Source organism: Aulonocara stuartgranti, assembly GCF_965226115.1.
Source record: "Aulonocara stuartgranti genome assembly, chromosome: 13".
Classification (NCBI taxonomy): Eukaryota; Metazoa; Chordata; class Actinopteri; order Cichliformes; family Cichlidae; genus Aulonocara; species Aulonocara stuartgranti.
The window spans coordinates 36,071,267-36,215,445 of NC_138949.1; the positions used below are offsets into that span (position 1 = coordinate 36,071,267).

Here is a 144,179-nt window from a genome sequence, read left to right on the forward strand (position 1 = left end):
CTCTTGTGTGTGTCTTTGCCTGGGTCTCACAGTGTGTGTCACTTCCTGCTTTATTTTGAAGCTACCTCGTCTCATGTGTGACATTCAGTTTTGCTTCTATCCCATTAGTCAGATTTGTTCCTGGTGTTTCCACCTGCTGCCCATCCTCTCGTTATCCCGTGTATTTAAGTCTTCAGTTTGTCTCTGTTGTCACGTCATCAGTCTTCCTGCCATGTTTCCCCCTGTGCTGTGTGCTTCATGTTCTGTGGCTTAGTTTCCACACCAGGGGTTTATTGGCCAGTACTTTCAGTTTGTAGCTTTCAGCAATAAAGCTGTTTGAGTTCATGTTCCATCTCTGCATTTTGGTCCGCCCAAAAAGCAGAACCACAATAAGTAAAACCAAGAAGGCCCAAACACTAAACACATGTGAAAACCAACAAATCATCACTATCTAGAATAATTGCTTAACACTGAGAAATTCACATAACTCAACATAAAGTGAAACAAGACAAAACACAGATACTGGAACAGACAAAGCCTTTGAATATGGATATAAAGAGAAACAGTATAACCTAATGATGGCCTCCTTTACTCTTTGGACCTTTTATTATTCTAGCACAAACACCTTTTTCTCCCCAAGTCTGTGTCATTTATCACGAAACACTGAGGGGAGAGTTCCCACATGGCACTGCTTGTCAGTCAATTGTCCAATTACTGTTGAGCCTCTGAAAATTGTGGACTTTCTATAAAAATGGTGGTTACTCCTAAAGGCTTAATGGTTTGTTTAACCTCTTGAATTAAAGCAGAAACTCTCCACTTAAAAAACCCCAAACAGAAATGATGTTGCTCTTTGAGGGAAAAGAAAGAAATAAAAGTTCATAGATGATATTGTCCTGGCTCATGTTTGGTGTAAACTTGGATTCTGTTGTTATTTAAAGTTGTGGGTTGTGCAGCTTGAACTACTCTTATGTGGACTGTGTCAGAAAACAGTTTGAGAACCACAGGTTTAAAACAGAGTTTCTGTTTTTCTCATAGTTCACAGGCGACTGAGCGGGCACCATGGAGCTTATTGTGAACTGTAAATCACTCCAAACTACTCTAGCGTGTTGCTATATAATCTATCCTGGCGTGGCGAACTTGAATCTGCACAGAACAAGTTCACAGAAGCTAGCAGATCCTCTAAACGAGATCATTGTGGTACGTTGTTTTGAGCAGCAGTCAGCGGGCACTCAGTATACCCGCTGTGTGACTTTGCGTCCTGGCTTTGCGCACCTAAAAATACCCCTGTCCAAGTACACGGATCAAAGGGGGTAGCAACACTGGCGAATCCCGCCCCGCCATTTAACCTAAAACCTCTCAGAGGAGGAGCATGCAGTGTGAGCAAAGAGCCGGCGACTTCCAGAGTTGTACAGAGGAGCGGGAGACTGGTTCGGTTTACAGGGACTGTCCTGTAGCACATAGTGGAATCGCTCTGAAGTAGCGAATGGGACAAACGGAGCCGAACACAAAGGAGTAAGACAGCGGAAGACTCGGACACGGAATGTTTCGGTTTTGAAGGTTTATGTAATTACTCATATGAGTGCAGCCAGATTGGTAAAGAACGGCAGAGTTTACTCAGTATAAACAGCCTCCTGCAAAGTTACAGATCGCCAGGATTCTTTCTGCGCAACTGTACACCTGATGAGCTTGGGGATTGTTGGGTGCACAGAGCCACACTCACATGTCTGAAATGGAACAGGAAAAGAAGTGGGGAGTCGCTGGTAAACCAGGTGAAAAGAGGCGCGTTGGCTTGAAGCAGCCGCTGTGGAGAGATTTGTCTTGCGTGACGTTTTGCATCGCGGTGTCCGTGCTGTCTGTTGGAGTTTGGATCGTAGTGTTTGTGCGGACGTCGGAGCTGCAGTCCAGGATAGTAAGTCTGGAACAGCAGCGGCTTTCTGCGTGGATGCTGTCCGTGGAACAGGTGGAGCCCGTCATCCTGGGTCGTCTCGACCAGATCCTGGAAGAAGTAAGAGTCGCTTAAAATGATGAAAAGATTTTTTTTTTTTTAATGATAAACAGAAATGTTTTTGCGCTGCCCCCCACCACACACAATTAATTTCTTTTGGAAAATAATTTTAGACGATTCTCTCTACAGCTGGTGATATAAGTGTATTGGTGTTTTCTGGATGCAGAGATCACAGAGGTAATAGTAGAGACTGTCATGATAAAGCATCAGTGAATCTCTCATTTAAGTATAGATATATGTATTTCCAGCGCTCTTATTCAAAGAGATGCTCCCTTGCTCTTAAACAAAGCACTGTGGCATCTCCAAAGTACAACATTAAGAAGTTGCACAGGTGTTACATGCGTTTATCTTCTCTGAGATAACAGTGTGAAGGGCTCTCGGTGGCTGTTCACATCTGTTGCTTCTAAAGTTGCCCTCAGCGCTGCCCTCCAATTGATCACAGCTACACCAACAAGCACCTAACAGCCTGCACGGTGTTTAAAGATCCACAGGGAGCCGACTTTCCCTTCCTCTGTTTGCTGTAGCCCGGCTTTTAACCCCCCCCCCACACACACACACACATACACACACTCACTCCTCGACCCCTTTCACTAGGGCCAGCATAATGCATTTAACAGGAGGAAAAATGAGCACGTGGTGGTTAGTGCAGAGCTTGCTTGCAGTCTCAGACCTGAAGTCAGTCACTCACCTAAACCCTTATACCTCAGTCAAAGGAGGCAGACTACATGTACAAGTGTCCCGTAGACCACCAGCTACTCAGACAGTATTTTATATTAATCATGTCTGTCAGTGATGGTCATCAGTTAGCACAACAATAGCTGGAATTTAGGCTGTGTGCTTTTCTTGCTAAAGATGGATGTCAGTCTTAGTCCAAATATAGCCCAGGGAGGGTGTCAAATTCTGGAGCCACGGTACTTTTGAAAAGAAATCTTGGGATTACAAAATGACATAGAAAGCCAGTGATTTTACTTGGGTTTATGGCTACTTTGATAGAAACTTTGTATAAATGCAAACGTTTATTTCCTCTGAGCAAATGATAACGTTATTAAATGGTATAAATCTAAAAGTAGTTTATTTCTTTGCAGTGACAGTTTGAGGTGTAGGGCCTACTAACATATGAGTGAAAACAAAACAAACAATAATAAAAAGACAAAGTGAAGTTTTACGGCCAGTTGGGGCCATTCAAAGGTCCAGTTTCAGTGCCTGTGCCTCCAGGGGGGCCCAGTGGGGAGGATCTGTTTCCAGACAGGCCCAGGGTGATGTAGCTTGTCTCTTTGTTTAGCACTGTGAGTATAAACTGTCATTATTAATGGGACATGAGCACAGATGTGCCTTTCTATACAGAAAGAGGATGGCAGAGAAATCTGTGGGATTTTCTCCCAGCGCTGTCCAGAATCAGCCACCCTGTTTCCTTCAGTGATGACCGATTTCCTCTGTCGTGGAAAATATGGCCAGGAGTCCTTATTGTTATTCCAGTAAAATCTGGAGTGCAGCACAATCAACTAGTTTACTGCATAATGTTCCAGGTATAGTTTGTTTGCAGTCCTGGGGAGGAAGTTGCATCTTTTTACCTTGACGTTAACACTACATATACTATTGCAATACTCTATATTGCCATAATTATTTACTCGCCCATCTAAATAATTGAATTCAGGTGTTCCGATCAGTCTCCTGGCCACAGATGTGTAAAATCAGGCTTGTCAGCGTACAGACTCGAAGAATCCCAGCGTGCTACTGTGATTGGATGTTACCTTGCAACAGGTCCAGTCATAAAATGTCCTCGCTACTGAATACGTCGAACTCAGGAGGCAGAACAGGTCAAGTACTAATCAGAAGGTTCGTGGTTTGGCTGCTCCAGCCGCCATGTATCCTTGGGCAAGACGCGAAGCCCATGTTGCTCATGAGATGCATCCATAAGAGTATGAATGTGTGAATGTCAGACAGAGAGGACTGATGTAGACAGAAGTGCTTGTAGGAATTGTAAAAAGCTCTTTGAGTGTAAAACCCGAACCGGCCTGTTTACAGAGACGGCCTCTTTTACTCCTCTTCCAAACCAAAATTAGATTAGATTAGATAGAACTTTATTAATCCCTCGGGTGGGTTCCTCTGGGAAATTCGATTTCCAAAAAGCACAGCACCGACAGAAGTTTCAGAGTTACAGAATATTATATATATATATACACACACACACACACACACACACACACACACACACACACATATATATATAAATACAGAGACAATATAAATAAAATATACGAAGGGGATAAATAGAATAAATAGGAATAAAAAATAAAAATACAAGTGAATGAATTGCACATTTCGAGTATTGAGGTCTATTGCACTGTTGACTATTTACAAAAGTATTGCACAAAAGGTATTGTACAGTGAGGTGCAGAGGCACTACAGCTTAGTTGTTCCCCCCTCCTTTGTCCTCCTGTTTCCCCTCCCTCTCCCCTCCAGAGAGGAGTTAAACAGTTTGATGGCGTGTGGGACAAAGGAGTTTTTAAGTCTGTTAGTTCTTGTCTTGGGGAGAAGCAACAAAAAATGTGGCATCTTCCAAAGAGTAACCTTTAACCTTTAGGTGCAAATATACTCTTGTGTGTTGTGCCATGCATTTATAGAGTGGCTGTTTGGTGCGAGCACTCCCAGCTGCACTGTACAGGATGCACTATGTTGTTGCTCCCAAACACTATGCCTGCTACTCTCCACCTTTTAGTTTTAAAACTGCAGAGCTCCTACAGTTTATATAATCTACCAGTCAAGATGACAGAAGTTTGCACCGCACCTATTGATCTTTGAAATCAGGTGCTTTTACTTCCTTTGTCAGAAGTGCATAAAACGAAGCCCCCAGCCATCCAGTGTACCTTTACAAACATCTGGAAGAATGGGTCAGTCCTGTAATATGATGCCGTAAATCAGTCTGCTCTCCCACAAACAAAGATAAGAGGTATCATCACAAAATGGAAGCGTTTAGGAATCACAGAGTGGCACACCTCAGAGAGTTGCAGAGTAATGAGGTGCCTAATACACTCAACAAAAATATAAACGCAACACCTTTGTTACTGCTCCCATTCCCCATGGGATGGACGTAGAGACCTAAAATTCATTCCAGATACACAATATAACCATCCCTCCCAAACAGTGGTCACAAATCAGTCCAAATGTGTGGTAGTGGGCACATCTGCTATATTGAGATAATCCATCCCACCTCACAGGTGTGCCACATCAGGATGCTGATCTGACATCATGAGTAGTGCACAGGTGTACCTCAGACTGCCCACAACAAAAGGCCACCCTGGAATGTGCAGTTTTTTGCACTATTGGGGGTCTGGGGACCCAGAACCGGTCAGTATCTGGTGTGACCACCATTTGCCTCATGCAGTGCAACACATCGTCGCATGGAGTCTATCAGATTGTCAATTGTGGCCTGTGGAACGTTGGTCCACTCCACTTCAATGGCTGTGCGAGGTTGTTGGGTATTCGTGGGAACTGGTACACGCTGTCGTATACGCCGGTCAAGCACATCCCGAACATGCTCAATGGGTGACATGTCCGGTGAGTATGCTGGCCATGCAAGAACTGGGACATTCTCAGCTGCCATCTGCCCTGAACAATGTGAACCATGATTCATCCGTGAAGCGCACACCTCTCCAACGTGCCAGACGCCATCGAATGTGAGCATTTGCCCACACAAGTCTGTTACGGCGACGAGCTGGAGTCAGGTCAAGACCTCGATGAGGACGACGGGCATGCAGTTGAGCGTCCCTGAGACGGTTTCTGACAGTTTGTGCAGAAATTGTTTGGTTGTGCAAACCAATTGTTCCAGCAGCTGTCTGGGTGGCTGGTCTCAGACGATCTTGGAGGTGAACCTGCTGGATGTGGAGGTCCTGGGCTGGTGTGGTTACACGAGGTCTGCGGTTGTGAGGCCGGTTGGATGTGCTGCCATATTCTCTGAAACGCCTGTGGAGACGGCTTATGGTTGAGAAATGAACATTCAATGCACGGGCGACAGATCTGGTTGACATTCCTGCTGTCAGCATGCCAATTGCACGCTCCCTCATTGCTTGTGGCATCTGTGGCATTTTGCTGTGAGACAAAACTGCACATTCCAGGGTGGCCTTTTGTTGTGGGCAGTCTGAGGTACACCTGTGCACTACTCATGATGTCAGATCAGCATCCTGATGTGGCACACCTGTGAGGTGGGATGGATTATCTCAATATAGCAGATGTGCCCACTACCACACATTTGGACTGATTTGTGACCACTGTTTGGGAGGGATGGTTATATTGTGTATCTGGAATGAATTTTAGGTCTCTACGTCCATCCCATGGGGAATGGGAGCAGTAACAAAGGTGTTGCGTTTATATTTTTGTTGAGTGTACATAAATTCTGCCTACCCTCTGCTGACTCAGTAGATGCAGACTTTCATAAATGCATCTGTGATGGATGTCCACGGCCAAACGACCGCTGTGGGGTTAATGTGTAGGTCGGCCAGTCTATCTCAAGTCTATCTTATACTCCATCATTCAGCACAATATTCATACAAAATCATTCATACAAAATGTATTAATATTTTTTAGTACTAATCATTATTTTTGACAACCGTCGCTATTAATATGTTTATGTGCCCATGTAAACACCGTTGGCTGACAGTTTCAGTGCAAATGAAACGCTGCAGCTGAGCAACAAGCTTTGAAACGAGACAAGCAAAAATCCCTCATTTGAACTTTGTCATAAAGTTTAGTTTATGACAAAGAAAATGATTGTTTTCATAACAGTCCGTCAATGAGTCCTGTACATGTGTTAAAATCAGGGTTGGACACATATTTGAGCAACATATATCTGTTAGACTGTCGCTTTCACAGCACAAAACCTTTGAACCAGAGTATTAAAATGAACCACAAAAGTGATATAATACGCAGTATTATTATTAAGCAGTAGCAATAATGCTATAATGAGTGGTGGCCCCATGATCGGAAGGTCGGGGGTTCGATTTCCCTGAATAGCTACCCTGAGGTACCCCTGAGCAAGGTACCGTCCCTACACACCGCTCCCCGGGCGCCCAATGGCTGCCCACTGCTTCACTGAGTGAGAGGAATTTCCCCACGGGGATCAATAAAGTATACATTATTATTATTATTATTATTATTATTGAGTAATCCTAAAACTATAGACGATGTCAGAAACACAGCTGTGGCAGTGAGTAGAGCAGCACCACCTCCTGTTGTTGGAGTGAAAGGCCGCTCCAAAGATACCCTGGCAGAGTCAAAATAAGCTTCGTGTTAAGTCCTGCAGGGGTTAAAAGCCTGCAAAGGAAATGAGAACACTCTGGCTGTAATTACTAAACTCTAAATGCAACAGTTTTGTTAAACTAGTTGAATTAAAGTTGAGAGCGTGCACTTCACTCTCACTGCGATTGTTGGTAGTGTGCAGAGGCAAGACTACAAAAGCAGACTGTGCAGATACGTGTTAGGATGAATGGAGATGCATTCGAGTGTAGGAGAATATTAATGTCAGGAATTTTAAAGGCAGTGCGTCTGACAGACTCCTGTTTCTGTGACCTTTGACATGGGCAGAGCTGATTGCTGCAGACGAACTGATTCTTCACTCTCTATTATTCCCATTATGTAGCCTAGAAGCTGTGTCTTTAAGTATTGTTGCAGGCTGCCTGGCTCCCTTAAAGCCGCTAAAGATTTCTCCAGTTGTGAGTGGGGTCTGCCAATATCAACCGAATAAATTCCTGAAAGGATTCATGAATAATATGAAGTGGGCTAAGAGAATTTTGAGTGCAGTCCTACAATTGCTTCCACATGATAGTTTTGAAGGACATGAGCGCTAAAGTTTGGTTATTTCATGGCAGTGTGATCTCTCAGTTTCACATGTAACCCTCTACTTAAGGAATAAAGCACTCACAGAATGCCTGCAGGACGCAGTTTACTGACATTGGGCTGCTCTCCAGCCATTATGCTTCTTAAAGTTTGAAACAAAGCACTTATTAGATCATTGAACAGTGAAACTGCCGTAAATTGGACTCAGGCTCCGTCTAACAATGAGGAGTCGTTATAAGCAGTTTTGAACTTCAGCACGCTGAAAGTTTTCACCCTTATATAACAACCTTAGTTATGCTCATGTGACACATTTGCCCGTTTACACGATAACTAAAGTGGACACCAAACTAACAGGCACTACTGAAGCAGTGGTCAGAATCACAGTATCTTCATAACATCCCCTTCAACACCTGTTGCAGGCATCTAAATGCCTTCCTGGCATTCGTCTGCCAGTAACCAACACCAGCGAGACCCAAAGCTGTGATGTCGAGAATGTACTCGGATGGTTGTGTATTTTGTTCAGTGTCAAATGATATAAGCATTTAAAAAAATCAAAGCTATTCAATAAAGTCTGATTTTCACAACAGTCACAAAACTTTCATTTTTATGATAAAGGTTTTGTGATGCTACCTACCTACCTATTGATGTGAATTCTTTTTGTACACACGATAGCAAAACGAGCAAGACATGACATGAAAAAGGGACCAGTAGCTCATGTCACGTCAGTATTCATGCAAAGCCGGTTGCTGTGTCCACACGGCGTGATTGATAGTCAGAGCCAACCCCCTATCCTTAACTTATCCCAACCCTAAAGCTGGAGTTGCCACAGCTGACTTTGGTGAGGTTTGGTGATGACCAGTGGAAGAAATGCTTCAAATAAAGTCTCTTATGTATGAAAATGCTGCATTGTTACATTTTTCAGAGAAATCAGAGGTAGTTGATCAGAAAAATGTTCTGAAATTTGATGATTTGAGATGAATGACCCTACAGATTCTTTGAAATAACTCACACAAAGTCTCTTGTGAGCAGATGTTGAACTGAGCTGAGCTATCGGGAGCTATTGTGGTGAATTTCCAAACCGAGTGGGTGAATCCACTCAGCACGATTAGCTTAAATTCAGATGAACGTCTGGTGCACTTGATAAGAACACCACAGCTGTTCTGCAACAGTTCAGCATAATGCATTCATGTAAACTCAAAGGACCACTATTAACTGTGCACCTGGTATTTTCATGCAACCTTTCAATAAGATGAAGTTAGTATATCTCAGCTTGCAAGATGTTTCACAACAATAACCCCAAAATTGTATATAATGTACACTGTGTCTGTTTAAAAAACTAAATAAGGACATTACCACTCCTACCTTCTTCTTTCTGGTCCTGTCTTTCTTACATTTTGCTTCATCTCTGAAGCGACGTTATGTCAAAGTCTTTTGACTTCCTGGGAAACACAACTGCTGTCTTTAAATTGGTGCGCATATTGTGTGACAAACTGCACAATGTTTGTTAAGTTGTTAGAAACTTGCCACTTTAAAAGCATTAAGCTCTTTATCCTCACTCGTTCCTATAGTGTTAGCTAGATGCTGAAATACTGTGACCACAACGTACCTGTTCTATAAATGCGCTTCATCTCTGTTCTGTGAATATCAAGCTGTAAATATGATGTTTCCCCCTCTGTCATCTTTTCATAAACCATTTAGGTTTAATTGGATTTAATGTGGGTGTGGTGATTGGCACTGTTGCTAGCCGGTCATGTAGTTACCGGGGTTAGGTTAGCTGGTGACTCTAAATTGTCCGTAGGTATGAATGTGCCAGTGTCTGTCTGTCAGTGTGAGACTGGCCACCTTCCAGGGTGCCTCTCGCCTTCTGTTAGCTGGTACAGTGACCTTGAAATACGGGGGAATAATGACATTTCTCTTTTATGCATCATGTCGTCATAATCAAGTGATCAAGCCTCTGATCAAAGTTTCTTATAATTCTTCCCTCGTAAGGACAGTCTATGGCATGAAGTCAAGCTCAGCACACGCATGCACAAAGAAGCCATCGCGCACACCAGCGCCTGCTTTGCGACTGCTGCAGCTACTCCATGTTCTCGTAGCTCAGCTGAATCTGGCTTGAGTCAGTTTTGACAGACGTTCTTGGAGCTGTTTGCTTGGTTGCTAAATTTTAATGACTTGGGGTTATCTCTGTGCAGCTAACCAGCTGGTTAACCTTCGTTATGTCTGTTGTAGAGTGACGGGGAAATGCCACACAACTTGTCGGTTGTCACTGCTAAGGAGCTTGGAAAATATACTGCTAAACTATTTCCTGTACGATTTTTAATTTTAACTTACTAACTAGTCTCACACCGTTTGTCGTAGAGATGCTGTTCGAGCGGCTCTTTTGTGCGATGAATGCTTCTATTCAGATTTTAAAAATTTTGGACAGTTCCTAAAATATTCCAGGTAAGGTTGTGAATTCAAGTAGAGCATGGATGCTTTTAAGGATCAAGCATGGTAGAACTGTATGCTCTGTGGAATGACACCACAGTAATGTAAAAGCACACTGCGCCACTTTCTTAGGTACACTTGCAGGGTGCTTCAGATTGTGTCTGGGATTTTGTCTGAGGGTGTAGCTGGGTGCACTGGGATGTCTCCTGATAAACCTGCTACATAAGGAACATGTTGTCTGACTTTCTTCCCTGTGCATCTTTGCTGATTTGTTGAAGTTGTGAGTTTTACGAGTTGTCTTTACATGTTTGTCTTTTCTTTTCCGTATGGTTTAACAGAAATGTTTTCTGCCTGACGTTGCAGGGTCCTGATTACCCCAAGTTTGTGTTCCACAGGGTGGTGGGACTCAAATATTAGGTAGTGTTCCGTGTGTGTGGGCTTCTGGTAAACTTCAGTCGTCCTCAGTGCACACAAACTGTACATCTTTGTGTCTTCCCTGGTGAACTTTATATGTCAAGAGTTGATGGGAGCAGTGAAGGATTTTACTTATTGGGTTTTTATTTTTGAAAACAGAACATCTTTCCCAGTGGTTAGGTGCTGTCTGCTTGAAGGAGCCAAGGGTGTCACTTTCCACTTCCTCCATGTAAAAGTTGGCTACAATGGGTTACAAAAGTGTGGTGGTGAGGCAGTGCTGTAACAAATCTGACTGGGGGTACAGCTGGGTCTGTTTTCTAGGGAACTGTCAGTTATCTGATGGTCTCCACTGCTTCAGGTATATAAGTGATGAGACCACATCACTATGGAAGGACACCATCTGGATTCAGCTCAAGTTTGCAGAGCGTCAGTCGAGTGTTTGATGTGATGGGGTGTGCTCTCCATGAGGGGATTTAGGATGTTGGTGATGTGCTTGGAAATGTTGCAGGTGGCTGAGTTAATCCTGCTAACAATAGGTCGACTTATGTTTAGATCTTCGCTATAGCATAAGGTGGTGGTCTGTGGGGCAGTCAATAGCTCCCCCCACCCTCAAGTTGTTGTAGACAGCTGATGACTTTTGTTTTTGTAGAGGCTTTTTTTATCTCATCTTCAGACTTCATAAGAATGGCTGTCACTGAGAACTGCAGTAGTTTCAGTGAGATGTTCAGTTGAGTGAACAACAGTAACCTTCAGTTTAACATTCCTCTGTTCTTTGTCTCACACAGAAGCTTGCAGCGCGACTACCAAAGACGCGGGATGTGAGAGAAGTTTCCCACAGCTGCCTGTGTCCCCCAGGTACGTTCCTCAGTTATTCACTTATCCACCGGTTGCTTACTTTCTGATGGACTTGATTTCATTTGTCACCGTTATTCAACATAAGAAACTGCAGCTTACTGTAGCTTCATAGTTGTTGTTTTGATATTGCTGTTATTGATACTTTTATTCTGCGTTGACAGTGGACATCCAGAATATGACGCTATAACATGTGCTTTCATTAGTTATTAAGAGAAGCTTTTGTTATTCAGCTTCATGGACGTAATGCTGATAACTAGCTGTAAGTAAAACGAGGAGCTGCAGAGTTTCCCAGCTGGGATACAACCTGGACAGGTCACCAGTGTATCGAAGGGCACCTGCAAGCATCACCTTAAATTACTAGTATAGCTCTATAAGTTATTTGTACAAAGGCTTAAATAACTGCCCACTGTCGAGGGTACAAGGGTAGTACTTTAGAGAGTGATTATCTTGCCTGAAAGTACATTAGCTACTTTATTTCCTGAGAGTGTGGATCTGAACTATTGCCTTGTTTTGAGTAAACAGTAAGGTCTGGTGTGTTTTACTGTGGTACAACTTGTTGTCCATCTGGAACTTTGGTCTTGTGTTCTTCAGCCTAAAGCATCTAAAAACAGGGTTGAAGGTGAACGGTGAAGTGTATTTGGAGCTCAGCGGGCAGCCAGGAACTTTCTATATTACATCATGCAAACCTATGTGGCATCATTGAAGCACTTTCACATGGAAATGGTTGTGGTAAAAATCCCATACCTGAAACAGTCTAGTTATAAGTTGGACAGGGTGTCATTCTGGTTCTGAGAGCCTTCATGTTGTCAGTTTATTTGTTAGTCAGAGCAGACACACCAGCTGCTGTGACTGTTTATCAGGAAAACCGACTAATTCAGCCACAACTGTGGCAGAAAAGTGTTTAGAAAAAAAGCACCTTCAGGTTCAGGTTATTCTGAAATTGCCCCATTTATGCATTTATTCCAGCATCTTTGTTTAATCATGTGGGTTTTTAGCACGATTATCTGTAAAAATGGCTGCACTTTCCTTACAGTTCTTGCATTAGTATTGTTCAATCCCTTGAAGGAAAGCTAAACACATCTTGATTGTTTGACTTAAAGTCCAGTGTGGTGGTCTGGAGAAGCATCACTACAAAAACATATGGACTAAACTATAGTTAGTGAGCTTTGAATCCATGTATAGCTGCCACCAGCTCGCTGGAAGTCACCCTGTCTATTTTGCTGCATGGATTTTGTGATATATTCACATATATATGTGAATATATCAGCTGATCCAGCACGCTGGTGCTCGTGTTCTCACTAGAACCAAGAAAATAGAGCACATAACTCCAGTTCTAAAGTCATTACACTGGCTCCCTGTAGCTCAGAGAATAGACTTTAAAGTGCTTTTATTAGTGTATAAATCCTTGAATGGGTTAGCACCAGAGTACATTAGAGATCTGCTGTCATGGTACAAACCATCCAGATCAGTTAGCCCCTCCAGCTCTCGTTTACTGACCGTCCCCAGAACCAGAACTAAACATGGAGAAGCAGCTTTTAGTTTCTATGCTCCTCACATCTGGAACGCACTATCAGGAGAATGCAAAGCTGCAGAGACACTGAACTCTTTTAAGTCTAAAATTAAAACCTACTTATTTAGACTTGCTTATGAGTAACTGATCCTATTATGGCTCTCTACCTGTTTGTTTTTGATTTTTCATATAAGTTATTGTCTTGATTATTGTTTTATCGTAAATGCTTTCTTCTAAATGTTTTTCTTGTATTTTTACCTTTTAAAGTGATTTATGTCCATTTTATGTGTTTTATTTTAATCATGTAAAGCACCTTGAATTGCCTTGTGCTGAATTGCCTTGTGCTGAATTGCCTTGCTCTACAAAGCCCCCCCCCCCCCAGTGTCCACCCGGTGCCTGCCACTCAGCACCAACCACATATCCACTACATCCAAATGGCTGCCATGATTTGATTATTTTCAGGGCCAACTGAGAGGCAGAACTCGGAGACCTAGATGAAAACAAACAAAAACATATTCTTTAATCCCAAAGGGCTCAATTTTAGGCCCACTGCTCTTTTTACTGCATATATTGCCTCTGGGTTCCATCCTTAGATGGCATCAGATCTCTTTTCATTGTTACACTGATGGCTGCCAAATGTATTTAGGATGGATCTCCATAAAACCTCTCTTGACATGTCTAGATGACATTAAAGCTTGGTTTTATTTTCATTAACATTTAAAAAGCTCAAAGCCAACAGAGGTGCTGGTGTTTGGACCCAGTGGTCCCTCTGAGTCCTCCTCTGCAGAACCTTGGGACTCCTGGAAGTTTATTTTAAACGGTGATTTTAAATTGGACAGCCAAATTAGAGCAGCAGTGAAGTCCAGTTTTTATCATTTAAGCTGACTGTCAGCAGTGAAATCTTTTCTTTTGAGGCAGCACTTTGAAACAGTGATCCATGCTTTTATTTCTTCTTGTCTGGACGACTGTAACTCACTTTATGTGGGGCTCAGTCAGTTGCTCTCACGTCTGCAGCTGCACGACTGCAAACAGGAACCTGTAAAAGAGAGCATACAACCTGTGCTGGCCTCACTGGCTGCCTGTGTCTTTTAGAGTTCATTTTAAAAATCTTATGATTGTTCTTAAACACTTTCACAATCTTGCCCCACCGTACCTATCTGAGCTTCCTCATCCCTACATCTCTTCGTCATGCTCCTGGAAGTACGAAGATCCAGGAGGAAGTTCAGAGGGGGCGGGCCTTTTCTATCGTGGCTCCTAAATAATGGAATAACTCGCCCTTGCATGTTAGAGAGGCCCCTTCCCTGTCCACTTTTAAAACATGTCTTGAAACACATTTTTATTCTTTGGCTTTTGGCCTCAGTGAGACTTAGTTAATAAGTAATTTAATTACAAGAAAAAGAACTAATTAATTATTTTACTTTTTTCTTTAATTTGGCTTTTATTTATATCTTATGTATAAGTTAACTTATGTATAAGTGCCTTATAAATAAATATGATGATAATGATAATCCGAGTACAGTGTTTAAAATTAGTATTGCACACGTAAATATATTTCTAAAGTTAACCTGAAGTTCTCATCAGGTGTTGGTAACAACCCATCCAGTCCACACATGCAAAACATTAAACCATAGATGTCCATAAATTAGGTGATGTGTAATAATGAAATATGACGCACAGGAGAAGTATTAAACACAGTTACTGAAATGTATGTAATACCTACAGAAACCAAACACATGGTGAGTGAAGAGCGGTGAGAGGAGAATTACTCCATCATGGGAAGGCCTCAGCAAAACAAGCTGATTTTAACATAACCAAGGGTGGGTCAGAAGTAAGCCAGCAGACTGAGAGCAAAGTGCTTCATTGGGGTGCACTATAAAGGTGTTTAGGATAGCTAGGCATGATTATTCAAGACCTCATATGTGAAAAGAAGGACTTAAAATTAGATTCTGCATTTCACAAGGAGCCAATGAAGGCCAGCAGATATCGTCAGACACATTGCTAATGGCTAAATAAGCCTTTTATCCAGAGTCTGAATGTTCAGTGAGAGTCTGGTTTACTCTCCAGGGGAAAATGATCAAGGAAAATTTGCATATTTGAACATCAGAGTGTCTATTAATAACGATCAAGGATAAAAACAACAAAACGGGGAAGGAATTCTGTTTACCGTACTGTTTACAGCTGAGACAAATAATGACCTCATCAGCGTGTCAGAGCACAGTTTAGATAATGACAAGCCCACAAACAGACTATCCTCACTTATCTTTCTATTTCAGGTTCATTTTTCTGTCTTTAACACCTAATGTGTCATATTTGATACCTGCGCTTTTGTCCGTTTTTGAGACTTCTGCATCATTAGTGTGATCGGCAGTCTGAGTTGCTTGATAAATAAAACTATATACGATACGTGCCGCCTCCTTGAGAGGCTCCTTTTAGACAATGAAGAGTAGAAGTTACAGAATCCAACGCGATAATGATAAAGCATTGGCATGTCACAAGTGTTGGATTCTGTCTTTTTTGTTGTACTCTGTAATTAGTTTTGCAGTAAATTTAGTGTTTCCTATACATAGATCATACCTGGGAGAGCTGTGGCTCAGGTGGTAGAGCGGGTTGTTTACTAAGCGGAAGGTTGATTCCTTAGTCTTCTGTCCAGATACCAGAGTATCGTTGGGCGAGATGGTGAAACCTAAGTTACCCCCAGTGTTCCATCGGCGTGTGAGGTTGTGGGACTTAGAAAACCTTTAGGCATACATACATGTAATAGCTGTATGGATGTCTGTGTGATTGAGAGCTGTTAGAACAGTCGTAGAACAGTCCCTTCTTTCTTATTTTGAAACTGTGAGACAGTCAGAGCACCAACCAGAAACTGAAGCTGGTCCAGAGCTGGTGTCCCAGTGCTGTGGCTCGCTGCAGTCCAGAACAGTTTAGTTGGAGTTCATCTGTGGGATTAGGAACTTATTATTTATCCATTAGTGTTTTTCCTCAAGTGTATATTATATTATCATTTATTTATGTAAAAGTTGATTGGGGATTTTTGTTGTCCTTATTAGTAGTATTGGCAACTTTTAATTATTAATAAAAGGCTTTTATTCTGAACATAAAGCTTTCTCCTGACTTTTGGGAACATTGTGATCACTTACAGGTGAAATAATAACACTCATTAACTCTTCATTGTGGCACCTGTTGAAGGTAATATAATAGAGAAGCAGAGAAATGGGCAGGCCTAAGGATCTGAGTGAGTTTGAAAGGCCAGATTGTGATGAATGGGTGAATGAGGAAAGTGCTTTGAGTCAAAAGTGCAAAAGGATGCACAGTGGGACCGAGGCAATGTGATGTTTTGGGCTACGTTCTGCTGGGAACCCTTGGGTCCTGCCATTACTATTGATGTTAGTTTGATACGTATCATCTACCTGATATTTGTTGCAGACCATGTACACCCTTGAATAACAATGGTTTTACCTGATGGCCGTTGATAATGTGCTCCACCACAAAGCAAAACTGGCCAAGGATTGTTTCGACAAGCACAGCGATGAGTTTGAGGTGTTGCCCTTGAAACTTTCCAGATCTCGATCACATTGAGCATCAGTAGGATGTGTGAGACACAAGCCTGATCCACTGAGGCCCCACCTTGCACCTTACAGGACTGTACAGCTGTTCTGGTAGTAGGTGGTCATAATGTTATGCCTGACAAAGTAATTCAAATTCAACAGTCATTCAACTGAACAAACTGAATAGAGTTCAAAAGTCCAAAAAGCAGGGACCACCGAGTCATTACACCTTGCTTCTTTTATTTGTTGTTCTTTCAGGAAAATATGCTACATTGTTATGTAATGATATTGAGCTACAGGCAAAGTAAATATACATTGTGCCGCTTGAAATAAGCTTGTAAAGGTCTGTTTAGCAACGATCAGAGGAAGTTTACATCATTATTACATAAACACAACTTGATGACTGCTTGTGTTTCTATATTTGTGAATGAAATCAAGTCATTGTTATGTTTCAGGACAAATAATACACTTTGTATATGTTACACAAGGTTTTCAGCAAGAACAGCCAATTGGGTAAAAAGTTAATCAAGAACTGAATGAACTTTGGCATCAGTTAGACAAGCTGACACAAAAGTGACGATAGCAGTGTACCCCAAAGACGATCACGATCACTATTATTATTATTATTATTATTATTAGTATTATTATTATTATTATTATTATTATTATTATTATCATTAACTCCTTTATTTAAACAAGCTCGTGGAGATGAAAATCTCGTTTTCAAGAGAGACAAAAAACAAAAATCAACAGATGACTACATTAAAAAAACAAGCACCCCTTACACATGACGGCAAAGTAAGAAAAACCATGAAGGGATACTAAAATGTATATTTATTACACGGAAACTATAACACAAGGCTTTGGAATATTTGGCGTGTCACAAACTGTAAACTCTCGTCTTCTGAATGAAGGTCTGCCTACGATGGACACCTTAATTGTTTCCCTTCCTGGTTATATATCAATCAATCAATCAATCAAAATTTATTTATATAGCACATTTTTAAGACCGAAGTACACGAAAGTGCTTTCCAGTAAAATCGCAGTACAAATAAAATCACAATAAAATATAAATTACAAATATATAAAATATAAGATAATTACATGATCTAAATACAGAGCCAGATGTAAATTACCCTAATTCGCCTTAAATGCCAGATCAAACAAATACGTTTTTAAACATGATTTAAAAGACTGAATGGAATCTGACGCGCGAATATGAAGAGGGAGAGTATTCCATAGCCTGGGTGCAGCAACGGCAAAGGCACGGCCTCCTCTGGTCTTCAGCCGAGACCTAGGTTGCACCAAGAGCAGTTGGCCCGATGATCTTAGTGCTCTCTGAGGGCTGTACAGACAGAGGAGATCAGCTAAGTAGTCAGGTGCCATATTGTTTAAAATTTTATAAGTAAACAATAGAATATTAAAATCAATTCGATATTTGATAGGAAGCCAGTGTAAATTTTTCAGAACAGGGGTGATAGAGTCAAACTTTCTAGTGCCGGTCAAGAGACGTGCTGCGGCATTCTGGACCAGCTGCAGACGCTGCAGAAGAGAAGATTGTAGAGTAAGTTACAATAGTCCAGTCTTGACGTAATGAAAGCATGAATGAGTTTCTCCATATCTTTGTGTGGTATGTAGGGTTTAGCCTTAGAGATTAGACGTAGTTGATGAAAGCTAGTTTTTACCACAGTAGAGACCTGTTTGTCAAGTTTGAAGGAACTATCCATGAAAACTCCAAGATTCCTGGCAGTATCAGTAAGGTAGTTAGCAACAGGCCCAAATGTGCCAGTCAATTGTCCCAGAGGCATATTTCGGTCAAAAACAATAATTTCTGTCTTCTTTCCATTTAAAGTAAGAAAGTTACGTGATAACCAGTCCTTGACATCACTCAGACAGTCAAACAGAGGATGTGGTGAGGATAAAGCATCCCCAGTCAGGTGAAGGTAGATTTGAATATCATCAGCGTAACAGTGAAAAGAGACATTGTGTTTTTCAAAAATGGAGCTCAAGGGCAACATATACAGAGAAAACAACACAGGACCCAGTACCGAGCCCTGGGGCACACCACAGCGGAAACGGGCAGAAGAAGAGGAATATTTTCCCATCGTGACGGAGAACGACCTCTCAGAAAAATATGATTTAAACCAAGATAAAACATTTCCTTTGAGGCCTACTACATGTTCCAATCTTGCCAAAAGGATATCATGATCAACCGTATCAAAGGCTGAGGTCAAATCCAATAGTACTAAGACCGCAGAGCGCCCAGAGTCAGCAATTAAGAGAAGGTCATTAAAGACTCTTAGTAGGGCAGTTTCGGTGCTGTGACGCGGTCTAAATCCAGACTGAAATTTATCACTTATACCGTTTCTCTCTAAATAGGTCTGTAGTTGCCGAAGCACTATTTTCTCTAAGAGTTTTGACATAAAAGGAAGTTTAGAAATCGGCCTGTAACTAGCTAGAATGTTACGATCAAGGGTACTTTTCTTGATAACAGGTTGCACGACTGCATGTTTAAAGACAGTCGGAACATAGCCAGATGACAGTGAGAAGTTCATTAGAAATAAAATACAAGACCCGATTGTATTCAATGCATCCTTAATGATACGAGAGGAAATAATGTCGTGCAAAGAATTTGAGCTTCTCAGATTATTAATTATTTCCTTTAAAGTCAAAAATGACACAGGTTCGAACTGTTGGAAAACCGTTGAACATTCAGAAGCTGGGGCTTGATTTACTACCAAAGAATGTGTGGCCCTTAACAATGAGATTTTTATCTATAAAATAATTTAGAAATTTTTCGCAGAGGGCCGGGGAGGCACCCATTGAAACATCCGAACAGGGATTAGCCACTGAATTAAAGATTTTAAACAGGACTCGAGGATTATGGCTGTTATTCGCAATAATGTTTGATAAAAAAGAAGTTTTTGCCATATAAACAGTTAATGTCCACGGCTGATCACCTGATACATGTTACAGTTTTGGAGACAACTGTCAATAACAGCTAGACCCTTGCTTTGCACATGCCCACTGTGTGTTCTCCAGCTCTCAGCACTTGGTATTTCTCATGCTTCTTCCTGATGTTACTGTCACATGATCAGTACTTCCTAACGTACTCATGGATCTTTCACTTAGCGTGCAGTCTCAGGGTGCTGGATTTGGGGTGAAACTCTCCATACGTGGTAAGGACCTTCCTTTTCTTGATGTCAGTGGCTTTTATCTTCTCCTTTCGCCATCTTATTATCTCAGCACTGGATCTGATGGCCAGAAGGTCGTAGGTGTTGACTACAAGTGACATTCTGTCATTGCTGTAGATCCTGGTGGTATGGACCAGTGAGTCGATGTCTCATTCACTCCTGACATACTGCTTGATGTAATGCATTTAGGGAGGTGGTTAACTATTGTGCCATTCTGTAGTTGGTAACCATTGTCGGTCTGGCTCAGGCTTCTCTGGCATGTGCAGAACAGCAGTGGGGACAGAGCATCTCCTTGGTAAATCCCGCACTTGGAGGTAACTTGTGCTCATGTATTGAATCATGTGCCTGTTCACATTAGATGCCTGATTGGAGCTTCTACGTTGGCTATTAGCCGGTAGTTGGATCGGACCGGCCCTTATGCTGGGACCAGGACAGTCTGGCCTTCAGTTGGCATTTCCCGGTGCATCTTGTCCATTAGCAGCTGGTTTGTGCTGCCACTTGCTCATGGAGTGCAGTTAGCTTCTTTAGCCAGTAGCTGTGAATTACTGGTGCTGTCCGATCCTTTGTCTGCCATTGTCATGGTTACTGGATCCAGTTCAATTCAATGTAGTTGTTTTTTTATATGTTTTCTTCATGGTGCCTTCCAGAAAATGGAACATTTGAAGACTAACAATAAATTGGCTTATAGACTACAATGTAAATTTAAGTTTAAGGTTTTCTTATTTCATGTTCAGTTTTAGTTTTGTTTTTGTATTTGTAGGATTTCTTGATGTCAGCTACTTCCTCTGTCTGTCAGCGGTATCCGTGATTATTACGTTTTCTATTCCTCATCACATGCTGTTTTCAGTTGCCTCAGGCAGGCGTTGGGAACATAATGGTGTGAGTCTGGTTTTAGCGTACAGCACTGGGACGCTTCATATATTGCCTTGAGGTCACTCTTGTTGTGATTTGGCGCTGTATCACCAAAACTGAAATGAATTAAATATTTAAAGGAAGGGTGAATTTAAAAAGGACAGATCTGCTGCCATCTTACCAGGATGATAAAGATGAAACGAAGTTTCACCAAGACAATGATGCCAAACACAGCCAAGGAAACTCTCAGCTGGTTTCAGAGAAAGAAATTAAAGCCGCTGGTATCGCACCTAAAATCTGTCCACAGCAGAAAAGATATGAAACAGGAAGTGCACCTGAAAACCGTGATGGATATTTTCCACCAACACTTTGGACAATCAGTTTTACTAACTTGGAGATTTGTTTATAACCTGACTACCAGGCTGCCAACTTGGTCCAGACAATGTTTCAAGTACTTCAGTCCAGAACACTGAAGTATGTTTGTGCTGAATAAAGACCGCCAAATACACAAGCAGTTCCGCCTAATTTTCAGAGTCACATGTTATTCCCATGGACTGCAAAGGTGTTTTCCAGATGGTTCTAAAATCAAACCAGCTTGCCGGCCACAGATTTGAGTACTAACGTTATTGTAGGTTGATCTGGTGTTTAGCCAGCATGCTCATTCACATTATCCCATTAGATCTGTTTCTGCTGGCTGTTTGCAACCTTAGAAATTCACAGCTTTACAGTTAATTCATGTTCACACATTTTAGGTTTTTGATAGTGTTAAATATTCCCTGTGTGAATATGACAAGCTCTTTTGCAGCAGTAAATATTAAGTATTAACAGTAGATCATTAATGTTTTACGTCATCCTGTACTTGGTGAGCAGGACTTTCACATCCAGTCTGAGAAACTCTCTGCATTGTGATCTGTTTCATTTGAATTGTTGAGGAAATCTTTTGGAAAACATTTCCGAAAATGCCATTTATGCTACAACGTTACCATGCCATCATTGGCCGAGGCATGGACCCTAAAGCACCTGTGAATATACACTCGGTATCTGGGACCAAGATATATAAGCCTCTAAATCTTGTTATACTCATTTTCCACCCAGAATGTTCAAGCTTCAGTTTTGACATATTTTGACTTATTTCTACATGTTTCAGTAGCCCACGGTGTTTTCACACCTATACTTTGTTTAGTCTGGTTGATGAGTAAACTTGTAGCTTTTCCCACGATTTGGTTCATTTTCACACAGAGAAAAATCCAAGTGAACCAAATGCATCATATAAAACACTTGAGAATGTTCAGTGGGTTCAGTTGTGTCTAAACTCAGGATGAAGGCGATGGGTTTTGGACTACTGGATAACACAGATGATTCATTTCACAGCTACTTGCTATCCTGTGCAGACCTCTATAATGCCTTCCCGCATTGAGAATACAAAGCATACATAGCTGTGGGACGTTTGTAACGTACACCATAAATGAAGTTTTGGAACCACCTCCTCCAAACGGTCTGATTGTGATTACTGTGTTCACACCTGCACAAACAAACTGCACCAAATGGGAAAACAAAGCAGGGTTCAGTATAAATGGACTAAATACAGCAGATGTGAAAACACCCCAGGACTTGAAGGCTCTAATTGATTTTTCATAGTTTGTCTTAAAATTAAAAAATGCATACTGTTTAAATAAGCAAATATATAATTGTACTTATTTTAGTTAAATGTAATAGTTCTATACATATATTTGTCATAGGTTTGTGATTCTACACTGATGTTCACAGCTGCTAAAGACACCTGATTGTCTCAAAGCTAATGGATATTTTTAAGCAGATACTCATTATCACAACATAAGGCCTAATCAGCTGTTTCATATCATAATATAAAATAACATGTATTCCATTTTTTTTAGTAAGCCCAGTCAATAAACATTAAATGATCATTATTACTAATTAAATAAGCATTTTTCCAGATGTTTGTGGTGAGACGCTGAGGGGTCGAGGGCTGTTTCCTTGGTAAAAACAGATGAAACCTCAGACTGTGCAGTGACCAACACCAACTTCTTTATCATCAAACCGCCCCATCAGCTCTGCAAAATCATGCTAGTGATCAAGATATGTTTGTTTAGTGGCTATTTACAGGAAACACAAAGCCAGCATTTACATACTGTAAGTTATCAAGACAGTAAGCTATGACACAAACACACGTGCTCCCATTTGGTTTAATACAGGCTGTGAGGCCCCTGTAGCTTTAGTCCAGACATCCTGTGGGTATCAGAGTGATTCAGCAAACCCACAGGGAGTATGCTCTTATAATAACAGATGCAGGCTTTCTGCCATCACATTTCCAAAGCACTTTTAGGGATGGAGTTGAGAATTAGCGTTTTTCCCCTTTTAACTGGCTGCAGGAGGACAAAGAGAAGCTAAAACTGCAATAGCTTATTGCTAAGAGTCATGGCAATGTCAGGATTTAGCTTGAAAGCATGAGCTGTGTGTGTGTGTGTGTGTGTGTGTGTGTGTGTGTGTGAGCCAAGTTGACTTCTGGTTCAGCATAACGACTGAACCAGAAGTTCTGCAGCTGGATCCTTAGCTTCCTGTCTGACAGACGCCAGGTGGTCAGACTGGGCAGCATCACCTCATCCCCCATCACACTGAACACTGGTGCTCCACAGGGGTGTGTACTGAGCCCTCTCCTGTACTCACTCTACACCTACGACTGCACAGCCACTAACAGCTCCAACATCATTGTGAAGTTTGCGGACGACACTACAGTGGTGGGTCTTATCACCAACGGTGATGAGACGGCTTACAGGGAGGAGGTCAGCGCCCTGACCCACTGGTGTCAAGACAACCATCTCACCCTCAACGTCGCAAAGACACTCCACACTGTATATAAATGCCACTTGTTTTGCACATATTCAACTCTGTATATTTTATATATTTTATTATTATTATTATTATTATTATTATTTTATTTTATTTTTTTACTATTTAATTTGTAAAAATGTGTATACACACACACACACACACACACACACACACACACACACACACACACACACACACGTAGGAAAATATTTAGTATACACATCCAGAAATGCATACACTATTATATATTGTACATATATTTATTAGTTTCAGGGTGGCCATTCTTGTATTTTGCTCGTTTGTGTTGTTGTGTTTGCACATCTCTGTTGCTTGTGGGGCTCACACACAAGAATTTCACTCGCATGTGCTGTGCCAGTGTGCCTGCACATGTGATGTGACAATAAAAAGTGATTTGATTTGATTTGATTTGAATATAATCCTCTGAGAGTCTTTGGGGATGTTGGAGGAAGGTTTAAGACACAATTAGAGGAACAGTTGTATTTGTCAGTCTGATAACAGAATAATTGTCCATGCACGTCCAGCAGCCTACAGGTGTAATTATGTGCATGCAGGCTGTTGCATCAAGCCACATGTGACTGACAGCATTGTTTAAAAATCAGTTAAAACAATAAGCGTGCAGGGTACCGAAAAGTAAAAAGAAATAACAGAATTCCAACAGCTCATAAAAATAGAGACATTTTCCCCTTTTATGATGCAGTTTTGAAGCTTTTAGATGAGATTTCATTTATATTTGCAGATGTAAAAACTGTTTCAATACCTAATAATACAGTCAAACCCTGTTCTAATACAAATATTCAGTACTGTTATTAATTGTTTATATGTAACATTATGTGAAACATCTTATACTAGTAACTGGTAATTGGGTTTAATAATTACAATAATCTGTTACGCAGTTTATTACACACACGCAACTTGTAGATCTCAACCGAGCAAAGTTTACTACAAACTGTTTGTTCAGATAGAAAATCACATAAATGATGCATTTATATTAAGTGCTGTATTATTTTACTAGAAATAATGTGAAATGATATTAATAATGAGACAAACATGTATTTCTATAGGCATTTAGTAATTATCGTCCCAAGTAACTGAATTGGTGAATATGTTATAAACAACTCGACATCACCACACTGTTTGCTTGATGCTGTTTGTTTGGTGCCTACTGGCTTTGCTTTTGTTTTGACAACATTTGATATCCTTTTTGGGGTCTTCTGCTGCTGGAATCGACCTTTGACTGCTAGTGGCCAGTAAACACAGACCAGAAAATAGCCCAGGTCACATTTCTACCAGATCCAAGAGAATTAACTTCTGCTAGACTCCCTGGCTGCCGAGGCCTTGTGCAATCTGGACAAAACCATTTTTTCCTGGCTTGGACTCTTAAGCAACACTCATCCAGAACCAGCTATGGTCACCTCTATCCATGATAAGGACCCTGTGCAGGAGCCAGCTCTAAAGTTGGTCCACTCTAGAGCCAGCCATGGTTGGGGGATGATGCCATATTCAGCAGAGATGGGTCCCAATGAAAGTCCCTGCTACTGCACCTCAAAGTCAACCAGCTCAGTGCCCGGGTGTGCAAGAGAGCCGGCGCCAGCAGCGGGAGCCACAGCAGCTGAGATTTTTGTGTTTGGCATTTTGTTTTGAGTGGTTAGGGGATAGGCAGCATTCAGCTACTGAGACATGCTCCCACAGGCAAACACAACTTCCACACACACCCTCACACAGTACCACACATAGGTACACGCACATACACTAGTGGAGATCAAACGATCACCTTTTTCACATCGGCGCAGCTGTTTTATACGCAAGCTGTGGGCGTCGCCGTGCTAGCCAGAGTGTCTTAGAGAAGTATCCACACGCCACAACCAAGGGGGGGGGGTCGTACCCCGTCAATATGGAGTAACGGAGTCTCAATATGATAGAGAACTCTCAATTGTGTTCCCAGAATGCTGAGGGTGCCGTCACTTACTGTTGTCCTGTTGTTCTGAACATTGGATATCAAAGATAAAACTACAGACTCACAACCTGTTAAAGTATGCCTGTTAGATGACAGCACTGTTAAAACCCTTATATTTAAAATTATATTGGTTTGTAACGAATTAAACCTGTTGTTAGATTTAAATGACTCCATGGAGAAGAGACACAGAGTAAATTTGACAGATTTGCAGCTTCCTGTTAAACTCATACCAGCACTTCAACAGCAGCAATATGAATCCTTTGAGGCCATGACCATCACAGCTTTACTTGTCATTGATCAGCTTGGAATTAAAGTTATTTAATTCAGACAGAGAAACCTGTAAGAAGCATTTTAAACATAATGAAATAGACTAACTGTCCATGTCCCCTGTTATATTGGTAAATCTTGTTTCAGCATTTGAAATACCCTTCTTGCAGCTCATATTCTGCCAGTTTGTGATACCTGTAAAAACAGAGGGTAGTGTGCTATAAAGCTAACTTCTGTTTCTTAATGAACTGTAAAACAGATTTTATCCAGTCTATAAAAACAAACTCGTTTTCTTCCTTGAAAGGAATCTTTGTTATTTGAACATGAACATGGATCCAGACTGCCTAAGATTTCTCTCAGTATTGCAAAAATGTGGCGCATTCCCACATATAAGCTACTTCTTTGCTTCTTGTTGTCTTGTAAAGACGTTAACATGTCAGGTCTCTGCTGTGAGTTGAAGAATGTGGCAGGATTTCTATGGCTTTTCCAGAGACTCAGCCCTGAAGCTGACTACTGCAGGTCGGAGCGCTGGAATGAGGGGAGACTGAAGCGTTTTTTGTGAACTGAATGAGGCTCTATTGACGTGCTCATGTTGCATTGTTGTGTAACACTGTGGTACTGGCACAGATTTAACATGTTCAAAATATGACTGGAAACAAAGTTCAGCCAAGTCTTTACAAAGCAAATATTCATGTCAATCTATCTTTCAAGACTTCAGAAAAGCCACCTCTGGTGTGGTCCTCCATGCACCAGTTCATCCATCGAGCTTCCTGTTTTTCTGATCACTAAGTACTAAAGCAAGCTCTAGGAAAAGCTGCAAAAGTTGATTATTCTACCAGAAAAGCCTTGGAACGCATTTCATAGGAGGCAACAGGGAAACATGAACTCTTGCAGAGTTCAGCACACACTCGGCATCTACTGCAGTTACCATAAAAGAATAATTTTGTGTTCCTCTGTCATTGCTGAACTGATATGACAGTGAATGCTTTGTATTACATCTATTTTTGTCTAATTTTATTGTTATTGTTATGAGCATCTCTCCCTCTTTTGGGAGGGTTTTGTATTTGTTCATTTGAATGACATTGAATGATGAGAGGTTTTTATATGGGAGCTAAATCATCTGGGTCAGCTTCCTCCTATAAGACTTTATTGAAGTGGCTAATAAAGGAATAAAATCAGACTTCATGCCATGGTGAGCTGTGTAGCAGGCAGGGCTTAGACCCAAACACAGGACTCAAAGTCACAAACTTAAAGCTGCCCCTGCCTGAGCGAAGATTTCTGCCTACTGTAACTTTCCTTTACCGCTGTTGCAAAGTGCTCGGCCATAGTGGGTCGTTTGATTGTTGAGGTTTTTCTCTGTTGTAGGGTCTTTACAATATAAAGTTCCTTTGGGAGGACTGTTGTTCTTAGTTGGCGCTACATGAAGAATATTGAACTGTTACCTCCTGGTATTTTTCCATAGTTCTAAGATGTACATGTTTTATTGTACCGAGTAGGGCGATCGTGGCTCAAGAGTTGGCAGTTCGTCTTGTAATTGGAAGGTTGCCGGTTCGAGCCCCAGCTCGGACAGTCTCGGTCATTGTGTCCTTGGGCAAGACACTTCACCTACCGCCTACTGGTGATGGCCAGAGGGGCCGATGGTGCGATATGGCAGCCTCGCCTCTGTCAGTCTGCCCCAGGGCAGCTGTGGCTACACCTGTAGCTGCCTCCACCAGTGTGTGAATGTGAGAGTGAATGAATAGTGGAATTGTAAAGCGCTTTGAGGGTCTCGAAAAGTGCTTTATATATGCAATCCATTATTATTATTATTATTAGTGTAATATTATTATTTGGCCTTTTTCAACCCTAAAATTAGTCATATCCATCAGCAGCTGGCTCCGCCAGGTAATTCCACACATAATTACACAGTATGATCCCCTCTTCCTTCCTTTCTAATCTCATATGTCTGACGGTTGAGGAAATATTTGGGTTTATTAAGAAATATAAGCCATCTACGTGCCACCTTGACCCATTTCCCACTAGGTTGGCTAAATCCTATTTATCCTCGCTCTCTTGATAACTGACATTATTCACTCTTCCCTAATCTCCGGCTTTTTTCCTCTACCTCTTAAAACAGCTGTGATAATTCCACCTCTTAACAAACTTGACGGAAACCCTTTCAGTCTAAATAATTATAGTCCAAATGCTAATTTACCATCCCAGTCTAGAAAAGCTGCTGCTGTGCAGCTCTATTCTCACCTTACTTCGAGTCATCTATTTGAACACTTGGCAGGAGTGAGACAGCTCTAGTCAACATCACACTGTGGGCTGTTAACCATAGCTGTGCTACACCTCTGACAGTCTCTCACCGTATCATTGGTATCATTGGTATCATTGGCACGTCACATTATTTAATTCAGTTAATTTCACTTAAGTGTTATTTTTGTACCACTGAAACCCAACACCAGTCACCTCAAGTCGCTGAATACTGGTATAGGTCACGACCCCACAATAATAGAGACCAAGAATCAGACGACCTCCTATCAGCAAGTACTTTGGACAGTGGGAAGAAAAAACGTCATTTTAACAGGAATAAAACTAAAACCAGGCTCAGTGAGGGGAGGGAGACGAAACAGAAGACATGGTGTGGAAGAGAGCCAGACATTAATCAAACACAATGTGACTGAAAGGGGCTAACAGAAGAAGAAACAGTCAGCCAGCAGAGTCCCCCAGCAGCCTACACCTACTGCAGCAGACCTGAGGCAGGATTCAGGGTCACCTGATCCAGCCCTAACTATATGCTTTATTAAAAAGGAAAGCTTGAATCCTAATAGATAGTTTCTGCCTCCTGAATCCAAGCTGGGAGCTGGTCCCACAGAAGAGGGGCCTGAAAACTCAAAGTAAGCCAGCATTCTGAGCGTGCTCTGTTGGAGTCGGGCTATCTGGTCTGTAAGATAAGATGAAGCCTGATAATACAAAGGAGGAAGGATTTTGCTTCTGGATTCAACAGGAAGCCAACATATGATCTCAGATCGTAATCAGTCAGTAAAGTTAAATAACTTCAGATCACAGTTGGTCCAGTTCTCAGTGGTGTTCCTGACGGCTCCCTTGGATTTATTTATCTTTCACCTTTCGGTCACATTTTGGGAACTCTGGCATTCATTTTCATTCTCATGCCACTCTGCCTAACCTGACCTTTCCACCTTCTTTTGTCTCCGACTGCTTACGTGAGACTAAATTGTGGTTGTCTGCTAATTTTCTCAAGTTAAACAGAGGTTCTTCTGATAGGAACCCAAACTGTTCTGGATAAATGGGATCAATTCTCACTCTGCATTCCCAGTTCTCAAATCTGTCCTTCCACCCAGCTAAGAGATGATGTATCAATAATATGACTCAGTCTGCACATTTCCATCTACGTGATATTAGTCGGCTGCACCCTTCACAGCTTACAGTGTTCTTGAACATGCTCTGGTTACATCTCGCATTGATTATTGTAATTCTATCCCCTCTGTCCTACCACATGAATGTCTCCAAAGACTGGTCCAAAATGCAGCCCCTCATGTGATTACCAGAACCTTTCCACAGAACGTATTATTCCTGTCCTCTAACAGCTTTGCTTATTCAGCCTCTTACTTTCACATCTGTCTATAATCTCACACCTCCAAATCACTGATCTTCTCACATACACCTCTCCTTCCTGTACTCCGAGACCCTCCTCCTCTGTTACCTTTATTATACTATGTGAACTTTAGCAAGTTCAGCCGAGTGGCCCCTCATCGTTGGATCTCTCAGCATTGATCCCTGTCTTTAACATACATCTTTTTAAGCTTGCCTATTCTTTTGATTTTAAATTTATGATGTATTGTCTTTTAATTCTGTGATGGGTTCAACTGGTATTTCATCCATACTGTGCTTTTGTTATTGTAAAGTGTTCTTGAGTGTTTTTCTAGTTAAAATTAGGAAATGGGCAGATTCTAAGCCTTTCAATAAGAGCCTGATTTTTTTTATTATTATTATCATTCCAGACTTGCAGACAAGCTTTGGGTAACAAGATGGTGATGAAATATCTCCATCATGTTTGATATGTTAGCTGTTCCTGCTGTGGAAAACTGCACAAAGTAATACATAGATATTTATTGAATGTTGAATTAGTTCTTAAGCCACATTAGATACAGTAGTTAGGTGGAAGATTGGAAACAGATTGCTGTATTTATAGTTTTTACATAATAAATTCGGGGTTTTCTCTGTTACAGGGTCTCCACCTTACAGTGTGCACGGCCCTGAGATGGCCATTGTTGTGATTTGGCACTATATAAACTGAATTCAACTGAATTTTCAGGCGAACATCAGTTTAACTGTTTGTGCCCGGTATTTTACATGTGCATGTGAGTTCAGAGGATGTAACATCATCATTATTATTCAGTATTTATGCCATCGTTTCAGGCAGCACAGTGGTTAGCACTCACAGCATGAAGGTGCTCGACTCCACCATCTTTTTGGGGCCTCCCTGTGTGGAGTTTGCATGTTCGTCCATGTTTGGGTGGGTTCTTTCTGGGGACTCTGGCTTAGTTGATGGATATGAAATAATTCAAATAACAAAAAAAGCTAACTGACGAATCAGAACACGTTTTCCTGCTGTTAGGGTTTGATTACAGCAAACACAGAAATGCTAAATTGCACTGTTACACTGGACTGTGTGACTAAAGGACCCGACGTGTACACAATGTTGCAGCGTTGGTGCCGTTTTATTTATAGTGCTCACTTGATCAGACTACTGGTGCAGTTTTCAGCTGTCTTGCTCCCAGCACAACTCTCTCCTCCAGTACCAGTGAACTCCCAAAATATAGGAAGAGCTCGATTAGCCAATCAGCCCCAGCTGTCCTGGCAGCCTCCCTGGCACTGCCCTCTGAACTCACTGCACCAACCTCCTCTGCAGTGGAGCCACAGACCGGCTCTCAGCTACTCTTTCTACAGTTTAATAAAGTTTCTGTTTACTGTCAAAGCCACCGTTGTTGTAGGTCAGACATGTTGTTGTGGGCAGCTGGGCACCACTGTAACACCTATCAGTTACCACCACACGCACAACAGCACACACACAGTTGTGAATTCTTTTTATTTACAGTGCTCGTTACTCTGCACACTGCCACTCTGCACATCCTTTGTCCTCTCGAGGTCCCAGCGTGCTACTAAATCAGGAAGGCAAGATTAAACAATTATTACCAGCTGTGCCGGCTTGCCTCCCCGAGCGCTGCCCCTGAAGCCAGACACCACCTCCCCCATGCCGCGGAGCCACAAACCACACCCGCTACAGTTATCTAATAAAATAAGCCCAATAACCAGGCTCTTGTTTTTCTTGTAGCATTAGTGTTATATCATTTTGATTTCCAAGCCCTACGCAAGATTGCAACCCTTCTGAAACCTGACAGGAGTCCAGGTTTACAGTGGCCCCCACTTTGTTTTTCTTTTCTTTTTTTAAGAAGTTTGATGTTTTAAGAAAAGGTTTTCTTGTGTATCTACAGAAGATGAAATGCAACCTTTGCTTTGATCTCACTGAAACACGACGACATGGGAGGGCAGAGGTAGCCAAACTACACTGAACAAAAATATACATGCAACACTTTTGTTTTTGCTCCCATTTTCCATGAGCTGAACTTAAAGATCTGAAACATTTTCTACAAACACAAAGAAGCCATGACTGTCAAATATTGTTCACAAATCTGTCTAAATCTGTGTTAGTGAGAACTTCTCGTTCGCCGAGATCATCCATCCCACCTCACAGGTGTGCTGATTGGACAGCATGAATATCGCACAGGTGTGCCTGAGACTGCCCACAATAAAAGCCCACTCTGAAATATGCAGTTTGATCACACAGCACAATGCTACAGATGTCGCAGCTTTTGAGGGAGCGTGCCATTGGCATGCTGACTGCACGAATGTCAACCAGAACTGTTGCCTGTGAAATGAACGTTCATTTCTCTGCCATAAGCCATCTTCAAAGGTGTTTCAGAGAATTTGGCAGTACATCAATCGGACTCACAATCGCAGACCACATGTAACCACACCAGTTCAGGACCTCCACATCCAGCATGTTCACCTCCAGGATGGTCGACCAGGTGGAGACCAGCCACCCAGACAGCAAACCGATTGTTGTTGCAGCTCAAGGTTCAAATAAAGAACCTTGAACCTTGAACCTTGAGCTGCAACAACAATCGGTTTGCATAACCAAAGAATTTCTGCAAAAACTGTCAGAAACCGTCTCAGGGAAGCTCATCTGCATGCTCGTGGTCCTCATCGGGGTCTGGACCTGACTGCAGTTTGTCACTTTAACCACGTTGAGTGAGCGAATGCTCTCATTTGATGGCGTTTGCCACGTTGGAGAGGTGTTCTGTTGACAGATGTTTTTACTGTGCAGGGCAGATGGCAGACAGCTTGTGGCGTTGTGTGGATGAGCAGTTTGCTGATGTCAGCATTGTGGATTGAGTGGCCCATGGTGGCGGTGGGGTTATCATTTCAAATCAAATCAAATCACTTTTATTGTCACATCACATGTGCAGGCACACTGGCACAGCACATGCGAGTGAAATTCTTGTGTGCGAGCCCCACAAGCAACAGAGATGTGCAAACACAACAACACAAACGAGCAAAATACAAGAATGGCCAACCTGAAACTAATAAATATATGTACAATATATAATAGTGTATGCATTTCTGGATGTGTATACTAAATATTTTCCTACGTGTGTGTGTGTGTGTGTGTGTGTGTGTGTGTGTATACACATTTTTACAAATTAAATAGTAAAAAAAAAAATAATAATAATAATAATAAAATATATAAAATATACAGAGTTGAATATGTGCAAAACAAGTGGCATTTATATACAGTGTGGAGTGCATAATGTTGAAGTTCCAGTAGTGAAGCTGAGGTGTCTATGACGTGTTCAGCAGTCTGATGGCCTGATGGAAGAAGCTGTCTCTCAGTCTGCTGGTACGGGACCGGATGCTGCAGAACCTCCTTCCTGATGGAAGTAGTCTGAACAGTTTATGGCTGGGGTGACTGGAGTCCTTGATGATCCTCCCCGCTTTCCTCAGGCAGCGCTTCCTGTAGATGTCTTGGAGGGAGGGAAGCTCACCTCCAATTATCCGTTCAGAGCACCGCACTACTCGCTGGAGAGCTTTGCAGTTGTAGGCGGTGCTGTTGCCATACCAGGTGGTGATGCATCCAGTGAGGATGCTCTCAATGGCACAGTGATAGAAGGTCCTGAGGATGCGGGGGCTCATGCCGAATCTTTTCAGTCTCCTGAGAAAGAAGAGGCGCTGCTGCGCCTTCTTCACTGTTTTGTTTGTGTGTACTGACCACGTAAGATCCTCAGCCAGATGTACACCAAGGAACCGGAAGCTGCTCACTCTCTCCACAGCAGCGCCGTTGATGGTGATGGGGGTGTGTACTTCTCTGCACCTCCGGAAGTCCACTATCAACTCCTTTGTCATTTATCCATGACCATAAGCTCATGTTACAGCATGATAATGCATGACCCCATATTGCAAGGATCTGTACACAATTCCTTGGAAGTAGAAAACATCCCAGTTCTTGCATGGCCAGCATACTCACCAGACATGTTTGGGACGCTCGGCTCGGCGTATACGACAGCGTGTTCCAGTTCCTGCCAATATTCAGCAACTTTGCACAAGTATTGAAGAGGAGTGGACCAACAATCAACAACCTGATCAACTCTATGCCCAATGCACACCATTTGCCTCACACAGGCAACACATCTTCATTGGATGTGTTGCACTGTGTGAGCCAAATGGTGGCCACACCAGATACTGACTGGTTTTGCGACATCTGTAGCATTGTGCTTTGTGATCATACTGCATATTTCAGAGTGGGCTTTTATTGTGGGCAGTTTCAGGCACACCTGTGCAATATTCATGCTGTCCAATCAGCACCTTGACATGCCACACCTGTGAGGTGGGATGGATGATCTCGGCGAACGACAGATAACACAGATTTAGACAGATTTTTGAACTATATTTGACAGTCATGGCTCCTTTGTGTTTGTAGAAAATGTTTCAGATCTTTAAGTTCAGCTCATGGAAAATGGGAGCAAAAACCAAAGTGCTGCATTTATATTTTTGTTCAGTGTATTTATAAAGTGCACAGAGTTGTGCCAGGGGGGCGTTTTCTCCTCATCGTATGGACTCCAGTTTAATTATTATCCATTCCCTTTTCATGACACCATGTAGAATGATCTGTTCCAGTATGTGGAGTTTGCAGTGAAACTCTCTTATATGTTCTTTCTGTTGCACAGTTTGGTTTAGTTTGAATCTGACTGACTGGAGGCAGAATCTCACAGGCAAAGATTGTTTTTCAGTTTTCACGTTCAGAGCAGTGCAGAGTGTCAGGCTGGAGAAAAACCAACATCCCACATATGGTAAAACCGTTGTTAGGGTTTTTCTGCACTCTCTCCCTCCCTGTCTCTGTCTCTATCTTTCTGCCTAAGCTTCTGTTTTAATAGCTTGAATAGTGCAGTCTGTCAGCTACCATTTTTCCTGCCTGGTAACTCAATTTAAAAATGAATTGCTCCTTTAAATCCTCACACCACATCATTGTTAAACTTGGCACAACAATGTCTTATATTGCATGGGAGACTGAGGTTCCAGACACGTTGGTCCTCAGGCTGTGATATGTGCCACAGCACTGAAAGATATAAAGACAGATATGAGCAGATGGAGCCAGCGTTTTTGGTTGTTCTGTGTTAGCAGAGTTTTCCAGTCAGACTCTTCGGTGTTTTGATCTTGTTGTCCATCCCCAAAGCTACACTAAAAACTAAAGGAGGCTGAGCCTTTATTTTGGCGTCCCCGCTGTTTGGACATCTCTGCTTTCCAGTCTTCAGTCTGTGAGCTTAGTGGACTGTTTCAAAGAGCAGCTGAAGACACTTTTTAAACTGGCATTTGAGTAGCATTAGCTTGTATTGTATTGCTTATTTACTTTTCATTGTTTTCATATGATGTGGAGCACTTTGTGATCTGTAGCTTTAAAGGTGCAATAAAAATGAATTTTCTTACTTCTGAACCTTACTGTAATGTTAATGTTAGCTAATGATTCTCACTGAGTCACTCATTGTTAGTCTAAATATGTGTCCATTATACATTATACCTGCTCGCTTTTCCTGTTAGTGTTACGTGACTCCAACATTATTGACTGATGATAAGTGACTTACGTAAAATTCCAATTTATTATCTCTTATCTCTTATTCAGAACATTTCACAGCTACAGTAAGACTTTTTTGAGGTTATTGAGTTAAAAAATGTTGTTTAATGTGTAATTTTGATTTCTATCAAGATGACGCTCATAGACTGAAACTATTAAAAATATATAGGAGTGAGCACCGGGAGGTAAGAGAGGGCTGTCTCATGCTAGCCGACCACTGCCATCCAGCCTCTTGCTGGTACAGTCTCAGGATGAACTAAGAGCCAGGATTACAGCCCAGCGGGAAATAAGAGAGTGCTGTGCTCTAATTTTCATGGTAACCTGGCTTTCACACAACATGCAGCTGTGACATCAGAGCTACTGGGACACGCCCACCAGTCCTTTGTTCCTTTGCCCTCCAGCCATCCTTTGAGCGTCTTACAGTTTAACGTAGCCGAATCGACATATGGTTGCTGTGCTATCAGAGATGCTAGAATGGCGTAGATTATGTCACCAACGTGTGAACACACCTCCTAACCCTGCCTTACAGGTCAGATGTGGATCACAAGACCCCCAAATGTGTAAGTTCATATCTTTGGATATGCTCTCATCATAGATGACACAGTAGTCTTGGACTGAGACAGGTGAGAAAAAAAAACTTTTGATCTGTCTGCTATTGGTCGTCACGATGGAGTAATGTTTTGCCCGCCAGGCTAGAGAGTCGGTCACATGACCAAACTGTGGTGAAACCAATGACTGTAGAAATGATGGCCGACCTGGCTGCACTTCCTCCCGTTGAAAATTTAAATGAAACCAAAGTTCCTGCTTGAGGGAGCTGCGTTATACTGGCGCCCGCACACCTGCTGGGCGTGACCACGAACACACACCCCTGCCCTTTTTACGTAGTCCACTGCTCCAGTTTTGAGGATGTCGCTTTCATCGTCATTGCTATCACTAAATAAACAGACTGTTTCTGAGCATTGCCAGTTTAAACTGATTAACGTCCATCCCTATTATCTGTGGAGAGAGTTTGCCGTGTTTTTGGCCACTGTTTACGTTCACCTGCGAGTTAACACCACGGCACAACTCAGGAAATTCCAGAATGTCTTCAGCGCATTAGAGACGACTAATCCCGATCCTCTGGTGTCTGCTTATATAACACCTGCCATGTGCTCATCCTGTTATTACAGAGTGTATTCAAGCATTAAGAAAGACACTTGTTAACTAAGTCTGTTTACATATTTCTGCTTTACTTTGCAGTGACTCCATGCCTCTTCACCCCATCGCTTTGGGGAACGGCTCCAATCCACACAGGATAGATTTGAATCCACCTTAATGATACGAAAACATGAAAGTGGAAGAATTACGTCCCTATTTCTCCGTATCCAAACATCTGTCTTTGCTTGACTTTCCATTTTCCTCTGTACCACATCCTTTGGTTGGTAACATTGTACAAAGGAAGTGCAAGCTGTATAACACATTGGTTTTCATGACGCAGGGCTGTGGACTCCTGAAGGTTATTTTATAGCAAATGAGGCCCTCTTGGGTTACACTGTGGGAGTTGGGTGCTTCCTGGCCAAAGGTGCTGAGAAAAATCCATTTTCCTTGGACGTTTTGGGTAAAATCTCTTACATCTTTCTGTCTTTCACTGTGTGTGGAAGTTCTTTTGTACATATTTGTTCACATAAACGAGTCAATAACAGTTCATTGTGAGCCTTGTCAGTTTGGTTTTGTCTTTTTAAACTTCTCGTGTCCAGCAGATGTAGCAGCAGAATAATGGTCAGAGTATTGTGTCAAACCTGTCTACACAAAAACTTATTTGTGTCCAGAAGTTTAAATCTGGATCGATGAAAAGATCTTGCTCCCACTCTGTGGTTGGGAGGGAGATTGAATGATGAGTTGGGGGCACTGACATTTTAAAAAGTTGGCTGAGATTAAATCTCTCCTGAATTATGTATTTCATTTGTTTGTGTTTAAGAAACCTACTGAAATGAAATCAAGTTTCCATCTTGAATAACATTTTTATTCTTTTTTCGTACCATTTTTGCTTTTTCTTTCTCTGGCACATATCTGGATTGTCCAAATGGCTCTAAGTTTACAGTGAATCAGGGAAGATTTTCTGGTGGAAGAAATTCCCACCAGCCTGTCAGAGAGGTGTTTATATTAAGGCTTTAAAGCAGTTATGATCATTAATACTTGGGATTATGACAGGCAGATTAGAGATTTTTACTTTATCACAGAAAGCTTATTCTAGGTCCGGCCATGGGCTGTCGAGCAAACTTGATTAGATCCAATCTGAAACATCTATAAGAAGAGAAATAGTAGTAAAAATGTTCTAGACCTCCGTGTTTTGACTTTCGTGGAGTTTTTACACCTAATGGTGATGGTTTATTTTTCCATGATAATTTAGAGACGTTTGAGTCTTTTGAACTAGAAAGTGTTTTTTCTCCTGAATTATGTCATTTAACTCTAGTTTTAGTTTCTCGGGATGCTAATTATATGTTTGTGTGGTGAGGAAGGCCAGGCAGATTCAATTTTTTTTTCTAATTCTAATTTTTGCTTCATTTTTCTTATGAGAACAGTGAGATATTGTTTTGTCCCACGACACTACCTTTCCACCTTCCCAAAGAACACTTGGAGATATTACTGGCAGGTCATTGTTTTCTAAATACAATCCCCAGTTAACAGAGTTCTTGATTTTAAGTAAAGAGGTATTAAATCTCTGATGGGACTCACAGAGATAGACACTGGTGCACGATGGCTGAACTAACTAAAAGTTTAGTCCAAGCGAGAATGTGAGTGGTGTGCTGGTGAAAGAAGGTGTAATCCCTGAGAGTGGGGTGACGTAAACACTGTTGTTTAATAATGTCTGTAGAGTGTCTGTTGCTTTGACTCACTGCTGCACTGAGCCTGTAAATTCCTGGATTAAATACCAGGTTGAGTCTCGTCCTGTTAAAAGCGAGGGTGTCATTTGCTTCACATAATACAATCTGATGGTTACTTCTGTTTTAATGTTTTCCTTACAGACTAGTTACACAGTAACATTTGCTCTGCGTCTTTATCATATTTTCTAGATTTTTTTTCTTGTCATTTTCACCAAAGCAGGTCATAGGTTTGTTGATTTCTATGTATTATTGTAGGACATATCCCTCACATAATAAACACTTTGAGGGAAGTGTAGCTGTGATTTGATTCAAATGTTCAGGGGTGTATGGGCTGTAGGGATTTCAGAAAAAGGTGCAAAAGAAATGGAGTCGTTTTACTGAGTTAGGCTGACAGACGTTCACTGTTTAGACAACTGCTGCAGAAAATCCTTTAAGCATGAAAGTGAATTAACAAAGCAGAAATGTAAAGATCTGTAAATGTGTAGTTGAGTGATCATTGGTTGGCTGTGAGGGTGATTACACAAACAGGCTTTTCACTTTGTTTCACCTTTGATGTCAGTGGGATTTAGTAACATAGACCAACATCTCCAACAGTACAGTTCATTAGGACCCCAGTTTGTAATGGTTTTAAATCTTGTTATAGCAACGAGTGCATGACACACCAGGTTACCGACCAGTGAAGCTGGTGAAAATAAAGGCAACCAGATGGTGGGAAAGAGCAAAGGAAGTGCCCAACAAAAAATGGCTGCTACTGTGTGGTTTGACGGGAAAAACAGTGGATCTGCAGGGTATATCAGGAGTGGAAGTGGGTTTTTGGATCTGGATATTTAGACAACTGAAACTGCACAGGCTATTCTTGGGTCAATATTCTGGGACAGAGAGTCATCATATTACTTGTTATCAAACAACAATAAACTGAGAATAAAGGGATTTTATTAAGGTAAAGTGTTGAATTATGCACATTTTCTCAAACTAAACACCAGGGCGCACGGGGCAATATTTGTAATGGTTTTAAATCTTATTATAGCAGCAAGTCTCAGTATTTTTGCGTAGTTACTTTAAGAACTTGAAAGACTTCCTTTTCAGTAAATGACTGAGTCTAATAAGACAAGGGAAAGGGAAACACCTGTGAATCTGAACGCTGGTGGGCAATATTAGATCGTTATTTCTGACCATAGCTAACCGCCACTGCTTTTACATAAGCATAAACAACAGGTGTTAGCAATAGTTGGGATTAAACCCAGCAGAGGACAAGGCTTGGAATATGATATCAATGCAGTCAAATAAATTCCACTTTTTGTGTGTGTGTGTGTGTTTGTTTATGACTGTAAACTTTGTTTCATGTTGTGCCCAGAGCTCGTTTGACGGGCGCCACTTCATGTGCTATATTTGAGCCCACTTCCCCAGGCCTTTCAAAGTGCCTTTGGATCAAGGTGCTCTACACTATGTCCCCTGGGTGAGTGGGTCCAGCCAACAGGATGTGATGGCAGGCCAGAATGCAACAAGAATCTTGCCTTCGTGTTTGCTTTCCACACCCTTAAATAGAGAGAGGGAGGTAAAGGGTAACCTTAAAAATGTGGAACACAATCGTAGGAATGACTGGAGCAGCCGTAATTTGACTTTATTACCCAGATCTCATATCATAATAGAAAATCCTCTAAATTTAAAGGGTCTGGGTGTTTACAGTATGCAACAGTTGGCTCTTTGTGGCCCTAAATGATGCAGTTTTAACTGAAGTTAACTTAAAACTAAAGAAAATATTAATCAAATATCATCTTATCAAATCGTAGGAATTCAAGTTATGAAATTTCATAAATCAACATTACATGATGTGATGTTGATTTATGAAATATCTCTAATTTTTAAAAAAATGTAAAATTATGTCTCTTAAAATACGTTATTCACTTAGCAAATAACAAATTAGCAACATTTATTCTGTCAGACCCCTGTAATAGGAGAAAGTCATAAAGCATTTATGTTATTCACTATTTAGTACAATGTTTAGTTTTAAATGTAGACCTGCTGACGGTGTTTGCTGTGATTTTAGTGAGCTGTCACTGTCTGTTCTGCATCCCTGAAAAGATGCAATTATTTTTCTGACGTAGTCCCTGTAATTAGATGAAGACACACACACAGGACTTTGTGAAAGCTGTGAGAATATAAAGCTGCCTGTGTGGACCAAACATTCAGTGTAAAATGAGAGTGGTGTACTGTGATGCCATGCGAAGGGTAGAGTAAGACTTTTTAAATTGCTGTAACGCCTTAGCTTTGGGGTGGCTACCAGTCTGCATGCTGTGTTGACACAATGGTAACAGAAAATAGTGGGGAACCTTTTAAACAACATCTTCTTATGCGAGCTTCAAACTGTAAACTGGTGTGACTTAATGTCATCATTTCCTCAACATAAACAGTATATTTTAGACCCTAAACTGTCTGTTTCCATTGTATTTAATTCGTATGGATTTGAATTTCACTGACAGCAGGCACCCAAGTATGGATGGAGTAGTCTGAGGAGCACATCGATTGAATAATAGTGAGGATTTGCATTTCACAGAGAGTTTTCCTCATCTTGCTGTGGCTCTCATGACGACGTCTTCAGTGACCCGTGTCTGGTTTTGGTCGTAACTTTCTGTTGAATGATCCCAGGCTCTTTCTACATAATTCGGTTTTTGTGAAAGGCCTGTTTTATGGCTGTTTGAAAGCTGACAGGCTGTGATGCGAGTTTATTAACTTGGCACAATCTGAAAGGGTTGAATTTTCGTAATAATTTTACCATGTGTGGACAATGAGAAATTCACTTGATGTTTGAGTATTTTATATTACATGCACTAGGTTTCCGTAAACAGGGTTAGAGACCCTAAAGAAATGCTATTTTTGACCAATCAATCTTATTTGCATTGCCAAAAGATTTTTTTATTTATCTATTGATTACCGATTGGTATAACTCATCCGCTTTGTTTAGAAGAAAACGGTGACGTGTGATCGGACCAAAATCTTCTGAATGTTTACATGAAGCATTTGATTTCTTGTTAATCTGGTTACTTGTGTACAGATTAAAGTGTTCATGTGCCACTGCTGTAACTAGACAGAAAACAACTCAATAATTGGCATCTTGTGGTGTTGAAAAGTGACAAGAAGTTATGTTTGATTACCTCATAGAAAAATCAGTTACATTATTTTGGAGATTTTAACAAGCATTTGTTTCATTTTATGTCAGAAACATGCCAGACAATAAAAAGTGTAACTAAAAGCCTGGTTCCTACTGTTGTGGTGAACTACGTAGAGCCTGTGATGTAGCCTACACAAGGAGCTAATGCCATTGTCACCATGTATACCTTAGCGTGTGAACAGTGACATTTAGTCACATCTTGTATGCATGCTGAGGATTATGGCACAGATTTAACACTGAAGTGTGAATCCACTGCAGAAAGATATTTTTACTCGAGTTACCTTGAGTCTTCCATGAAAAATGCATTGTTGCTCCACTGCTCATACTCAACTCTAAGAAACGTATTTTGGTTGCACACCATTGTTGGGTTAACTGGAATCTTTGTCATGGTTGCATAAAAACTTAGCACTCTCTCTTTCTCCCTCTGTCTTGCAGGACCTCCAGTAAGTACACCAGATGCTGTGTGACCTCCACATGATGAAGTGACTCAAAGTGATTATTTTTACATTTTGGTGACAAGTAGATGAAACGGACAATCCCCTGGAACACATCTGCTGACAGTAAAGCTTGACTGGATACGGTGGTAATCTGTAGTTTCATTGTGTAACTTCTGCCTGTCCACATACTTTAACAGTACTGATGATAAAGGAGCTTAGACCTGTGGCCCTTAGCAGGTCTGTGCAGGAAAAGCTGAATGCAGGCAAATAGTTGAAACTGAAACTTTGATTAAAAGGAAAACTCGTATGTTTTAGATAAAGAAGTATTTTAGCACCCACAGAGAAATTAGAGCTTTACAAAGTCATGAAAAACATGACTCCAAACAAGGAAAGAAGACTGAAATATTGCAAAACCACAACAAAGGAAATGTATAACACAATTAGCCACCGGCATAGGTTCCAGTACCAACATGACTTTGAACCGGATAAGCAGATAAGATGGATGGATGTAATAATTACTGCTTCCAGCTTTAGCAACATCTTCAGCTACTTCTGTTGATGTTACTTTTCCCCACTGTTCATACATTCAGTAGCTTTCACTGCAGAGAACTGAAGCATAAACTGCACATGAGGTTAGTTTAGTGTCAAACGGTGAGACACCAAACAGAAGACAGTAATCGATTTCATGAGTTTTATTGTAAACACAAGAGTAACAATGAAAAGGTGGGGGCGGGGGGGTGTAGACTGGGACGTGGGCATGATGTGCAGGATCACTGACTTTAGACACTTCAACAGAGAGTAGTTAGATTTTGGGATGAAGAGTGAGAACCAGAGGAATATTGGAGTTAATGGCTTAATTGTAAGGCATTAACACCGCTGATTATTGATCGGTGAACACAGAAGAGCTACCTCGTCAGGACTCTGCAGTCTATTTACACCTACAGGCCAGTGGACACTCTTTCAATGATGAGGATGTAACATCCTGGACAGGGAGGAACGCTGGTTTGGAGTCAAGGAGGCCGTTTACGTGAAAAGGGAAAGACAATCTCTGAATGGAGGAGGGGCCTAAGGGTCCATCTGTCACCATCTTACAATGCTGTGATTGCAGCCATTGCCCAACTCTCTGTCAATGGTACTCATGACCATTGATCAGTGGTCATGGCAATTTGAATATTAATGATCAAGGAACTGACCTCACAGCCCATTGTTCAATTAGTGGGCTGGTTTCAGTCCTTATGCAAATGTCCTGTTTATAAGGTTGGCAACCTGCAGAAGTCACTTAGATGGGTGACAAAATGCTACGTCCAGATGAACAGAATCACTGTTATTGGGATTTCCTTACCTGGATGATTGAGCATGCATCAAAACATACTAATAGGAAGGTTGGCTGCTCCCGTCTGCAAGCATTCATGTGCAAGATACTGAACCTTGAGTTGTTGCCAATGGATTCAATTGTTAATACAGTCCTGGTCAAAAGTTCAAGATCAGTTGAAAAATGATTCATATTTTTAATGTTTGGATCTTAACAAGGTTCCAAGTAGAACTTCAACATGCAACAAGAAGAAATGGGAGTGAAACAGGCTGTTTTACAGCAGATCAAAAGTTTAGGACCACATGCTTTAAAAGGCCAAATCTGTGCAAGAATGTGGATTTGTTGTCATTTTCTGTCAGGTAGTCACACTATCATGACGTTCTGATGGCAAACAAATGTTCCCTTTTTGAATGTCGGGTTGTTGAACTGCAAAAGCAGGGTGTCTCTCAGCGCACCATCGCTGCTGAGATGGGAAGTAAGACAGTCATTTGGAATTTCTTAAATGATCCTGAGGGTTATGGAACAAAAAAGTCAAGAGGAAGACCCAAAAAAATCTCACCAGCACAGAGCCGAGGATCCAACTGGCTCTCCGTCAAGACACTGGACAATCCTCAACCCAAATTAAGGGCGTTTCTGGTGCCAACTGCGGCCCATAACTATCAGATGGCATCTGAGACTTGAAGGGCCTCAAAAACAAAAAACGTCTTCAAAGGCCTCGTCTCCTTGAACGCTGCAGAACTCACCATTTGGACTTTGTAAGAGAGCACCAAACATGGGACATTGAAAGGTAGAAGAAAGTTTTATTGTCTAATGAGAACAAATGTAACCTTGATGGTTCTGATGGCTTCCAACGTTACTGGCATGACAAGCAGATCCCATCTGAGATGTTCTCTATGCTCCACAGTGGAGGGGATGCCATAATTTCCTTCAGTTGAGCAATAGAGCTTCAGGAGGTGCAGGGGCATCAAGTAGCTGCTGGCTATGTCCAGATGTTGCAAAGAGCATCACTCATGACTGAGGGCCCTCATCTGTGTGGTAACGACTGGTTTTATCAACATGACAACGCTACAGCATGCAATGCAGCGACGAGGGCTCAGACCTCTACATTTGAAAAACCACACAGTCACAAGACTCAGCAGTCCATCTGCATCTAAAGGACAAAGGTCACTCTTTGAAAATGCCAGTGTTCACAATTTGGACAGAGAAGACAGATGGTTTGAAAGAGGAGTGAAAGAAGTCATCTATGTCCACTGTGAACGATCATCTTTGAACAGAGGGCGGGGCTTACGACACCAGCCGCCTGCCATCTATAATCTAATTTTTAGATCCTTTCGCAGATGCCTTAGCGTCCACTCAGATCTTGTGTCTGCTGATCTCAAAAATTCAAATGATAGGGTGAGGCAAGGTCTCACAATGGTTTCACCTGAAACCTCTGCTAATAATACTCCACACCCTTTTCACATCTTGGCTCATGTGATAAAGCACATGATCAATAGTGGGTCAACAATAATAATACTCTGAAGGCCCTAATGGGACTAATGGCTTTTTAAGAAAAAGCATGTTTCATGCCCCAATATTTAAGGAACCCAGGAGAGACTTGTAGTGGTATACAGTGTTCCCTCATTTATTGTGGGAGTTACGTTCTAAAAATAACCCGTGACAGGGGAAATCTGCGAAGTAGCCAACTTTATTTTTTACAATTATTATAGATGTTTTAAGGCTGTAAAACCCCTCACTACAGGCAAAAACATTTTCACACTTTTATCTCTTGTTTAAACACTCTAAAAGTTGAAACCTTTGTAGAAAAGTCCAGTATTATAGGATGAAAGCAAAGATCCAAATCTTTGCTGGTGGAGGCAGCTACAGGTGTAGCCACAGCTGCCCTGGGGCAGACTGACAGAGGCGAGGCTGCCATATCGCACCATCGGCCCCTCTGGCCAACACCAGTAGGCGGCAGGTGAAGTGTCTTGCCCAAGGACACAACAACCAAGACAGACAGAGCTGGGGATCAAACCGGCGATAGCTGATGATAGATGATACTTTTTGCTCTCAATATTTAAGCCAATTAAAATTCCTAATGCAAACTGGTCTTTCAAATCAATTATCAAATCCAACAAGTGTTCTTCCATCCAGAGTTACTAATGTTAGGGGAACAGCGTCTCCTGTCCTCTTGTTTGTCACACAGAAAAAATGTTCCACTTTTGACTTCCAGCTAATTTGTTTTGTATTCTTTCTTTATTGGAGTTCAAAAGCCTTGATTTGAGTTCCGTTCCCTTTGTGAAAGCAAAACACACTTGACTTTTTAAAAATTTGCTCCCTCTTGTTCTTAGTCCCAGCCCATAAATAAAAGCCATTGTATTCTAGTTCCTTGTGATTTGTTTATAATGGAAGTCACTATGCTGGAAACCTCCATTGTAGCTTGGATTAGCTGAATAACAAGATGAGCAAGGGCAGTTAAGGAGATCTCAGAGGGCTTTGTTTTGCAGAAGCATGGAAACTACAAGTTCTTCCAAAAACAACCCTTGCATGAGGCTATGTGGTGAAAACTGTTGTTTTACATTAAAACTTATGTTCAAACAGTTAAACTTTTTTTTTTAATTCATTGAATGTTGTGATGTTAGTGCATCAGCAGGATACTTTGTGCTGTCAGTGAACAGGCCAAAATAAACGATTCCCTTGCCGTAAGGTAGTAAACAGCCCCTCCAGTCATTACTACTGATTTTATTCTGGCCTGATTAAGTGCAGGTGTCTTTCATTATGTTAATTTTGTCTGTAAAATGTACTCTTCTTGTCATACTAATTTTGTCTCGTGCTTTTTTCAGGGTCCTCCTGGACGAGCAGGCTTTCCGGTAACTTGTTTTAACCTGTCTCTTTGTGTGTCCTCATGCATAGTATTGATGTGCGAGTGGTGGAGTATTAACATCTCAGCTGCTAGTTCAGAATGAAATGTGCAAATTACTACTTGTTGTTGCTTGTTGATTTTGTCACAGTTTAATGAAACTTTAATGAAAATCAAGATAATAACACACCGTTATCTTAATAGTCTTTAAATAGTCTTTAAAGGACTGTTTCCCAGAAATCAGGATTTGAAAAGGTTAGACTACCAACTTGTGCACATCCTTACAGAACCTGGAATACAAATACACCAGTATAGATGTACTATTGCAGTGAACTTTGCAGTTTTTATCACTTATATGATGAAAAGTTTCAGAGATGTCAGTACAGCAGTTGAATAGCACACACACCCTAACAGTATCCATTTGTAACACTGTGTGCTGTGATTGCGCACCTGTCCAGCTCTTGGTCTTTTTGATTAAAACGTCCATTCTCCAGCGCAAAGCTTACTTTTAATGTGTCATACACATATGGAAGTATGTACATGCAAGCATGTGTTTTCTGTTAGTATATATGCAAGTGTGAGTGTGTATGTAGCTGACTAGGAAAGGCAGAAACAGGGTGTACATGACCGTTGCAGCAATCACATTTCCCTCTTTGCAAAAAATGAATTCAGAATCAGAAATGGTAAATGGCCTGTATTTATATAGCGCTTTACTAGTCCCTAAGGACCCCAAAGCGCTTTACATATCCAGTCATCCACCCATTCACACACTGGTGATGGCAAGCTACATTGTAGCCACAGCCACCCTGGGGCGCACTGACAGAGGCGAGGCTGCCGGACACTGGCGCCCTCTGACCACCACCAGTAGGCAACGGGTGAAGTGTCTTGCCCAAGGACACAACGACCGAGACTGTCCGAGCCGGGGCTCGAACCGGCAACCTTCCGATTACAAGGCGAACTCCCAACTCTTGAGCCACGATCGGCGAAAGGGTTTTATTGCCAAATGTTGAGCAGGTTTACAACATTAGGAAAGTGCTGCGGTGCTTCAGTGCAAACATACTGTCATAAATTACACTTAAATAGACATGAAAATAAAAATAAGAATAAGATAAGAATAAAAATTAAGAATAAGAATTGGATGAGATTTTACCAAACACCCAATTCACCTCACTTTACTATAATGAATGTTGTACTCTGTGGTTCCAGCAAATAATCATGTTGGGCACTTTAAAGACTCCAGGTCCAGATTAAACTAAATGCAGTTTTGGCGGTGCCAGATTCTCCCCAAAGCCCTGGTTTAAATCGGGACCTTGAACAGGAATTATTAACAAGCATTATTGCATTGAATAGTTGCAGAATCATGCTGTCAGCTCACAACTAAGTCAGAGAAACATTTTTTTTTTTTGTTAAAGTTTGGTAAATTAAAAAACCCCAAACACCTAGGTTAGACTGCAAAAGGCAACAGTGTGTCTTTATGTCATTGGATGAACATTTAGTAAATATAAACTACACTATGGTAAATGGTAAATGGACTGGTTCTTATATAGCGCTTTTCCACTCTTCTGAGCACTCAAAGCGCTTTACACAACTTGTGCATTCACCCATTCACACAACTATCATCTTGGAACAATCAGACTTTATACTATACACATGTAAAAATAGATTTAGGAATCAAAGCCCTGATCTGAAGCTAAAACCTGGCTAATCACCCAATCATGACTTCCTATCTCAGGTGGTTTTCAACCCGCTGCCCTTACCGTAACACTGTCTGGAGATATAAGATGGAAAAGTGTAACAAAGTAACAGGGCTACTAATAACTTTCTTCTAATGACATAAGAAATTACTGCAACTTTCTTCCATCATCTTTCATCTTGAACTTTGCAGTGTTGAATGAGGCATGATTATTTGATAATTATGTGATTGTTTTTCACAGTGATCTTCTTTCTGCTCCCATAATTTGGGCATGGCATGTTGAATTGGTTATTCTGAATAACAAAAATGATCATCTTCCTTAAAGGAATACCATGACATTAAAAACTTTAAAAGCTTTTGTAGCAGTAATGCTAGCTGTGTTTCCATACGACTCCTGGCTACTAACTGATGTCAGAACAAAGCATTTAAGCTCTTTTAAATTTGTTATTCTCTTTTCTAGTTTTGGCTTCCATTAGGATATAAATGTGCTAACATTCGTCTCACTAACATGAACCAACCGTTGTTTCTATAACGCATCAGTGAAAAAATGAGATTAGCATAGTTCCTTGCAAATGAGAGAGTTGCAGAGACGATAAGTCTGAATGCCATGGTATCCCTATAGAACATCTGATTGACTCCTGTTCCTTCTTAATTTGCATTGGACATTAGGGTGGCAAAGGAAGTATGGGAATTCCTGGGAGAATGGTGAGTGAATTGGGTTCATGCATCACCAGCACTAGTGATAGTTACATTCAAAAGCTCTTACAACACAAATGCAAAAGGATTAATGTTACAGGATTAGATTACAGTTATTTTGAACAGTATGCATTAATACAGAAGTAAATGATCAGTACTGTGATAACAAAGTTTTCTTGAAGTTCCTTTGCTAGCATTTTGAATTACAAGCCACCCAGGGTGGAAGAAACATTAAAATCCTTTGTCTAAATAGGAGTACTGATAGCGTAATGAAAACACACTAACTTAACTCCGTGCTGCCTTGAGCTTGGCCTCTAGTCTCCTTCTCCATGGAGGGTACGGCTCCTTGCGGCTGTTTGTCTTATAGCTAAGCATCTCAGTCATCACTGCTGTCGTGGTGTTGATTAGCTGTTTGGTTACCATAATAGTCGAAGGAGGGATTTTCCGTAATGCTGCATTCACATCTTTGAGGAAACGTTCAGAGGGGACTTCATGTAGTCTTGGTAATCAACCATGGAAGGTCCAGGTTTCAAGCTCAGCCATGATCCCATCTCTCAGATTAGCTGCTCATGCATTCGCACTGAGTTTGGTACCCAATCTTAGAGTGTGGGGATGATGATATCTCCCCCTGACCTCAGGTTCTGCCTCCCTGTTGCTGTTTTACCTCATCAATTTCAAGTTGTGATAGCAGTTGTTTCTTCCAGATGTTGGAACACTGAGAAACTAGTTTTGCCATTAGTCGAGACGTTGGGTGTGGAGAATTCCATAGTAAAGTAAAACTTTATTTATATAGCACCTTTCAAGATAAAAATCACAAAGTGCTTCACAGAAGCTAAAACCTAAAAATAAAAATCAACCAAAAGCAAGTTTAAAAAGATGAGTTTTTAGCTGTTTTTTAAAAGTGACCACTGAGTCCACACATCTCAGGCTCAAAGGGAGAGAGTTCCACAATCTGGGGGCCACAGTTACAAAAGCTTTGTCGCCTTTTGTTTTCAGCCACGTGTGCTGGACAGCAAGCAAGCCCTGGTCACATGACCTCAGGGACCTGCTGGGAATGTATGGATGTAAAAGTTCACTTATATATGTTGGTGCTTGTCCATGCAGAGCCCTGAAAGTCAAGGTCAAAACCTTAAACTGGATTCTGAATTTAACTGGGAGCCAGTGCAGCTGAATCAGCAGGGGTGTGACATGGGAAAACTTGGAGGACTTGGTCAGAAGCTTTGCAGCAGCGTTCTGAACAACTTGCAGACGCTCCAAAGAGGCTTTACATAAACAAGTAAACAAAGAATTACAATAGTCCAGACGAGATGAAACAAATGCATGAATGACAATTTCTAATTCGGAGCGCGATACAATGGGACTCAGCTTAGCAATGTTTCTCAAGTGAGAAAAACAGGAGCGAACCAGAGATTTTACATGGGCATCCAAAGTCAGAGCTGAGTCAATACTAACACCAAGGCTCCTGATAGACGGTTTTGCAAACGTAGCAAATGGACCCAAGTTTTCCATAACACTAGGTACATAGGTCCCATATCCTCTGCATGTAACCCCTTCTGCTTAGATTGCTTGCGTGATAGCTTTCCAACAGCCCTGTGTTCTTGCACCGCATTATTGGAAAACTGTGCAGAAAATATCAAAAGTAAAAATAATTATTATGCAGAAAACTGTTTCCCATCATTGTTAGCTGGATTCACTTTACAGCATATATTTAAGGTTGAACTCATTCTGTTTAATGGTCACCATCATATTCTATAAATGGTGCGGTGGGTGTTCTGTGACGACCACATATCTATGAAAAGTTGTTCGTAAGATCAGAAACACAGGTCTGCATCCTGATTTTTCAAAAAGTCAATTAAAAGTAAGATAAATCAATCAGCTGAATTAAAATGGTTGAATAGTGTGTGACAGAGTTAACAGGGGGATTAAAATATGAGTAAAAAAGTGAAAGTGGCGTGTTGGCAAACAGCTGGTTAAGCCCATCACATTCATTCATTCTCATAGATGCTAATCTGACCCTGCACCTGCTCAACTTGCATAAGTTATTAGACTTTTATTAGAATGGTCAGAGTTGCTGTCCCCTCTCCATCATGGTCAAAAGTTTACTTGCTTATATAATAAAGGAGTTAAATAACTTTTTCACGCTCCATCCTCTCTTTATCACACATGTTGGCCAAGGTAATTAACAAGAGGACACTCATCGGTTACAAAGCTAAATCACTGAAGCTGGTTTGCTTCCTAATGCTAGCTGTGTTTCCATACGACTCCTGGCTACTAACTGATGTCAGAACAGTGAAAGCAGACCACTGTGTTCTCCCCTCATGTCACCATTAAAGGCCAGAGGTTTATCCACATTTGCAAACCACCAGAAACCAACTGCTGGTCTCTCAGCTTGCCCAGCTCCAGTCGCTGTTAACGGGAGATGGACAAACCATCAGCGACAGAGACAACTACACTTTGCTATGAGATGAAATAAGCTTTCAGTGCAAATTATAACTTAATACACAATAATATAATAGTATAACTTAGTAGAAAAGTAGCATAGTAGCAGCAATACTATAATGTAGCAGAAATGATATGATTTAGCAGAAATACTACATGATAGTAGCCAACAGCAGCCTCAAGGCAGTAATGTAAAGGATGGATGCACATATTAATTGACAGGAGTTTTATGACAGCGCTGTCTGAGATTGTTTATTTGTAGATTTGACAGGGAAAGCAGACAGTGATGGAATGTATTACATTACTTTGAATGCAAGCTGTGCAATCACTTCACCCTGGAAAACAATACAAAATGGAAAAAACTAAGTGTATATACACACACACACACACACACACACAAAATACAACAGCCCGTTATTGTCGTAGTACATGAACAATGAAATTATTGTGGGTGCTTCATACCAACTGTGCCAGAATAAGATATAAATAGTTGATATAAACAGTTGGAATAATTAGCAAACAGGAGTAATATATACAGTCAATGGGGATAAATGCAAAACAAGACAAATTCATGCAGAAATAAGAGAAAGGCCTGTCAAGAGGCTGTTTGTGAGTTTGGAGGTGTGGGACCTCCAAACTCACAAACCCGAGGGCAGCGGGTCAAACAGGTGGTGGGCGCGGTGTAGTGCTCACCTATGATGCTCCTGTTTTCCTGAGAGAGGAGCTGGCGATGGCTTCCAGGGGTGGAAGAGGGCAGACAGTGATTTTGGGGCAGTGTTAATTACCCTTCCTGTTCTCAGGAAAGCCATATATATCACCTTCCTCCATTTGATTTACATATACAGTAGTTCCCTTTAGCTCTTTCACCATCACCACCTCCGTCACTAGTCCTAAAGATGCTGCATGTCCCGAGCCCTCTCCATGTATCTAACACTGGTTCCTCTCCCTCTCTCTCTCTCTCTCTCGCTCTCTCTCTCCCTTCTTGTGTCTCTCCCCCCTCTACACACCTACTTGCATGTGACTGTGTCTGCTGTGTCTGATCCCAGGGCTTAAAAGGACACGCAGGGGAGAAGGTAAGTTTAGGAACACATGCCATTAGATGGTCCATATACAAATGTAGTTATTTAGCACAGTTAAAAAAATAACTTGATTAAACTTTAACTAAATGTTGGAGCTTAATCCTGAAATTCTATTTTTACTTTTGACTTCTTTGACTTTGCTCATCTGTGATTAACACGGCCCGATTGCAGTGAAATATAAATAGACTTGGCTAAGGTGTGACTCAATGGGTGGTGGAAGTAGTGGTTAGAGGTGCATAACTGTGCACTTCATTGTATGAACAGGGATGGGATTTGGATCTCTATTTTTCAACAGCATGTGGGTCTGTAAATGGTTTCCCACCCCAGTTAGGTCACCTGAAGTCTTTACACTCTGAAACACCAAAGTAACAATTTGTTACGCAGGCATCTGAAAAGTCTAATTTAAGACTCCTAAGTCTGTCCCCCAACTGGGGAGACCTTTACACAGGCAACGGCAGAGTACATGACAAAATTCTAGGGTGCTAAATTAGCTCACTTGGTAGAACAGGTGATCCGTGTCCACGAGGGTCAATGCAGCAGTCTGAGTTTGTTCTCTGCTCCTGAATGCTGTATTCTGTACTATGATGGACACTACACAATTTATTTAAAATGCTGTTCACTCAGCAGAAGTAGAAGATTTAATAGTTATTACCCAAAATATTTCTATTATTATGTTATTTATGTTATATTGGAGAAGAGAAGAACAAATGCCAGACTGGTGACCATTATTCCAACTGCTATAAGTCTGTAGGGTTAAACACACATTAAACACACAGTCTCTAAAGAGGGAGAGTGTCAACAAGCAAAATCTTCCAATCTGTCAGATGCATATACAAATACAGATTTGTTCTCATCACTCTGAATTCTTGGCTGAAATGTGTAACAAAGGGGAAAAGCAACAACACATACCAGAGAGTCAAATGTGGTTGTTAGCCAATACATTTTTTAAATAGTCAGTCATTAAAATATAATTTTAGCCTTGGATTGCCTTACAAAAATTGTAACCTGATCATCAGGATCCATAAAGTGCGGAGGAGCAGACAATGTGGCTACTTTATGGATCACAGTGCAAAATATTTATCTTTGTAGGCTGAGAATATGCTTCAGTAGGTAATGATCTGTGTTTCGTCTCTTCCCGTAGCTGTCAGGACAAACAGAATGAAGGAATACCAAAATTATACATGCAGACATTACTGCATGTAATCTCTTAAAGCCACAGCTGATGGAAAGTGATCTTTGTGGGATTAAAAAAAGTTTATTTAGGATGAAATAAGATCCATATTCTATGTGTCTGCTTGTGAACAACAATTGGTTTTGTTTTCTCCGAGTGGGTCCTGGTTTTGGTTGAAATTCAAACCCTAACCTGTGACTTCTCATCTGTACAAATGAAATTCTCTGACTTACCAAAGCGGGAGCACACCAAGGAAGCAACAGACAACAACCTCAAATTAAACGAACCCTCTTTTTCAATCATTACTTTTACCTTCTGGTAAAACGTGAAGTACCCTCTGAAGATTTACTAGAAGATGTAAACACAGCACTAAGGACGATACCAACTGCGACCATCCAATCAGCTAATCAACACCACGGTAGCAGTGGTCTGTAAGATGCTTGGTTACAAGATGAAAAGCCACATGGAGCTGTTTCCTCCATGGAGAAGGAGACTAGAGGCCAAGATCAAGGTAGCATGGAGAGAAGTTAGCAAACTTTTGAAGCTACAGAAAGGTGTAATAAAGAAAAGGTACCTAAGAAGTACAGAGTCCTTGGAAACTGCCAAGGAAAGACTCACAGCCTTGTCCAGCCACTTGAAGAGGTACACTAGAGAGCTAGAAGGCAGGGGGAGAAACCAGGTCGACTCCACAGAACAATCTAAGGTGTACTCTCAGTGGCAGGGAACAATATGAGAACAGCACCACCAAGGCTGGAGACGGAGCAATACTGGAAGAGCATATGGGAGAAGGACCCAATCTATAACGACAATCCACAGTGGCTAGTGAATCTAAGAGACCACAGTAAACTCCCTGAATAGTCCAGTAGGGACCACAGTGGCAGGAATCCAAGAAAGGGTATGAAAAGTTGGACAGCATTAGACCCTGACATGATTCATGACTACTGGCTGAAGAAGCTGACGGTACTCCATGAGCCACTGGGAGCACAAATGAACCAGCTGCTAGTTTATGAGAGACACGCAGAAGGGACCAGTTCCATCCAACTCCCGACCAATAACCTGCCTATGAACTGCACAAGATCCACAGGACAATAAGAGCCTTCATCAGTAATGCAATGGGGATTCGGTGAACAACACTAGAGGTAGGGCTGGCCCAAAATTCATATCTCGATATTCCTTAGCTGGATGGTGATATACGATATATATCTCAATATTTTTTAAAACCATAAAGTAAGAACAAAAAGAGAGTTTTTAGTCAAAGCTGTGTCCCAGATCTCACACAGGCACTTTTATTAACGTACAGCGTAGATGTAAATAAAAAGAATTACTCGGAAATAAATTATCATTTTTTATTAAATAATAATGCTCCATAAATAAAATAAAACAATGTTGTTTTTGTGCATAACAAACTGCTCACAATTGTGCAGTCAAGATGTAAACTAAAAAGACACTGAGCATAATAACAAAGACAGATTTGCAGCTGCTCTGTTCCCAAGTTCTACTGTGTGACTGAGTTTGAAATCCTCTTTGTAACCATGTCTCTTAATAAGTGCCATATGTGGTCCTTACGCACACAATACGGTAATATTACATTGAAGCCCATGCGTATCACTCCGCGAGGCTCCTGACTATGGTAGCCGTAATGCTCCAACAATCCATCAAGCGGTGCGGCTTTGTAGCTTAGCAAAGTCGTCCTAAAACATTTTTTGACAGATTGCTGAGCGCCGTGTACCACAGAAAATCGGTTCGCGGTCAGTAAGCACAACCAGAATTCATACATAAGGTGCACCGTCGAGTTTTGAGACAATGAAAGGATTTTAGATGGCGTCAACATGTTAGCCCAGTTAGCTCGTTAACCCGTTGACGCCGTCCAGCCCCACGCACGGGGTGATCCGCGGTAACTCGTTAACGGAGATTTGCCGTGTTAATGCAGTTATGGCGTTAACATCATTTTAACGAGATCACTGCTACCAGCACTAAAATAGCAATGTCCAAATGTTTAGTTTTTACCAACCAGCTCCTCTTTGATAGTTGGCGTGTCCATCTTGTCGTTGCCTGCAGGTGAAGCGATGGGCGAGGGGAAGTTGTGTTCAGTGAAGGAGAGAGGCGAGGCAGAGTAACGTTGCGTAGAGACAAAAGTGGACGAAAGAGAGGCATTATAACGTAACATAGACTATATCGATATAAACGATATTGTCACATCTCATATCTCGTATAAAAATATATCGATGTATTTAAAAACTCAATATGTTGCCCAGTCCTAACTAGAGGCCAACACCACAAGTAAACATCAATTGAGGGATCTACCAAGGAGATGCTCTGTCTCCACTGCTGTTCTGCATAGACATGGACCCCTTTGGTGAGATCATTGATAAGACTGGCTACGGATACCAACTATGGAATGGAGCAGTTGTCATACATTAAGCTGTTTGCCAAGAGTGAACAAGACATCGATTCACTGATCCACACCACCAGGATGTACAGCAGCGACATCGGAATGTCGTTCGGACTGGAGAAGTGTAGACAGATGGTAACGAAAAGAGGGAAGGGGATTGCACTACCAGAAGGCAATACTGCAGACATAGAGGACAGCTACAACTACCTGGGAATGACACAGGCAAATGGCAACCATGAAGAGGTCACTAGAAAAGCTGTAACCACCAAGTACCTGCAGAGGCAAGTCCTGAGGAGTCAGCTGAACGGTAAGAACAAGATCCGGGCTATCAACACCTACGCCCTGCCCGTGATCAGGTACCCTGCTGGGACAATAAGCTGGCTAAAGGAGGAGATAGAAGCCACTGACATCAAGACCCTCGTCTTGATTCTTCTATCTCCTCCTGACCATACGTAGAGAGTTTCGCCCAAAATCCAGCACCCTGAGGCTGTACGCTAAGTGAAAGGAAGGAGGCCGGGGCCTAGTGAGCGTCAGAGCCACTGTCCAGGATGAGACAACAAACATCCATGAGTATATCAGGAAGACTGCCCCGGCTAACTGCGTGCTCAGTGAATACCTCAGGCAGCACAAACCCGAGGAAGAGGAGGCGCCTCTCTGCCATGGAAGGACAGGCCCCTGCATGGTATGTACCACCGGCAGATAGAGGAGGTGGCTGACATCCAGAAATCCTACCAGTGGCTGGATTGAAAGACAGCACGGAAGCACTAATCATGGCAGCACAGGAACAAGCTCTGAGCACAAGATCCATAGAGGCTGGGGTCTATCACACCAGGCAGGACCCCAGGTGCAGGCTGTGTAAAGATGCTCCTGAGACAATCCAGCACATAACAGCAGGGTGTAAGATGCTAGCAGGCAGGGCATACATGGAACGCCATAACCAAGTGGCCGGCATAGTGTACAGGAACATCTGTGCCGAGTGTGGCCTGGAAGTCCTGAGGTCAAAATGGGAGACGCCCCCAAGGAAGGTGGCGAACAACTGAGTTAAGATTCTGTGGGACTTCCAGATACAGACGGACAAAATGGTGATGGCTAACCAACTGGACATAGTGGTGGTAGACGGAGGAAGACGTATGTGATAGTGATCGATGTAGCAGTTCCGAGTGACAGCAAAATCAAGAAGAATGAACACGAGAAGCTGGAGAAATACCAAGGGCTCAGAGAAGAGCTGGAGAAGGTGTGGAGGGTGAAGGTAACGGTGGTCCAAGTGGTAATCGCAGCGCTCGGCGCAGTGAATCCCAAGGTAGGCGAGTGGCTCCAGCAGATCCCAGGAGCAACATCCAAGTTCTCTGTCTAGAAGAGCGCACTCCTAGGAACAGCCAAGACACTACGCTTGAAGGATAGACCGCCGCAGGATGTAAAGTGTTTTCTAATATGTTAAAAAGTTGAGCTACAACAGTAATTATCTAGAGCTATCTGTAAAACACATGCATGTCTCTGGGGGGAAGCCGGAGTACCCGGGGAGAACCCATGCAAACACGGGGAGAACATGCAAACTCCACACAGAAAGACCCCGGCCTGATGGTGGAATTGAACTCAGGACCTTCTTGCTGTGAGGCAACAGTGCTTCCCACCGTGCCATCGTGCTGCCCATTGATATAACTGATATCAGTGGGCATTATATTGATATAATTATTCAACACAAAAAAGTTCAATCAGTTTTTGATTTAACCATCGGGAATGCGTACGATTGGCAACCATTTTATATTTATATGTCCCATGTCATTGAACAGTTTTGTGGCAAATAGAGAGTGAACCCAGATGCAGGACTCAGCAGACAGAATTAATCTCAAAATCACAGCTTTAGGATAGGATAGGATAGGATAGGATAGGATAGAACTTTATTAATCCCTCGGGTGGGTTCCTCTGGGAAATTCGACTTCCAAAAAAGCACAGCAACGACCGAAGTTACAGTTACAGAATTGTTATATATATATACACACACACACACACACACATATATAAATACAGAGACAAATATAAATAAAATATACAAAGGGGATAAATAGAATAAATAGGAATAAAAAATAAAAATACAAGTGAATTGCACATTTCAAGTATTGAGTCTATTGCACTGTTGACTATTTACAAAAAGTATTGCACAAGGTATTGTACAGTGAGGTGAAGCGGCACTACAGCTTAGTTGTTCCCCCCTCCTTTGTCCTCCTGTCTCCCCTCCCTCTCCCCTCCAGAGAGGAGTTAAACAGTCTGATGGCGTGTGGGACAAAGGAGTTTTTAAGTCTGTTAGTTCTTGTCTTGGGGAGAAGCAACCTGTCACTGAACAGACTCTTCTGATTGTTAATGGCCGTGTGCAGAGGATGCCCAGCATTGTTCATAATGTCCAGCAGTTTCTTTAATGTCCTTTTCTCTGCCACTGTCACCAGAGTGTCCAGCTTCATGCCGACCACAGAGCTAGCCTTCCTGATCAGTTTCTCCAGCCTGGATGAGTCCCTCTTTGCTGTGCTGCTCCCCCAGCACACCACAGCATAGAAAAGTACTCCAGCAACCACTGACTGGTAAAACATCCTCAGGAGCTTCCTGCAGATGTTAAAAGACCTCAGCCTCCTGAGGAAGTACAGTCGGCTTTGGGCTTTTTTATACAGGTGCTCTGTGTTTAGCTTCCAACTACTCAGAGCCCCTCCTAGATGGCCAATCTCCTTGCCCCATCTCTAAGGGAGAGGCCAGCCACCCTTCGTAGGAAGCGCATTTCCACCGCTTGTGTCTGCAGTCTCGTTCTTTGTTTACCGCAGTGACCTAACCCTCGGAGATAGACGAGTTGTCCCTGTCGTCCCCAGACTCTCCGTCCTCCATGAAAGACGGGCTAGTGGGATTAAGGAGATCCTCAGCAGCGCTTCACTCACACATGAATGTAAACATTTCTTAAAACCAAAGGAGCAAATAAAGAGTGCAGAATAAAAACACTGGATCAAAGACCCAGGACCATGACAGTGACAGTAATCCCACACTGCAAATGCTTTTCTAAATAGAAAAAAACACAATGGAACATGATCAGTGGCAGAGTGACAGAGAACGGAACAAAAAGCAGCAAATGAACCAGAACCAGAGTTAAGCAATGTGTGGAGAACTATTCCTGAATGCTATTCAAAGAAATTAGAAGGAAGAAGGTTGTCCAAGAGACAGTAGTTCAATACGTAATTGCAAGTATCTCCCATTTTCCTAGCAAAATATGAAGAAACAAGAGGTTGCGCTTCATGCATTACTGCACATTTTAATAACATTCTTCCATTAAGTCTAATCATTTATAGAACCCTTAACCTCCTAGGACCTGGCGTCCACATATGTGGACATCACATTTTGGGTTATTTAGACCAAAATACTCAATTTTGCTCTGCAAGGGCCTGATATCCACTTACAAGGACATTATACTGCTACTGTTCTATCGAAATTTAAAATGAAAATCCTCATATGTGGCTCTCATTTTTGTTAGAAACAAAAATTAGGTAAAAAAAATAAATCTGCTAATTCTTTGTTTTTACATTCATCAGGTCCCAATCAGCCCAAATATCAAAGAGAAATTAAAAATGCATGCCGTGGAAGAGTTCGGGTCTTAGGAGGTTAAACAAGGATCAGGAGTTAGTTCAGTAGCCACTGGTGTTTACCCACTATCACCAAATTTAAACCAGCTTAGAATTTAAACCCCAAGTAACCAGACATTGGTGTCACATCAGCTTTACATTTCTTTAAACATTTAAACATTGTATGTGATGAATTGCTGTAGCCATTTACCTTTTTGTTGAATCCCTCTGATAATATTTATAGATGTGAGTGCTAGAGGAAGGAATCCCTTTTCCTGTCTTTCTGTCTGTTCATAGGGAGCACCAGGTGAGCCTGGCCTGTCTATCATTGGACCAAGAGGACCTCCTGTAAGTGTCTCTCCCTAGAACTACGAACCCTTTTACCTTTAATCACGTCTGCTTGTCTATGCAGCAAATGTCTTTATTAGCTACCACTGTTGTAGAACTCATCACATCAGTTTTGTGGACACCAACAGACTTTTCAGCTCTATTAATTAAATTAGACAACTCCTTACTTTTCAGGTTTGTGGAGTACTGAGCACGGATTTATGTTGGCTCGGCCAAATTGTCTTTATTCAAGACTGAGTCACTGCTCCATGACAGAATATTGTTATATAATTGCAGAGTGCATGTGTAAACGATTGCATTGGAAGTTAAGTTAGACTGGATCACTAGTCATCGTTATTTTATCAGGGAACAAAGCTGGACGCTCCATCCTTGTCCAGCTGGGCTCACGGCTAGTTATCCAGTCATACTGGTTTCTCTTGTTTTGACCAAAATTCTCAGGTGACAACACGAGTTGAATGTTTCTCCCCGTTTATAGTTTACAGGAGGGCAACTAGCCAGCCTAAGCATCTGTTTTTCTTAGTGTTCATTATTATAGTCTATCCTTTTGTATGCCCACTTTTCCTGTATTGTAATAGGCATTTCTAATAAATAACAGGCTGCAGAAGAGACTCTGCACAGGAGAATCCAAGAAGAGTCAGTCGCAAACACATTACAGTTGTGAACAAAAAACAGAGCGCTGAGGAAAACAGGAGGTTATGCAACCCGAGGCAAAACAAATGCTTCAGCATCTTTAGCATTTTCAAATTCAAATCAAATTCAAATTTTTATTTGTCACGTACACAGTCATACACAGTACGATATGTAGTGAAATGCTTGGACAACTGCTCGTGACCTAAAGAAAACAAAAAAGGAAAAGGCTATGAATAAGAAAGGAAATAAATATGAAAAATTAAAAAGGGTAAATTTAACTAGGAAGGAATAAAATATAAATTAAGGTTAAAAATGAAATAACTGTACAATACAAATTAGAATGAAGGGTAAATTTAACTGGGAAGAATAAGATAAAGATAAATATATAAATTAAAGTTGAAAATAAAATAACTGTACAACAAAATACACAATACACAATATAGAACTATATAAGAATGTATGAAGAAATCTAAATATAAATAAATATATACACAATAACAGCAGCTGTACAAGTATTAACTGGAAATGAAGAATATAGTGACCAGTGTTGTGCAAAACCAAAGTCCAGAAAGTCCAGTGTGTGTGTAAGAACTGTATGTGTGGGTCAGTACTGTGTGGTGGTGTGATTGAGAGACCGTATCGCCTGCGGGAAGAAGCTCCTCCTCAGTCTCTCTGTGTTGGTCTTCAGGGAGCGGAATCGCTTTCCTGACCTCAACAGAGAGAACAGTCTGTTGTTGGGATGGCTGAGGTCCTTCACCATCTTCCTGGCCTTGGTCCAGCACCGCCTGCTGTAGATTGAGTGCAGGTCAGGGAGCTCGGAGCGGATGGTGCGCTCAGCTGACCGCACAACCCTCTGTAGAGCTCGTCTGTCCTGTCATTTTGTCATGTCACTGGGTTGGATGAATATGTGGTACATTTTGAAGCTTCACAGTCATTGCTGGCCTGAGGCGAGACAGAACATTTTTCAGTATCTGATTTCCTCGTGTACACAGAAGGAAATCGCACACAGTGTATTCACCATTTACAAAATACGTAAAAATAGCAGAACCGTTCTACTCTCAACTACACTTTTCCAGGCTTTATGTCAGACTGTCGGATGCATGTTAAACACTCATGGTTTTCTCTTTTTTTCATCTCTTTAGGGACAACCTGGTACAAGAGGATTTCCAGGATTTCCAGTAAGCTATAACCACCTGTTTGCCAGGGTTGTTTTTAGGCTATAATACTTCATGAATTAGCTGGTGATTGACGATTTTACTCATATAAAATATGTAAAAACATTTTCTGCACTCCTTTAGATAAAATGGAACATCAAACCAAAATATTACCATCTTCTCATGATTAGATTGCCACTTTGTGAGTGCTGCTCAGCACAGTAAACACAGACCAATAACTGTTTTAACTAGTAGCATACTGGTAACAGCACCTTCCTTCTACTACCACCAGCACTGCCATCTGTATGTCTGAGCAAGATACACAGTCTTTATTTAATTGCCAGTGTATTTCCTAAAAGTTAGAAATTGCATCTTTGTGAGTCAGGGACTATAACACAATCTAAATGTTGTACTGTCTTCTCCTCTCCTCTCCCAGGGTCCAATTGGGTTAGATGGCAAGCCTGTGAGTACCATTAAGTTCCTTTTGCAAACTGGAAGAACTGAATAATTTAGTTCCTTCACTGGTCATTAATAAAAATTCTACCAGCCATCATCATCTTTATTATTATTTTTTAGTTTAGTGATGTTATATGTTTGGATTGATTTAATTGTTTTGCCTCCACAAAGGGACAGAGTGGACCAAAGGGAGACATGGTAAGTCATAAACATAAATAGTGCCAATCAAGCACTCGTTATAATATAACATGAAAAGTACACAAACAGAACAAAAACAAAATCTTGTCCCGTAACTACCTGGTACTTCTCTATTTCCCGTGCTTCTTATTGCTTGTTGCTGTCTGCTGGGACAGACACATCTGTCCCTGCATTCTTCTGCTCCTTGTCAACCTCCACTATATGTTGGCTTGACTGTGTGGAACTCGACGCCCTGTTGTTCTTAACCACCTTTGGTGGTGTCTCCCACTGGGGCTTAGGGACTGGAAGTCCATATGCAGTCCCATCCTACAACTATCCTGCAACAAGGTCTGCAACCCTGGGCCTGTCAGCTGTAGTAGACTCTTGCCTCTACGGATCTGGTGTTTAGGATCTGTTCTTGTGCTGTCGTCCTCTGTGCTGTCCTTTAGCCATCGTTAGCTCTCTCCCAGCCGATCGTCCCGAGCAGTTGGGTAGGAACAGGAACCGTATCCGGAACAAAAGTCCATCACCAACCTGCCAAGGGAAAACTCTGGCTACTAGCAATTCTGTTTTTAGAAATATGACACAGGGTTATGTCAGTCAAAGGTTTTAAGGTTAATAATGAACTGGTGTGTAACTTTGCAAAAAATGTCAAACTCTGTAGTTTTCTTTGTTTCCCTCCCCCAATTGGACAGGGGGGGGGGGGGGGGGGTGTAATGCAAATGGCCTGATTTTTGTATGACGCTTTTCTACTATATCTGAGCACTTGAAGTTCTTTACACAACCTGCCTCATTCACCCATTTACACAAGCACGTTTTTCTATAATTTTTAAATGTAAGTGTTTTCAATCTGTCATTCACACACTCTCTGATTGTTGCATCAAGTCAAGTCAGCTTTATTTAGATAGCACATTTAAAAGACATCAAGTGTGGGCCAAAGTGCTGAACAGAGGGATAATATAATCAAATAAAACAGAATTAAAATAGATAAGATAAACAACATCAGAGAGCAAATTGGGGTTAGTGTCTTGGCCGAGGATATTTGGCATGCAGACAGGAGCAGCCAGTTTTCTCCTTAAAAACAATGTAGGTTTCATAGACAATTGTGAAACTATCTGGGAATGTTAGGGGAAACAACATTCTTCCCACTTTGTATGGCTGGACAAAGTTGGACTGAAAAACAGCACAGAAACACTAATCATGGCAGCACAGGAACAAGCTTTAAGCACAAGATTGATAGAGGCTGGGGTCTACCAGGTTCAGGCTGCACAGACTGTTCCCTGAGATATTCCAGCACACAGCAGAATAGTGCAAGATGCTAGCTGGCAGGTTATACGTGCCATGAGCAAGTGGCTGTCGTAGTACACAGGGAGATCTGTGATGATTATGGCCTGGAAGTCCCACGGTCGTATCCAATTATCCAGTGGGATATGGCCTTTAGGATGGTTGAAAATGACCCAGCTAAGATCCAGTGGGACTTTCAGATACAGACAGGCCAAGTTCAAGCAGAGGAAGACAGCTGTAGCGTTAGATGTAGCTATACCAAGTGATAGCGACATCGGGAAGAAGGAAGATGTGAAGATTAAAAAATACCAAGAGCTGAGAGAAAAGATGTGGAGTGGTCCCTGTGGTAATCAGAGCACTCAGGGCAGTGATGGCAAAAATAGAAGAGTGGCTAAAGCAGATCCCAGGAATGGCAGTCGCAGGAACCTAGTCCTAGGAACACCAAAGATACTGCCCAGGACCCTCAAGATCCTAAGTCTCTGGTAGAGAACCCAAGTTTAAAAGACAGAGACCCCCCACAGGGCAAGTGGAGCAGCCCTGTGCAACAAAGTCGTTCTTTAACAAATTAAAAACACAGTGAATATAAAGTTGGGATAGACTGGATGGATTTGTGCCCCTCTTCCTGAGTTCTTTAATAAACCAGTTGCTGAGATCTGACAGCTACTTGTGCAGGTCACATCCAGGCCTTAGTGGGAAGTTAACCTGAGTGGGTTCGTTCCTAACAAGAAGTTAGAACAGTCCATTTTTCAGTTTGATTGATTATTCTGAGAAAATGATTTTCACTCATGTTAAGTCTTTCACACCTTGCAGCAGCTAATCAATGCCTAGGTCATATTTAAGACAAAGTGTTTTCCTGGTGTCTTTCAGGGACAGCGTGGTCCTAAAGGACACCCAGTAAGTATCTGAGACCTGATGTCAGTCCTCTGATTACGCACTGCTCAGCTCTTTGCTACCTTTGTAACCAACTCCTCTTTTCTTTACTTGTGTTCTTTTGCTGTCCAGGGGGAACCTGGACCTAAAGGGGAGAAGGTGAGATTTTTATTTTTCATGTTTTTCTTTTATTATGGCTGGTGAGTGTACTACCCTTTATTTGATGAAAGAAGTACTCACACCATTTAATTAAAGCATCAGAAGCATAGATTGTATATAAAAGACGGGCCACTGATTTCTGGAGTCCACATTTGAAAGAGTAAATGTCTGCTTATGGCTTCCATCATGTTGTTTTTTAGAATCAGGGCAAGATAGCACAGAGCTTATCAGCTTTAACTAGCATATCTCTACAGTGTGTGGTAGCAGTAATGTAAGCAGTGTGTCAGCCTCAGAGGGCAACATTATGACACCATCAAGGTGTATGCTATCACATTTGGGAAAACTCTTCTTGAGCTACAGAACTCAACACAGTTTCCATAGACTAAACTACACTCACCGTGTGAAAGGGCTAGGGTTAGGGTTATGGCTCTTTATGCCATTCAGATCAGTTTCATTTTTCTGATACTCTAACGATCTCTTTCTAATTCAACTTTTTTCGTTTATTCAAGGGTATCTGTGGCGATTACACACATCGGGTAAGGAAACATTACTACTAAACTAATTCTTTGCTGGTTCTCTTTCAGAAGAAGTCAAAGTTTAACATATTGAGTGTGTTATTATTATGTTCTTTTTTTAAGATTAACTAATAGAGTCGTTAACGATGACAAAAATAGATGAATGATAGGTAGCACATGTGGAACTGCAGTTCTTTGGCCCTCTGTCTCTGCAGTTCAGGTAGCTGAGGGAAAACAGGGTCCCTACCAGCAGCATGCTATACAGACAGATGTGTATGATTGCCAGGAAAAAGAGTCTGCTATGTAATGGAGATTTGTCTGATAAATTAGCCTATTTTTAGCTAGTCTTTAAGTTTTTAAGAAACCCCTGCAGCAGTCTGGAGGGGCATTCCTATGGTATAAACACAGTCCAGGCCGCAGTCTTAGGGAATTGCTGTTTGTGGAGTTCAGATGTTAATTTAGTCTTAGTAATAATAGACAGGCAACAATGTCTTGTCAAATACTTCGTTTCCAATATTTACAGGTGAAGATGGCTCTAATACGCCACTGCCTTTTCAGTTATTCACCTAGCTCAGCAGAGAGTCAAGCTCCGCCTACCTCTATGCTTTTAGGAGGGTCAGGTTGAGGTGGTAAATCTGCATTGCTCTGCCTTTGTCAATTTGCACAACCTCATAATCAACATCCACCACTACCATCACCTCAAAGGGCCTTGGGCATTTGAGTAATTTGAAGTTGGATGAAGGGACTGATGCAAGTGGATTTTCTCTGATAATTATCTGGTTCTAGTTGTTTATTAAACAACTACCATTCAGAGTTTGGAAATGGCTGCAATCACAGCTTTGTAAGATGATGACAGATGTAACCTCAGAGATGGTCTTTCCCTTTTCACGTAAATGGCCTCCTTGACTCTGCCCTCAAACCAGCGTTCCTCCCTGTCCAGGATGTGAACATGCTCATCATTGAAAGAGTGTCCACTGGCCTGTAGGTGTAAATAGACTGCAGAGTCCTGGCCTGACGAGGTGGCTCTTCTGTGTTGTAGTCAGAGGTTGTTTGGTTTCTCCGATGTATAAATCCTGGCAATCCTCCTGCACTTAACAGCGTACACTATGTTACTCTGTTTGTGTCGGGGGACCCGATCCTTGGGGTGGACCAGTTTTTGGTGCAGCGTGTTTTGGTGTTTAAAAGCCACAGAGACCCGGTGTTTAGAGAAAATGCATCTCAGCTCTTCTGATACTAAAGATTCGATTATGTAAGCTGGGCGAATGTTGACCTCAGTTCTGTATGTAACTTTCTGTTTGATTTGATAATGAAATGGTTTGTTGCCTAAAATGACAATTTCCATGGTGTGTAGGGCCTCTTTGTGCAGGATCTTCCTCTGAAAACCCTGGCTGCATTACGATCAAGTCATACTCTGTTGAAGGTTTGTGGGTGTCTCTGAACACCCTGTTTGATAACCCTCACTGGGTGCTGCGAGGTCATGCCACAAAGAGAGCCAGTGCCCACGAACAAAGGCACTCGTCAACCTTCTGCTTTCCACCCAGAGAAAAGAATAAAGATTAATTAATCAGGATCAGCTTAATGCATTTCCTTTTTGGTGACACAAAACCTTTACTGAGTATTTACTTGATGCTTTTTTTAAAAACTCCAAGTACTCTTTGCTACAAGCCACAGTCACACATTCAGTCAAGTTTTATTTTGTCAACGTAAGATATCAAAAATCCTTTAAGGAGCCTTAAATTTCCACTTGTCAGCATGTTCATTGTTTGTCCTTTAGTTTTGCATTTCTGATACTTTTTCATTTTTATGCATCTCAACATAAAGACAAATATTCCCCACAGGAAAGACCATTTTTATCTGATTCATTCTTAATATTAGCAGCAGGTGACTTATATCCATCTAAAGCTGTTCTCAGTTGTGGTGGATCACTGTAATGGTTGGAGACAAAGCAGCAGACTTGCCTACTTTTACTCTTCCCTCACCTTTGCTTATAATCTGCTGTATGTATTTCCATAGAACTTCTAAGTGATCTTCTGAATAAAGAGCGTGATTGGTTACATAGCAAAACAGGCATCGTCTAACTGAAGTCAATCAAATGTAACATTGGATACGTGTTAAGACAGAGAAGACTGGCCAGGAATTATTTTGGGTTTACTTTATTGATAAAGGTGCTTTCGTTTTAGTGGCATCATAAAGTTTGTGGAAATATGTACGCTTTGTAAAAAGTAGGCACGTTTCATGCACTTGGGAAAACAAAGCTCTCATCACAGGTTTACTTGTACTGACCTTTTATCTGATCGCACTGGTCATCTCAACAGAAGCGACGTATTGTACAGCCCTGTGTTGGACAGTTGGCCACAGTAAGTCTGAATATGTACTGTAACTCTACTGCTGTACTCTCTTTGTGGCAAGACAGGCTCCTTCCTCTGCTCCACTGCAATCTACGGGCCTGAGTAACAGTTAATGGGGATGCTGATCCACAACAAATCCTGCACAGCAAACAGAAAGGCTCTCTGCTGGCATCTAAGAAGCAAAACAAAATTCAGCATATAATTTAGAGCATATCAGTGCATGGACCATCCCCTTTGCAGCTTCAGGCCTATAGTTTGCTTTACTGGGGCCTCTTTTTTAGATTTCCTTTCTTCAGCCTTATTTCCTTTTTTCTAATTTGACTTCCCATTTCCTTTCATCCTCATTTCTTTTTCCCTCTACATCCCTCCCCCTCTATCCGTCTTTCTCCTCTTCTACCCTGTTTCCTTTCTTTGGCCTCCTGGTGACCTTTGCCCTGTGACCTTTTTGCATCGCTGGCCACCTGTGCTTTGTGACTTCCCCCCCAGCAGATGTTGCCCATCACCGTGCGCAACATGCCCTCAATAAGCCCTCTAATATTAAAACGCCTCAAGGTACAATTGTGTATGTCCCCTGCTTGCCATCCAACTTCTCTTCCTTCCCACAGCTTCTCTCTGCTGCCATGTGTGTGTGTGTGTGTGTATATATGTATATGTGTATATATATGTATATATATGAAGGTGTGCATAAAGCTGGACAACAATGGTACAAAAATTGTGTTGTATAGCTTGTGTAGCATTGAATTAAGATAAGATGATGGTTAATTAAATGTCTCTGTATGATGGTCTCTAGAGTCACAAGTAAAATGGTGTTCTTGAAGGTTTTCATATTTTACACCAGCCTCAATCATGTGATTGGTTTTCAGAGCTTTTGGATACTTGGGGTTTTTTGACCTCATTGACAGGGAGGGCATTCACATCATTGAATAAGAAAGGCACTCTTTCTATTCACTGTCTTCTTGATCCACACTGGTAACTGTGGACAGCAGTCCAGAAAATGAAACCTCTGTGATTGTGTTATTGCTAAATGACTCTTTGGTCACTTTTGGAGCATCTATTGACCATATGCTTGCATATCCTGTCAGCTGAGGGTCACAGGTCAAGCATGTAGAAACTGGGTATTAATTGAAAAAAGTCATTGTTCTCCAGCATAATAACTGCTCGCCCTGTTCCTTAGCTTATCTTGCTCTCTCCAACACCACAGCACTTGCTCCCCACCCTTTATTGAATTGATTGCAGTGTAGTGTGAGGTTGTTTGGACATGGCTGGTGTGGCTCACTGTAGAATGACAGGTTTTAACTCAAACTCTCTTAGCAGGGCGAGCCTGGAATACAGGGGCCTGCGGGACCTCCAGGGCCACCCGGTCCACCGGGAACACCGGGATCGGATGGGGCCAATGGCCCACCGGTGAGTCTTAATCTGAGTTTACCTCTTTATATATCCTCTGGTGTCACGCACCATGGTGTCAAATTTAAATTTAACAGACTTTTCCATCTCAGACAAGATTTAAGAGACTAACTAGTATAAAGGTTCACTTTATATGAATGTATTTACTGTTATGCTCTCACTAGAGGGAGGGGCATAATGTCATTGTTCACAAGATTATGACATGGCTCGTATAGTCTTTGTAAAACAAAGTTTTATGTCACACAGGGTAAACCTGGAGAGCCAGGCAAACCTGGAAAAGACCCAAGGGTAAGCATTAGTGTTGTGACTCGTCATGTTTTTCTAGAGCCTTCACATTATTAGTTCATGCAACATTAACGTTCTTCTTCCTTCTTTATGCAGCTCTTGCCTGGACTAAAGGTGAAAAAACATTCTTTCTAATACAAAGTGCAAAATAAAAACAGCATAGCATCACTGTAGCCCGCCGTGATGAATTTAGAGTTGTAGGAGTCAAACAGGCCACATGACACCAAGTCAGAAAGTTTTCAGTGTGCCTGATGCAAACGCTCCACATGATGCATTAATTGTTATGGATTGTTTGAAAGCAGGAATGTGAACTGTGAGCTCAGATGTGACGCAGAGATGTGAAATGCTTACTGCGGTAAATCAAAGCTGAATGTATAGATGCTTTATACATATACACTTATTGTTTTATGTCTTCAGGGTGAGCCAGGTGTGCCAGGACAAAAGGTGAGCTCCCTTCTGTGTTTTACATTTAAAAAGTATTATTTCAACTATGCTATATTCCAGTAGACACATTTTTCCTTATGAACGGAAAGAAATGACCACTTATTTACTAATGATGGACGTATGTATCATGTAGCTTTGAATACCTGCGTACGATCAAAGCAGAAAGATTAAGGAAGTAGTATTTTATTTATTTTTATTTTAGTATTTTATTTATTTTTATGTTCATAATGAACTCTTATATTTTTACTTTAAAAGGGAAATAAAGAAATAGGGCTCAGTTTTAATAAGTTTCGAGACACCACTTTGATCATCTGTTGGCTGTTACTGTGCTTTCAGTGTTTATTAGTGTTATTATTTTGGTGTTTGTATGTGTGTCTGTTTGTCTCCACAGGGGGATCGAGGTGATGTTGGCCCAGCAGGCCCAAAGGTATTTACCTTCTGCTTTATGTTTGACCCAAAGCATCAGGAGAAACTCTCCAACACACTCTAAGCTTTTAAGATCATCCTCTAAGGTTTGAGGACAGTTTGCAGGATACAGTAGCTTGCTCCAAGAGATCTAATCTCCTGATGACAAGTGCCTTTAAACCCTATCACTGGTGACAATATTACTATTTATTTATTTATACTGTTTATTATTTACGGTTGCGGATGCTGTGTTTTTCCTTGCTAGTCTTTTCTCTCTCTCTTTCCTTCTGTTAACTCTCTTCCCATTTTCTCTTTCTTTCTCTTTCCTGTCCTCCGGTCCTGTCCGTTCTCAGTGTAATAACTCAAAATGAAAAAAAAATAATAATAATAAAGGTCCAATAAAATATGTCAATCAAGTGGACCAGTAAAGCTGTACTGGTTTACATGGGAAAATAAATCCTTCAGACTGTCCTTGTCCTTCACACAATGATTCTGATTGCTCTAATGTGGACAGGACATACAAAAAACAACAAAGACAATATTATTATTAGTTTGTGTCTTTGTCCAAACTGTATAATCGAATAAACAGTTGTAGATTTTAATGTCTCTGCCATCTGGATATGAACAGTTATAGCAACGAATTCACAGTATAAATCTATAAGATGTGATTTTGCCCAAGAGCTCAAATGTTGGCACTTGTGAAAATAAGCTGCTGCTCTCCTTCTGTGCAGATTATTGTAAATGTTCCATCTTATCTGTTTTCTGCCATGAGCCCATCAGCTCACTGACATGAAACATTACTCACTGAAAGGACTACAAAATATCGTGTGCGCCATCTAGTGGAGAGTATAATTATTGTTAAATTTACAGCATTGTTATCTGCTTCACAGGGAGTTGGGGGAGACCAAGGAAATAAGGTAAGAGGAAGTAAAATAAGGCACCTTTTGTTTTTTCTGAACTACTCACTTTAGTAAAGTAAAGCTGAGTTCAAAGCTGAAGAGCCCGACACAGACTTCTCTTCATAGTTTCTGGCCTTAATTCCACGAGAGGATTTAATTCAGTTCCATAGTTTAAGCAGCTAACAAGAGGAGGCTGTAGCTCTACTTCTGTCAGCTCCCCGTCTCCCTGTGGTCTGTTTCCCCTTGGATGAAGTGGACTGTCTGCTTGCTTGAGCTAATGTTTCCATGCACTGTGTGGGGAGGTGAAAGAGTGAGGGCGTTCCCAGAGAGAGGCGAGAGAATGAAAAATAAAAGCCAAGCAGGGAGCTTGTGTGTGTGGCATTTTAAGGATTATTTATTCATGCCAAGATGGCAGATGTCACTGCTGGAGTCTGGGTGATAGGAACATGCTTTAAATGTATGAATCAGTAGAAACAGGCTTCAAATCCTTCTGCTGTCTGTCTCTGAACACAGGAAACTGGAACTTACCTGGATGCACTTATGTCTTAGATGCTTGTCATGTCTTAGAGGCTTTACCACAGAATAATTAAATATGAAGACATTTATTGTCTTGTTTTTCTACATGGTGGACTCTGCTTCCTCTGTCAGCACTGCAGCAGTCCCAGCAGACCTGGGCTCACAGTACATCTCTGTACTGGCCACATTAGGATGGCAGGGTATGTTTTCTCCATTAGGGGCCTCAGACAGATGGTGGCAGGAGGAAGGTTAAACTTGTATAGCATTTTGTATCCACAGGGAGCAGCAATCTGTGAAGGCTTTTACTCTTTAATAAAGAGAAAGTGATTTCACAGGCTGAACCTTCAGTGCCCAGAAATAGTTGCACAAGGAAGAATAATCTATGAACTTATGGGAAATTGGTCCTATAATCTCAGAGAAAACTCCTGAAACTCCCAGCAGGAAGCTCAGGTCTAATGACACACAGGGAACAGACACATCCAACACCTCCATCAGTCATTGTTGCAAAATACTAACATAGGTGGTGTTTCTGAAAGCAGCTCTTATTAAAATTGTCTGTTCTGCTCCCATATTTTAAATACAATAGCAGTAAGATACTGGATTTCATGACCAGGAGAAGTGTGTGCCCACATTTCCTTCACTGCAAATGAGGAGGAACAATTAAATAGCCGGAGGAAATGATGAAGAATAAGATAAGAATAAGCAGGAGGGAGATAGACATTATTTCACACAAGTCATTCTGTTATCCAATCCAATGTCTGACTTTATGAAGACATTTTAGTTGCTTAGTTGAACTTTACACATTGTTGACGGTTCATCTGCTCATGATTCGCAGCAGGAAGGACTTGCAAAGGATAGAAACGGACTAGAGGTGGCTAGAACAATAGTAAAGTAAACTGTGCAAATCTAATTGAAAAGACATTTAAAAGTTTCTAGAATACGAGGTATTCAGTGTGACATGGTGACTGCACATATACTTTCATGTCCTGTTTATAAGATTGGGGGAAACCTGCAGTCAGCTGAGACTGAAGAAGTCACCTGGATGATGACAAAACGTTTCTCCCACAAAACGCTACGTCCAGATGAACAGAATCAACTTTTGGAGATGCACATATGCTGTTAGAATATCTTTCAGATGAAACTTTTCAGTGGCGTTTTTCTTGTTTCTGTGTCTCTGTGACACATTGAATAGGTGTTGAAGCAGATACTGTCACTCGTTGGTGCACACATGGAATTTGTAAGCGGTTATGGAAACTCTAGCAGTAGGTGTATCTCCTTGTGCTTCTTGACTGTCAGGACACTGGGCTGCAACACAAACACAATGAAAGCAATACTGCAGTGTCATCACTGGCTGATTACGGTCTCTTCAGTGTAAGAGTTGCCGATAGGTCTTAAAGGTATCCGTATGTGTAATTTGTTTTTGTAATGGAAACTTTGTCAGTGCACATATATCTACACACACTGTAGGTCACAGTAAAAAGAAGTGTTAAAATGCAAACTTTGTGAACATTGGACAAACCTTTGAGTTTACTAATGGGACACTGGGATCATCTCAAGTGAACTCTTGTGTTTTGAACCACCACATCCCAGGTTGTCCTGTAAAAGTCCAGCAGCCATTTCTAGAGGAACTCTGCTCATTGTACCTTCTCAGGCAGAGCGATCTTTGCTGGGCTTTTTTGACCAGTCTGGAGGTGCTGAAGGTCCATGTCATATCACTGTAAGAACAAGAAGCACTCGGAGAGCACAACCTCCATTACAGCAGCAATTAGTCAATGAAATTTTAAAAAGTTATTAGATCTTTAAAACAGCTAAACACAGGCATTGCATTTTCTGCAGAAGACTCATATCTGCACAGCTGAAGTGTTTCAGTCCAACTTTGACTCAAGATCAAGAGGGGCAGCGATCATGATTAGCAACAGTAAACAATTTACGGTTTATAATGTAAAGGCTGATTCAACTGGGTGATATGTGATTGTGGCTGGAAAACGATGCTTCTTTGCACCTAACTAAGACCTTGGAAGACAACCTCGATCAGTTCCATCCTCTGGTCAGACCACATCTGAACCCCCTTCACTTCACTTACCAGCCCCACTCAGAGTTGTGGAGCTGATCAACCTTATCTACATTTTCATGTTTTTTTTACATTTTCATCAATTTTCATCAGGCTGACCCTGCTGGTTAAAAAGCTGACCGTGGTTATCAGCCTGCTTCCTTGGGGGTTGTGGTCCAAGGTGACTTGGGCCTCTTTGTCATGGGGAGGGGAGGGGGTTCTTGGGCACTTTGGCCAATCTCGGGTCACGCTGACATGGTCAGCCTCCGGCAGGTTGGGCTGCCCCTTGCCTCTGATTCTCTGGGGCTCGTGTCTTTTGGCTGTGAGGGCTCAGTTGGGGGCCTTCATTCTTCTTCTGGGGTGCAAACAGTTCTTATAGATATGTGGCCTTGGGTCTTGAGTACTTTGGGGAGCTGTAGATGGCCCAGGTCTCCTACGTCTTTCTCTACCTCCTTCTGGCCCCTGGGGTGCGCCCTTGTCATGTCTCATCCTCATTACCAAGGATATGTCGTGATGAACACTCACAGACACTTTCTGAAAGTTTTGTTAACATGATAACTCGAGAACTAGGCAGCGTAGGATTTTTACATTCAAACTGTAGGTGCATCCACTAAAACTCTCAGATGAGTTTGAATCCCTGTGACACCTTTTCTGAACATCACCTAGAATCTACCACGAGGCGGCCACTATTGTTTTTTTCACTCTTTGTGGTTCATAGTGGTTTTGTTTATTTATGGTGGTTTTGTCATCTTTCTGTCATCATAGCTTGTTAGTAACTCACCCATTTCAGTGTGTCAGTGAATATATCCGTTCCAAGATGGCTGTCTTTCCGTGCTGCTGGATTTTGCTCCCTCTTTGACAGAATGTGTAGTCTTAATGATTGTTTTCATGAAACTGGCTAATTCTACCAATCATTTCTATCAACCTTCATATTGCCACTATTTGTTCAATTCATGAAACAGTAAATGTTTAACTGTTAGAAGCCACGGACAGAACGGTTAGACAACAATGTCCCCCAGGGCCACTTACCAGCTTACTATGTATTTATTTGCTCTGGAACTGCTGACAGTATTCTTCAGAGGACTGATTATTCTTGATTTTCATGGAGATAAAATTGGAGATAACAGTGTATGCCATTGGTTAAGACCTTTTCTATATGTATGACAGGGAGAGAAAGGAGAGCTGAACACTGGAGCCCCGGGAATTAAAGGAGAGCCTGGTTCACCAGGACTGCCGGGACTAAGAGGACCCAGAGTGAGTGAAATACAATGCCATGAAACAGCAATGCAATTATTACTTAAAAAATGCTTAAGTAACTCTAACTCTGTGAAGTTACTGCATAATATTAGAATATTTTTATTATAGGGTGACAAAGGATCCCAGGGAGAAAAAGGAGGATAAGAGCACTAGAAATAAATTTTGAAAGGGCCTTTATTCAGAAAAATATGAATCCTATAGCATATTTATGCCTAACCAAAGTCTTATGTCTTACATCAACTAATAGGGGGAAGCAGGTATTCAAGGCCCAGCTGGCCCAAGGGTAAGTTCTGGATGAAATAAAAGTTTTTATTAACATGTGTCCACTGAGTTGACAAATGGCACATCTGCACCTTCTAGGGTCTGCCAGGCCCGACTGGGGAGCCAGGAAGGGCTGAAATCCAGTATGAAAATGTATGTCGCTTCATATGAGTTTCACTTTCTCATCTACAAAGAAAGTAACACATTAAATAAAGCATTAGTAACATTTAATATTTCTTCACAGGATATCCGCAACATCCCCCTGATGGTGAGTATTTTCTAGATTGTATTGCACAAAATGCAAACATATCTCATGACTGAATCTCTCATCCTTATAGGGCCCTCCTGGATTACCTGGACCTCCAGGGACACCTGGAATCCCTGGAGCCAAGGTAGGAGAGTATTTTAGAATAACACAATGCCAGATGATGCTTGCATGCTGTATAACTAAACATGCATACTTTTGTCATCATTCACAATGAATATATGGTAATGTGCATATTTTACACTCCCCTATGGTTTCAGTTTTTTGTTCTGTGGTCTACACAGGCTGGGGTTTGGTGATAAATTATTTTTCTCTGCTTGTCCATCAGGTGGATAACTAAAAATCTTGTGTAGTAAATTTGACATTGGCAATGACAATTTATTAATGTGCTACATTATTGCGTTACTGTGTGAGAATGTTGCAAGACATTTTTATTAGTGACCATAAATGTCTTTTATTTGATCTATCTTCTAGCCTTGACACTCTGCCCTCTGTTCATGCATAGCACTCACAACTTATTACTGACTCTGTGGTGGAAGAATCTGTAGAATTGTTTGCTAATAATCTGGCTGAGACTGATGGTATAAAACTGGGTGCAGCTTCCTTCATTTCAGATTGTACCGGCCAAAGTGGCATCTCTCAAATCTCCTCCTCGGATCACTGAATCTATCCGCAGTTTTAGGTGACGTTGCTGTAGAGCTGAGCAGCTGTGGAAAGCCAGAAAACTTGAGGCACATAAGGGTTATTAAAAGGAAAAAATTCCTTTTAATAAAAAATAAAATGATAAAAAATGTGAGAGTAGGAAAAAGAGATCCTAAGGTTTTCTTTGATACACAGAATAGCATTGTTTGTCTCCAGTCTTTTCAGATAAGGATTGTAACAACTTTTTAACATTTTTCCAAGAATTGGATAAATTGGACCGTCTTAACACAATTAATGGCTGGATGGCAAACAATTTTCTGCAGCTTAATACAGACAACAGAGCATTAAGGCCCAAATCAGACAACGTTTGGTGTCTTTCTCATCCACTGTAAAAGCTGCTGCTCGGACACTTGGGTTCATCTTTGACTTTTGATGCCAAAATCAAGTCTGCAAGCCGTTGTTTCTTTCTTCACATAAGAAATATCACTAAACTCAGGACTTTTGTCTCTAGAGGTGAATTGGAGATGTTTGTTCATGCCTTCATCTCCTCCAGATTAGACTATTGTTATTAGGACATGTGACATGTAAATGGACTCCTTCTTATATAGCCCTTCCCTATTCTACCTGAGCACTGACAATGCCTCATTCACCCACTCATACAAGCAGTTTTTTCCTATTCTGTTTCTACATAACTGCTAACATTCGCACACATTCATACTCCAGTTGAGGTTAGTATCCTGCCCAAGGATATTTGACATGCAGACTGGAAATGAACCACCAAACTTCCAATCAGCAGATGACCTGCTCTACCTGCAGCCAACCCAATGCGACATTTTACATAATAGCATGAATGTCTAGTCTGGTATTGCTTAAAAATGTTGATTTGCAGATAGAGCTGCAAGAGTCTGCATTAAAACAAACAAACAGGCTGTGTTAAAAGAGGTTTCTCTTTCAGTCATAATGACATTGGTGTGGATGTGCAGTTATTGTAAACGAAGACAATTGTCTGGTTTGCCTAGTTGGTGATGCGACCTTGGTTTGTCCTTAGGGTGAAGTTGGTCTACCAGGTCCACCAGGACTGGATGGAGAGAAGGTAATATTATGTTGTCTCCATGTTATTACTCAGGTCTGATTTTATGAGGTTCCTAAAAGTGATAATTACACTTAACCATCACTGATTTGATATAACACACATTTAATTCATGCAGATTTCTGTTGTTTACATTTAATAAAGTGGAGCAACTTATGATCCTCTATTTTCAGGGACCTCGAGGGAAGCCTGGAGAACCTGGTCTCCTGGGCCCGGCAGGTCCTGAAGGTCCCAGAGGAGAGGGAGGTGTCATGGGCTTTCCAGGACCCAAAGGCACCAAGGGTGACATGGGTCCATCTGGATCACCTGTAAGTGACTACGTTAACCACACAACTGTCTTTGAAGTTCCACATTATCACTGTTCCACATCGTTGTCATCCAGAGGGTACATCTTGGTCTTTCTCGCTACACTCTTATCTAATTAAAGACTTGGAAGAGACCCCGAGAGTGTCAAAGACTGTAAGTTGGAGTTCTGTGCAAGAAATTAACTGATGCATTTGCTATATTTGGTGGATCAGGACATCTTATTTTAAAATTTCTTCTAACAAATTTATTGGGGGAAAAATACAGATTGTTTGGAATCTGTCAATGCTGGGACATATTTTTAATATTTGTGCATGTTTGAAGTAGATCTTTCAAAAAATATTTATTTGTTAAAAACTATTTACTGAACTTGGAGGATAGAAATAATGTCTCTATCCTATAGTGTTAGAATCAATCTGATATCAGAACAAATATTTGGATTGATCAGCCCACCTTTAGCAAACCATCTCAACCTCGCCCACCCCGAATGCACTTCTGTGCAGTTTTCTGTGAAATGCTGTTGCATATTTTAAAATCTCAGTTTCCCTTTTCTTCCATCCTCATGTTTGCATTCACAACATGTTCTTCTTTGTTAGTATTGAGTGAAGTCTTGGCAGACGATAGAGGCGATACTGCCCCCATCGCTTCCTGAAGCTTATTGCAGTTACAAAAACACATTTACGTGATGTTAGTATATGACCTGTCAATGATAAAATTGTACATCAACAAATTTTTATAGTCAATGACATTATGATTATGCCGATGAATTGTTGCAGCAGTAATTAGGTGCATTATATATTTATGAATTTAATATGCTTAGAAACCTTGTAGATCTTCACTACTTGGGTGAGATTTGCTGTATAAGACTCGGGTTATGCAACAGATGTCTGACAGTAAGACATACAAAATGTAAAACAAAGTAGGCACCAGGCCCCATGCACTGTTGGACGGACCAATCGGAGTCTGCGCTGCGGGACTGTTTTGATCACGCGGACTGGGAAATGTTTCATGTGGCCGCCAGAGACATTGATGAGTACACAGACTCAGTCTGTGGATTTATCAGGAAATGCGTGGAAGATGTCGTCCCATCCAGAACAGTTAAATCCTTCCCAAATCAAAAACCCTGGATTAACGGAGATGTTCGCGCGGCACTGGCGGCACGGAACACCGCCTTTGCCTCCGCGAACACATCGGACTACAAACACGCACATTACCAACTCCGGAAGACGATCAAAGCAGCCAAACGTGAGTACAGGGACAGGGTGGAGCAACAGTTTGACAACCCTCGGAGTATGTGGCAGGGACTAAACACGATCACAGACTTTAGAGGGAAAACCAGCACACCGCAGACCACGGCCTCTCTGCGTGAGGATCTAGACGTATTCTACGCTAGATTCGACGCAGCGAACACCATGAGACCGGACAGTGTGCGCACCGCGGATGACGTCAGGGCGCACACTGTGTCTGAGGAGGATGTGCGGAAGTGCTTCAGGAAGGTGAACGCACGCAAAGCTACTGGTCCGGACGGGATTCCCGGCCGCGTCCTCAAGTCATGCGCGGCTCAGCTGGCTGGAGTGTTCACACACATCTTCAACCTTTCCCTCTCTCTGTCTGTAGTCCCAGCCTGCTTCAAAATGGCCACCATCGTCCCTGTACCCAAATCCTCCACCATCTCCTCATTGAACGACTGGCGACCTGTAGCCCTGACCCCCATCGTAAGCAAATGCTTCGAGAAGCTGGTCAGGGACTTCATCTGCTCTGCACTACCCGACTCACTGGACCCTCTACAGTTTGCATACCGCCACAACAGGTCCACTGATGATGCCATAGCCCTGACACTACACACTGCCCTGTCACACCTGGAGAAGAGAGACACGTATGTGAGGATGCTGTTTGTAGATTACAGCTCAGCATTCAATACCATCGTTCCCTCGAAGCTGGACAGGAAACTGCAGGATCTAGGACTGAGCAGCTCCCTCTGCAGCTGGATCCTTAGCTTCCTGTCTGACAGACGCCAAGTGGTCAGACTGGGCAGCATCACCTCATCCCCCATCACACTGAACACTGGTGCTCCACAGGGGTGTGTACTGAGCCCTCTCCTGTACTCACTCTACACCTACGACTGCACAGCCACTAACAGCTCCAACATCATTGTGAAGTTTGCGGACGACACTACAGTGGTGGGTCTTATCACCAACGGTGATGAGACGGCTTACAGGGAGGAGGTCAGCGCCCTGACCCACTGGTGTCAAGACAACCATCTCACCCTCAACGTCGCAAAGACAAAGGAGTTGATAGTGGACTTCCGGAGGTGCAGAGAAGTACACACCCCCATCACCATCAACGGCGCTGCTGTGGAGAGAGTGAGCAGCTTCCGGTTCCTTGGAGTACATCTGGCTGAGGATCTTACGTGGTCAGTACACACAAACAAAACAGTGAAGAAGGCGCAGCAGCGCCTCTTCTTTCTCAGGAGACTGAAAAGATTCGGCATGAGCCCCCGCATCCTCAGGACCTTCTATCGCTGTGCCATTGAGAGCATCCTCACTGGATGCATCACCACCTGGTATGGCAACAGCACCGCCTACAACCGCAAAGCTCTCCAGCGAGTAGTGCGGTGCTCTGAACGGATAATTGGAGGTGAGCTTCCCTCCCTCCAAGACATCTACAGGAAGCGGTGCCTGAGGAAAGCGGGGAGGATCATCAAGGACTCCAGTCACCCCAGCCATAAACTGTTCAGACTGCTTCCATCAGGAAGGAGGTTCTGCAGCATCCGGTCCCGTACCAGCAGACTGAGAGACAGCTTCTTCCACCAGGCCATCAGACTGCTGAACACGTCATAGACACCTCAGCTTCACTACTAGAACTTCAACATTATGCACTCCACACTGTATATAAATGCCACTTGTTTTGCACATATTCAACTCTGTATATTTTATATATTTTATTATTATTATTATTATTATTATTTTATTTTATTTTTTTACTATTTAATTTGTAAAAATGTGTATACACACACACACACACACACACACACACACACACACACACACACACACACACATGTAGGAAAATATTTAGTATACACATCCAGAAATGCATACACTATTATATATTGTACATATATTTATTAGTTTCAGGTTGGCCATTCTTGTATTTTGCTCGTTTGTGTTGTTGTGTTTGCACATCTCTGTTGCTTGTGGGGCTCGCACACAAGAATTTCACTCGCATGTGCTGTGCCAGTGTGCCTGCACATGTGATGTGACAATAAAAGTGATTTGATTTGATTTGATTTGATAACTATGTGACCTTATAGTACACTGAAATGTTCCCCTAACAAATGGTTCCTGTGTACGATGCTATGCAGTGTTGCCTCTCAAGCTGCAAGAGATGGCTGGTTAGATGGCTGTGAGGTAGTGAAATGCTGTGCTCCAAGTGCTGTATCAAATCGCACAAGTGTAGTATGAAATCACAGATGTCCTGTAATAGTTTTGTAAAATATGGAAATATATCACGAACCCTTTGTCCCTGTGTCTTTCCCACATATTGTTACAGGGTCCAAAAGGTGAACCTGGAGATGGAGGAAGGTTAGAATCGGTAAGGATTATTTATAAACTGAGTTTTATAATTTTCTGCTTGTCAGTGCCTTATAAGCACTACTTTTAAAACTGTGTATACCCTGCCTTTAGATCTATGGTCCTCCAGGACCCCCAGGACCAGCTGGCCCAGCAGTAAGTCAGATATGCCGCGTAACTCTTATCTTTAAAAACAAAAGTAATGCATAACTGTAAAGGTGTTTCATGTGACACACTAACCATGTTTTTAAATGATAAATAGGATGCTTACCTCCTGTCCTTATTGTCTTTATACCCAGTTTGAGCACTAAAAGCATGTTTTTCGTTCACCCAATCACACACACATTCACACAGTGCTTATCTATGTCTAAACCATTTATTTAGCATTTACATGCACATTCACATGGATACACTGTGGACAAATTGGGGTTCAGTATTTTACCCAAGAATACTGTGAAAGATAACTCAAAGAGCCGGGGATTGAGTAGCAAACTTCCTCTACAACCTCAGTATGATCTAATGAGCCTTCTAATACGGTCAAATACATAAACAAGCAATACCATCAAAACCACCTGCTAAATATTGATGATTGGTGTAAAGTTTGGGACGAAGTTGGAGCCACAGACTGGAGCATTACTGCAGGGCCTCAAACAGTGCCCTGTGGTTTGAAATCTAAACTCCCCAAATTCCACCAACATGTTAAGTGTCCTACCAGGGGGGACAGGAAGCTGGGCCCCTGTACATGGTCTTACGTTTATGTTGCCCTGTGGTCAGTCAGGCCCCACACCTGCTTGTAACAAGCTGTACGTGGATGCTACATGTGAAATTAGCATGACTCCCTTTAAACATCAAGTTCAACGTGTGGCTTGAAGGCCAAAACGGCAGATAGTTCCTGTGCTATGGGATGCACTAATCAGCATTTATTTACAGCTGCCAGAAGGGCGTTGAGTATAGCACAAACATGTGAGGACACATCTCTTTACCTGCCTTACAGGCCAAATCGCACTAATCTCCACAACAATCCAGGCTCTCAGAGGTGGCTAATTTAAACTCCAGGAATGGTTAACCTGACGCTGGAAAAACACTCTTTCAACTTTACTGTTTTGACATGACGTTAATGTGACAAATTAGTACTACTGGAACCTTTCTAGTCATACACAGTGAAAGCCCAAGTCAACCAAGCATAAGATTTAGGTGTGGTAGTTTATTTAAGATAGCTATGCGACACTTACCTTTGCTTTAATGATGAACACTTTCTTGTTCTTCAGCTTCCACCAGTGTTGGTCAAGTTACTTGAAAAAAGTAATTAGTTACTAATTACTGATTACTTCTCCAAAAAAAGTAATCCCTTAACATGGCAGTAACACTGCCCATCTCTGGCTTCCACATAGCAATATTATTTACCCATCCAAATTGAAAATAGACGTAGAAGTCCATAGTTTGAAAGGTTGCATCCTGGCATCAGCGTAAGGTCAGTGATTTTCTACAACAGGGGTCGGCAACCCTGGGCACGCGTGCCACATCTGGCATGCGAAGGGTTAACTGATGGCACGACCATAGCTGGACTGGCCATCGGGCATACCAGACATTTGCCTGGTGGGTCGATGGTGATTTTTCGTTTTTATGGGCCGATGTCTTTTTCTTTTTTTTGTAACGGCATAAACAATGAAAGGTGGTGGATTGGCCAGATGCTGGTTGATGTGTAAAAATAACTCAGTTGTTTGGTTGTGGCTATGGCGGAGCTCCCACAGAGGCCAGCAGGTGGATGAGGGAAAGGGGAGGCAGGAGGAGGAGAGACCGGAAGTGGCCGCCGGTCCGAGTGTCAGGTGAACTGAACTTCAGGTAAGAAGTTATGACCTGCAGTCTATCTGGGTCAGATATAAACCAAGTTTAGGTGGAGTTTATTTTCGTTATGCTGACTTTTTACCGTCAGTTACAATAACTCGTACTGCGTACTAGCTAGCATGACGGAGTTTCTATACAGCTGGATGGGTGCTATGATGTTAGTGAGAGTGAACTTATTTGTAAGGTTAGTTAGTAGAGTTTCCAACTGACCTGTAAAAAACGGAATCGTCCCGCATTCAGAGAAAATATTACGCGTTTCGTATTGAGCTGAAAAGGAACACAGTTTGTACTTCAGCTAGAATGGAAAAAGACACAACGCTGGAGTTATTCTGCATCTTTACGCTGCAGCTGCCTCTTCTCCTCTCATTCTCTCCCCCTCCCTCTCCTGTTGCTACTTCAATCATGAAACTGATCAATGATCAGCTGATCGGCTTTTCTCTCTTGTTTGTTTATCTCCCACTTTGCGCCAGAAACAGGAAACCAGCCGATGTCGCGCTAAACAACAGCAGCACGTTTAAGCTTGATCAGCTGTTGTTAGAATTGATTTAATATTCATTTCTAGTATCAGCTGATGTTTGCTGGAGCCACAGCTGTAAAGCTGCTGGTCATGATGTCGGTTTGGATATGTGGTGAGAGGGAAACATGAAGATGAAACCAGGAGATGTCCTTACTGAATCATCAGAGCTGAACAGTGATGGAGAAACAGGTTTACCTTTTAGGTGACATGGATGAGTTGAAGTTATGAACTGTTTCTGAGAGACAAATAACACCAGGATCCTTTTCTAAGTAGCTGACAGCTGGTAACTGTGCAGGGGCGGGTCTAGCAAAGTTTTGCCAGGGGGGCAGGTAGGGCATTAACAGGGAGAGGGGGCACAAAGAAATACTTTTCTTTCTTATTCTCATTTAAAATGTCTCACTTTTAATAAATAATTATCTGAATCTCACAACCAAAGTTTTTATCTGACGTAAAATGTACAGAAATCATACATATACCAACAAGACTGTACATCACTGTCACAACAGCGTCTGTTTTCATTCAAAGGCTTTATGGCTTTAAGACCTGGGGGGCCGGTCTCCAGTCAAAATGCAGATTTTTTGTCCCAGTCCAGCCTTGGGCACGACACGCAGTGAACTAATCTGAGCAGGTGCATTAAAAAATAAATGGCCGGGCCAGCGGTGCACATCGCAAATTAGCTCGCATACACACATTAGTTGTGCCGCTTCTTAATGTCGGTATCTTAGCTAACAACCCCAACTACCAGATCAACTTGTAACTGGCTAAAAGTAACTACCGGTGAGAGGGACGTTGTTAGCTGGCAGTTTTTTCAAGCGATGTTTAAATTTCCACATTCTGACACTTCAAATGCTTCAGCAGCTGTCCGCTCAGCGCAGCATCAGCACCACGGAAATACACGGATACATCCGAAGACTCGATACTGATCAAACCAGAAAGCTTTAAAGAGCAGCTGGGTTTATCTTGCATTAACTGGCTGGTTTAATGCCAGTTAATGCGACATCGAAATGCAGCTGATTGAACTGAAAAGCTCGACACTGTGGGGTCAGTTTGCAGAAGTTTGCAGAACTATGAACGCAGCTGGAATCCACAGCTGTGCGTGTTCATGGAGCTGCATGTTCACCTGCTGGACGTCACTACCTGACAAGTTTAACTGTCTTCAGAACATTGCAGAGGCCTTACTGACAGTGTTTGGCTCTACATGTCTGTGTGAGCAGATTTTCTCTCACATGAGTCCTCAGGTAGCCTCTGAATGCTGGACACTCGGAGACCTGTGTCTCTGAGTGGGAGACCAGAGATCACATTAACATGTGTGTCTCTGTATTAACAAACATGCCATATTGGCTCAGTTTATTTTTCTTATCATTGTTGGGAGGAGACCATAAATAGCATTTGTATTTTCTGTTGTACAGTTCATTTGCTGTTATGGATAAAAAGTCTTTTTTTGTTTCTAAATAGCTGATAACTATTCGCTAATAGCTGCCAACATCTGCGAACAAATATAATTCTGTAAAGTTGATCTATATAGTGAGTAACTGTTCATATAGAGCGTTATTAAATTCATTGCTAATGCAGTCATATGGCACAATGACCTCTGAGGGAATTTATAGGCACTCATCATCAGAAAGGTTGCCGACCCCTGTTCTACAAGATGCACATAGATGTCACTGAACTGGAGCTCTGGGAGAGACATTGGCACTTTTAGGTATTTTAGGTATTTACATAAAGCTGCCAGAGCAAAATATGGATCACAAGTCCCTAAAATTCATTGTTTCTCTTCATATGTTTGTTTTTCGAGTAGTTGCTTGATATAGGCGAGAAAAATACTTTTCCTACAGCACCACCTACTGTCCACTTCTGACCATATTTTGCATGCCAGGGTAGTGAGTCAGTCATGTGACTGAAAACTCTGGATAGGTCTATGCTGCTGGGGACTTCCCATGATGCACTTGGTGTTTCTTCTTCACTCACCTTTATTTCACTCACCATGTCTTTATACATAACTCTGAATTTAATCGTTACTTATTTTAAAGCTTTGACTCTTGTCCTCCATGTACTTTTATCTCGTCCTTTTATCCTGCCGTCCTCCACTCACTCCCTAACCGATTGCAGAAGATGGCCGCTCCTCCCTGAGCCTGGTTCTGCCAGAGGTTTCTTCCTGTTTAAAGGGAGCTTTTCCTTCCTACTGTCGCCATTGGGGTCGTTTGATTGTTCTCTCTGTTTTATTGGAGGGTCATTACCTTTCAATATGAAGCACTTTAGTATGACTGTTGTTGTGAGTGGCAGTATATAAATAAAAGTGAATTGAAATAAATTTCACTGTTTTGTTCCTCTAGGGACCACAAGGACCATCGGGGCCTAAGGTGAGAACAAACTATGATATTACCCACTTTCTACGGTTATTAAATTTGCCTCTAGTTATATGTTGTCAATATCATATCATATCATTGATTTTATGTAGGAAAGTGTAAGGATTGTATTGTATCTCTTACCTTTTAACTCAGGGAGAGCCAGGAATTGGAATCCGAGGAGAAAAGGGAGCAACGGGTCAGAAAGGCGACAAGGGAGACAGAGGCCATCTTGGACTTCCTGTAAGTTCACTGGACATTCTGTCTGTTCATAATAACCAACATTCAAAATACATCTTAGCTGTCTCATATTGAAAATTGATGCAAATGATGTTTGAGTTGATTTGTAATGGGATAATCTGAAAATGAATTTTTGGGTTGTTATTCTTTCACACTGGTTTGCACTCACATTAAAATAATCATCAGTTTTAGGTCAAACTTTTACATCAAACTACCAAAACTCTTGAACCACTGGCATAATCAAAAAAATTCAATGGTTTCTTCAACTCTGTGCTTTTTCAGTGATATCATTACAGTCATTACAGTAATGCCAGGTTGGCCACGACAATCTCTGCAAGCAACACAGAAAACAACAAAAAACAGTTAAAAGAAAACCCTCAAACTGTTAGATAAAAAAAACGTCGTCACACTCACTTTCTCTTCTCTCAACCAACTTTTGGCTGCTGTGACCCTATGCCTTGAATTACTGTAATCATCCTAATATCACTGAAATGAGTCACTGCGTTCAGGAACCATTGAAATTCTTACAATTTACCTGCTGGTTCAGGAGTTACAGAAAATACAGATGTTAAAAACATGTTGCAAAACACCAGAGAAAGGTTCAAAGGCTTCAGAGGGCTGACGACACCATTTCAGTTGCTCTCAGTCACTTATAGATTGAGGAATTGAGTTTTTCACATGATAGCAAGATGTTGTTGCATTATCATTAATCGTGAAATTATTGGCTCTATCAAGGTCCCAAGGATTTGCTTTGTAAGTTGAATTTGGGATTCCTGCTTTTATTTCTCTGATAATAATAAGCTGTAGCTCTTATTTCTTTTTTTATCCTAGTGATTATTTTTAGACAGTGAGATAATGCTGAACTTTAAGTCCTGGTATGATTTTAATACTTTTTATATTTTTAGAACCAGTTTTTTCTTATATTTAAATATTTTTGCTGTCTTTGCCTTAATGCCTTAATTTAGTTTTTCCTTGTCTCTTTTTGTCTTGATGCTAATTATCTTCTGTTTACTTCTTGTTTTATTTTTAAGGCTAGTTTTCTGTTGTCTCATTTTAGATTTCTCTTCTCTTTATCGTCCTTTTTTCCTCTTCCTGTTAGTGATCTGTTAGTTTTTGTTGTTGTTGCCTGTGTTTGAGTCTGATTCTAGAAAGCAGGTTCAGCAAACAGAGTCTAACAACTGACTTTTCAGTTCTAAAATAGGTTAATCATACTTACTTAAATCAACTGTGAGTATGTTCACCTTGAATATGTGTGTGAGTACAAGAAAAAGCCATTTTCAGAGGAGCACCAGTACCAGGAGTCTCCGTAGTATCGTGTAGTAACTGAGGCTGGACTGAGTCAGTGTGGCCCGGTCCAGCACTTCCATATTAACAAAACAGTAGAAGACAAAAGCGTATTACTTAAAGCTTGAATTTTAACAGATAGAGCTGAACATTTTTATTTCAGCTTTAACTTAACAAGGACAAAATGCAGTTAATAAAAACAGAAGATAAAAATATGGATCAAACATGTACCTGCGTATTAGTCAGACCAACCAACACTGGTTTAAGTGAAGTTCAGTGGAGCCTGCTGAGGTCCTTGGCTTTAACTGAGACATTATAATACAGCGCGTGAAATAAGCATTGAATATAAAGGTGCTATTGACATGAAATTCCCACCAGATTTAGTAGCAACCCATTCAATTGACACATCCAAAACAACTCAAACCATAAATGTTCATAAATTCTGTGTACTAATCAAAAAGGAGTGTTATGGAAGTTTAGTGCATTAAATAAAAGAGGTGACACTGCTCAGTTTCCATTTGAGCGCTTTATTCTTGCAAGAAGGAATTCAGCCAGCACGAGGCAATTGTGGGGTTGTAGTGAGGATACAAACTGACCCTCCATATAAGGGGTCCTCCCCCATTTTTACTACTACTCTTCTGTAAGGCAGAAACACGTCACTTTACACAGGTCACCTACAGTTCAACAGCATATATGAAACAGATAAATTAAACCAGCTAAATTTCTTGTCCAGAGACAGGAAGTAGGACAAGTTGAAGTTTAAAGGGCTGTAAAACCAGATACCACCAGGTGATCCGGGCGTTGGCATCTTTCATACGGTGAAGCCATTGCAGCAGGGCGTGGTCTGAGCAGAGGGTGTATGAGCGCCCCAGCAGGTAATAACAAAGAGAGTTGACCATCGAGGCGTCAGTCTGGAGAATAAAGGGGGGGGGGGGGGGAGTCAGGACTGTGAGCAGCTGCTCCCCACATAGCCATTTTTACCTGCACAAACTCCACCTGCCACGACTCCGTCCACTGGACCAGGTCTGAAGCACCCATTCGGGTGAGCTCAATTAAGGGGAAGGTCAGGTCTGCAAACCCAGGCACGAACCAGTGGTAGTACCCTGTCAGCCCCAAGAACTGTCTCACTTCCTTTTTGATCTTGGCAATTGCTGCTGTTTTTTTCCATCTGTGGACACACCTTCCTTCCCCCAAGTGCTACCCTAGATACTGTACCTCCCTCCGTCCAACTGCACACTTCTTTGGGTTGGCCATGAGCCCCACCTGCCTCAGGGACTCCAGGACTGCAGTCACCCGCTGCACATGCTCCGACTAGGTGTCACTATGGATGATAACATCATCCAAGTAGGCGGCAGCATTACAGCGTGCAGCCACAGCACCCAGTCCATGAGGCTCTGGAAGGTGGCCTGGGCTCCAAACAAACCGAACAGAAGGGTGACGAACTGGTACAAACCGTGCGGAGTGGAGAAGGCCGTTTTTTCCTTGGACTCTGCAGATAAGGGAATCTGCCAATAGCCCTTGGCTGAATCCAGTTTTGTGAAAAAGCGGGCCGTGCCCAACCAGACCAGGAGCTCATTGAAACGGGCATGGGGTAAACATCAAAGCGTGACACCTCACTCACTTTGCAATAGTCACACACAGAACGGGATAGACCCATCCTTCTTCATGACCAGAACGACAGGGCTACACCACGCTGTTTGACTCTTCTGTTACTCCCATCCACAGCATCTCAGCCAAATACCTCTGAACAATTTGACTTTTATGTTCAGGTAGCCTGTATGGCAGTGAACGTGCCATCATGCCAGGTTGTGTATGAAAATGGTGCTCGATGAGACTCATATGGCCGAGTGGGGGGGAGAACACATCTGCAACAATCCGCCAACATCCGCTCTCTAGGTCTGTGCGACATGGTTATCACAATGGAGGGAGGCAGGAATGGTGGCATTTGGTACCTCTGGCCCCAGCTCGTCTCTGTCACCAGGCTCACCAGAGAAGCGGCTGCAGTCTCTCTCCATGCTTTGAAGAGGTTGAGGTGATATGCATGGACCCTCCATTGTCCGACCATATCACTTCATAGTCGACATCCCCCACTCGCCGTGGGACCACCAAGGGCCCTTGCTACTTGGCAAGTAATTTTGAGCTGGAGAAGGGAAGCAATACAAGCACTTTATCTCCCTGTTAAAATTGCCTGATTCTAGCCCCTCTGTTGTACAGATGTTAACATCACGCAAATTCTCCCATGACAACCTCCCAAAAGTGTGTTTTGCTCACAAATCCAGAACGTACTGAATCTCATTTTTCATTGGACTCAGACCTTCCTCCAGTTTTCTCTAATAAGGTTGAGCACCCCTTGCAGCTTCCTGAAAATCCCTTGGTGGAAGCCTGGGGCACCTCCCACACTGCAAACAACAGAGGGTCTAACCAGCGATCTCAATTATGTTCATCCTCGTGAATGAGCTTCCGAGTCACGGACTTTAAAGTCTTATTCAGCCGCTCCACCACTCCTTCAGTCTGAGGGTGGTAGACATTCAGGGTGCGAGACATGAACGATCAGCCCTGGTCAGTCAATATCTCTTTCGGGATGCCAACATGGGAGATGATCTGCAACAGCGCCTGCGCAGCGGCACTGCTTCTGGGTATTGCGTTACATAATCCACCTGACTAAATAAATGGTAAATGGTAAATGGCCTGTATTTATATAGCGCTTTACTATCGCTTTACAAAGTGATAGCTGCGTCACTACGTGGTGACGCAAACTAGAGGAAAAACCTTTTTTCCTGATAGCTCTCTGTTATACTCTTGATCTGCATGGGCCCCCAACCCCTATACAGGAAGTCTGTTTCAGCTCTTGGTCCTATGAGTCTTACCCAATAGGTATGCAGAGGTCAACTGCTAACCCAGATAAGAAGAAAACTGAGTAGCCTTGCAGATCAAATACTGTCAGTCCCATTGGTTTACGGTAGCTCCCCTATTGATCATGGCACTTGTAATTTCTGAGGAAAGGGCCCAAGGGAAGATTATTTTAACAGGCTAGGGTAAACTGTAAAAGCTATTTGCACTGATCAAAATCAGTACTCAGACTTTTACCTTTACTGTCTAACAAAGAGTTAAAAAGTGAAGGTCCACAATTTAGACTTTAATTGCCAGAAAGCAAAAGCAAAGGCAAATAGTAATAATCATAAAACACTTGAACTATATGTAAACTATACGTATCTAATTAACCTGGTCTGAGCTAATGCTGATTTTGTTCTTATCTTTGGTGGGGAGAGCTTGGAGAAAGGATGAGCACAACCTAAAGATCCACTTATCCCCATGTTCTGAGTTGATGGTAATCACCCTACAGGAAAGCAGCTGGGGATTCAGGGGGAGTAAGATGAACCAAACTCCTTCTGAATGAACCATCACAGCAAAATTGAGCAGATGAAAAGCCAAAAAGTACAAAACCAGTTTGCATGTTCACAGTTCAGGCTGTGGCTTTCCACTGTGTGAACTTCTCATCTCATAGAAGACAAAAGGGAAGAACCCCAAATCGCCCCTCATTTTTAAACTGCTCACCCTTTCTCCCCATTCGCCCACTGGACATCACATCTGAAGTGACATCTAACCTCACCCCCGGGGACATCCAATGACATTATTAACGTCTAATCGCCCAATGTCCACCCACACGTTATCATGCTCTCTCTATCGGACTTACAACATTTAAACTTTCAACTTTAAATCAAATCAAATCAAATCAAATCACTTTTATTGTCACATCACATGTGCAGGTACATTGGTACAGCACATGTGAGTGAAATTCTTGTGTGCGAGCTTCACAAGCAACAGAGTTGTGCAAAATACAATAATGTAAACAAGCAAAATACAAGAATGGCTACATCTGAAACGAATAAATATATGTACAATATATAATAGTGTATGCATTTCTGGATGTGTATACTAAATATTTTCTACGTGTGTGTGTGTGTGTGTGTGTGTGTGTGTGTGTGTGTGTACACATATTTTACAAATTAAATAGAGTAAACAATAAATAAAATATATAAAATAAATAAAATAAAATATACAGAGTGAGACATGTGCAAAACAGTGGCATTACTGTACAGTATGGAGTGCATAATGTTAAAGTTCCAGTAGTGAAGCTGAGGTGTCTATGACGTGTTCAACAGTCTGATGGCCTGGTGGAAGAAGCTGTCTCTCAGTCTGCTGGTACGGGACCAGATGCTGCAGAACCTCCTTCCTGATGGAAGCAGTCTGAACAGTTTATGGCTGGGGTGACTGGAGTCCTTGATGATCCTCCCCGCTTTCCTCAGGCACCGCTTCCTGTAGATGTCTTGGAGGGAGGGAAGCTCACCTCCAATTATCCGTTCAGAGCACCGCACTACTCTCTGGAGAGCTTTGCAGTTGTAGGCGGTGCTGTTGCCATACCAGGTGGTGATGCATCCAGTGAGGATGCTCTCAATGGCACAGTGATAGAAGGTCCTGAGGATGCGGGGGCTCATGCCGAATCTTTTCAGTCTCCTGAGAAAGAAGAGGCGCTGCTGCGCCTTCTTCACTGTTTTGTTTGTGTGTACTGACCACGTAAGATCCTCAGCCAGATGTACTCCAAGGAACCGGAAGCTGCTCACTCTCTCCACAGCAGCGCCGTTGATGGTGATGGGGGTGTGTACTTCTCTGCACCTCCGGAAGTCCACTATCAACTCCTTTGTCTTTGCGACGTTGAGGGTGAGATGGTTGTCTTGACACCAGTGGGTCAGGGCGCTGACCTCCTCCCTGTAAGCTGTCTCATCACTGTTGGTGATAAGACCCACCACTGTAGTGTCGTCCGCAAACTTCACAATGATGTTGGAGTTGTTAGTGGCTGTGCAGTCGTAGGTGTAGAGTGAGTACAGGAGAGGGCTCAGTACACACCCCTGTGGAGCACCAGTGTTCAGTGTGACGGGGGATGAGGTGATGCTGCCCAGTCTGACCACTTGGCGTCTGTCAGACAGGAAGCTAAGGATCCAGCTGCAGAGGGAGCTGCTCAGTCCTAGATCCTGCAGTTTCCTGTCCAGCTTCGAGGGAACGATGGTATTGAATGCTGAGCTGTAATCTACAAACAGCATTCTCACATACGTGTCTCTCTTCTCCAGGTGTGACAGGGCAGTGTGTAGTGTCAGGGCTATGGCATCATCAGTGGACCTGTTGTGGCGGTATGCGAACTGTAGAGGGTCCAGTGAGTCGGGTAGTGCAGAGCAGATGAAGTCCCTGACCAGCTTCTCGAAGCATTTGCTTACGATGGGGGTCAGGGCTACAGGTCGCCAGTCGTTCAATGAGGAGATGGTGGAGGATTTGGGTACAGGGACGATGGTGGCCATTTTGAAGCAGGCTGGGACTACAGACAGAGAGAGGGAAAGGTTGAAGATGTGCGTGAACACTCCAGCCAGCTGAGCCGCGCATGACTTGAGGACGCGGCCGGGAATCCCGCCCGGACCAGTAGCTTTGCGTGCGTTCACCTTCCTGAAGCACCTCCGCACATCCTCCTCAGACACAGTGTGCGCCCTGACGTCATCCGCGGTGCGCACACTGTCCGGTCTCATGGTGTTCGCTGTGTCGAATCTAGCGTAGAATACGTTTAGATCCTCACACAGAGAGGCCGTGGTCTGCGGTGTGCTGGTTTTCCCTCTAAAGTCTGTGATCGTGTTTAGTCCCTGCCACATACTCTGAGGGTTGTCAAACTGTTGCTCCACCCTGTCCCTGTACTCACGTTTGGCTGCTTTGATCGTCTTCCGGAGTTGGTAATGTGCGTGTTTGTAGTCCGATGTGTTCGCGGAGGCAAAGGCGGTGCTCTGTGCCACGCGAACATCTCCGTTAATCCAGGGTTTTTGATTTGGGAAGGATTTAACTGTTCTGGATGGGACGACATCTTCCACACATTTCCTGATAAATCCGCAGACTGAGTCTGTGTATTCATCAATGTCCCTAGCAGCCACGTGAAACATTTCCCAGTCCGCGTGATCAAAACAGTCCCGCAGCGCAGACTCCGATTGGTCTGTCCAACAGTGCACCGCCCTCCGGGTTGGAGCTTCCTGTTTCAGCTTCTGCCTGTAGGCGGGCAGGAGCAGGATGGAGCGGTGATCTGATTGGCCGAATGGGGCGCGGGGGAGGGCTTTGTACGCATCCCGGAAAGAGGTGTAGCAGTGGTCGAGTAGCCGATCTCCACGAGTGTTAAAGTGGATGTGTTGGTGGAGTTTGGGTGAGACTTTCTTCAGGTTTCCCTTATTAAAGTCTCCGGCTGTGATAAACGCTGCCTCTGGGTGTGCGGTTTCCTCGCTGCTTATCGCGCTGTACAGTTCCCTGAGTGCTCGGTCAGTGTCGGCTTGTGGGGGAATGTAAACAGCCGTAATAATCACTGCTGTAAATTCCCTCGGTAGCCAGAATGGCCGGCACTTAATCATCAGGTACTCCAGGTCCGGTGAGCAGAAGGATTTGACCGGGTGCACGTTCGCATAATCACACCAGCTGTTGTTGATCATGAAACACACACCACCACGTCTGCTTTCCCCAGTAAGATCCTGTGACCTGTCCGCGCGATGCACGGAGAACCCCGGTAGTTGTATTGCGGAGTCCGGTACTTTGTCCGATAGCCAGGTTTCTGTGAGGCAGATCACGCAGCAGTCCCGCATCTCTCGCTGGAATGAGATCCGTGCCCGAAGCTCGCACAGCTTGTTCTCCAGAGACTGCACATTAGCCAGTAATAAACTGGGTAACGGTGGTCTGTTAGTGCGCCGTCTCAGTCGAACCAGAACGCCAGATCTTCTCCCTCTGCGTCGGCGTTTGCGGCCTCCAGGGCCAGAGAACAAAGGCGTCTCAGGTGAGATGGATGGGGGGTCTGCAAACGGAGCGTCCGTGTTGCAAAACTTGAACTCCGGAAAGTTATAAGAAAGACAGTCTTTTATGTCCAGTAAGGTTTGTCGGTCGTACACAAGGAGACATGTGCTACTCGCGAAAAAATGAAGGAAAAGTAAAATTAAACACAGAAAAAAGCTGTTGCTTGGGGGAGCTCGCGACAAGGCTGCCATACTCGGCGCCATCTTGAATCACCTACTTCAAACCACTTCATTACATTTTCATCTTTCACCTGTCATTCTTAACATAGAAAATGCATTTACACACTCAGTCACATATCAATACAATTCACTTTGTTTCATTTAGCTTATGTATTTCTACTTCAGTTAGATTTGTGTTTAGCACATTTTCACATGAACATTCATTGTAACATCATCTCAGTGAGGCCTGAATCATTGTTATTCTATTTTCTGATTCATTATACTGGTTAACTTAAACATATTTACAACTAATTAACAATCAGTAAAACCACTTATAAATGATGGTTCCGTGTTTGACAGTTACAATCTTTTTTCTCTCCTTCTCCTCTTACCTCTTACATGAATCCCATCATGCGTTCTCTTTCTCTGTGACCTTTAACACAGATAAACTAGGGCAAAGGTTGAATCATTCATTACTATGATTTACTCATCCACATACTGTACTTCATTCTACATTTCTATGGATTCATTTACATGCTTCATTGTAGCCTCTATATGCTTTCCTATATATAATTCTAGATGTTTTATTCCACTTTTTGTTTAAAGTGTGGTGAGGACATATCCTGATTAACATCGACTCCAAGATTTCCAAGAGTTAAATAGGAGAAAATTCACAAACAGGACCTGAAAAATATATGAGGCCCTTCAGCTGACCCACTTTTTACTATTGTGTCATCAAAAATGTTCTTGGTGGAAAGGTGGTTGACAAGAAACCATCCTTAAACAGGAGGAAATAGCTGGAGTCTGTATGTATCAATAGTAAAAGGTTTCATGGACTGATGAATCCAGATTGTACATTTTTGGTTGAAATTGTTCTATATTAGGACACACACACACACACACACACACACACACACACACACACACACACAGATAAGCAGAAGAGATGTGTGAATCTAACAACAATTTATGACTGTGTGTAAAGCTCTGCTTCAACACTGGCTGAGTGTTCTCCTTTCTAACTTTGCAGTGTCTTTATGTTGCAGTGTAAATGCCTTGAGCCAAGTGGCATCACAGCTTTAATGAATATAATATAATTGAATTAAATTTAATTTTTTATTATAATCTTTCTAAAATGGACCATGTTGCTGTAAATCTTTGGCTTTACAAAGAATTTATGGTTTATGTCACACTCAATAAGTTTCATTTATAGCCAGTGCTCATGTCAGTATAGAAGTAAATTTTATTTTTAAAATGGTAAAATATGCCTTTGATATAATCACAGTGAAATTTAGAACAGCCATCACTGCGAAGAAAAACATGATGCCATCACCCACTATGACCAAATCACTCACTCTTCCGCTTCATCACTTTCATCGCTCATCTGTTGTGATCATCTGAATATGTTTTTGAAGTCACTTGAGTCGCTGCTTCACTCACGCCTCCTTCCCCCATCTCCCCATCCAACTCTGACTACCCTCCCCATCTACCTACCACCTCGTCCCCTCATCATCTCTGCTCTCTAACTGTGTACAACACTATACAGGGGGCTCATGGGTTAGACGGCAGACCAGGTGCAGTGGTGAGTGGTGCAAGTCACATTCCAATCCCTTTCTCTTTCTCCTCTTCTTCCTCCCTTCTACTCCCAACTATTGCCTGCTTGATGTCCTTAATGCCTGCTTGTTGTATACTGTATGCTTGCTTTGTTGCTACCCATGCTTGTCTTAATATTTTTCATTCTAAAGAAACTCTGTGAGGACAGGAGTGCACAGAGTTGGGTTTGGAGGATACAGTGGCACTGAGAACGTATTATCTATATGGTGATATATGGGAAGTAATTATTTGATCCCCTGCTGAATTTCTAATTTTGCTCACACAAATAAATGAACAGTCTCTTTTATTAAGACAATAAACAATAAACCTATATATGTAGCTAGATATATATGACTAATGATAGATAGTGCTGTGATTGGATGTTAATCTCCCTGCAGACCACATGACCATAAAATATGGCAGATGCCACCACAGAGTTACAGAAGGTCTTCGGGAGTTCCCTTGCAATCCAAAAGACTGGAGTCTTCAGATACAGTCTACTTTGTCAGTTTATTGGTCAGGTCAACACCCAAGTACTCATAAGAGTCCACTGTCTCAATCTTAATTCCCTGGATGTTCATTGCTATAGGTGTAAGATGTTTCTGCCTGCGAAGGCCCATCTCCAGCACAAACTGGAGGTGGTTTTCCCAGTGTTGAATAGACAGTTTTGCTGCATCAGCCAAAACAGTCCCCATCAGTTCTCTTTACTCTCAGTCATCAGAGAATTCTTGCTGGAAGTAATTGACCGAGTTTTAAGAGACATCTGTGCTGTATTGGGGTGCCTGTACAGACACACATGTCTGAAATCCTACGTACTGATGGACGCTGGTGAGATAGTTCAGGATCCATGTAGTGAGATGATGGTCCACACCTGTATACTCCAGCTAGTCTCTGCGAGTGTGGTCAGGGCAGGAGTGGTGTTCAAAGCACTGGAGAAATCAAAGAACATGATTCTCACAGGTTTCCCAGCCCTTTCCAGGTGAGCAAGTCGGTTGTCGGTTTCTTCCTCTTGAAAGGGAGTTTTTCCTTCCCACTGTTGCCAAAATGCTTGTTCACAGGGTGTCATCTGATGGTTGGGGTGACTCTGTGTAGGGTCTTGCATTATTAAGCATGCTGAGTCGAGTGTTGTTGTGATTTGGTGCTATATAAATAGCACCAAACCAAGGGCAGCACGGTGGCACGGTGGTTAGCACTGTAGCTAATTCCAGCTTTTGTCTTTTCCCTGACGTCCTTTGAGAGCTTTGGTTTTGCCCATCATGGTGGAGAGGTTGATTCTGTGGACAGGTGTGGTTTCTACACATAAAGAGTTAAGATCAAAAGAGAATGAATGATTTATTGGAGTCAGAATTCAAATCAAATCATTTTATAATTTTGATGTAATGTGTTTTCTTCTGCATTTTTGGTTAATATTCGGTCTCTCTCCATTAAAATGAAACTACCATCATAATTAGAGGCTGTCCATTTCTATGTAAGTTACAAATGTACAAAGTAGGGGATCAATTATTTATTTCCACCAACATAGTTAGATAGCGAGTTACTATAACTAAAAAGTTTTCTTCGTACTTTGTGTTGATAGTAAATTTCCCCTTAAATGGTGGTGTACATGTACAGCAGCAGAATTGAGTGTGTGCATTGTGACCATGAAAACTTGCAAATCTTCTCTGCCAAACAACTTAGTCTGCTGTTGAGCTTCTGGTACCCCGGGTGAAAGTCTGCTACCTGATTATTACTTGTCAATGACAAAACTGATCATTGACAATCATCCATCTGTTTTGAGTATTACCAACACAAATTACCTAGAACTGTTTAGTTACAATGACTCACCATCTTAGTATGTTCATCACAATTTTCCAAAAACATATCAATATTCTTTGTGTTCGTTTGCATTTTAATTCTTTACACAATCAGCAATAAACCCTTAAAATTTTAAGCCAACTTCACCCAATTCAAAACAGGCTTATTACAGATTCCTGGTTTCCTTCCTTTTAGTTTGCAAGTTTTTATGTTCAACATGTCTGCCTGCTTTCCTAGAATAGAAAATCAAGCTAGAATAGAAATATGTATATTTCCTTATCAATTACTGTCCATCAAATCTCATAACCTCTGTTTTCACTCTGGTTTTTTTTATTCAAAAAAAGATTTGAATAATGGCTTGTCTACAGGCAGTTGTGTAAGTTTCCAGAGTTGACAAAAGAAATTAGCCTGTGCATAAAGATGGACATACAAATGAAACTAATTTAGGCAATAGATGTTCAAATTGCTTTCAAAGTAAATTATCTGTAGGAGGTAAGCTCTTTAACTGTATTACCATTATAAAAAGAAATAAAAACTTGTTATTCAGTTTGTTTCTTGTAAAAAGGGAAACTCATCAATGACTCCTGCTAAGCTGATTAGGTATGAAGAAATTTCAATTATTTTTTCCCTATTTTAATTAAACTCCCTCAACTACTTTTCTAAGTATCAGTAACCTGAAAATTTAAACCATAAATCCATACGGTTATGAGATATAACCACATCTCATACAGGCCCAGCCACCACAAGCACCTGAGAGATCTTGGAATTTGAAGCTGTTTATGTGTTATGGCAAGTTGTTTTCCAGATCGTCTTAACTATTCCAAACTATTCAGTGTCTTGTAAGCGATTGCCAACAAAACAACTTGCCAGCTCGTATAGAATGCCATTATAGTGTCAGTACTCCAACTCTGATCATACCTTAACAGTTTCCTGCTTCCTGGCCCTCCTAGTACCAACGTCAGGCTGCAAAGCTGCCATTGCTGGAAAGTATGCAAATAAGCATGCAGAGATACCTGTGCTGCATGTTTAAATATCATGTAGTACACGTGGACAGCTGCATTACAGACAGGGGTGCACATGCTGGATATGCCTAAGATGCAAGATCTTCCTCTCCAATCTTGATTCATACTTAGACAGAAGGCTGCAACCTTGACATTTTATTCATTTTCCCTCGTTTAATACAGTTTGGACAGTAGTTCAACAAGCTTGGTATATGCTACAAGTACCAGCAGAAAATTACCTTGTAGAAATGTTCTGTTATCTCAGATTTGTGAAGAACTGGTTTAAATGCTCCAAGATACATTGTACCAGAAAGCTTGTTGATTTACTGATTTGAGGCATTTGATGATCCTGACTATTCTGTTTGTAGATCCTACTATTTACTTTCCTTAACATGTTTTAAAGGGTCTAGTAGGACCTGCAGGTGTGCCAGGGCCAGCAGGACCAAAGGGAGAGACAGTGAGTAACTTTTTTTTTTATTCTAAAAGATGCATCGAGTTTAAGATCAGGCGGCATGTACAGGTGATGGTTTCTGTCACAACTACAGGGTGAAAAGGGTGATCCTGGAATTCCAGGACCAACAGGGCCGCAAGGCATCCCCGTAAGTCTGTGTGTGTGTGTGTGTGTGTGTGTGTGTGTGTGTGCGTGTACGTGCGTGTGTGTGAGAGTGTGTGTTCGGGGGGGGGGGGGGGGGGGGGGGGTTAACATTGGTAACATTTTAATTTGCATTTGCATCCTTCACAGCAATATGATTTACACATCAAAGGGTAGGGAGGCGAACTGTGCTGGTGAAAGATAAGATCAAGTACTATCCATACAGTACAATCCTAAAGAAGGCCATTTGTTCCTGCTATCAATGACACTGCAAGAGTTCAAGAAACAATTCATGCCAATGTTTGCATTTGTTACGCTTCAAACTCATGCGGCAGCTACACACTGCTGTCACAAACACATCTACTGGGATTTCAGTTTTGTGTGGGACGATGCTTCAGTTTCATTTTCACTCACTGTTTGGTTAAATGTAAAGCTGTTTCAAAGCTGTTTAGTAAAGATATGGAAAAATGTTTGTGTGTATTAAAAGCGTATGGAATGAGTTTATTCCATATTAACACAGTGGCATCACTTTTTTATGGAGAGTACTGTATTTGGCAAAATAACAACAGTGATAAAAACATGTGTCCTTATTCCCCAAATGCAGTCATATGGCACAGTCCCCAATGTGACATCTGATTTCTTTTTACAGGGATTAGTAGGACCACAGGGACTCAAGGGAAATCAGGTAACATACTGTCTGCAGTGTTTGGCCTATTATAAAAATAAAGTAACTAACGTGATTGTGGCTGATCATCTGTGCACACACACATGTGTAATTTCATTTATTAAGTAGTTTATGTTGGTAAATATTATTACCACAGTTGGAATTTACATCCACAAAATTGTTGTTGAAATTTCTTTCTGAGAAACTCTGACAATGTTCTTTCTAATATATACAGATAATATCTGAATTTCAATAAATAAATGTTCTCTTTGATATTATGCATAAAAGTAAAGATCAGTGAGTCATAGTTTAGGCAAAATGTTTGGTTTGCAGGGGATTTGTTTTGAACCCAATGGTCACTTGGAGGCATCTCGATGTCAGGCTTACTGTTAAAACAGTCATAATCAATTTTAGTTCCAGTGCTAATGTTAAACTATTCTAACAATATCCTCAGTGACATCCTCTAAAGCACCTTTGTTTTTAGTGGAACTAAAGAGAAAAAACTGTTTTATGAATTAAAACATCATTGTGTGCTGGTCACATACCCACCCCTCAGAGAATGCCTGTTTCCTTCCCATTAACCTGTGACAATTAATATTTCCACTTCCATTTTGTTTTATCTTTGTGGGCTCTTTCAGCACGTTCAACTGGCCACACTTCCAGTGTACACATACAGAAACCCAAACAATCCACCTAAATGTGAATATCCAGTTGAAAGTGTTGAAGCTGTGAGATTGTGTTGCTGTTTTTACTTTTTCCTATCTTCCTTTGTTTCCGCAGGTCTTCCTATCCCCTTTTCCTTCCCTTCACCTTGCTCTGTGGCCTGCAGCTCTTTTTATTGCTGGGATTGCCCTCTCTCCCTCTCACAAATTTTGGCCTTCTGTTCCTCCTCCTCCTGCATCCTAATGTAGTCTTGGGTTCCTTCTCTTACACTTACCTCTTAACTAGTCCTACTTAACAGTTGCTCTTCCTTGCAAGCATCCTTTAAGTCCCTCCAGCTCCTGAACCTTTAACCTGTAACTCGTCAGTGTTCTCTCATCACTGTAAAATGTGTCTACTCATTAGATGCTAGCACAACAAGATTTTCGCATTTCTGGGTTCATCTTTGTTTTTTAAACAGCTTGTACAAATCTAACTGTGATCAGTCTAAACCTTACACCAAATATTACCAGTGTCTTTACTGCAGGTGCTAAAAAAATACTACATCTGAAATAAACTGCTAAAAGCCCAAGCACTGGGTTTAATGGTATCCAGATGAGACGACAGAAACAAAAAAGACCGCAGCAAAAGTCATTTTCTGCTTAAAGTTACAGCATGAAACTCTTATCTCTTAATCCCTGCCTGTAGGAGCAGACACAGGTGACACAAACATTGACCTGAAGGTCCTTCTTTACCTTAGAATCAAAGTAAAGACTTTTAAGGCCTTAAATGCCTTGAAGCAGCTTGATTTAAATTGGAGCTACATAAAACTGAATTGACCTGAACTGAATCCACTTGATGAAGTCACGTAATCATTTTGAAATAGCTGCATGCCAAAGTAGCACATATAATGCAATTAAATAATGAAGACAATGGATTGATGTTCTTTATTTTGATATATATGTTAATATTGAGAAAGCATCAATCTGTTATTCTTGGTCTAACAGGGTGATAGGTTTGTTTGTTAAAAATGGTGCAGGTTTTAAGTTTAACCAAATACTTTTCCCCCTCCTGGTGTTAGATTGCTTTTTAACACCTAAATGTAGACTTCAGTTTGTAAATTTAGTCGATTTTTCCCGTAAAAGACAAAATTATTTATCAGGAATTGTCCACGATGCAAGAAAATAAACTATGCATCAAAATCCAACAGTTTCTTGACCCATCATGTTACTGTGACAAGTTTAAATGTCACTGTAGGCTGTAGTTCAGGAGTTAGAGCAGATCATCTACTACATCTACATCTGGGCAAGACACTAACGCCAAGCTCTCTAATGCATCCTTGAGGGTAAGAATGTGTGTGAATGTTAGCTAGAAAGCACTTCAGTAGAAAAAAGTGCTTGTGTGAATGAGCCAAGCTGTGTAAGCTGTACGTGCACTGTTTCGTAGTGTGCATGTTGTCCCTGGTAGGAAACCTGCTCACCAACTGCAATGGCTTACTTTTTCCTGTTTCCTTCTACTCCCTCCCACTCTCTAGTGAATTTAGATCGCTAAATCATACAAAGAAAACTAGTGAATCAAAATGACGCTAAAATTTCTCATATCATCTGTTGCATATGTCAAAAAACAGCTATTGAAATCTTACAAACAAAAGCATTTGCTTCTACTGTGGTGTAGTAAGGAGGATTAAATTTGTTCTTTTTAATACACTGTTTGCAGGGAGAGAGGGGCAAGAAAGGCAACAGGGGGGCCAAAGGGGATAAGGGAGACCAAGGAGCACCTGGATTAGATGCCCCCTGTCCATTGGTATGTCAGTAGTTCTGTGTTTAGCCATGAGGCAAAGGGAAGAAGCAGCAAGTTACTCTCAGGACATTTCAGTTGGACAGCTTCCTTTTGCCTCATTTAATGTTTCTAATCAACCTCAGAGTGGTTTTGGTCCAGTGGTCCAGCTGTAGGTTATTTTGACAACACGACTAGAATCAATATACATCCTCAAATCCCTCATCCATTCAAAAAACCAAAGGAGGAAGTGTAGGACATTATAATAATATCACACTATCACACCATGCGCAACTATCACTGCTGGTAATAATCATTTTCATAATCATAGTCATAATAATATATCTGTATCTTTCAAGTGGCATACTAAGGAGCAGTAATACTACATAAATGATAAATTAGGCATTACTAATACCTTAGTAATGCTTAATAGTGTGACATTATTATAAAATACTACTGAAAAAGAAAGACATTCATGAGAGCAAAGATGCTTGAGACTGGATCACAGCTATGATTGAGGAACTTTTCTTCCAGGTCCCAGACAGACAGGAAACAGGCAGCCACAGAGACACCAAAGTATTCCCACTCCACGCTGAACTTTCTTCCTGCACCTTCACCTCTGCAGCTTTGTAGTAAAGAAAGTTAGACAGTTCAGCATAGACTAGCTATAGGCAAGAGCTTCTAATACTAAATCAAAATCAATAGCATACCTACTGTCAGATTTCTCTCTGGTGTTATTTTATCCATTATGTCCATCAGCACTGTTGGCTCTGTTCTTCCAGCCATGGTGCACTGGTTGTTTTGAACATGCAAAGCAATCAAAGACTGGGGAAGATGCTGATGGTCTGCTCTACTTGTACCAGTCAGATACTCTTAGTGAAATGTTAGAGAACATTAACCTCTGCATTAGAATCAGAGAAACCATTTCCTTGCAAGTCCATATCAGTGAGCCCGGTTCCTGTCAGTCTCAGGTTTCCTGCATGTTTAGGAAACTGAAGTCAGTGACATCGTGGAGAAACATCGAGATCTTCCTGCCATTAAGCAGTGGAGGGAAAACACTCTTCTGCTGCACGAGCTGCAAAACTCTTTTTTTAAATGGCTGATTTCACAAACAGGGTTTCCGAGGCATTAAAGGGGAAAAAGGTGAACCGGGCTTGCCAGGCCTGGACGGGCTGGATGCCCCTTGCCCTGTGGTATGGTGCTCTTTCTTTCCCTTTACTAGCATGCCTTTAGCTACCCTCAACCACACTCCTCTTTATGGATCCTACAGTGCATCGCTGTAAACAACAATATGCACTTTTGCATGATAGTTTAAATTTATTGTAATCAACTCACTGCTTCCTCTACAATATGGTGAGACAACATAACATAATCAAGAGTGATTATAACGACTAAAAACCTTTGAAACATAACATCACGTACAATTGTGACTAATACACCAACCTCGGATCTAAAACCTTCACAGTGTTATTTTCAAATATAGTAATGCCTTTAGTCATGGTTTCTTACACTGTTTCTTGCATGGGGCACTATTCTTCCCTATCTACAAGGCAATAGACTACCACAGGGAGTGAAAACCAGCCACAGGGGCCAGTAGCCACCATGTGCTATTTCCAAGCCCGGATACATGGGCAGGGTTGCATCAGAAAGGCATCCATTCTTTATGATCCACAAACATGTGGATTTAGTGTGTCCTCTACACAGGAGACTTGTTGATGGAATATAATCCTGGCTTAATTTTCATTTTCTAAAATATTTAAAAGTAGAATGGGAGGCAAAGCCTTCAAATTTCAGACCCCTCTTCTGTGGAACCAGCTCCCAGATTGGATTCGGGAGACAGAGGATATAGTAAGGGCTTTCTTACACTGCAATGGGTCTAGGCTACTTCCCATGATGCATGGAGTGTTTCAGTGTTTCTTGTTATCTCACCTTTTTCACTCTCTATGTGCTCACACACCGCTCTCCATCTAATTATTAGTTCTTATTAATCTCTGGCTGTCTTTCCCATCGTGTCTTATTTCTTTCCTGTCACCCCCAACTGATCCCGGCAGATGGCCGCCCCTCTCTGAGCCTGGTTCTACTGAAGGTTTCTTCCTGTTAAAAGGGAGTTTTTCCTTCCCACTGTCATCAAGTTCTTTCTAAAAGGGGGTTGTTTGATATTTGGGGTTTTCTATTATTGTAGGGTCTCTATCTTACAACCCTAAGTCCCTTGGGGTGACTGCTGGTGATGAGGTTCAGAACTGAATTGAATTAAATACAGGATAGTATTCAAGGGATAGGTTCAAGGTAGGGGTGAGATCAGCAGTGATGGGCTCTGAGCCGCTTGTTATTTGCAGTGGTGATGGAAAGGTTGACAGGTGAGCAGGCAGGAGTCTGTCTCTGACTGTGATGATTGTAGACATGATCTACAGTGAGAGGAAGGATTTATTCACTGGAGGGAAAATACATGAATTCTCTAGTACTAAGTTGAAGTCCATGTATGTGAATGAGGGGAGACGGGTGAAAAAGAGTAAAGAAAAGAGATTTGCTAATCTGTTTATTTAATGTAGTCATGAATCTGTTAATCTGTAAAGCAAACTGATTAGGTCTTCTTGATTGCCTTTCCACAGGTAAGGCTTAGACTTTATTATAAAATCTACAGGGTGAGCCAGTTATATGGATACACCGTAATAACATGGGAATGGTTGGTGATATTAACTCATTCACTGCCATTGACGTCTATAGCCGTCAATTGCAGTGAATGAGTCAATGGGTTTAACTCATTCACTGCCAATGGCTGGCAGTGAATGAGTTAAAGTCCTGTTTGTGGCACATTAGTATATGTGAGGGGGCAAACTCCTCAAGATGGGTGGTGACCATGGTGGCCATTTAGAAGTCGGCCATCTTGAATACAACTTTTGTTTTTTCAATAGGAAGAGGGCCATGTGACACATCAAACTTATTGGTAATGTCACAAGAAAAACAATGGTGTGCTTGGTTTCAACGTAACTTTATTCTTTCATGAGTTATTTATAAGTTTCTGACCACTTATAAAATGTGTTCAATGTGCTGCCCATTGTGTTGGATTGTCAATGCAACCCTCTTCTCCCACTCTTCACACACTGATAGCAACACCGCAGGAGAAATGCCAGCACAGGCATCCAGTATCCGTAGTTTCAGGTGCTGCACATCTCGTATCTTCACACCATAGACAATTGCCTTCAGATGACCCCAAAGATAAAAGTCTAAGGGGGTCAGATCGGGAGTCCTTGGGGGCCATTTAACTGGCCCACAATCACCAATCCACTTTCCAGGAAACTGTTCATCTAGGAATGCTCGGACCTGGCACCCATAATGTGGTGGTGCACCATGTTGCTGGAAAAACTCAGGGAACGTGCCAGCTTCAGTGCATAAAGAGGGAAACACATCATCATGTAGCAATTTCAAATATCCAGTGGCCTTGAGGCTTCCATTGATGAAGAATGGACCCACTATCGTTGTGCCCCATATACCACACCAAACCATCACTTTTGTTGGTCCAACAGTCTTGGAGGGATCCATCCAATGTGGGTTAGTGTCAGACCAATAGTGGTGGTTTTGTTTGTTAACTTCACCATTCACATAAAAGTTTGCCTCATCACTGAACAAAATCTTCTGCGTGCACTGAGGGTCCTGTTCCAATTTTTGTTTTGCCCATTCTGCAAATTCTGTGCGCCGATCTGGGTCATCCTCGTTGAGATGCTGCAGCAGCTGGAGTTTGTAAGGGTGCCATTTGTGAGTAGCTAATATCTGCCGAAGGGACGTTCGCCTAATGCCACTCTCCCGTGACATGCGGAGAGTGCTGCGCTGTGGGCTCTTGCTGAATGAAGCTAGGACAGCCACTGATGTTTCTTCATTAGTTTTCTTGCATCCACATTTTGGCAAATCCAACACTGAACCATATGTCTGTGAAGGTTCTCAGTCATCCAGGTCATCGTAGTCAAAGTAGCTTGCAAAGAAAAGCGTCTGGACTTCTTTAAGTTGCTTGAAGACGTTTCACCTCTCATCCGAGAAGCTTCTTCAGTTCTAAGGTCAAATGGTGGAGAGTCCCAGATATAAACCTAGTGGGAGTGACCCCCCACAGAGGGACAAAAGGACCCCCTGATGATCCTCTAATCGCCTGAGCCAAGGTGTGAAATTGGGTGTGGGACCCAATCAGCCAGAGTTTCGGGTGTGTTCATTGTGAAACCTGGCCCCACCTTATCATGCGAATTCCTGAGGTCAGATGGCCCAGGATGTGAGTGGGCGTTAAGGCGTCAGGGAAGGGATCTCAAAACTGGATTATAGATGGCAGAGAGTTGGTGTCGTAAACCCCCGCCTCTGTTCAAAGATGGTCGCTCACAGTGGACATAGATGGCTTCTTTCACTCCTCTTTCAAACCATCTGTCCTCTCTGTCCAAAATGTGAACATTGGCATCCTCGAAAGAGTGTCCTTTATCCTTAAGATGCAGATGGACTGCTGAGTCTTGTCCTGTGGAGGTGGCTCTTCTGTGTTGTGCCATGCGCTTGTGAAGTGGCTGTTTGGTCTCTCCAATGTAGAGGTCTGAGCATTCCTCGCTGCACTGTACAGCATACACCACATTGTTAAGTTTGTGTTTTGGCGTTTTGTCTTTCGGGTGAACCAGTTTCTGTCTGAGTGTGTTGCTGGGTCTGAAATACACTGGGATGTCATGCTTGGAGAAAACTCTCCTCCTTTTTCTGATACACCGGCTACATAGGGGATGACAATGTTGTTGCATCTGTCCTTCTTATCCTCCTTCGCTGGTGTCTGGTCTTCTTTTCTGTGCCTCTTTGCTGACTTTGAGAACGCCCATTTAGGATAGCCGCACGTTTTGAGTGCTTCCTTTACATGTGTGTGTTCCTTCTTTTTTCCTTCAGGCTTAGAGGGAACATGTTCTGCCCGGTGGTGTAGGGTCCTAATTACTCCAAGTTTGTGTTCCAGAGGGTGATGGGATTCAAAAAGGAGGTACTGGTCCATGTGTGTGGGCTTCCGGTAAACTTCGATGTTGAGTTTGCCGTTCTCTTCAATGTGCACAGCGCAGTCCAGGAAAGGCAAACAGTCGTCCTTTGTGTCTTCCCTGGTGAACTTGATGTTCTTATCCACAGCGTTAATGTGCGCAGTGAAGGATTCCACTTCTTGTGTCTTGATTTTGACCCAGGTGTCGTCCACATATCTGTACCAGTGGCTGGGTACTCTTCCTTTGAAAGAGCCAAGAGCCTTCCTTTCCACTTCCTCCATGTAAAGGTTGGCTACAATAGGTGACACGGGGGAGCCCATGGCACAGCCATGTTTTTGTCTGTAAAAGCCTTCGTTGTACTTGAAATATGTAGTGGTGAGGCAGAGGTCTAACAGTGTGCAGATTTGATCGGGTGTGAAGTTGGTCCTGTCCTCCAAGGAGCTGTCTTCTTGTAGTCGTTTTCTGACAGTCTCCACGGCCTCCGTGGTGGGTATGCAAGTGAAGAGAGAGACTACATCAAAGGACACCATGGTTTCATCTGGATCCTCTGCCATCTATAATCCAGTTTTGAGATCCCTTCCCTGACGCCTTAACGCCCACTCACATCCTGGGCCATCTGACCTCAGGAATTCGCATGATAAGGTGGGGCCAGGTTTCACAATGAACACACCCGAAACTCTGGCTGATTGGGTCCCACACCCAATTTCACACCTTGGCTCAGGCGATTAGAGGATCATCAGGGGGTCCTTTTGTCCCTCTGTGGGGGGTCACTCCCACTAGGTTTATATCTGGGACTCTCCACCATTTGACCTTAGAACTGAAGAAGCTTCTCGGATGAGAGGTGAAACGTCTTCAAGCAACTTAAAGAAGTCCAGACGCTTTTCTTTGCAAGCTACTTTGACAACACTGAACCAGTTTCACGAAACTTAGCAAGCAGTTTGCTAGCTGTAGCATGGGAGATGGGTGTCTTGTATTGAAATCTGCTGCAATGACCTCGTTACTGCGTTCACCAGATATCAACACAATTTCGATCCGCTCCTCACGTGTTAACCTCTTCGACATGTCAATGGCTGTGAACAAAGAGAAACTTGTAAATAACTCACGAAAGAATAAAGTTACGTTGAAACCAAGTACACCACTGTTTTTATTGTGACATTACCAATAAGTTTGATGTGTCACATGACCCTCTTCCTATTGGAAAAACAAAAGTTGTATCCAAGATGGCCGACTTCTAAATGGCCACCATGGTCACCACCCATCTTGAGGAGTTTGCCCCCTCACATATACTAATGTGCCACAAACAGGACTTTAATATCACCAACCATTCCCATGTTATTACGGTGTATCCATATAAATGGCCCACCCTGTATTATTCCTTTCACAGTCTGACAACTGAAAAGGCTCAGTCTGAATCACAGCAGCCCGTGTGTTAAAGCAAATATATCTCTAAGTATAGAGGCACCTAAAATTCTTGGTTTTCCTTTTTGTGAAGGAGACATCAAAGTTTTATCTGTCACATACTTTTGGAAAAAAAATTGGGAATCGGTGAAATATTAGGTATGTCCCAATTCATAGGCCGCATCCTTCTGAGGCCGCATTTGTAGGCCTATTACGTCACAGCGACACGACAAGAGCTGTCCAAATTCGGCCCATGAAGACCGCAAAGGCCAGGTCCTCTGAAGGATGCGGCCTATGAATTGGGAAATAGCTGTTGACTTTACCTGCTTATTGTAGCAAAAGTCTGTAAATGCCATAATATGCATGGTTGTTGCTATGGTGATAGTGTTTTTCTGTACAACTTGCAACAGCTGTAGTCCCAGATTTCATCCTGAAAGGACACACAAATGTAATTTCATCAATGAAAACTGCAGAAATAAATACTGTTTGTACCATGTCAACATATCTCAGGTTGCTTCCGCTCTTCCAGCTGTATTTGTTTCATTAGCATTGATACAAACTCAGTGCTGACATTTATAATTCTTCACAGAATAGCTATTGTTCAGGTTTAAACTATTTAGATGTAATTATAGAGTCGTTTTCAGGCCTGAAGGAATCTACAAAATCTGCATGAGTTGCACTTGTAGAATGCTGGGTGGTCAAAATGTGTTTTTATTTTCATATAATTGTAAAATGATTCAATATACTGTCCATTGTTGCTTCTAATATTGTCTCTTTTTTACTCTACATGTTCCAGGGAGATGATGGTTTACCTGTACCTGGATGTTGGAATAAAGTACGTTTGTCACAGCATTGTGTTTTTGCCTGACATGCTAACTTCATGGGGAACATTGTGTGACCTAACAACTAACATTTTGCCTTTTGTTTTTCCTTGCAGTGACGATAACTTTGGAATGGCTTGTGTGATGTACATAGGATATTTATTTTTTTTACTATTACTATTCTATTATACATGGAAAAAATAAATATATATGGCAATTTTGTACATATTGTTTATTTTAATAAATATGACGGTGTGTATGTAATGTTTTTTATATATCTATGCATTGTTTTATATGATTGGCTAAGAAAAATGATAATGTGACTGAATTTGCATTTTGTGAAGAGAATAATGCTCTTTAACTTATTGCATTATGTTTTGCTCTATTGTGATAGACCATGCTGCACTGGGATGTGGGGCTGGCAACATTTCTAATTTAGCCTTGGAAAGTCTTGGTTGAACTCTCCTCTGACAAAGTGTTGAAAACTATAATAATGAGAGCAAGCGCTGCATATAGACTAGTTTAAATTTTACTATATGTTCACACAGGGACAGGAAGCTATTTTAAATGTGCACTTTGAATTTTAGACTGTTGTGCTCATATTAAACCGAAGAACATGAAGACATAAGAGATCAATCTCATGTTTGTCCAGTAACTACTATACTGCAGTGTCACATATTCACTTCCAGCTTTCCTAGGCATGCTGACCACCACAACTCACACTGTAGGGGATACAGTGTGAGTAGATACAAGCTGAAAAAATGATAAATAACTCTAAATATGTTTTATATTTTAGATCCCACCCCTTGCCTCGCTGAAAGCCCTGCATACCCTTGGCCCTTGGCTCAATGAACTTCATGATGTAGTCACCCAAAATGGTTTCACTTCACAGGTGTGCCTTGTCAGGGTTCATTTGTGGAATTTCTTGCCTTCCTTATGAGGTTGGGACCATCGGTTGTGTTGTGCAGAAGTCAGGTTGGTGCATGGCTGACAGCTCTATTTGACAGAACCAATCAGTTAAGTAAAGAGAAACAACAGTCCATCATTACTTTAAGAACTGAAGGTCAGTCAGTCCGGAACATTGCTAAGACTCTGCAGTCACAAAAACCATCAAGTACTATGACGAAACTGGCTCACATGAGGACCGCCCCAGGAAAGGCAGACCAAGAGTCCCCTCTACTGCTCGGGAAAGAAACACAAGGAATGGACATTAGACCAGTGGAAATCTGTGCTTTTGTCTGATGAGTCCAAATTCAGGCACAATGAACCCGCATGGCTACCACAGCATCCTGCAGTGACATGCCATCCCATCATGTATTCTCTAATAGGGACAATGACCCCAAACACACCTCTAGGCTGTGTCAGAGCTATTTGACCAATAAGGACAGTGATGGAGTGCTGCACCAGATGGCCTGGCCTCCACAGTCACCTGACCTAAACTCAGTGGAGATGGTTTGGAATGAGATGGAGCGCAGAGTGAAGGCAAAAGGACCAACTAGTGCTCAGCATCTCTGGGAACTCCTTCAAGACTGTTGGGAAACCATTTCAGGTGACGACCTCATGAAGCTCATGGAGAGAACGCCAAGAGTGAGCAAAGCAGTAGTCAAAGCAAAGCGTGGCTATTAGGAAGAATCTACAATATAAAAAAAGTTTTATTTAATACTATTTTGTTTACTATATAATTCCATATTATGTAGTAAACACAAAGGAGAGTGTAACTACCATGATGTCAGCCCGTGAGGTTTGACTCTGGGGATACTGTATTTGGAGTGTAAAATTATCAGCTAATCCTAGCAAGTTTTGGTGGGAAGCTGCATTTCGTGTCAGCAGTGTGCTGGCTTTTAGTGCTAAGTAAAGAACAGCAATAAAATAGAATTTCACTCACCAAAACAGAAACAACAACTCTTGTAATATGTAACAAGCCATACTGTTTGTTAGAACAAGCTGCTTCACTTGTTTTTTGCTGTGTAGGATCTTAGTATCATTAGCAAGAATGCAATGCAGCTGCCATATATTTTATTAACTGTATGTTTCAAATCAAATTCTCTGCTGTCCTGCATATTATACATGTAGTTTCATATAGTTTAGAAGTGAGCTAAATGAGAGAGAAGCTGTGTATGGGACAATTAACCTGCAGAAGTTGACTCATGTTATCAGAAGTTTAACATTTTTAGAAGTTTAAAAAAGGGTGTACTCTAAAAGTATTATGTTATTAAATCGAGAAAATAGCTGTTCTGTCTCTTGCATACATACTGCTACAGTATGAAAAAGTATTTGACCTCTTTGTGATATTTATTTATGTATTTATTTTCATATTTGTCTGTAGACGTGATCAGCCACAGTTGTCTGTATCAGCACACAAATCAAAGCAGCAACAACCATTTGGATAAGCCTTATTTATGTAAATTGAAGTTTTTGTAACTGGCTGGCTCTAAGCTGTAAAATTGGTCATTTTAACAGTCGTTTTGTGGGGAATGATAAACCTTTAAGTCACAGTTTTTTGGCCGGTCTGTGTTGCCGTTCCTATTCAGCTGAAGAGGTCGCCCATTGCATTATATCCAGACCAAACTTTGCAAAGTGATGAGTTCATCAGTTAGGAGATCTAAACGTAGAGTGCTGTTAAACTGTTTTTAAGTTATCCAGTATTGCAAAGTGCTTTTAACACTTATGTCAAGAAAGAGGGCATCAACCAAGATTTTGTAACAATTTTAATTCCAAGAAGATTGATCCTGTAAACTAAATGTCCAATTGCACAACAGGAAAGTAACAGCTCTGTGTTGCTGCTTTGTGTTATTCCTCTACGTTTAGTTCATTCTAAATAGTTTTGTCAAATTCTCCTGTTTTATGACCCTTGGGTTCGGTATCCTAGTGCCGTTTTTTTTCTAGTATTCACCCCAAACATTGCCACTCTCATTTAAGGCTGCTGCTGCTGCAATCTCCTCATAGTCTCATCCTGTTATGAAGAAAGCTGTAACCTTATTGGACAATGTACATCCTTTTTTTTTATTATCCACAAACACTTTTTGTAACAGCTGTTCTCATTAACCTCATTAACAACAGTGAGCGGATGAAATGAATCCATTATATGCTGCTCTTTGACAAAGCTTTGTGTGTGATGTGCTCTGCCTGGATTTGAGGTTGCCATTAGAGATTATTGTTGGATCCTTCCCAGCAAATATTCATTGTGTCATTTTGCTGCACCTAAATTAACTTAGTCACCAGTTAGCCTTGTTTTTGCTCTGATATTTATCATGCATACTTGTGCTCAGATATTTAAAATATTTATTTTGTTCAGTGACAGTCATAATTAAGTTTACATTTATAATGATTTGGACTAAAAATAATTTAAGTGTACCCATTAGTTACAGAGTATCACAATCCAAATGGTAGACCCTGTTTAATCTGCGCTCTAGAGGATTGCATTGTTTTATGTTGTGAGGTTGTTGTTATGTCATTAACTTCAGTGCAATCCAGGTTTGAAGAGGTTTAAAACTGTATGTTAATAAAATACGTGGCATTTTTTACTCAAATTCTATGCTGTCCTACATATTATAAATGTAGATTAGTATAGTTATCATCACAGACGGTAAAGAACCAGCCGCTGCACTTGTTTTTCCTGTAATGTTTGACAGAGGTTAAAGGTAGCCCTTTGCCAGTAAAATAGGGAAAACTGCGTGAGCAAAAAAACAAACGGTATACTCTAAAAGTATTCAATTATTCAATCCAAAAAATTAGCTTTTCTACACTCTTACATACACAGTACTGTGAACAAGTATTTGCATCAAGGTATATTTTGTATAGAACTACAAATGTTTATGTCATCAAGTGTTTGCATTGACATGAGTCATATTTAATGCACGTTGGGCTCAGTGCAGATATACACTAAATTGCCAAAAGTATTTGCTCCACTGCCTACACACACATATATATGACCTTGAGTGACATCCCGTTTGTGGCGGGTGGGATTTGTGGTGTGGCTGCGGGGGAGACTGATACACTCGAGCTCAATCAGGTCATCATGCCTCCTCTGCATAAAAGACAAAAGAACTGGGTCCTGACGTTGTTGTCGTGCAGCTGCAAAATTGCAGCCGAGTGTACAGAGAACAAGCAACCAGAATAAAAGAGTGTGTGAAAAGTGTTAAGATGTGGTCGAGTTCGTTGTTCCCATGCCACAACATTTTTAATCCATAGGGTTTAATATGATGCTTGCTAGCTTCTGCAGCTAAACAGCTTCAACTCTTCTGGGAAGGCTTTCCACAAGGATAAGATGTGTGTTTATATGAGTTTGTGATCATTCTACACAGAAGTGCATGTGTGAGATCAGACACTGACATTGCAGTCTTGCATTTGAGTTCACTGTCTCTGCTGTAATTCATCCCAGTGTTGTTCCATTGGCTTGAGGTCAGGACTTACGTTGTAAACTGGTGTGCAGTCATGTTGAAACAAGAAGGAGCCATCTCCCAACAATTCCCACAAAGTTAGGAGAATTAAATTGTCCAGAATCTTTTGGTATACAGTGGTTCCTTGTTTATCGCGGGAGTTACATTCTTAAAATAACCCGCCATAGGTGAAATCCGCGAAGTAGCCAACTTTAATTTTTTACAATTATTATAGATGTTTTAAGGCTGTAAAACCCCTCACTACACACTTTATACACTTTTCTCAGACAGGAATGAACATTTTCACGCTTTCACTCTTCTTTAAACACTCTCAAAGTTCAAACCTTCGTAGAGAAGTAAGTCCAGTATTATAGAATGAAACCAAAGATCCAACCCTGTTTTCAGTTCCAACTACAAAGAAAGGAAATACAATCTATGTTTGTTTTCAACAGTGTCTTGCAAACAAGTTCAGGACACTAGGTAACACTGTAATATGCCCGGCGACTAACAGCATGATTCCTCTGTAATTAAAAGGAATTTCCGTGTATTTTATTTGAAATTACAATGTAATTATATTTATATACACATAGAGTTAGACCTCTACAATAAGTAGGGAGCAAGTCAGGCTTTTATGGGAAACAAATAATTAAAGTGCTTAGGAAAAGTGCTTAGGAAATTGTGCAGTACTTAAAATTACTTAAGTATGAAATAAATATAATCTAGCAGCTAAATCTAGCTTAATTTTGAGATATTTTACAGGAAATGAGACAAAAATTATACTGTAAGTACTAAAACTATAGGAGAAATGTATATATGCATATATTGACTATTTAGCCACTTTTATGGCTGGAGTAAATCAGAACTTAGGCAGCAGGAAGTAGGGAAGAGATGTCCAGTACATAAGTTCAGTCGAAATGTTAATATTTCTGCTGCTCTGTTATTTTTATTAAAACTGTGCTCATGTTTAAAGGGTCAACATCCTTTCCAACTGGCAAAGAAGTAGCACTACTGCAGATGATCTCCCACAAGCCACCAAAAGGAAAACTTTGGATATAGTGTTTGCAGTTTTTACCCAGTTGGCTTTTCAACTTTTTCCTGCAGGCTGGGCACAGGGCTAGTAGTGTCAGAGACTCTGGTGGCTATGCTCTGCTGAACACAGTAACCTCAAAAAGACTGGATAGTAGAACATTTGCTCCATGGTGTAGTTGGTCATTGAAGTGTTTCTGGACAGAACAGCAATGCGACTATCACAACCACAGAGAGCTAGAGGTCGAGACTTTACCTGCTGATCTGTTCCACTGACTCATCTATTTATCACCTAAAAAAAGCATGGTCACTTGCAATGTGTTGTGTTTGATTTGAAATCATTACCGTAACTGTGATAAAGAATTCAGAGCAGCTCACAGAGCAGATATATGCCATGTGTTTCCATGAAAAACCAAAATGCAAAGGGAGACCCACTTGATGATTCCTTACTGATACTAGTTGACACACTGCCTTTTTAAAAAGAAAATCCCTTTAACTGCAGCTATGACCATTTTTGAATGATTGTGCTGTATGTATGATGTGTGATACCAGCATCGCACATCATGTTTGTTCTCATATATGATATTTTTTACTTTTTTGTATGAACGCCATGTTCACTGCTGTATATGTATGTATTGTACAAGATGAGAATTTAATGTATAAATGTACGTAGCGTGTAAATGGAGTGCATGAATTAAACATCTTTTAAGTAGTGAATACGCATCACAGTTCTGAAAGGGTGGTATTCATATCTTGACTAATGATTTCTTGAGAAATGTATAATTTGTAAAATACTTTGACCTATTGTTTACCAGAAATTACATAATTTTAACATTTGCATCTTCCATATGTCCAGCCCCGTCACTTATTCTGGCTCAGAAAAGTCACATTTGTTACCCATTATATTGAAATGTAATTACTCTTTTTCCATCTAAAAACAACACAGCTTAAATCTTTTTGCTCATTTGTTACTGTACATTGAGATAGCATAAAATGACTTGTCAGCATTTCACCTTCCTGTTATTGTAGTTCAGATGTACAGAAGCATTCCATGTCATCCTGACAGCTGCCATGTAAACAGACTCGGGTCAAAGTCGTATTTTATTTTATGGGGATTTTTCAGTTTTGGAGTTCATTAGTAAAAGAATGATGTTTGATTTTTTTCATTGGGTACAAGTGCACCTGGAAAATTATAGTTATATTTATTAAAATTTAAAACGAAATTATGAATCACGTAGCTTCAATCAATATTATTTTAAACATAAATCATAAGTGTCAACACTACGGAAGCGTAGAGCTGCCATCCAGGCAAAAGAAAATTCGAGCTGTATGACATTATAACATGAAAACTTTATTGTATATACTCACATTTGAACAACATAATATCACATATTAAAACATACATAATTATCACGTTATAACAAAAATGATAACTATATAAATTTTATATTGTAATAATGTGATAATATGTTGTTCAAATGTGAAAAGTATATTGTTAGAACAATAAACTTTTCACGTTATAATGTGATATGGCTCTATTTTTCTTTTGCCTGGCTGGCAGCTCTATGCTTCTATGTAATGCAGCTTCAAAAAAAAAAAACAATACTAGTAAAGAAAAGACTTCTATCACATTTATTTCTTTTCTGACAGTGCTGTCTATGAAATAATGTTGTTGTTTCATTTAAATGGGTTAAATATTGTGTTTGTTTTCTTTGGTTGTCAAATAATGTTGTTTATTAGCTAATCATATGCTGTTTTGTTTATTTGATTTTTTTTTTTTTTTTTGAATTGGTGTTTTATTTATTTAACTGTTTGTCTATTAGATCTGGATCTTTTGTCTAAAACTGCATCCTCCACCAAGTCCATTTTTGCAATCTCCAAATAACCTTCTGGTTGTGCAATGTATATTGTGTATTATATAATCAGTTTTATATGTTTAGTTGCATCATTGGTTTATCTGCTTATAAATCTAATTACATTTGTCCCTTAGCTGTACTTATTAAGGTTTTGTAGACATGCAGCCCCCATCCACATGATGCCCCAGTTATACAGGCCTTTGTACCAGTCACTGACCCCCCGACAACCACCTGTTGCTAGGGAAAATGTGTAATGCCCAACTAGTTTGCAAAACCAGTGGACTTATCTACAAGCTCTGGTTAGCTACTTTCCTAGCTGTAGTGAAACTATGAAGAGGGCAACACAAACAGGAAAGTTGTACCTCCACCCAGTAAGACAACAGTTTTCAGAAACCACTGCCAACCAGTCAGGAAACAAACATTTTCCTCTGGTAATTTGTGACTTTATCAAATCCAGTATCCAGCAGGAACTCTTTGGCAATATGTGCATTACTTAAGATGATACACTTCAATAACCTGATCACTTAAGCTGCAGTGTCCTGAGTTCTCAGCCATAAGGCAGAAGATATAATTGTTTGATGATTTGTTTAAAAGTACTTGTTCTAATTTATGTTACAGTTTTCAGCTATGTTTTCTTTCAACTTGCATTCAATATGTTTCCCCTTTTTTGTGCTGTAACAGATTTTGTATCTAAAAAATATTTAGCGCTTTCTGTTTTAAGCCTCTACATTTCTGTTTTTTGACTTTATCTGATTTTTTGTTTGCATGGTTTATTCAAAGTACCAATTTATTACTGATACGTTGTTGCAACAAAAGGCTAATGACTAATCTTGTTGCAGGAATTTTTTTATGCAACATAAGAACAATGTGAACATATACAATACAGGTTTTGATTAACCATCTGTAAGTTCTTCTAGAAAAGCTGAAAAGTAGTACTTTACATGATAAGTGCACAATGCAATTGTTGGCAAAGCTCTAACCCAGCAACATGTGTATGTAACATCTACAGTGGGGCAAAAAAGTATTTAGTCAGCCACCGATTGTGCAAGTTCCCCCACTTAAAATGATGACAGAGGTCAGTAATTTGCACCAGAGGTACACTTCAACTGTGAGAGACAGAATGTGAAAAAAAAATCCATGAATTCACATGGTAGGATTTGTAAAGAATTTATTGGTAAATCAGGGTGGAAAATAAGTATTTGGTCAATAACAAAAATACAACTCAATACTTTGTAACATAACCTTTGTTGGCAATAACAGAGGTCAAACGTTTACTATAGGTCTTTACCAGGTTTGCACACACAGTAGCTGGTATTTTGGCCCATTCCTTCATGCAGATCTTCTCGAGAGCAGTGATGTTTTGGGGCTGTCGGCGAGCAACACGGACTTTCAACTCCCGCCACAGATTTTCTATGGGGTTGAGGTCTGGAGACTGGCTAGGCCACTCCAGGACTTTCAAATGCTTCTTACGGAGCCACTCCTTTGTTGCCCGGGCGGTGTGTTTTGGATCATTGTCATGTTGGAAGACCCAGCCTCGTTTCATCTTCAAAGTTCTCACTGATGGAAGGAGGTTTTGGCTCAAAATCTCACGATACATGGCCCCATTCATTCTGTCCTTAACACGGATCAGTCGTCCTGTCCCCTTGGCAGAAAAACAGCCCCATAGCATGATGTTTCCACCCCCATGCTTCACAGTAGGTATGGTGTTCTTGGGATGCAACTCAGTATTCTTCTTCCTCCAAACACGACGAGTTGAGTTTATACCAAAAAGTTCTACTTTGGTTTCATCTGACCACATGACATTCTCCCAATCCTCTGCTATATCATCCATGTGCTCTCTGGCAAACTTCAGACGGGCCTGGACATGCACTGGCTTCAGCAGCGGAACACGTCTGGCACTGCGGGATTTGATTCCCTGCCGTTGCAGTGTGTTACTGATGGTGACCTTTGTTACTTTGGTCCCAGCTCTCTGCAGGTCATTCACCAGGTCCCCCCGTGTGGTTCTGGGATCTTTGCTCACCGTTCTCATGATCATTTTGACCCCACGGGATGAGATCTTGCGTGGAGCCCCAGATGGAGGGAGATTATCAGTGGTCTTGTATGTCTTCCATTTTCTGATGATTGCTCCCACAGTTGATTTTTTCACACCAAGCTGCTTGCTTATTGTAGATTCACTCTTCCCAGTCTGGTGCAGGTCTACAATACTTTTCCTGGTGTCCTTCCACAGCTCTTTGGTCTTGGCCATGGCGGAGTTTGGAGTCTGACTGTTTGAGGCTGTGGACAGGTGTCTTTTATACAGATGATGAGTTCAAATAGGTGCCATTCATACAGGTAACGAGTGGGGGACAGAAAAGCTTCTTACAGAAGACGTTACAGGTCTGTGAGAGCCAGAGATTTTCCTTGTTTGAGGTGACCAAATACTTATTTTCCACCCTGATTTACGAATAAATTCTTTACAAATCCTACCATGTGAATTCATGGATTTTTTTTTCACATTCTGTCTCTCACAGTTGAAGTGTACTTCTGGTGCAAATTACTGACCTCTGTCATCATTTTAAGTGCGGGAACTTGCACAATCGGTGGCTGACTAAATACTTTTTTGCCCCACTGTATGTGGTTGCTGGAGTCGATATAAAAGCCATTACAAGAACTCCAGGAAGCTTAGAGAAATTCACAGAATCCAAGTATTTCACAAAGGTGATCCAAGACATTGAGGTAGAGGTATTCATACTAAAAGTTTAAAGTTCTTTGATAATGACAATTCCCCACAGAGCTCTTTACATCAAGCCCTCACACATTCTGCGGTGGGTTTTTTCTTGCTGTCTATTTAAATTAATATATATTAATAGCTATTTTAAATGAATTGGTGCATAAACAGTTAATTTACTTTACTTCAAAGTATAATTCTTGATATATAATTTCTTTGATTTGAAAGTTTGAGACAGAGAGGAGGTGGGCATTAAATGTAGAATTTGCATGCTACTGTTTAGCCTGTTTATTTTTTTCTTATTTTGGTAATAGATCATTAGATGTACTGTCCATTTAATATTTTTCCCCAGCAAAGTTAAAAGATATGTGTCTGTGCTACCATGACACTAACCTGAATTGTGTCATGGTAGAAATTTCCGTGACACACAGCAATTTGTTAATTTAGGGTGGAGTCAGAAGAGAATGTTGATTTTGCTTTTGTTTTCCAGAGGAATGTTTTTCATTTTTATAATCCTAAAAATGGCAGCTGTTGTCACTGATTGACACAGATTCACTGTTCAATTCAGCGTCGAAGCAATTTGTCACTGACTCAGAATAAAGAATTTTACTTTAAATAGAATTATGTGTGTCTATGTATGGAGTCAACTTCTCTGCAGTAATAATTCAATTTTCAATTCAATTTATTTAGACAGCGCCAAACAGTCGCCTCAAGGTGCTTTATATTGTAAGGTAGACCCTACAATAATACATACAGAGGAAAACTCAACAATCATATGACCCCCTATGAGCAACACTTTGGTGACAGTGGGAAGGAAAAACTCCCTTTTAACAGGAAGAAACCTCCGGCAGAACCAGGCTCAGGGAGGGGCAGGGCCATCTGCTGCAACCGGTTGGGGAGAGAAAGAAGACAGGATAGAAGACTTGTGCAGAGAGAGCGAATGTCAAGTGACAGTGCCACCCAAAGGAAAGGAATATAACTGATAGGCAGGCTAGCAAACATAATAACGTGGTCTAGGAATCCATAGAGTGGAAGGGATGGTGGGAGAAGAGATCAAAGGAAATTTCTGACAATGAAAGACCTTTTTAGATGAATGAGTTGAACCCATTGACCGGTTGGCTCGACTCTGAACTGAAGCTCTGACAGTGACGCATGCATGGATTTTAAGACTTGTGGTGATGGCTTGACGACTCGTAAAAGCTTATATGAGCTTGTCTTGGAGTAGAGGATGGAGAGGGAATGCCTGGCTGGTTAATTTACTTTGGGTAAGGTAGCGATAACTACTGTGCCAGTTTCTGAAATGTACAGCGGTGACAGTAAGCAGAACTGAAATACTGATTAGAAGACAACTGCTTGCCATAAAAATAACCCCCAAAACCGGCAGAGAGGCAAGCAGAATTCCACCGAACATCGAAGAAGATGATAATGCTATGTTGGATGCTGTCAGAACCACAAGTCTGCTTGGATTGGTGTCTCGAATAACTGCATTTAGATGATGCTAGTGAGAGCACTTGAGAAGTGAAGGGACACCTTGAGGAATTAGGCCTATTTGCGAGTTCAAATGTCTTAAAAGGAGCAATAAAGGACAAAACCTGGTATCCAAACAATGACCAAAGAATCAGAAACAGACTTAAAGGAGGGGGTCTAATGGTCTAACATCCTTCAGTGGGCCCTATTCTCACTGCCCACCACTATGGAGACCAACAGGTCTTTGCCATAGAGTACCAGAATTGACAGGTCCACCACTGGCACTCTGTGTTGATTCACCCTATCTATCTATCTATCTATCTATCTATCTATCTATCTCTCTCTCTCTCTCTCTCTCTCTCTCTCTCTCTCTCTCTCTCTCTCAACCAGACATTCTGATGAACTCACATGTTGGTCATCCTCAGACTTACCAGTTGACTATTTAAGCTGGAGGAAATTTCAGCTATGTATATATTCTTCCACAACCCTCAGACTGACAGGCAAAATAATTCAGTTTCTGGCTGCATTTATCAGTGTCACCAACACTATTTACAGTCTGTCTGACCACTTAGACATTTGTCTCATCCTTGGGCTATTCTGAACTTTCCGATTTAACTCAATTCTGTTTTATTTATATAGCACCAACATTCACAACAGTTGCCTCAAGGTGCTTTATACTGACTAATTCAGATTTAGCCTCTCCTCCACCAAGTACAATTCAAGCTGCCTGCTTGAATACTGAAAAATCAAAAAATAAATAAACAAACAAACATACAAACAAACAAACAAAAAAACTAGCCACAATTTGCCTCCTTCTTGACTTGTATATTACAACATATAAAAGCACATTTGGAATCAAATCCACATTCTAGCTACTGCTGTAGGACAGGTATCACCTTTTTTTAATTCCTTAAGTTCTATTTAGGACCATGTCTCTTATACTTATTAACATATACATCCAACTGTTAATTTAAACTGCTGACGGCCGAAAAAGGTCAAAAGTCATGTATATTCACAGGTACAGTTATTTTCCATTAGACATGTTAATTTTACAGCCTCTTTTGTAATTGTAACGATATTTCATCTATTTACAAAAGTAACAGGAAAATTCTGTAGAATGACAGACTGTTTTTACAGTGTACATTAGACCACAATATTATGGATCATGTAATGTGCACTGCCATGCTTTGAAATCCAGTTTTAGACCTGGAATAAAAGAAGCTGTGGCTTCTTTTATTTCTCTGTTCACCATTGACAATTGTGAGTGCTGCTTTAAGAGTATAGCAGGGTGTGTCCACACAGCTTTGTTACCCGCTCAGGCAACCCAGTATCACGTGGTCTCAGCCTCTCCCTGGTTCACTGCCAGGCTCCCTTTCACTACAGCTTCACTAAAGCTTGAGTGGTTAATACTCAGACTGCTCAAACTATAGATTTATGCCTTTTCTTTAAAAGCACTGACATATTGTGAGGTAAGTGAACTGCTAAGTGTTTTGTTTTTTACAGAATATAAAATATTTTGTAGGGCTTTAAATTATCACTGGAAATTTCTTCTTGTTTCCTGGCAGACTAAGCACGGTTTAGTTCATTCCTGCCTGAGGTGTTCAGTTTCTATTCCTGCCTGTAGCCTTTTAAAAAAGCAGCAGTTGGCTGATATTGCTGTTTTTACATCAACCTTGAACAAACCTACAATTTATTTAAGTTATGGAGCGCCTGAAGTTAGTCTTGCAGTACTTCCAGTCCAACTCCGAGTCCATCTCCAATGGAATTTGTATCATCCTCGCCCTGGTTAGTGTCAAGCTTTACACCAGCTTCGACTTTAACTGCCCGTGCCTCCCTCAGTACAACAAACTTTACTCTCTGGGAGTGATGATAGTCCCGCCTATTATACTGTTCTTCCTGGGAATCCTTGTCAACCGGCATACAGGTGTCATGATGGACGAGTGGATGAGACCCATTGGGAACAGATCCAAAAATCCTGCTGTTGTCAAGTAAGTCAAGAATTTGCTATCTAACAGAAGCACACAGACAGGCTGCTGTTGCTATTATATGTAACTGCACAGTAAATGAAATGAAATGAAAGTACTGATTAGTACTAATTAAGCTCAGTGAAATCTGTAGTGTGCTGCATCACCTCTTCTTTTGATAGGTCTAGAGTGCAGGCAGAGCAGTTTATCAACTAGACTTTTTTTTTACTATGGGATTTATTCCATAGTTCCATAATTTATTATTTATTTATTTCAGCATTAATGTGACCTTGTAGATGCAAGTCCCAAATCCAGATCCTTTTGTATTACACACCAAAGAAATGGACACTGTTCACATCTTTTCCTATTTTGTTTTGCAGGTACTTGTTCTCAGCCATGATCCAGAGGGCCCTGCTGGCACCAATGGTGTGGATCCTGGTCACTTTGCTAGATGGAAAGATCTTTATCTGTGCTTTCAGTGTGAGTGTAGACCCTGCACTCTTCTCAGGTAAACACATGCTAAACTATCCTTCTGTTAAATACCATCTTTTTAGTCTCACAACAGTTTTGGATGATATAAAGTTTTTTTCGACAGGTATGCCTAATAACACAGGTCTGGATGTTCTGAAGATCATGGCCAAAGTACCCTGTAAGGAGGACGTTATCTTCAGGAATAGTTCTTTCCGTAAAGCGGTTTCTCGTTATGTTCGCTGCCATTCACAGGTAAGTTCTCAGCCACATAAACAGTCCCTTCTCCCTGGGGCACACGGGAATTATTATTTTTCAATGAACATTTGCTATTATTTAAAACCGACCTCCTATTAGTCTGTGAAGGATTTTACAGAAAGATGGATTGATCTGACCGAGTGTCAACCAATAAAGCAATTAGAATCTCGACTTTTTACATAGGAAATGTATTATTTACTTCAAAAAATTACAAACCCAGGGTGTCTATTATCGCTGAAAAAGGAGGCCTTTAACAATAAAATACTGTAAAAGCTTGATTTATTGGATCAATGGCAAGAATATTAGATCTGTAACAAATAACAGACATCTGCAACACTCACATCACATTAGCTCTGACACGAGCCCTGTCAGCAGTGAGGTGTTACCCAACAGCAAGAAGGGCTTAGATATGAACCTGAATAACTCAGCCAGAGCCCTTCTATGTTGAGCACCTGTGTGGGTTCCTCCCGGGTCACCAAAGACATGTTTGTTGAGTTAACTGGCAATTCTAAATTGGCCATAGGTGTGAAAGACTGCTTATTTCATTCTGCTGGCTGTGTGAGGGAACGGTAACCTGTCAGGGTGTGCAGGAACAGTTAACAAAAATGTATACAGGAAATTGTCAATTCAATTTATTTATACAGCGCCAAATCACAACTACAGGTGCCTCAAGGTGCTTTATATTGTAAGGTAGACCCTACAACAATACATACAGAGAAAAACTCAACAATCATATGACCCCCTATGAGCAGTTTGTCATATTTGGTGACAGTGGGAAGGAAAAACTTCCTTTTAACAGGAAGAAACCTCCAGCAGAACCAGGCTCAGGGAGGGGCAGGGCCATCTGCTGCGACCGGTTGGGGTGAGAGAAGGGAGACAGGAAATAGCTTAGACAATGTTAAAAGCTTGTGAAAACATAGTGAATGCAATGAACTCATTATTTAGACATCCCATGTGCACCTAAAGTTTTAATGTTTGTTTTGTAATATCTACCGTATTTCCCGGACTACAAAGCGCACCTGAATATTAGCCGCACAAGCTAAAATCAGGGGAAAATCCTGTTTTGTGCATACATTAGCCGCACCTGACCAAAAACCGCAGGTGTTTCAATTTTGACTTATCATATGTAAGAGAATATGCACAAAGGGAATTGTCAGGAAAGAGATGGCTGTTTGGAGACACACCCCTTTTATTAATATTTTGGAAAACAAGTTACGGGTACATATTTGCATAACTTTTTAGGTATATGTACAAGTAGCGGTAATTACAAGTAGGAAACATGTACTGTGCTTCATAAACGAGTAACAAATGTAGTACATAACAATAACCTACAGCACACCAGAAAAATAGATTCAGACTACCTTTTAGGCTCAGGTGCAGTGACACGGCTTTAACAAGAAGAAAAGTCAGTCATTCACCACCATCTTTTTCTTCTTCCTGCGCACTAAAACCAAAGTCCTCTTCTCCAGTGTCGGATACAAACAGGCTCAGGGTGGCTTCGTCATCCACTCTCCGCTTCTTTCCTTCGTTGTCACTTTCAAAACCAAAGAAATCCTCGTTGTCAGAGTCGAACACCCTCAGAAGGGCCGTGGCGGTGTCCTCCTCTCCATCATGCAGCAGTCCAGCCCTTCAAATCCGTTGGTGATCGTGGATGTTTTCACACTTTTCCACGCTGTCAGATTCCACCGGTGGAGTTGGGCATAACTTGCTTTTCGCAAGTTTATTGCCGCTCATCATCCACGCCTCCCGCTGAACGCGTAGCGCTACTTTGAAGTTTGTTTTTCGCGCTACTTGTACAGCACTATGTTGCCTGGCGGATGGACACGTGACCAACATACCACTCTTGAACCCCTTGTGTGTCTGATCACATGCCCTTCTGCCAGGCAACGTAGTGCCGTACAACAGCGGAACAAACAAAACAAATCGTCTTACGATATCACAAAAATCAGGGACAATCCATAGAAAAGCCGCACCTGACTAAAAGCCGCAGGGTTCAAAGCTGGTGCAAAAAGTAGTGGCTTATAGCCCGACAATTACGGTACTCTGAACTTAAATGTAACAACAAAAACAGATAATAAAAACTTACACTTATAATGAAATGAATGACTAAACTAAAGCTACAATAACCGGCAATCCCGAAACAATCTGCTAAATTAATGAAAAACAAAAATTCAAAAATTCAAATGAAAACAATAGAACTTTGTTTTTAATACTTTTTCAACAGCAGCATTAAGAATGAGAGCTGGAAAAGCTGCAGAGCTTATTCTGTGCAAACAAATAACAGTCCTTTCAGGAAACGTATTCTTTGACTTACCAACCATAGCTTAGTAACAGTCTTTAAAAGACACATTTTGTCCTCTGAATTTTGATACTAAAAAACACGTTCACAACATTTTTGCTCAAAGCAAAGACTCATCAACCAATAAGCGACAAATTAGGGGAACCCAACCGAGGGATTAATAAAGTTTTATCTAATGTGATCTAAATGAACCCTTTAAGACCTACCATAGAACCAAGTGATATTTTTACATGGTGTGGTGCCATTTTTGGGAGCATTTCAAGTTGCTATACATCAATACAACAATTATAGCCCAGATTTTAATAATATGTATTCATTAAGTGCATAGTAATTACATAAATTGCAAAAAAGTGCAATAAACTACAAAAAAATTGAAAATCGTTTTTGCTTTTTTAACATATATTTCTAGTTAGAGAAATTTAAGAGGCTTATCCCTCAAAACTGTAAATACAAAAAAGTTGCACAAAATAGTTTCCTACCACAGGAAATTTATTTTGAGTGTCTTCATAGTTTTAATTTTGAAATACACCAATTTTTATACACTGTAGGAAAAATTTAAATAAATATTATACTGCAAATTTGCAAAAAAGCAGCATATGCATCAAAATAAACCATTTCCAGCAGTGCAATAAGAGTCCTAAGCATCCCAGAAACGACACAGAAAATCATAAAGTCAAACATAACTTTTAAAAAGACCAGTATAGGCCCTGAGGCCCTGATGGTAAAAAAGACTACATTTCCGCGAAAATGACGTCACTTCCAGTTTCGGGTAGGTAATGGCGGACATGCAAAAGTTCGCGCTGACGTCTATTCCAACGTAGGAAGTGTTATGAACAGCTGATCGGATCGGCAAAGCGTGTTTCTGGAATATTATGTTTTTGTTCCTGCAAGCGCTTTTTATGCAGTTTTTTTCAAAGCTATACGTGGAAGGAAACTGTGACCTAGGACATGCTGGTGGCATTAGATGTAAGTACAACTCCTCCGGTTTCATATGCAAAAAAAATTATTGCGCTAGCTTACGTGGTTGCAGAGCTATCGGGATTTAAAAATAGTTACGTAAAACAGAGCGTGCCCGCTCCGACCGGCTCTAAAGGGTTAAACATTAAAGCACCTGCACTGGCTCTCTGTGGCCTTGTCACAGTCACTGCTCTGCTTACTGACAGTTTTCTTCGCTTTGCATGATTTGCTTTCTTATCCTGTCTAGGCGATTGGTTGGTCCATCCTCTTGTTCCTGATTGTACTGGGAGCACTGGGACGCCTCATCAAGCCCTGTTTTGACGACCATGCCACCTCCCTGCAGACACGCTACTGGAGCAACTATCTTGACGTGGAGCAGAAGCTCTTCGACGAGACCTGCGTCCTACATGCCCGAGACTTCGCCCGAAAGTGTGTGGTGCAGTTCTTTGAGGACGTCAGGGAGGACTCTCTACGTCTTCCACACCCAGTCTTCATCAGCAAATTCAGAGAGGAGTGCGATGATGAAGAAGAACAGCTTCATGGGATAACAAAACAGGAGCAAGTGGACCAGCTGCTAAACAAGTGGTATTACGGTAAACCTGAACTGGATGTGTCTAGGATTGCATACAGGCCCAGACCATGTGTTACCTGGGAGAACCATGAAGGGAAGACATTATACTCTGATGTGTAGTCCACATGTCCACTTAATTTGAGAGCCTTCTGCAACATCACGAACACCATCTTCAATTCAGCAGAGGATTCTGACAAAGGTTTCAAAACCGGAAGACTGGACCATGACATTTCAGTCAGTGATGGGTGTGTGTGTGTATATATATATATATATATATATATATATATATGCAGAGATTTACCGACTACTTCTGCTAAAAGATGGCCACTTCTTTCAGAATCTGTCTTTGTCATTTCATCCACTGACTTCTGCTCAGTGACCTTAATCCTAGATGCTGTGACAGGACCTGGAGACTTATCAACTAAAGTTCTGGCAATCAGACACTTGACAATTTTCAACAGATGCTCATATTAAACGTTTCAAATAATGACAAAGAAGTGTGTAAACATGTGTGAGGGAATTGGATAAGGCCTGAAAGAGCAGATAGTGTTAAATTATATCAGCTGTAAATGCTCTCTTGAGTTGTTTCTGCATCAAGGTCATTTCACTGGCAGGTTACCAATGACACTCTGAGCATTGGAAATGGTCTAGCAGCAGTTAGTCAGTTAGGGACTTGACTTATATTGGCAAAGTTTATAGTTAGGGCTGGAAATTGTCTAATATGAATTCTGTTCATACTAGGGAGCATTCAAAAGTTAGTTTGTTTCCCCATCAGCTTCGTTATAAGCAATGACATTGTTTCCAAGGTTCTTGGTCTAATTTTCCTGTTATTATCTGGTCTACTGACTATTTGGTAAGATTCGTCTAACATGTTGGCTAACAAAGCAGCATTCAGTTCCATTCAATCCCCACAACTGATTCATTTACACACCAACCTGTATAAAATGGCTGTTTCAGAGGAAGAGTAAAAACAGGCAGTATGCAAAAGAGAAAGAACACATGAAGAATGCACCACTATAATGGAGTTCAGTACTAAAGCTAAAAACAGCTAAATTAAAATATGTCTCTTTCAAGAGTCAACAAAGTGGAAGAATTATGGTGTGGTGTATTATTTTTACCTTTGACCACTGACTATTTAGTGTTTGTTAGTAATAACTAACAAAACCACAAAAATGTTTGTTTCCAAGTCAAGTCCAGGATCAAATGGACAAATCTGTTATAATAACTTGATGTTTTTGATTTGGTAAAGAGTGATAAAATGGTTTGTCTTCATATGAAACATGTTGCAAGAGTCATTTGAATTTGTTGGGTGTTGGCTGACAAGCTTTGCATAGGAAACATGGAGCTCACCCACAGATTGATTAAAAGATGCAAATAGACACTTGGCAGCAAACAAGCACTAAAAAAGACCTCCTTTTCAAGTTTCCCCATCTAGTTGCATTAATACATTCTTTTAACCCTTTAAGACCTACCATAGAACCAAGTCCGCCAGAGCTTATATTATATTTTTACATGTTGTAGAGCCATTTTTGGGAGCATTTCAAGTTGCTATACATCAATACAACCATTACAGCCTAAATTGTAATAATATGTATGCATTAAGTGCATAGTAATTACATAAATTGCAAAAAAGTGCAATAAACTGCAAAAAAATTGAAAATCGTTTTTGCTTTTTTAACATATATTTCTAGTTAGAGAAATTTAAGAGGCTTATCCCTCAGAACTGTAAATGCAAAAAACGTTGCACAAAATAGTTTCCCACCACAGGAAATTTATTTTAAGTGTCTTCATAGTTTTATTTTTGAAATACACCAATTTTTATACACTGTAGGAAAAATTTAAATAAATATTATACTGCAAATTTGCAAAAAAGCAGCATATGCATCAAAATAAACTATTTCCAGCAGTGCAATAAGAGTCCTAAGCATCCCAGAAACGACACAGAAAGCCATGAAGTCAAACATAACTTTTAAAAAGACCAGTATAGGCCTTGAGGCCCTGATGGTAAAAAACAACATTTCCGCGAAAATTACATCACTTCCGGTTTCGGGCAGGTCATGGCGGACATGTGATAGTTCGCGCTGATGTCTATTCCAATGTAGGAAGTGCTATGAACAGCTGATCGGATCGGCAAAGCGTGTTTCTGGAATATTATGTTTTTGTTGCTGCAAGCGCTTTTTATGCAGTTTTTGCAAAGCTATACGTGGAAGGAAACCGGGACCTAGGACAGGCTGATGGCATAAGATGTAAGTACAACTCCTCTGGTTTCATTTGCAAAAAAAAATGTATGCACTAGCTCACGTGGTTGCAGTGCTACCGGGATTCAAAAGTAGTTGCGCAAAACGGAGCGTGCCCGCTCTGACCGGTTTTAAAGGGTTAATGTGTATGGGTATGTATATGAGTTTTGTATTGCAAAATGAAAGGCAGTTACCACTAACGTTGCACAAGCTCCCATTAATGGCATTACTGGTTGAAGCTCTCAATTTGGGGCAACCGTGGCTCAGGGGGTTGGGAATCGCATCTGTAATCGGAAGGTCGCCGGTTCGATCCCTGGGCTCTCTGTCCTGGTCGTTGTGTCCCTGGGCAAGACACTTTACCCTACTTGCCTACTGGTGTTGGCCAGAGGGACCGATGGCGCGATATGGCAGCCTCGCTTCTGTCAGTCTGCCTCAGGGCAGCTGTGGCTACAACTGTAGCCTGCCTCCACCAGTGTATGAATGTGAGAGTGAATGAATAGTGGTATTGTAAAGCGCTTTGGGTGCCTTGAAAAGCGCTATATAAATCCAATCCATTATTATTATTATTAATTTACCGGTCTGTGATGGACCGAGTTGAAAAACAGGAGCCCAGGAATTATTAGAAAAATATAGTTTCCATTTATTTAACCCCCAAAAATTATATTTACAAGACTAATAAATGTTGAGCTCATAAAAGGGTTAGGGGTTGGGTGAAAACAGGCCAACAGCAATCGGAGGCCTGACGGGCACTGTCCATCAATGGGGGCCGAGGGTTCTTGCCGGGAGGTGGAGTCCCTGCCCCGGTGTTCAAAAAATTGCCTTTGTCTAGGGTGAAATGCAAGTCTGTGGGCCGTCGCGACGTTTCGGCTGGAGTAAGCCTTCTTCAGACTGGCCCAAAGCGATTCTAATTTGAGTTCTGCAGGTAAGTATATTTTCTTTTTCCTTTTTTAGGTTTTTTTCAAGTTGAATTTGGTTCCCACCTGGTTAGGAGAAGGTAAGATGGGGGCTCGATTGCCGAAGGCAATCGGGCACCAATGCACAGGCCATTCCTGCTCCCGGCTCAAGGAACCATGTCCCCAACTTGGTGCCCTGAAAAAGGGATTATGTTAGCATCCTGGACATGAGGCTTACACTGTGATCAGCCCCAGATGGGGGAGGGGGGGGGAGGGGGAAAAGAGCGAGGGAGAGCGAGGGGTAAGAGAGTGAGAGAGGGAGAGAGAGAGAGAGAGAGGGAGAGGGAGGGAGGGTGGAGTTTGGAGTTGAGGGTCATCCCAATATAGGGTTAGGGGGTTAGGTTTAGGAATGAGGTAAAGCAGGCCCCCCTCAAGGGTCCTGGGTGCACTGTCCATCAATGGGGGCCGGGAGATGGAGACCCTGCCCGGGTGTTCAAAAAATTGCCCATATCTTGGGTGAAGTAGCTCGGGGCCCACGTGACGTTTCGGCTGAGTAGTGCCTTCTTCAGACTGGCCCGGCTTAATGTGACTCTGTCCGGTAAGACCTTTCCTTTTCCTTTTATACAGGTTTGTAACAAGTAAGTATTTTTTCATTTCAACTTTTTCTCTTTTTTCCTTTTCTTCACAGGTTTTTTCTTTAAGTGTTTCTCTCTTTCCTTTTACACAGGTTTTGGCGGCAGGTAAGTAATTTTTTATTTTTTTACAGGTAAGTACTTTTTTTTATTTTATTTTTTTTATTTTATTTTTTCTCTAGGGTTTTGTTTTCCTTCTAAGTTTTAAATTTCAAACCCCCCCCTGGTTAGGGTTAGGGTTTGGACCTCAGGCAGGGGCATCTCCCACCCCCACGAGGCAGGGTTAGGGGTTAGGATTGAAGAAAAGAAACTGTCCCTCCCGAAGGAGGAACAGGGCGTGCACGGGCCATCAACCCCGATGGTCCGCAGCCTCACATCCCTCTACCACCATAATTGTTTTTTAATTTGAAAGGTAAGTATTTCTTTTACAGGTTTTTTTCTTTCCAGGTAAGTACGGTTTTTGTTTTAAATTTTAAAAGGTAAGTATTTGTTTTTTACAGGTTCTCATTGTCCGTGTCCGTTACTTTGGCTCGTTTCCAATAAAGTATTTTCAATCCCAATTTGTTTTCTGTGTGGTTTTTTCATTTAGTTTTGATGTATCTCTGATTTGAGTTTTTAAGGAAAATCAATAAAACATGAATCAAAACATGAAATAAAATCCCCCAAAATAACAAACTAAAACAACAAACTAACGTAAAATTGAAAAAATTAAATGAGTATGCCCTTGTCGCGACGTTTCGAAGTTGTTTCTTCTTCCTCAGGCGAGGGCATACTGAAGAGCACTGGGTTTGAGGCTCCTATTTATACTCTCCCCTCTGATCCCGCCTCCTTGGCTTTCTTTGGCTTTCTTGTAATATCTTTTTTTAGCTGTTTGCTTTTTTCCAATTCTGCCAGACTTTTTGGCTCTCATTTTTCCCTTTTTCTTTCTTCCTTTCCAGTCTTCTCCTCTTTCCCCTTTGACTTTTCCTTTTTCATCATCCTTTTCTTCCCTTCTCTTGACCTCTGCCCTTTACCCTTCCTTTTGGCCTACATCTGACCTCTTTCTCTTCCGAATTTTGGGCTACTACAATGCCGACTTGGCTTTAATACTACACTCTCAACCCTGCTTGGGGAGGACTCAACCCGACTTGGGGAGTAAATTTAGAAAGGAGATGTGACTTTGGGTTAGGCTTTAGGTTTCAGCTGGGATTAGGATTTTCTTTTTTTTATCATCCTTTTAGGGTTAGGGTTAGGGTTAGGTGTTAAGTAAGGAACAGGCCACCAGCAAGCTGGTAGCCTGGCGTGCACGGGCCATCGATGGGGCCGGGTGGTGGTGTCCCTGCCCTGGTTCAAAAAATTACCCATATCTTGGGTTCAGTGCACTTTATTGGGCCTTCGCGACGTTTCGGCGTAATTTCGCCTTCCTCAGGCTGGCCCAATATGTTTCTGTCTGTTTGTTCTCTGCGTGCCTCTCTTGGCTTTTATACTCGTGTTGTCTCCTCCCACTTTTAGGTTTTCTATTTGTGTTTTTTTCAAAATTTCTTTCTTAGTTTCTCACTTGTTCTTTCTTAGTTTCACACTTGTTTTTTCTTTTCTCTCTTTCTCTTACTTGTTTTTCTGTTTCTCTTATTTGTTTTTCCTCTTCTCTTATTTGTTTTTCTGTTTCTCTTATTTGTTTTTCTTCCCCTCTTATTTGTTTTTCTGTTTCTCTTATTTGTTTTTCTATCTTTATATTTCTCTTCATTTTCTCTTTGTTTTTATGGCACCCCCTACTTGGTTTGACATCCCGTCCTATTTCACGTACTTGTTTTTTCTTTATCTGTCTCTTGTCTTTAAGTTCTCTTCTTGTTTTTATGGCACCCCCTGCTTGGTTTGACATCCCGTCCTTTGTTGTTCATGTTCTCTTTGTTTTTCTCTTTCTGTGTTTGTTATACGTTACTTCTCTTTTTACTTTTTCTGTTTTTACGTGACTTCATGTCTTTCTTTCTGCTTTTCTTTGACTCTCTTGTCTTTCTTGTCTTAATTGTTTTCTGTTTTTTATAGGGACCCCCCTGGTTAGGGTTAGGATTTGTTATAGGGCAGGGGCACCCCCAACCCCACGAGGCACTGGCTGGTTAGGTGTTAAGTAAGGAACAGGCCACCAGCAAGCTGGTAGCCTGGCGTGCACGGGCCATCGATGGGGCCGGGTGGTGGTGTCCCTGCCCTGGTTCAAAAAATTACCCATATCTTGGGTTCAGTGCACTTTATTGGGCCTTCGCGACGTTTCGGCGTAATTTCGCCTTCCTCAGGCTGGCCCAATATGTTTCTGTCTGTTTGTTCTCTGCGTGCCTCTCTTGGCTTTTATACTCGTGTTGTCTCCTCCCACTTTTAGGTTTTCTATTTGTGTTTTTTTCAAAATTTCTTTCTTAGTTTCTCACTTGTTCTTTCTTAGTTTCACACTTGTTTTTTCTTTTCTCTCTTTCTCTTACTTGTTTTTCTGTTTCTCTTATTTGGGTTAGGGTTAGGGTTAGGGTTAGGGGTTAGGGTTAGGGGGTTAGGGGTTAGGGTTAGGGTTAGGGTTAGGGGTTAGGGTTAGGGGGTTAGGGTTAGGGTTAGGGGTTAGGGTTAGGGTTAGGGGTTAGGGTTAGGGGGTTAGGGTTAGGGTTAGGGGTTAGGGTTAGGGGGTTAGGGTTAGGGTTAGGGGTTAGGGGGGGTTAGGGTTAGGGTTAGGGGTTAGGGTTAGGGTTAGGGGTTAGGGTTAGGGTTAGGGTTAGGGTTAGGGGTTAGGTTAGGGGGTAATAGCCAGAGCTTGACGGAATAAAATGGAATAACTGGGAAAGTAAGTGTCGTAGAGGGATGAAAGTGGTGTCTACGGGGGGGTTTCGGGGTGCTCCGGACACCCTGGTGAAGACCCCATGTCGATAGCACCAACGGTTCTGGACTTGGTGTAAATGGGTCCAAATTTGACGGAATAAAAAGGTCAAAGTGGCAGATAGGAGTGTCCGATCGGGCCGATTCCACCACCACTGTACTCAGCAGGCCCTGCCGGGTCGTTCGACACGCAGCATGGCAGGGATCGGTGACATAACATGTAGCAGTTTCCCTTCACAGAAGCGTCTGCAGCAGGTGGGTGGAGGAGGAGGCAGCAGAACCAGGCCTTTGGAGCACTGTGTCATCTCCTGGTCCTGATGCTTTGAATCTCCCTCTCTGTCTGTCTGTCTGTCTGTCTGTCACACACACACACACACACACAGAAGCTGGTCAAGTGCTGTGCAACTGGGATTGCACCTGTCGTCCACAGGAGGGCGCCTAGCTGGGAAGTCCAGTACATTCCATATTAAAGTTGTTGCAAGTGCATTTTTTGTGTAAAAGACAGACACACACACACACACACACACACACACACACACACACACAGTAAGGTCTGAAGTGCAAAATTTGAATTACATTCCTTTGTATCTCTCCCTCTCTCTCTCTCTCTCTCTCTCTCTCTCTCTCTCTGTCTCTCTCTCTCTCTCTCTGTCAACACACACACACACACACACACACACTCACACACACCAAAGCACACAGACAGAAGCTGGTCACAACTGCTGTGCAACTGGGATTGAACCAGGGGGGCTCCCTCTGCTGGCTCAATGCGGTACAAAGTGTCAGAAGCTGTTAGATATCTGCTTTTGACAATCAATTGCACCTGTCATCCACAGGAGGGCGCCTAGCTGGGAAGTCCAGTACATTCCATATTAAAGTTGTTGCAAGTGCATTTTTTGTGTAAAAGACAGACACACACACACACACACACACACACACACACACACACACTGTAAGGTCTGAAGTGCAAAATTTGAATTACATTCCTTTGTATCTCTCCCTCTCTCTCTCTCTCTCTCTCTCTCTCTGTCTCTCTCTGTCTCTCTCTCTCTCTCTCTCTCTCTGTCAACACACACACACACACACACACACACACACACACACACACACACACTGTAAGGTCTGAAGTGCAAAATTTGAATTACATTCCTTTGTATCTCTCCCTCTCTCTCTCTCTCTCTGTCTCTCTCTCTCTCTCTCTGTCAACACACACACACACACACACACGCACACACACACGCTCAATGGAGTATAAAATAAAGACCGGGGCAGTTCTCTCACTGGAGTCTCTTAGAGTGGAGGCTGCCCTTGCTAGCAAGAAGTTCTGTGTGTTTCTCTTCTCTGAGTCTTTACTGAAGAAGTGTTTTATAACATTTTCCTTAACAACTGACATGTGTTTTTTGTGTAAAAGAGAGAGAGACACACACACACACACACACACACACACACACACACACACTCACACTCAGCGGCTCAGAGATGAGGGAAAAACAACAGAAATCAGGATAGATTTTAATGTCAGGAGATGCCCTGTGATGCTGGGGCCATTGTGTAAGATTGGAATGTGTACCAGTGGCTGGTGGGTGGTCCTTGAAGGTCCCGGGAGGAGGCGGCGAGGAGGCAGCGGGTGGCTGGGCTTCGGCCTTGGCCCAGGAACGTCATTTATTCTGCGTGGTGCCGCGTGTGCCCTGTGCAGCTTCGATGTGTGCGGCTGACGCTCTGTGGTTCCTGTTCCTGTCATAAAAGGCCCTGTACAAGGGGATAAGAAATGCATCATTGGTTACCAAAATAAAACAGTGTCTTTCTGCCTGTGTCATTCTGTTTGGTTTCTTTGAGCGTTTGTTTCTTAAATACACAGCAAGTGTCACTCTCTCTCTCTCTCTCTCTGTCACACACACACACACACACACACACCAAAGCACACACACCAAAGCGCGCACACACACACACACACACCAAAGCGCGCACACACACACACACACACACACACACACACAGACACAGACACTGTGAGGTTTGCAGTGCAAAATTTGAATTTTAGTGCATGGTGATTTGTCTCCCTCCAGTGGCCCACGGCAGGTATGATGAGGCTTAAATGATAGGTTATGGGGAAAAAGCCAGGAGAGGATGGGACAAAAGTGGAATAACTGAAAAAGTAAGAGGTGTAGAGGGCTGATGTTGGTGTCTAGGTGGGGGTTTTGGTGGGTGCCGGACGCTGTGGCGAAGAGGCCACGCCGATGGCTTCTTCGGTTCTGGAGATATGGCGAATCGGACCAAAAAGGATGGGACAAAACGGTCCCAGTCGGAGAAAGGAAGGTGCAGAGGGCCTGGGTCCACCACCACTGTACTCAGCAGGCCCTGCCGGGTCGTTCGACACGCAGCATGGCAGGGATCGGTGACATAACATGTAGCAGTTTCCCTTCACAGAAGCGTCTGCAGCAGGTGGGTGGAGGAGGAGGCAGCAGAACCAGGCCTTTGGAGCACTGTGTCATCTCCTGGTCCTGATGCTTTGAATCTCCCTCTCTGTCTGTCTGTCTGTCTGTCTGTCACACACACACACACACACACACACACACACACACACACACACAGAAGCTGGTCAAGTGCTGTGCAACTGGGATTGCACCTGTCGTCCACAGGAGGGCGCCTAGCTGGGAAGTCCAGTACATTCCATATTAAAGTTGTTGCAAGTGCATTTTTTGTGTAAAAGACAGACACACACACACACACACACACACACACAGTAAGGTCTGAAGTGCAAAATTTGAATTACATTCCTTTGTATCTCTCCCTCTCTCTCTCTCTCTCTCTCTCTCTCTCTCTGTCTCTCTCTCTCTCTCTCTGTCTCTCTCTCTCTCTCTCTGTCAACACACACACACACACACACACACACTCACACACACCAAAGCACACAGACAGAAGCTGGTCACAACTGCTGTGCAACTGGGATTGAACCAGGGGGGCTCCCTCTGCTGGCTCAATGCGGTACAAAGTGTCAGAAGCTGTTAGATATCTGCTTTTGACAATCAATTGCACCTGTCATCCACAGGAGGGCGCCTAGCTGGGAAGTCCAGTACATTCCATATTAAAGTTGTTGCAAGTGCATTTTTTGTGTAAAAGACAGACACACACACACACACACACACACACACACACACACACACACACTGTAAGGTCTGAAGTGCAAAATTTGAATTACATTCCTTTGTATCTCTCCCTCTCTCTCTCTCTCTCTCTCTCTCTGTCTCTCTCTCTCTCTCTCTCTCTCTGTCAACACACACACACACACACACACACACACACACACACTCAATGGAGTATAAAATAAAGACCGGGGCAGTTCTCTCACTGGAGTCTCTTAGAGTGGAGGCTGCCCTTGCTAGCAAGAAGTTCTGTGTGTTTCTCTTCTCTGAGTCTTTACTGAAGAAGTGTTTTATAACATTTTCCTTAACAACTGACATGTGTTTTTTGTGTAAAAGAGAGAGAGACACACACACACACACACACACACACACACACACACACACACACACACACACACACACACACTCACACTCACAGGCTCAGAGATGAGGGAAAAACAACAGAAATCAGGATAGATTTTAATGTCAGGAGATGCCCTGTGATGCTGGGGCCATTGTGTAAGATTGGAATGTGTACCAGTGGCTGGTGGGTGGTCCTTGAAGGTCCCGGGAGGAGGCGGCGAGGAGGCAGCGGGTGGCTGGGCTTGAGCTGTGGATCAGGGACGTCATTAATTCTGCCTGGTGCTGCGTGTGCCCTGTGCAGCTTGGATGTCTGCCGCTGACGCTCTGTGGTTCCTGTTCTGCTGATCTCCTGGTCCACACACGGCTTCAGGGTGTACTGTACAAGGGGAGAAGAAATGCATCATTGGTTACCAAAATAAAACAGTGTCTTTCTGCCTGTGTCATTCTGTTTGGTTTCTTTGAGCGTTTGTTTCTTAAATACACAGCAAGTGTCACTCTCTCTCTCTCTCTGTCACACACACACACACACACACACACACACACACACACACACACACACACACACACACACACACACACACACACACACACACACACACACACACACACACACACACACACAGTGAGGTCTGCAGTTCAAAATTTGAATCTCAGAGCTTGGTGTTTTTGTCTCCCTCCAGTGGACAAATGCAGGTATGATGAGGGTTGGTTAGGTTAGGGGGTAATAGCCAGAGCTTGACGGAATAAAATGGAATAACTGGGAAAGTAAGTGTCGTAGAGGGATGAAAGTGGTGTCTACGGGGGGGTTTCGGGGTGCTCCGGACACCCTGGTGAAGACCCCATGTCGATAGCACCAACGGTTCTGGACTTGGTGTAAATGGGTCCAAATTTGACGGAATAAAAAGGTCAAAGTGGCAGATAGGAGTGTCCGATCGGGCCGATTCCACCACCACTGTACTCAGCAGGCCCTGCCGGGTCGTTCGACACGCAGCATGGCAGGGATCGGTGACATAACATGTAGCAGTTTCCCTTCACAGAAGCGTCTGCAGCAGGTGGGTGGAGGAGGAGGCAGCAGAACCAGGCCTTTGGAGCACTGTGTCATCTCCTGGTCCTGATGCTTTGAATCTCCCTCTCTGTCTGTCTGTCTGTCTGTCTGTCACACACACACACACACACACAGAAGCTGGTCAAGTGCTGTGCAACTGGGATTGCACCTGTCGTCCACAGGAGGGCGCCTAGCTGGGAAGTCCAGTACATTCCATATTAAAGTTGTTGCAAGTGCATTTTTTGTGTAAAAGACAGACACACACACACACACACACACACACACACACACACACACAGTAAGGTCTGAAGTGCAAAATTTGAATTACATTCCTTTGTATCTCTCCCTCTCTCTCTCTCTCTCTCTCTCTCTCTCTCTCTCTGTCTCTCTCTCTCTCTCTCTGTCAACACACACACACACACACACACACACTCACACACACCAAAGCACACAGACAGAAGCTGGTCACAACTGCTGTGCAACTGGGATTGAACCAGGGGGGCTCCCTCTGCTGGCTCAATGCGGTACAAAGTGTCAGAAGCTGTTAGATATCTGCTTTTGACAATCAATTGCACCTGTCATCCACAGGAGGGCGCCTAGCTGGGAAGTCCAGTACATTCCATATTAAAGTTGTTGCAAGTGCATTTTTTGTGTAAAAGACAGACACACACACACACACACACACACACACACACACACACACACTGTAAGGTCTGAAGTGCAAAATTTGAATTACATTCCTTTGTATCTCTCCCTCTCTCTCTCTCTCTCTCTCTCTCTCTGTCTCTCTCTGTCTCTCTCTCTCTCTCTCTCTCTCTGTCAACACACACACACACACACACACACACACACACACACACACACACACTGTAAGGTCTGAAGTGCAAAATTTGAATTACATTCCTTTGTATCTCTCCCTCTCTCTCTCTCTCTCTGTCTCTCTCTCTCTCTCTCTGTCAACACACACACACACACACACACGCACACACACACGCTCAATGGAGTATAAAATAAAGACCGGGGCAGTTCTCTCACTGGAGTCTCTTAGAGTGGAGGCTGCCCTTGCTAGCAAGAAGTTCTGTGTGTTTCTCTTCTCTGAGTCTTTACTGAAGAAGTGTTTTATAACATTTTCCTTAACAACTGACATGTGTTTTTTGTGTAAAAGAGAGAGAGACACACACACACACACACACACACACACACACACACACACTCACACTCAGCGGCTCAGAGATGAGGGAAAAACAACAGAAATCAGGATAGATTTTAATGTCAGGAGATGCCCTGTGATGCTGGGGCCATTGTGTAAGATTGGAATGTGTACCAGTGGCTGGTGGGTGGTCCTTGAAGGTCCCGGGAGGAGGCGGCGAGGAGGCAGCGGGTGGCTGGGCTTCGGCCTTGGCCCAGGAACGTCATTTATTCTGCGTGGTGCCGCGTGTGCCCTGTGCAGCTTCGATGTGTGCGGCTGACGCTCTGTGGTTCCTGTTCCTGTCATAAAAGGCCCTGTACAAGGGGATAAGAAATGCATCATTGGTTACCAAAATAAAACAGTGTCTTTCTGCCTGTGTCATTCTGTTTGGTTTCTTTGAGCGTTTGTTTCTTAAATACACAGCAAGTGTCACTCTCTCTCTCTCTCTCTCTGTCACACACACACACACACACACACACCAAAGCACACACACCAAAGCGCGCACACACACACACACACACCAAAGCGCGCACACACACACACACACACACACACACACACAGACACAGACACTGTGAGGTTTGCAGTGCAAAATTTGAATTTTAGTGCATGGTGATTTGTCTCCCTCCAGTGGCCCACGGCAGGTATGATGAGGCTTAAATGATAGGTTATGGGGAAAAAGCCAGGAGAGGATGGGACAAAAGTGGAATAACTGAAAAAGTAAGAGGTGTAGAGGGCTGATGTTGGTGTCTAGGTGGGGGTTTTGGTGGGTGCCGGACGCTGTGGCGAAGAGGCCACGCCGATGGCTTCTTCGGTTCTGGAGATATGGCGAATCGGACCAAAAAGGATGGGACAAAACGGTCCCAGTCGGAGAAAGGAAGGTGCAGAGGGCCTGGGTCCACCACCACTGTACTCAGCAGGCCCTGCCGGGTCGTTCGACACGCAGCATGGCAGGGATCGGTGACATAACATGTAGCAGTTTCCCTTCACAGAAGCGTCTGCAGCAGGTGGGTGGAGGAGGAGGCAGCAGAACCAGGCCTTTGGAGCACTGTGTCATCTCCTGGTCCTGATGCTTTGAATCTCCCTCTCTGTCTGTCTGTCTGTCTGTCTGTCACACACACACACACACACACACACACACACACACACACACACAGAAGCTGGTCAAGTGCTGTGCAACTGGGATTGCACCTGTCGTCCACAGGAGGGCGCCTAGCTGGGAAGTCCAGTACATTCCATATTAAAGTTGTTGCAAGTGCATTTTTTGTGTAAAAGACAGACACACACACACACACACACACACACACAGTAAGGTCTGAAGTGCAAAATTTGAATTACATTCCTTTGTATCTCTCCCTCTCTCTCTCTCTCTCTCTCTCTCTCTCTCTGTCTCTCTCTCTCTCTCTCTGTCTCTCTCTCTCTCTCTCTGTCAACACACACACACACACACACACACACTCACACACACCAAAGCACACAGACAGAAGCTGGTCACAACTGCTGTGCAACTGGGATTGAACCAGGGGGGCTCCCTCTGCTGGCTCAATGCGGTACAAAGTGTCAGAAGCTGTTAGATATCTGCTTTTGACAATCAATTGCACCTGTCATCCACAGGAGGGCGCCTAGCTGGGAAGTCCAGTACATTCCATATTAAAGTTGTTGCAAGTGCATTTTTTGTGTAAAAGACAGACACACACACACACACACACACACACACACACACACACACACACTGTAAGGTCTGAAGTGCAAAATTTGAATTACATTCCTTTGTATCTCTCCCTCTCTCTCTCTCTCTCTCTCTCTCTGTCTCTCTCTCTCTCTCTCTCTCTCTGTCAACACACACACACACACACACACACACACACACACACTCAATGGAGTATAAAATAAAGACCGGGGCAGTTCTCTCACTGGAGTCTCTTAGAGTGGAGGCTGCCCTTGCTAGCAAGAAGTTCTGTGTGTTTCTCTTCTCTGAGTCTTTACTGAAGAAGTGTTTTATAACATTTTCCTTAACAACTGACATGTGTTTTTTGTGTAAAAGAGAGAGAGACACACACACACACACACACACACACACACACACACACACACACACACACACACACACACACTCACACTCACAGGCTCAGAGATGAGGGAAAAACAACAGAAATCAGGATAGATTTTAATGTCAGGAGATGCCCTGTGATGCTGGGGCCATTGTGTAAGATTGGAATGTGTACCAGTGGCTGGTGGGTGGTCCTTGAAGGTCCCGGGAGGAGGCGGCGAGGAGGCAGCGGGTGGCTGGGCTTGAGCTGTGGATCAGGGACGTCATTAATTCTGCCTGGTGCTGCGTGTGCCCTGTGCAGCTTGGATGTCTGCCGCTGACGCTCTGTGGTTCCTGTTCTGCTGATCTCCTGGTCCACACACGGCTTCAGGGTGTACTGTACAAGGGGAGAAGAAATGCATCATTGGTTACCAAAATAAAACAGTGTCTTTCTGCCTGTGTCATTCTGTTTGGTTTCTTTGAGCGTTTGTTTCTTAAATACACAGCAAGTGTCACTCTCTCTCTCTCTCTGTCACACACACACACACACACACACACACACACACACACACACACACACACACACACACACACACACACACACACACACACACACACACACACACACACACACACACACACACACAGTGAGGTCTGCAGTTCAAAATTTGAATCTCAGAGCTTGGTGTTTTTGTCTCCCTCCAGTGGACAAATGCAGGTATGATGAGGGTTGGTTAGGTTAGGGGGTAATAGCCAGAGCTTGACGGAATAAAATGGAATAACTGGGAAAGTAAGTGTCGTAGAGGGATGAAAGTGGTGTCTACGGGGGGGTTTCGGGGTGCTCCGGACACCCTGGTGAAGACCCCATGTCGATAGCACCAACGGTTCTGGACTTGGTGTAAATGGGTCCAAATTTGACGGAATAAAAAGGTCAAAGTGGCAGATAGGAGTGTCCGATCGGGCCGATTCCACCACCACTGTACTCAGCAGGCCCTGCCGGGTCGTTCGACACGCAGCATGGCAGGGATCGGTGACATAACATGTAGCAGTTTCCCTTCACAGAAGCGTCTGCAGCAGGTGGGTGGAGGAGGAGGCAGCAGAACCAGGCCTTTGGAGCACTGTGTCATCTCCTGGTCCTGATGCTTTGAATCTCCCTCTCTGTCTGTCTGTCTGTCTGTCTGTCACACACACACACACACACACAGAAGCTGGTCAAGTGCTGTGCAACTGGGATTGCACCTGTCGTCCACAGGAGGGCGCCTAGCTGGGAAGTCCAGTACATTCCATATTAAAGTTGTTGCAAGTGCATTTTTTGTGTAAAAGACAGACACACACACACACACACACACACACACACACACACACACACACACAGTAAGGTCTGAAGTGCAAAATTTGAATTACATTCCTTTGTATCTCTCCCTCTCTCTCTCTCTCTCTCTCTCTCTCTCTCTCTCTGTCTCTCTCTCTCTCTCTCTGTCAACACACACACACACACACACACACACTCACACACACCAAAGCACACAGACAGAAGCTGGTCACAACTGCTGTGCAACTGGGATTGAACCAGGGGGGCTCCCTCTGCTGGCTCAATGCGGTACAAAGTGTCAGAAGCTGTTAGATATCTGCTTTTGACAATCAATTGCACCTGTCATCCACAGGAGGGCGCCTAGCTGGGAAGTCCAGTACATTCCATATTAAAGTTGTTGCAAGTGCATTTTTTGTGTAAAAGACAGACACACACACACACACACACACACACACACACACACACACACTGTAAGGTCTGAAGTGCAAAATTTGAATTACATTCCTTTGTATCTCTCCCTCTCTCTCTCTCTCTCTCTCTCTCTCTGTCTCTCTCTCTCTCTCTCTCTCTCTGTCAACACACACACACACACACACACACACACACACACACACACACACACACACACACTGTAAGGTCTGAAGTGCAAAATTTGAATTACATTCCTTTGTATCTCTCCCTCTCTCTCTCTCTCTCTGTCTCTCTCTCTCTCTCTCTGTCAACACACACACACACACACACACGCACACACACACGCTCAATGGAGTATAAAATAAAGACCGGGGCAGTTCTCTCACTGGAGTCTCTTAGAGTGGAGGCTGCCCTTGCTAGCAAGAAGTTCTGTGTGTTTCTCTTCTCTGAGTCTTTACTGAAGAAGTGTTTTATAACATTTTCCTTAACAACTGACATGTGTTTTTTGTGTAAAAGAGAGAGAGACACACACACACACACACACACACACACACACACACTCACACTCAGCGGCTCAGAGATGAGGGAAAAACAACAGAAATCAGGATAGATTTTAATGTCAGGAGATGCCCTGTGATGCTGGGGCCATTGTGTAAGATTGGAATGTGTACCAGTGGCTGGTGGGTGGTCCTTGAAGGTCCCGGGAGGAGGCGGCGAGGAGGCAGCGGGTGGCTGGGCTTCGGCCTTGGCCCAGGAACGTCATTTATTCTGCGTGGTGCCGCGTGTGCCCTGTGCAGCTTCGATGTGTGCGGCTGACGCTCTGTGGTTCCTGTTCCTGTCATAAAAGGCCCTGTACAAGGGGATAAGAAATGCATCATTGGTTACCAAAATAAAACAGTGTCTTTCTGCCTGTGTCATTCTGTTTGGTTTCTTTGAGCGTTTGTTTCTTAAATACACAGCAAGTGTCACTCTCTCTCTCTCTCTCTCTGTCACACACACACACACACACACACACCAAAGCACACACACCAAAGCGCGCACACACACACACACACACACACACACACCAAAGCGCGCACACACACACACACACACACACACACACACAGACACAGACACTGTGAGGTTTGCAGTGCAAAATTTGAATTTTAGTGCATGGTGATTTGTCTCCCTCCAGTGGCCCACGGCAGGTATGATGAGGCTTAAATGATAGGTTATGGGGAAAAAGCCAGGAGAGGATGGGACAAAAGTGGAATAACTGAAAAAGTAAGAGGTGTAGAGGGCTGATGTTGGTGTCTAGGTGGGGGTTTTGGTGGGTGCCGGACGCTGTGGCGAAGAGGCCACGCCGATGGCTTCTTCGGTTCTGGAGATATGGCGAATCGGACCAAAAAGGATGGGACAAAACGGTCCCAGTCGGAGAAAGGAAGGTGCAGAGGGCCTGGGTCCACCACCACTGTACTCAGCAGGCCCTGCCGGGTCGTTCGACACGCAGCATGGCAGGGATCGGTGACATAACATGTAGCAGTTTCCCTTCACAGAAGCGTCTGCAGCAGGTGGGTGGAGGAGGAGGCAGCAGAACCAGGCCTTTGGAGCACTGTGTCATCTCCTGGTCCTGATGCTTTGAATCTCCCTCTCTGTCTGTCTGTCTGTCTGTCTGTCACACACACACACACACACACACACACACACACACACACACACACACAGAAGCTGGTCAAGTGCTGTGCAACTGGGATTGCACCTGT

General features: G+C 42.1%; 3 protein-coding genes and 1 long non-coding RNA gene across 6 annotated transcripts in view; 3 read left to right on the forward strand and 1 right to left on the reverse strand.

Moving 5' to 3' along the window:
- Positions 1-1,293: 1,293 nt before the first annotated feature.
- Positions 1,294-35,459, forward strand: LOC309719928 (collagen alpha-1(XIII) chain-like; the record flags this gene model as incomplete). The annotated part of the gene is made up of 3 exons (XM_082556356.1): positions 1,294-1,984; positions 11,443-11,512; positions 35,425-35,459. Exons 1-3 carry the CDS (start codon positions 1,700-1,702, stop codon positions 35,457-35,459), a joined length of 390 nt encoding a protein of 129 aa, XP_082412482.1. The 5' UTR covers positions 1,294-1,699.
- Positions 35,460-45,499: 10,040 nt separating this feature from the next.
- On the forward strand, positions 45,500-108,684 carry LOC309721056 (uncharacterized protein). The gene is made up of 37 exons (XM_082558399.1): positions 45,500-45,526; positions 47,879-47,914; positions 51,391-51,417; positions 58,877-58,927; positions 60,700-60,735; positions 61,148-61,174; positions 61,339-61,365; positions 63,496-63,522; positions 63,631-63,657; positions 64,167-64,193; positions 65,524-65,592; positions 66,488-66,529; positions 67,010-67,072; positions 67,832-67,924; positions 68,171-68,212; positions 68,306-68,323; positions 68,627-68,653; positions 69,045-69,080; positions 69,949-69,975; positions 73,691-73,777; positions 74,028-74,063; positions 74,141-74,194; positions 74,286-74,309; positions 74,380-74,433; positions 75,997-76,041; positions 76,212-76,346; positions 79,894-79,935; positions 80,028-80,069; positions 84,609-84,635; positions 84,777-84,863; positions 94,713-94,748; positions 97,958-98,011; positions 98,100-98,153; positions 98,796-98,831; positions 101,166-101,252; positions 108,396-108,434; positions 108,537-108,684. Exons 2-37 carry the CDS (start codon positions 47,894-47,896, stop codon positions 108,537-108,539), a joined length of 1,629 nt encoding a protein of 542 aa, XP_082414525.1. The 5' UTR covers positions 45,500-45,526; positions 47,879-47,893; the 3' UTR covers positions 108,540-108,684.
- Positions 108,685-121,256: 12,572 nt separating this feature from the next.
- On the forward strand, positions 121,257-126,574 carry calhm3 (calcium homeostasis modulator 3). Its single transcript, XM_082556222.1, has 5 exons — positions 121,257-121,324; positions 121,421-121,843; positions 122,200-122,327; positions 122,415-122,542; positions 126,049-126,574. Exons 2-5 carry the CDS (start codon positions 121,557-121,559, stop codon positions 126,490-126,492), a joined length of 987 nt encoding a protein of 328 aa, XP_082412348.1. The 5' UTR covers positions 121,257-121,324; positions 121,421-121,556; the 3' UTR covers positions 126,493-126,574.
- A 6,311-nt stretch (positions 126,575-132,885) lies between these two features.
- The window catches only part of LOC309721075, a 12,503-nt gene continuing 1,209 nt past the window's right edge, over positions 132,886-144,179 (reverse strand). Inside the window, exons 2-7 of one of the 3 annotated variants that reach the window (XR_014280647.1) lie at positions 143,106-144,084; positions 140,908-141,108; positions 138,818-139,786; positions 136,624-137,597; positions 134,534-135,502; positions 132,886-133,315 (exon numbers count right to left, since the gene is read on the reverse strand). This is a non-coding gene — a long non-coding RNA (uncharacterized lncRNA). Of the gene's footprint in view, positions 133,316-134,533; positions 135,503-136,623; positions 137,598-138,817; positions 139,787-140,907; positions 141,886-143,105; positions 144,085-144,179 lie in introns of all 3 variants that reach the window. The other 2 variants (XR_014280648.1, XR_014280649.1) reach the window with 2 other exon arrangements.

Excerpts from the sequence above, each read along its gene's own strand:
- LOC309721056 (XM_082558399.1), top strand. The coding sequence starts at position 47,894 with ATGGGAATTCCTGGGAGAATG. Across the intron at positions 84,636-84,776 it reads AAGGACCATCGGGGCCTAAG|GGAGAGCCAGGAATTGGAAT; the intron begins GTGAGAACAAAC and ends CTTTTAACTCAG. Across the intron at positions 98,832-101,165 it reads AGGGACTCAAGGGAAATCAG|GGAGAGAGGGGCAAGAAAGG; the intron begins GTAACATACTGT and ends CACTGTTTGCAG.
- calhm3 (XM_082556222.1), top strand. The coding sequence starts at position 121,557 with ATGGAGCGCCTGAAGTTAGTCTTGCAGTACTTCCAGTCCAACTCCGAG. Across the intron at positions 121,844-122,199 it reads AAAAATCCTGCTGTTGTCAA|GTACTTGTTCTCAGCCATGA; the intron begins GTAAGTCAAGAA and ends TTTGTTTTGCAG. Across the intron at positions 122,543-126,048 it reads ATGTTCGCTGCCATTCACAG|GCGATTGGTTGGTCCATCCT; the intron begins GTAAGTTCTCAG and ends TATCCTGTCTAG.